Genomic DNA, 108,190 nt, shown 5'->3' with positions numbered 1-108,190 from the left:
ATTGCTTTAGTCAGTATCATGTCGATTGTCGCGTCATACTCATCCGTGTTCATGTTACACATGAAAATTGGTTCATTTCAACACTAATTATTCTTGTTTAAATCCAATAGTTTATATATTTTATCTATTAGGTAAGAAATAAATCGTGGGTATAATGAGTTAGACCACACAATAATAAGAAAAAATTGAAGACAACAAAAAGAGGGAAATCAAGAAAGCATGGTGTCGCCAAACAACATGAATCAGTAACATCCATGAGCTTGAATTTTTCGAATTTGGATCAAGAAGCTTGTCGTGTTTGATATTATGTGTGGAGTTGTATTGTATATTTTGATATTCAATATTTCAATTTTTGATGATATACAAATTCACTTAGCTTTGATTTTATTAAGAAGGAAACAATCCTTTTCTTTTTTCCTTGGCCCTACATACTACAACCAAATCCTTCAAAAAAAATATCTAGTGATCTAGCTAGTGCCTATATATATATATATATATATATATATATATAATGGTCATAGCAAAGAAGAAATTTGTTTATTAACAAAAAAACTAAATGTTCAAAACAATTGTCAATTATAAATCTTCAGCTAATTGGAAAAGAAATCACAATTAAGCTCCCATCTTCCTTAAATAAATTTTACATGTGGTTTTTTTTCATTAATAAAAAGCAATTTGTTCATTTTGTTCAACTTGTTCAAAAATGTTCAATTACAATAATACACTTGATCAACAAAAATATACTAAAAACACAACTATATGTAAATGATTTTTTATCGTTATATAACTGAACATATTTTTAACACAACAAAAATAACAAATAATAAAATATGTTCACTAATAAAAACATATATGCATAACTATAAAACAATGTTACTCATTAAAATGCAAATGTACAATATATATTCGAATATAACAAGAATAAACATATAATGTACCACAAAACACACATATAAAAGATAAATGATCATTTACTATTGCGAAATTGATCATAAGAATAATAATATAATCATCATCAAAAATATGAAAACCGTAAACAATCCATAATAACAACTATAATTGTTCATATATGACACACATATATAAAAAAACAATCGAATTCCAAACAATAAACAAACCTTTTCATAAAAATGATTCATCTCTTTGCCTCTCACTCTTTCCAATTCAAATTCCAAAATCTTTTCTAAAAGCATATTTGTTATACATTTCATAAGCTTCTATTTGAGATTTAAATTCTTTGCCCAAAATTTTAGACTTAGTTGCTTCTCATAAACAATGTCATAATTTTTTTCCACTTCATAAATTTATAATGTACAATTGTAAATAAATATAAATAGGTTTAAAAATGATCAATCATTAATACATGTAATGTTCAATAACAAAACTGCAAATAATCAAATTTTAAAATTTTAACATATAATATTATCAAAAACAAAACTGTATACACAAAATGATCATTTACCACTTTAAAAATGAACATTAATTAATTAATATATCACAAACAAAAGTACATATGATAAAACATAGATTATTTAGCATTATAAACTTGATTAAAAAGACAACAAAAAAGAAAAGAAATTAAAACTACCAACAAAAATCTACGCAATTCTCAAACACAGATTAATAAATAAATTACAAGTATCAACAACCTAAAAATGTTCATCATCATAAACCATAACAAACTATGAAAATTAGAATCTACCAAAACATAATTTTAATTGTTCTTAAGCGAACTAGTAAAATAGATATATAATACATATTAAAAGTGCAAAAAATACATCGAGTAACAAAATTATGCTATATAAACTGATAGAAGGTTTTACTTTTTTTTTAAAAAAAAGGAAACGAATAAAAAACTACTCCATAAATTTTTTTTCATAATTTTTTTCAAACTTAAGCCAAACTGATAGAAGGTTCATCAACTTTTTTTTTATATAATTTATTTTACTAATATATATTTTTCACATCTACTTATAAATTTACACCAACATATATTTATTGTTTGTTATTAGAATAAGACGAGTATATAGCCTAATTAAATTTTTTACATTGCACACACGCATTGCGTGTGTTTCTTACCTTGTATTTATAAATGCAAAAGAACAGGAAAAAAAACCTTATAAGATGAATATCTTCATCAAGTGATATATTGGATCCGATATTGCTTATACTGTATATTATTAGTGATTACACATCTTAACTATTGAATATGTAAAATGATAATTAACGTATATCAAAACCCCCCCTCTTTACATAGTATACATGTTATATGCTTATTAATTTCAAAAGATAAATTAATTTTTATTATATATAAATATTAATTTACGTATTGATAAATGTTCATTTTCATTCTTATTCATGATCATTTCATTTTTAACAAGTAAATGCATTAATTTTAAAATGAGCATGTGCATATACTTAAAAGTTCATTTTTATACTACTAATTAAAGCACCCAATTATATCATGAAGTAGTTAATTTTACAAATTTAATAAGGAATTTCAATAACAGTGTATGCTATATTGTAGTTGTCATGGAAATGATTCTTACATACAACTACAATAAGGAGTGTGTGCTACCTTCAAAAATTTTCAATCACAAGTACAAAAATTATAAATTTTATACATTTTTCATCTATGATAATGCTCCTTAATTAAATGTTCAATTATAAATAATTGTATGTTCATTTACAACTATTAAATAAATATGTTCAGTTTTGAAATATTATATGTTCAATTACAAATATTAAATAAATATGTTCATTTTTGAAATATTATATGTTCGTTCAATTTTAAATAATTGTATGTTCATTTACAACCATTAAATAAATATGTTCATTTTGGAAATATTATATGTTCAATTATAAATAATTGTATGTTCATTTACAACTATTAAATAAATATGTTCATTTTTAAAATATTATATGTTCAATTATAAAATTATACGAGTATACTGTTTATAAAAAAAATTTAAAAATTATACACTTCTCATTAAAATCAGAAGCAAGCTTTATCAATGGTGATTCGAGCTTCTTTATATTTTCCCTGTTTCTTAATCCTTTGCACTTTCCCCCTCTAACCCACTCAACTAATTAAGCCACAATAACCATTGTTGCCTCATTGCCCCACTGTTGTCTCGCTGCTGCCGCTATCACCCCTGCCACATAACCACCATCATCTCGCCACCACCGCTGCCATAACAACTGCAATTTGTTTGTAATTGCTTCGATTAGGCTTGCAATTTGCTTATTGAGTTGATTGCTTGTGAGTTAGGATCATTAATTGCTTTTTTAATTTTTAGAAACAAAGGATCATCAATTGCTTTATTATAATCGATACCATGGAAATCTCTTCACACTCTTTATTTTATACGAGTACAATAATTTTTTCATGGAATTGAAACTCAAAACATTGAATTAACTTGCAATGGTATATAACAAAAAAGAAAAAAAGAAAGTAAACACAAAAAAGAACAAAATGACGTCAGTTGGGGAGGGGGTATAGGTAGCAGAAGGTACACCGGAGTGTAGTGTAAAATTTTCACCCAACAGGGGAAGCCCAGATAAAAGAAGCCCACGAAGTTTAGGTTTTTTTTTTTGTTTTTTTTTTTTTAAGAATAATAGTTTCTCCTCTCTCCAACTGTCATATCTATTTAAGTTTAATAAAAAAAAATGTCATATCTATTTTTATTTTATTTTAAAAATTTTCTCTCTTCTCTCATAAATTAAAACCCTTCCTTAATTAATTCTTTTGTATTTTCTCTCTTCTCTTACCATTTTTCTCTCTTTAAAAACTGCAATCTACTATAGTAAAAGACAAAAATACACACAAAAACACCTTCAAAAAGATAAACATCACTTAAAGTTTTTTGATTTCCCTACATTTATGTTAAATTTGCTAATATAATTCAACAAATTGTAAAATTGAAACTATATTCTACTATATAATTGTCTTTTTGACTTTTTTAAATTAATTTTTTTTTTTTTTTTGGTAGAAAATCAAAATTATCTGCTCCTACTGAAGAAGATGAAGATGTGTAAGTAATTTATTATTTAAATTCGCAATTTGATTTTAAATTGTTAATTTTTAGAATTGAATACTAGCTTGAACCCTAAAATTTTTAAACAGTACAATTAGTCAAATGTTCAACGTCAGAACACCAAAAAGAAGAAATTAGATGATGTATCTAAGAAAAAAACTAATTGTTAAAAACTTCTGAACCCTAATTACAAACCACTGAGCACCCTACAAAAACCATTGAACTCCCTACAAAAACCTCTTAACCCCCTACAAAACTTTTGAACACTAACCATAAACTACTGAACACCCTACAAAAACCTCTGAACCCTCTACAAAAACTTCTGAACCCCAACCACAAACCACTGAACACCCTTCAAAAACCTCTGAACCCTCTACAAAAACTTCTAAACCCCAACCACAAATTACTAAACACCCTTCAAAAACCTCTGAACCCCCAAAAACTTTTGAACCCCAATCACAAACCACTGAACACCCTACAAAAACCTCTGAACCCCCTACAAAACTTCTGAACCCCAACAACGAACCACTGAACACCCTTCAAAAACTTCTGAACCCTTATAAAAACCTCTGAACCCCAATCATAAACCACTGAACACCCTACAAAAACCTCTGAACTCCCTACAAAAACTTTTGAACCCCAACCACAAACCACTGAACACCTTAGAAAAACCTCTGAACCCCCTACAAAAACTTCTAAACCCTAACCACAAACCACTGAACACCCTTCAAAAACTTCTGCACTTGAAGACACTGCTCAGAATGCCAAATGTTCAGATTTATAAATTATAAAGTAGAGTATGCCAATTTTTTTTAATAAAATTAAAAATACATAGATCTAAAACAAAAATAAGTTCATAAGTAATGTATCGCATGTTCAGAATTATAATAAAGATGTTCATAATTCCAAAAATACATGTTATGTATTTACAGAAAACGTATCATATGTTCATATGTTTAATTTGAATTTAATCTATTGTAATGAAGGAATTCACTCTATGGAGATCAACAATATGAAGGAATTCAATTAAAAGAATGATGAACGAATTCAAGAGAAAGAAAAATAAAATAGAAAGAAAAATAGAGGAGAGTGAAATAAAAGAGAGAAAAATCAGAAATTAGGAAAGTAGAGGAGGAAAGAGAAGAGAGTATATCTTAATTGGTGGTTCACATAGAACTAAATGCACCATGGTGCATCTTATAATTTGCCTAATTGGGTGAAGTTTAGTTCAGTCGGTGCTCGGGTCTATTTGAAGTTTGAGTCAATGCTAAATGTCTAAATCATTAAGCCTATAAAAATTGTAATTTGGATCGGTACATTTTGAAGTTCGGACCCCCGACAAATTTTGGGTAAGAGTTAATATATTTTAAATGATACTCCCTCCATCCCATAATATAGTTCTTGTTTTCCTATTTTTGATATTCAAAATATTGTTTCTGTTTCTATTTTTGGATAGTATATAAAGATCATTATACCCTCACTTTTTTAACTTTATTCATTGTACTTTTTAATTTACTCTTGAATTTTGCATATGCTATGTACTTTTTTCCACTTTATCTCTCTAATTTTTTTCTATGATTGTACTTTTCACTTTTGTTAATGTACTTTATCCACTTTCTCCTCCTATTTCTTAAATACCATGAAAAAACACAGACAAAAACTATATTATGCGACAGAAGGAATTTTTTTTAAAAAATAGTTTTCAATGATATTTTAAAGCATTATATTGTCAAATTTCAATATATTGGATTAATTATTTCAGTTATTGTTTTGAATCCTAAAATATTTGATTGATGATTAATTGAAGCTAGTAAATTTATTTTTCCTAAACTGCTTGATTGATGAATGTGTATAGCTAGAATTTTTTTTTCGTTGTCGGTTGAAATTTTCTTTTTCCAAATTTTTCTTTCAAATACTCCCTTTCTTCCTAATTTTTCTTGATATAATGGAATCTTTTTATTATTGTTTTGTGCTTACAGGCTTGACTAAAAAAAAAAACCTTATAAGTGAGATGACGTGGCAAGTGTGGTGGCGCTATGAAAAGGGAGTATTTGGTGTGCTCTCTTCTACTTGGGCTATTCTAAATAATACTTCTTCCTATGTAATCAATGACATAATACTAAAACAAACACCAAGAATGATACGTATCACTTCTTGGTGCTGTTTTTTTCCCTCCAAAACTGTTTTTCTTTATTTTTATTTTTAATTCACTTCCTTAAAAAAAAAAAATCACTTTTTATATAACTGTGATTCACTTTTTAAAAAAAATATTTACCAAATTATATAATTGTAATATTCACTTCCTAAAAAATATTCACATATTTTCACATCTTTTTATTTTATAAAATATTATTTAATATTTTTTACTTTTTGATTCAAAACTCAATTCTGGATATAAATTAAGATTCAAACTTTTTCAATTTCATTTAAAAATACAAGGATTATTTTTTGGTAGATTTTGAATAAACATTAGAAAAATTTGACATTTGCTACCAACGAAACACCCTGCTTCACATTTACTACCGCTTTAATTTTTTATTTTGTTTTACTACCACCCAAAACCCAAAATTAAAGATATCACTACCTTTAGCCTTGCGCCGTTACCATTTCTGTTAGTGGGGCCCAACCACCTCACTCCCACCTTCCAGCCACCCCTCCATCTTCAACCACCCTCATTTCCACCGTCCAACCTCCATTTCCTCATCAACGCCGGCACGTAAACGATCCTCTGGCGCCGGCGACCTCACCCATCCATTTCCCCCATCAACGCTGCCCCAAAACCACCATGTCCAACCTGTCCAACCCACACCACCTTACCACTGCAAAAACGGCGACATACGCGACAGACGCAAGCGGCGGCGGCTGCGCATGGAATCCCCCCTCAACGCCCTCCGTCGCGATCCCTCATCCCCTTTCCCCCACAATCGGCGTCTCCCCGACCACCACAACACACAAAAATCCGTTTCCCTTTCCCCCAAATCAACCCCTTTCCCCCAACCGGGAACGACCGATTTCCCCTTTCCCTAACCTGCATCGACCCCCCTCCCCTTCCCCCACCCAAAAACCAGCACCAATACCTTAAACCCATTCCTCGAAACCACCCTAAACGGGTTTTAGGGTTTCGAATTCACACGTTCAGGGTGATTTCGAGCAGCGTGAATTTCGGGAAATGGTGGTGGTGGAATTTGCCGGCGTCGGGGGACCGTTTGGCGTCGGCACGAAGGACGAAAGCCGGCACACGGAGGGGGAATGGTGGCTGACGGGGAGGGGGAGGTGGCTGGGAAGTTTTTTCAAAAAGTTTTTTATTTTTTAATAAATTAAATTATTATTTAATGAAATAATGGGTCCCACTTAACGGAATCTTAACGGATTCCGTTAAGTGGTAGCAATATCTATAATTTTGGGTTTTGGGTGATAGTAAAATAAAATAAAAAATTAAAGCGGTAGTAAATGTGAAGCAGGTGCTTTCGCTGGTAGCAAATGTCAAATTTTCCTAAACATTATAGTTCGTTATAAAAATTTCTAAAAACCGTGTGTGGCATGGGACTTAATCTAGTATTACAATAATTAGACTTGTTGCGTAATTCATAACTCTTGTTTGACTATATATTACTGTATGATATACGAAGTATGGAGTATAAGTTAAGAGATGTTTCAAAAAAAAAAGTATAAGTTAAGAGAAATGTATTGGGTTCTTATTTGATTCGTCTCGTAATATATATTCATAATATCAACTTTTTATAAATTTTATTTTTCTGTAATTTTAGAATTTGATTGAAAAACAAATTTCTTTAAAATGCGTAATTCCAGCCTGTTGCAATATCACTAGAACGGGAGAAATATAAATTCTTTCTATAGCTTGATTAACTTAATTATAGGGATCACTTAATTATAAGTTTTTATTTATGTATTTATTTATTTATTTGACAGTACAAAGACTATATGTACTAGTAATTGAATAAGACAAAAATGTTTATTATTGGCCAAGTATGATAGAAGTATTTTTATTACAAGTATGCTACACAAATATTAGGCAAAAAATTAATACATATGACAATAATCATGTCATTTATTCTTAGTTATCTAAAAAAAATCTCTCAAAAAAAAAAAAATCTCCCAAAAAACAAAAATCAAGTAAATAAACCCGAAAGGTTCCTAAGAAAAAAAAAATAGCTATGACTAATAAGCTAATTTTACCAAACAACTCTACCTTTAAAGCTCTTACCACTCAGCTAGTCGAACAACTATTGCAACTGGCTAATTAAACCAATTAATGCGATCAACTCTTACCAATCAACTAGGTAACTGCTAATTATGACCCGATAAATAAAAACTTGTACATATTAATGAGGTTAAACATACATTTTGAAGATTATTATAATTGACAACACAATATTGATAAGAGTAATCTTATACTTTTTATATGGTAAGAAATAATTTATTTACTACATATTTAAACTTTGGTTTAAGAATACTTAACACATTTACATTAAAAAAAAAAAATAGTACTCCCTCCGTCCCTTAATTAGATTTCTACTTCTCTATATTATGTGAGAAATAAATGCTAGAAGTAGGAATCTAATTAAGGGATAGAGGGAGTAATACATATGACAATAATCATATTATTTATTCCTAATTATCTCCAAAACAATCCCTCCAAAAAAAAAAAAAAGAATAAAGTCAAGTAATAAAGAGAGTTTAAAAAACAACCATGGAAGGTTAAAAAAAAAAAAAAAATTTAAGAAAACATATAACGAGCTTTATTACACATCAGCCTTTACATTTCACCACCATTCACAACAAAAACAACTAGAGAGAAACCTCAAGCGAGCGAAAATGGTGATTTTGAAGTTACAGATTTTTAAGGATTTCTGAAGATGTTGCTAAAGTTGAAATTGAATCTAGTTTGACTTATTCAAGGTAATTCTTAGCTCCCTTTGCATTAATCTTGCAAGAGGTACGAGAAAGTTACTTATTCAGTTGGCTTGGGGTTAGAAAAGGACCTTCGAAGCCGCAATGGGTGTACGACAAACCTCTTCACTCAGGTATATTTTGTTTTTTGGATTCAAAATCAATCGAAATGCATTATTTTGTTTATTATTGGTTTCGGAAATAACTTGATAAATTGTTAAATTTTCTAATTAGTCAATGTAATACTATTTTATCTAAATATTACAAGTATTAGATTTTTTGACATAACATTGATTGTATAGATAGTTGTTACTTTGAAAACATTTACAAATTGAACTACAATTACGCACATAACTATTAACAAATTACATGAAATTATTTACAAATAATATAATATTACATGAATTATTTTTAAATTATAAAATCAAATGATTTCTTCAACAAAAGTATTATTTTTTTCATTGGGCCATTGAAATATCAATAACAAACCTGCCATTAACTTTTTCATAATTTCACACATGGAAAATTTAAATTACTTATTGTAAACGAACAATGAAAAAAAAGTATAACTAAAAAACCTTTAAAAAAAAGAAAGAAAGAATATGTATGATATGCCACCATTTTTTAGTTGCTCGTAACTTTTTTTTTTTTGGTTTTGCTTTTTCTCTTTTTTCTAATAGTTGGCGATAAAAAAAATGAGTATATTTATCTCTTATTCAGCTCAAGTGTTTGTAATAAAAAAATAGTTTACTTTTGGTCTATTTTCTTAAACTTTTAATGATACATATTGGAAAATAAATAAATTAATTTGTAATATCATATGAAAAATTGATTTTGATAATCCCAATTTTAAGCGATTTTCTTATAATTTTCTTAACTTTTGATTAGTCTTTAATAATCTTAATTTTCACCTGCTTTTCCTGATACAAGTATGTGGTTGATATATTTTTAATAGAGTAATTTTATCATATTTTATCTCATTTATATAAAAAGTACTACTTGGTAGATAAGAGAGGTGTGAGAGGGAGCGGGACCATTAAAGGAGTGAGAAATGATAAAGTAAAAAAGAGCAAAAATAAATTATTAAATTGTAAGTGATTTTCAAAAATGAACTCTAGCTTATAAAAAACCGGACGAAAAGTGTAACTCTAGCTTATAAAAAAAAAATTTAAAAAATTAAGAAAAGGGAGTATTATTTATCAATTCTCTCTAATTAAGTGCTCGATTATTAAGAAGATGGATTGGATTAATGAGAGAAGAAATTGATGCGATAGAATTGGGGGCTGAACGAGGTTATATGTTTTTTTTAGGGTTTGTGAAATATTTAGATATATTAAGCTTACATATCTAATCACTGATTACAAAAATTGGGCTATCATATAATTATATGATGGGCTACGATATATAAAAAAGAAATTTTCAATGTAACCCTTTTTTTTTTTTTTTTTTTTTTGCTTATTTTTTGTATGATAGCCAATTTCGATTATCTTTTGTGCCCTCTATTTTTAAAAACTTACATCCATGTCCTTAATAAGCGTAAAGCCATTAAATAGTTGTTAACTTTAACCACAATCAACCATTTTCGTTATTCTTTATTCTTCCCTTCATCATTCATGCATGGTTGCCGCCGCCAATCCCAAAACACCCTTCCCCAACAAAAAGAAGAAAAGAAAAAAAGTAACAGGCACCCACCAAAACGGCAAAACCTCACCTAAGAAACCGGTCATTGTAAAGTGCTTGAATTAAGGTTTGGTTTTGATTTTAAATTACTTGATAATGGTATTAATCTTTGAGGAGAAAATCAGGAACCCTAGATTTTGATTGAAGAAGAAGAAAGTGGGGAATGAAAATGGAGTGGGTTGCCGTGTGTAATAACTGTAATATTTTTTTTTTTTACTAGGCTATACTAGGCTCAAATCTTCAAGAGATATCTAGCTTAGGACTGTTGCATAAATATTAAATACCACAAATAGAGCCCAGATAAATTGTGTTCATATCATATACATTGATCATTGTGAATATCTCTTTGATTAAATCCAAAACAGAAACAGAAACAGAAACAGAAATTCCAGGGACATTCTAACCTCTTACATGGATTAGTTGTAACCTCGAGGAAATACAATATCTACACATCAGTAACCCTATAACCAGATCAGACACAAGGATTCTACAAGATACGAAGTATGCTACAAAATAAGAACAGTTAAAGTCGCAAAATTATGAGGATCAAATCACCGAGAATCATCGTATTCATTAACCCCAGTTACAGTGCGTTTAGTTGTACTCGTAGTGCCGTCTTTCATCCTGTATAGACTGGAAAATACGTGCAGCTGATTCCCTTGTAGATTTTTGTGGAACAACTCTGATTACTCTAGTTGGCTTTTCAGCTGGAGAGCCTTCAGAAATCTGGGTGGTTGGAGCCGCAGAAAAAAGAGGAAGTGCGTCTCTTCCTTCCATGAGCGGAACTGTACCTGTTTCCTGTGTTCTTTCACTGGGGCTGCTAGCCGTGCTTCCTTGCAGCTCACGTTCCCTGGGGGGGCGGGGTCTTGCAGCAGGCGCAATGGTTCCATTCTTTTGACTAGGCATATTGAACAAACCCTGATGTTTCATGCTGCCAAAATTAGCACTGGTCCCTACAGGCTGACCTGTTTGACTATATGGGTTTGGACCTGAGAACTGGTTCAGTTGCTCTACAGTTGAGCCTGATACACTTGGGCTCATCATGGGCATGCCATATGGAGGAAAGTAACCCTGCCCGCCAAAATGCATGCCGGGTGGCATTCCCATCCCTTGTAGATAAGGTGGAGTTGGCATTCCATAAGCCGGATTCATCACAGGCGTAAGGCCTTCAGGCCCACAAACTGGGCCTGTAAAACCAGGTGCAGGATATGGCTTGTATACGAGACCTTCTGAAGGGGACATCACAGGCACCAACCATTGATGAGGGCCTGGTTGATGGAAGCTCCAGGGATTCATTTTCGGATCCATATTGGCCGGTGGAAATGATGAGCCTGTGTTGACAGAGGAAGGCTGATAAGCTGCAGGCTGGATAGCATTTTGAGTTGGGACTGGAGGTGACTTAGCAACTGCATTCTCAGCTGTACCTTCCATCTTATCAGTTGCCTTGTGGGAATCATCTTTTGACGAGCTCTTACGAGCAAGAGCTTTTACTGCAAACTCTGAAGAATATTTCTTAACAGCAGAATCCTTCAAAGAAGATTTACCCACAAAAGCAGTGCCTTCTAGCAGCAAATCTGGGGATTCTGCAATAAGTTTTTGTACCTACAAAATATTCCAAAGGTCTCAAAATATGAGGTTTAAACACAGAACTGTAGTATCCTCACAAGTCTTTCTATGCATCTTTAAAGTACCTTTATCAATCTGTGCAACTCGAATATTTGAACAGCAAACAATCTTTGTTGACTGAAAAGAGTAAATTAAGTAGGAGTAAGAATAAGGAAAATTGAAACAGCTAAAGGTCACATAACAAACATATGTAATTTTGCTGAGCCACACCTTAGCTCAACATAACTGCATAAAAAAGACCTACCAGCACACATCTTAACAAGCACTGAATTTTATGATATGCATAATACTCAAACCTCAATATACAAATGTTTCAACAAGTCACTCATATTTGTACCCAGAAAAATGGAAATCAGCATAAAGCCTAGGAATTCACAGATTTCTCCTATTCTAAATGAGATTCTGAAAGACAAGATTAGAAACAAAACAATCACATAGTTATAAGCTTGGGTACAAATTCTTAAATCCTTGGGTACAAGGTAGTGGATGAAATTTGTTTTCAACACGCATCAACAAAATTCTTTAATCAACAATCACTTGAAGCATCAGTGTTCAATAGGCATATTTGATAAAGCTTTACTGGAGGTCTGTCCCATTGGTACCTAATATAACTGCAGCATGATAAATTCATCATATTTTGTTGATTTAGCTATGAGATACTTGGGCCACCTCACCAGCAAACTAATTTTCCTCATAATACACACCCACTGAGAACCAAGGACTTACCTAAGCATTAGTGGTTTGCAAAGCATTATCAAGGAAAGACACATAATATGTTCACCAAAGGCAGAGACAAACGACATAAAATCATGGATGATTGACCGTCTCAAGACTCGCCTCGCACCAAATGCATCGAAACTGTTCTAGATTTTTCATGATGATCCACTGCAGGAATTTATGAAGGTTCGCCAACCCATATAATGGAGGGAGTGATGATCTCCACGGCATCAATATTCCCTCCCTTAAAGCAAATTTTACACTCTGCTTACAGTATCACAAAAATATTCACCACAATCCCAGCAGTTAAGATAAATCCAACATATAAGATCATTGCAACAGTAATTATAAAACAACATCCATAATACAGAAAACTAATTTAAAGATTAGATTTATTTTTGGTAAACTTCTTGGAGATTTGAATTTCTTGCAAATTTCATTTATGAGAGGGAGGTAAATTTGTGAAAAAATCCACATCTATATATTTCTGGCAAATTTCATTTCTGAGAGGGAGGTAAATTTGTGAAAAAATCCACATCTATATATTTCCATGAAACTTTTTTCTGAAAGCCATACTACAATTCAGTTATTAATCTCCCTCTCATGTATAGTCCATTGACCAATAAAATTAAACAAGAGCATTTAGAACACCAATAGGCTACACGACACCTAAATAACATCTTGAGGAACTATATGTGGGCCTCACACATCATGGTATTTACACACCCATCCACGCAGTATCTGACTTCATAGGCGCTTAGATATTATCACAGAGAGCGACATAGTAAGCTTTTGTTTACAGAAAACCCATTAAACAATCAGCAGTTCAAGTATATTCCATTGTCCCTTCACCGGGAATTTTTATCCCAGAGATACGGTAATAATATTTGTCGTTAAGTAACTGAAATTGTGTTAGAATTATGCAAAAAGAGAGTGGAAGAAAGTAATAAAAAGTATATCTTCGTATATTCTTTATTTTGAAATTGACAGTCCTGTCACTATATTAGCATTTCATAAAAGGGAATACTTGATGATTGATTTATGTAAGAACACACTAGATACATGTCTGGTTGCCTACACTTATTATCAAACTAAGCTAAAGATAAAAAGATCACATGTAGAGAGAAAGAGCAGATAGTATGAAATTAATCCAGCATCTAAAATTTTCACAACTCACAACATATGATTTATTATAAAGCCACAAATAAATCTGATCCACAATGGGGAAAAAAATAAAACCTTAGTGAAGAACTAGAATACTTACGTGGAAATAGCAGTTCTAGCTTTCCAAAAATGTTTACGGCCAATTATGCGAACAACGTCGTCAGGAGTTATGTCCAATTCAGATGTATCCTCCATGGAGGTTTCAGAGACATCATCCCCTTTATCTAAACTTTCTTTCTCGAATGTCCTATATTCTTCTACCCTTTGCATTCCACTGCCAATCTCGTTATCACCCCTATAATGACATCCTACACGAGGAGCATGACTCGGCCTCAAGGAAATTTCTTTGCTAGGGTACTCCAATGGCTGTTCTGAAACACCTACAAGATTTGTAGCATCTATAGCCGATACATCATCCTCATGGTCCTGTCGTAAATTGGCATCTGTTTTCTCTAAATTGATAGCTCTGTACCTATCTGGATATCCACTCTGTGCACAAGCATCCTTCCTCCAGTCATCCTTTTCCCTCATCAATATATCAGATGAGTCTCTAGTAGGGGCATCATATACTCTTGAATTTCTTCCATCTAGATTTTTTATTTGCTGCTTAGAGATGAAGTCTCCACTATTTCTGTGGTCAGTTTCTTTTTCACCGGGACTTGGAAGCGCTGTTGAATGACCTGAACCTGGATGATTGCGTCTTCCCTCGTGCATATTATTCTGAGTTTTTCCATTATATAGCTTAATTCCAGGTTGAGAAAATATGGGGACCATAAAATCATCCTCTTCCAATTGCTGCTTCCGATTCTCCCCTTGTACTGGTCGATTTCTTGCATCCACCACTTCAGGACGACTGACTTGAACCTCGTCATAAGATGAGGCTAAGGGTGGCCGATAAAGAGGGAAGTACATACTTTGTTCATGGCAAGTACCCTGCATACATAAACCATAAATGAAAAGAAGCAAAATTCTAATCGTCAACCAGACCTGATCAGTAAAAAAGTGTCAATGAAGATTGAAGACCATGCACAAACAGGGAATGAACATACAACTTAATGCAGAAGAGGGCCTTAATAATTTCAGAATACAGATCAAACAATACAAAGCCAAATTTATAACATAACTCATAGGGCCCATTCAAATTACAACCTGTAATCTCGTATTAGTTTTTATGCCAATTTGCAATGCTACATGATTAAAATGTCACTCGATTCTCCATAGAAAGAACAGAAAGGATGGAAGAGAGGAGAATAGTAACAATTCCCCTGAAATTTTGAAGCTGATTCTATCACCAATGATGCAGCAAGTCAGGGCAACAATAAATAAAGGTAACAGACAAGAAACCAAACAGCAAGTAACAGGACCACAGCAGATCCATATTAATTCTACAAGGTAATAGCCAACCCTCTATTGCTTTACTTCATCAAACTCTCGATATTTACGGAATCATCCTTACCATTAATATGCTTATGGGTGAAGTTTGGAAGTTACAAAGGATGCTTTGATCCCATAGTGGTCATAGCCTCATAGGTTGAGAATTTAGCTATGACAGATCAAGTCTACCACAGTTAGTAAGCACCTCATGCATTGGTCGTACATCTGAATCATGCTTCAGGAGAAACTTTCTCCACCAGCAAAGAATAGATGATGTCCTTGTTGAAATGCTAATTGCCTTTTTATTCTCACTAATTAAATCCTTACTAAATTTACTTATATTATAGGCCTTTATATAATATGAATATTAATAGGATGCGTGTATGAAAGTGACCATCAATTTATCATTTTTCAGATCTGGTTGGAACCATTCAATGCGAGCCTTTTTCCACTTTCTGTTTGGGGGGTGAGATCAACAACCAAAAAGGTCATGTCAGTACATAATATTAAGATGTTGCACCTAGAGGATAGAGACTCATTTATCAACATTTAGAACCAATCAAACAGGCAGACTAGAGATGACAAATGAATGCAATAAGGCTAGACATTTTCCCGGCAGATTGACTTAATTGTGTGTAAGAACGAGTTTAGAGACAAAATAGAAAACAGGGTTGATGTAAATTCACCAACCAGATTGAATGACTGAAGTCAAAGACTAGGAAAAAAAACATAGGAGTTCTGAAATGGGAAAGTCTAAGTTCCTCCTAATAATACATTCCAAATTCCTACAAGGGTTAAGGACTATGCCTTCCACTATCAAATAAAAATAGCAAGCGAATTGCTACAAGAATAACCAAATTAATCACAGAGAACTAATTATGTTGTATAAAATAGGTTGGTAAGCTAGAGATAACAATAGTCATTCAAGAATTCAACCGAGTCAATTGAGGATAAGGAATGCTTCAGTGCTTCACATTAGCTAATTAAAATGTTAACGTTTCTGAATCCCCCACCCCACCCTACAAGATTCATTACCCACTCTACTTAACCTTTCTTTGGTCAGGCAGCTCAGAAACGCAAGGATACCTCTACCTCTATACCTGTGGCATTCAACTGTTTACTGACACATACTTTATATCCACACGTTGACAAAAATACAGTCAAGTCGGGGGCACACCAAAGGCATGGTCCATATATTCCAATTAACACAAAGTAACTACTAAGAAAAGGAATGAGCACTGCAACAACACTTCAATCAACTACAGCACAACAAATCTACTAAGAAAAAGAATGAGCACTGCAGCAACATTTCAATTAATTAAAGCACAAAAAATCAACATCAAAATATATATGAGAACCGGTATATTTATGATTTGAAGAGCCACAAAACCTCACCTGCATCGTTGAAGAAGAAGGAGCCATAGTGTTGTTGCTATTGTGATGAGCACCGGAATTGAACCGCGGTTGGGATGGTATCGTAAGCTGCTCATAGAGAGCCATCTTATTCCTAGGTGGTGCTCTTGGACCTCCTTTCCCTGTATCATTGACATGTAACCTTGGAAACATAGGTCCCATCATTTTATCATCATCTTTCCCTCTCTTCATCTTCTTTCCCCACTTCTCTATGAATTCCTCTAAATCAACTTACTACCTTGCTCAAAACCCAATTATCCACAAAATTTGCAACCAAACCCTAAAAAAACCCCAAATTATCCCATTAAATCACCATACCAACAACCCCTTAATCGAAAAAACCCAATCACCCCATTGAATTACCAAGCAAACAACCCCTCAGTCAAAACCCAATTACACCATTCAATCATCAAACAAACAAACCCTCAATCAAAACCCTCAAATCTAGTAGTAAACTGAAAAAATACCCAATTACACTAAAATTAAACACAAAACCTGAAAATTTCAAATACCCAGAATCCCAAATCGCCAGAAATTGCAATCAATTGAGATATACCAGCCAAATTCAAACTGAAAATGAACAAAAATAAATCAAAATCTTCAAAGTGGAAATAAAACCCAGAAAATTTACCCTAAAATTGAAATCCCTCAGCTTTTTAGCAGACCCAAAAGCCAAAATATTTGTTAAATATCCTCCTTGGGAACAAGCAAGTCTCCTCCAATTCAGTCAAAAAGCTAACCGACCTGAGAAAATTATCCCACCGCAGTGAAAAAGAGTTTCCCCAATATAAGGGAAAAAAAAAAATCAACAATAACAGACAAGAAATCAATGGATATTTCTAATCTAGAGAGAGAAAAGGAATAAGTTCTAGAGAGAGAAACATGAAATGATGCTGTTTTTTTCTGCAGAATTAGGGATTTTCTGATAGAAAGATTGAAGCTTTTTTCCTTGTAGAAAAGAGGAAAGAGCAAAAAGTGTTGTTGAGGTTTGTGGGTCCTGTTTGGATAGAGCTAGAAAACTCCCAAATTTTTATTTTTTTTTTGCCAAATTATATTGTTATTCAAAGATTTTGGACCTTTGAGTTTCTTATTTATGTTATCTAACCAAACAGGGAAGAAGGAAATCATTAGAAAATTATAATTTAAAATTTATTATTGGTTTGGTAGGAGGTAAAATCATCAAATTTCTGGCAAGTTGTTAATTTTATTATTTCTGTATTTTAATTAGAGTGGAAGATGACAGACAGTACATGAGTAGGGCCATTCAAATGTAGAGCAAATCTTAAAATGGATTATTGTTAACTATCCTCAAAATGGATTATTTTAACTATCCTCCAAAGAATAGATTTATGGTTTAGGTATCTGATTATGACTATTGATAAAGGAATGAAAAAAAAAAAAAAAAAAAAAAAAAACAAAAAAAACAAAAAAACAAAGAGAGAGAGGTTTTTGAGGGAAGAATTTAAGGGTTATTTTTTTGGTGAAGTAAGTCATTTATCATGGGTAAGCATGTAAAGTTGAGAAACGTTAAAAAACAAATACGGAGTATAGGTGAGTCACGAGTTTTTAAAATTGGAGTTTTGGTGAAATTTATAATGGTTGTCCTAATCAATACTGCTAACCTTAATGCTCTATTAAAACTTCAAAAGTTTTAGTTATTTTTCTTTAAAAAAAAGTTTTAGTTATTAAAAATAATACTCGTATCTAAATATCAAGTTTTTAAAAATATAATCCAATAACAATGATCATTACTCCCTGTAAGGAGGGTGTTCCCGTCGTAGGGGATCCTTCTCCTTAGATGCCCATGACCCTTTAAAAGCCTGGGACTTTACACTTGTTAGGGTGTAATTAGGATTTGAATTCCTGACTGTGTTGGGGGACCTTGAATTAGAAATGATCTTTTCATCACGCTTTTTTGTAAGAAACAAGTAGGAGTCGCCAATGAGTTTTAGGAAAACTCATAAACCTCATTCATGCCTTTCTCCCAAGTAGAGTTTAGGGGATAATTAACACGAATCGTAAGTTTACCCATGCCTAAATTGGTTTACGTGTACCAGAAATGAGTTCGGGAGCGAGGGTACTAAAATAACGTTCCTTTTAAGGAGGTATCGCTATTCTAGCCCTAGTTACGGCCTCTACTAGCTCTTCCTTTTTCACAATTTCATCACCAAACAATATATGCAACGTGATACCTAAAACTAAGTTATTGATTTTATTTACACGCATTAATCACGTAGGAATTACATTGCAAAAGTCGTTATTCTCATTTAATCAATATTCGTGAATTAAACAAAATAAACAAGATTCGCCTTGGCTTAGATGATCAATCAACATTTAATTATTCAATTCTATTCTTATTTAACGAAAGATAGTATGTGAAATTAATTAATTAAAAGTCCGTTTAAAGCGATCAAACAACACTAATTAATTAATTAATTAATGTTGTTTTAAACAACAAAACAAAGGTGATTGATCTAAGTGCTCGGGAATTTACCACTTCTCTTTGCTAGATCTTCGTTTAGAACACTTATGGACTCCTTCTTGTTTGGGAACCTCCACCGTAGTAACAAGTATTAAAGGGGGTGAGTGATTAGGACAAGAGGATTTGGTAGCACACAAGTTCACAAAGTTTCTGCAAGTGTTTTAGGTTAATTTTATGTCTCCTTGAGCCTCGTATTAAGCCCCTATTTATAGGGAATGGGTACGATTAGGGTTTTGAACATTCTGCCGCAACAGGTGTCGCGCGCATTTGAATGACTTGCGCGCGGCATCTCAGCGCAAGTAATTAGGTTGTGCTGCTATAGGTAGCGCAACTGATTTTCTTGCGCAAGGTATTATGGTAAGATTCGATTTCATATTTTTATGAAATTCTGAATCTTCCGCAAACGCATCACTAGCAGTTGCGCTGGGTGTTGCGCGCAACCTTGTGAGTCGCGCGCGCCGGACCAGCGCGACTCAGTGAGATGCGTGCGGATTTCTCTGCGGCAACATTGATTTTTAACCTAGGCGCCTCTAAATCCGTCATTTTTAGGTTTTAAGCTTGGACTTAAGCCTAATTATGATCGGGCTTAGTTGTTTGGACCTTAATGCATTTGTTTTTGGGTTAGGCTAGTTTATTTTTATGTTCTTGCGATTCAATCAGTTATCCATAAGTGTTCTTCACGTTAATCCAACACGAAGATGGTTTTATTTATCGTCATTGCACTGACAGGAGGCCAAAAGTAGATGTCTACACTCCCTCAGTTTCATAATTAGAAGCCTATTTCTAACATTTATTACTCACGTAATAAAGAGAAATAGGCTTCTAATTATGAAACGGAAGGAGTATTAAATACCAATCTAAACTTGGTCTGGTAATAAGGATTGTACCTTCCATGAGGTTGAGGGTTCAATCTTCACTAGAGACATTTTAAAGGTAGAGAACCCTTACCCTTCCCTTCCCCCCTACTCGTAAAGTGTCTGACACACAAATAAAAGGTACAATGCACGAGCATCTCTTGCTTACAAATAAAGAGAGGGAGACACATGCGTTCCATTCAAGAAAATAAATTTCAATCTTTAACAAGTTTAAATCAATTAATAATTTGCTTTTACTTTATAACAATAATTTTAATTAATTATAAAATTGAAAAACTAAATAAAACCTAACAGTCTAATAGTGCAGGCATCATTGAATAAAATAATTTCACATTCATGGTCGATCATTTCTCCTCCTCAATTGCCCTTGCCCCAATTATAGTTATTAAAAATAACCTAACCCGAGAAACATACTTAAATTGACAATAACATGTGTTCAACTTGTACTTGAAAATTGGGTGAAATTATTGCTGTGTAACACATCCTAAACTAGAATTCGATAATCGAATAGAACTAATACTTTACAACTCACATCGAACTTACGCTCAACTAACTCAACTAGATATTAATAGATAATTAAAGATTTGACATGAATAATTAATTGCCTAAACCCAAAATACACCAGACTTGTTTAGAACTCGAAATCATTCTTTTTCATATATATATATATATATATACACACACACACACACACACACACACACATGAAATTTTGTTAGAACACCTCAACGTATATTTTCATAATATTAACGTTATAATTTTTTTACTTATTAATAATTAGAGATATTAGTCGTTGAAATTGGGTATTGGTAAATATAATATGAAGTTTAAAAAATAAGTGTCACTTAAACATAACAAAGGAATGTAATACTTTGTTTCAAAAAAAAAAAAAAAAAAAAGGAAGTGTAATACTTAGCATACATAATTTAAACATATGAAAAAGAATGGAGGAACAAATTACAAGATTACACATCTTAATTATTTACCCAACTTGTGTTAACTCATAACCAGGGGTGTTAATGAGCTTAGTCGGCTCGCGAACTACTCAAGCTCAGCTCGAAATTTTTACAAGCCGAGACACAACCATGTTTAGCTCGAAAGCTCTTGAACAAGCTCGAATTTTTTTTTTTTTTTTTTTTTTTTTTTTTTTTTAATATTGTAACCTTATACATTGGTAGAATATTTTTAATAAGTCTAAGAAAAATAAATAAACTTAGTTATAATATTTTATATGTTAGAAATAGACATTATATTGTTATTATTTTCGAACCTAAGTCGAGTTTTAGTGTAACTTAACTTGATAATTTAAGCACGAAAAAGCTCAAGACTCTACTTAAACTAGAGCAATAGTATAACGAGCCAAACCTGAGCTACCTAAGCTCGATTTCGACTTGTTAACACCTCTACTCATAAGTCATAACCTAATTACATCCCATCAATTATTAACTTTGACTACACTTGCCATTGGCCCAAAACTAGCATGAGAATAGAAGTCAACCCTATGTCCCTACCTATCTTTTTACCCACATTAACATTATAGAAATACAAACATTTTATTATATCATTAATATAATTTCTTATTACTCTATTAATGTTGGTTTCAAAATTGGGTGAGCAACAAATATTGATATAGCAACAGAAAATGAACTTAATTACTATTTTCATTTTTTAAGTGCCTAACTTTGACCTTTTTTTTTTTTGAATTATAATAATCCCCTTTGACCAATAATAATGATTTATCCATAAGAAAAAAAATAGTCATATTGGTTTTTATAAAAACTTTTTAATGTATAGTTTTTATATATAAACTTTTTATACTTTATACTTATTGATAATTAAATATAGTATTAGTGGCACACACGCCTAGTCAAATTGGGGCACTTAAAAAGACAACTAATAATTGATCGACTTAACCAAAAAGTTGATTTGCGTAAAACTTGAATTCGAAATAAATTGAATATAATTGTTTGTATTCATCTTTGAAATAGAATTTTAAGCTTTAATCATGACTCAACCTCGTATATATCCGACTTGAACCCAATAATGATTTTGACATAATTGTGATTGGCTTAATTCAAACATTACTCAGCTCGACCTTGACATTATATAATCCAACTAAAATTCATTGGATACTACAAATTAGAGATGGCAATGGATCGGATTCGGATCGAATAGAGCTTCACCCGCATCCATCCATTATTCTAATCGCTTCATCCACATCCATCCGTCACCCGCTTCACCCATCATCCATATCCGTTTATCCATCATCCGTGGATGAAACGGGTGGAGCAGATGATTAATGGATGAGTATTAAAGTGAAAAAAAACTCACATAAACTCTAGTTTTTGGTTATTTATTGTTGAGTCCATGAACAACCCACATGTGAGCATTCTCTTGTCCCACACTAAAAGACTAAAGGGGGAGTGTGGTGGTAATGGAATCCCACATTGAAAGAATTCAAGAGTTACCACCACTATATAATACTAAGGGGCTACTCCCCTCATTGCCATATGGTTTTGAGGTGGAACCTCCTTGGTCTTGTAGAGTGGTGGACTTGCACTCTCCCGTGACGAGTGCGGCCTAGACCCGTATTTAACATTTTTACAATAATTTTTTTTAATTTTATTAATAACAAAGGAAACAATAACAACATATTGTTTGAAAAATAAATTTGCAACTAAAAAACAAGTAGTTTTCTTGGACATTTCATATTTTATGATTAAAATTCTTAGATTAAAAATTAAATATATGTTAAAACGGGTGGGTGGATGGTTAGCGGGTGAAAAAATTATCATCCACATCCGATCCGATCCATCACCTGCTTCATCCATCACCCACTTCTAATCCATTTAATTCGGGTTTTTGTCCATTTATTTAAAGCGGGTGGAGCGGGTTAGCGTATACCCATGAAATATTGCCATCCCTACTACAAATGACTTAACCTAAATTGATCCAGGTCAATTTGAGAATAATCTAACCTTTACTTCACCCAAACCAGAATAAACCCACGATAAAACAACCTTTTATGGACTCAACACAAACAAAAGTTAAAAATGAACCCAACCTTAATGTGACTCAAATCAAACCAGACATGCACCCAAAAAGGTAACGACTCGTCACAACATGAATCGACCTTTGCTAATTTGAATTTGAACTTGACTTGGAGGCAAAAGGGACCCAACTTAAAATATGACCTATAGCTCGACTTAACTAGACCCGAACCCAACCTAATTGCCCAAATTGATAGCCCTAGCCTCAATATTTTTCTTCCACTACAACTCAATCCGCACTTTTGATTAATTGAAGAGTTTCAAATAAATTGAAATGGATCTGTTAGAGTAACACTTATCCTATCTTATCCTATCCTTTAGGATACGCAACTAATGAATACGATTACACCTTAAAAATGTTCACATTTATCATCCTATGTTGAGATATCAGATCATAAAGGGGTAGATTTTTGCAAATCGTAATCCCATATAATCAAAACCACGTGTCCAAACTGTCCACCACACAAAACTTAAATTAATATTTTAAAATTTTTTCAAACAAGTAATTTTTTGTAAATATTACAAGCATAAATCCAGCGGCGAGTCTAATTTCGATTTAATTATGTCACTCAAAACCCTTAAACCAATCAACCTATTTCTTCAATGACATGTAAGAATCTTATTGGTCAATATAGGTCTTAATTTTTCTACTAGACTAGAAAAATGAAAATAAAATACTTGTAAAAAAAGGGGGAGAAAGTAAGGTGAAATTTCAAATCACTGGCCTATAAATACACTATAGTGTCCTGGAAAAAAAAAAACCCAAAATAATAAAAACTAAAAAACAGAGAAAAAAAAAAGTGAGGTTTGAGCCAAAAATCCGATCAGTCTTGTAATGGTCTGATCAGATGGCGGACGATCCTCCTTCCCACCTCGCTCATGTTCCATTGCCTTCGAACCCAGGTTTTATTTCTTCCTATTAAACTTCTGTTTAATTTATTTTTATGAATTATTTTTGGATTTGCTGATTAATTTTTGGAGTTATGGTTTAGCTTTTATAATATGGTTTATTAAATTATTCAAAATTTTTAATGGGTATTCAAATAAACTCTATTTTTGGTTGAAATTTGTTGTTTTTTGAATTGGGTTTGTGTTCATTTGTTGGTGCCACTGTTGCATAGATGGTTTGTAGAACTATTTTATATGTTGTATTGTTTTTGATATTTTGATTGAATATGTTTATATTGAATTTTTTGGAACTTTTGTGTTATGAAATTGACATTAGGTTATTGGATGAATTTGTGTATGACTTTTTTGTCTGATGGAGCTGTAGTTTTGCCTGTTTTGAATTCTGAAATGGTAAAGGTAGTGCATAAGTTAGGCAAAAATGGTGCTGCTGATGTCTCTCGTGGCGACGAAATGCATGCTTAGTTTATTTGATGCTTTGGTTTTATATGTTCATATATAGAGGATTTGAGGTCTGAGCTATGTTGAGTTGATTGAAAGTTAAAGTATGACCCAGCATTTTGTGTATTACCCTAGTTTAGTAGAAGTGATTTGTTTAGCTCATCTCTAGTTGATTCTCCGTTGGGTTCTGGGATAATCTGAATTGGGGGTGCCATTTTGGCCGATGATTGGGTTTTCGATTGCAGTCCATATTTACATGGGTTGTTCATAGAAAATCTTAGTGGAGAAGTATATACCTTACATATGAGGAAAGCAATGTATCCAAATTCATATTTCTTTGTTATATGTTATTTCCCTCACCATCTTTATGTTTCCACGAATCTGTGTCATGGAGACGTAGAGGTAAAGATCAAAATCATCCATTTGTATATTTGTTTAGTTGACACGAGTAACTGTGTTTTGTACAGGTGGGTTAGTTTCCGATGATGCTCCACCAGTTCCAATTTATATTGTCACCGAAGCTTCCCAGCTTCCAGTGGAGTTCTTAGAGCCAAGTCCTGAAACAAAGCTAGTAATTGGCTTCGATTGTGAGGGTGTTGACCTGTGCCGTTATGGAACTCTTTGTATCATGCAGGTGATTGACTATTCCTGTTATTCTCGAGGCATCAGTTAAAACTTGTCTCTGTTTTTTATTTTCTATTTTTTTTTCCTTGTTTATTGACGGGTAGGGTTGGTTGGGGTGTAGGTGGTTTGTTGCTGTTGGGTGTTTGGTTTCTTGAACACTAAAATTGTATTTGATCTGATTTTATGGATTTCGTAATTCACAACCATATGATCTTGCTGTACTAGGTGCAGTTATACAGTGAGTAGATTTTACTTTTCTACCTTGTGTGGGACTTGTAGATTGATATTACTATGGGAGCAGTAAAGTATTGTATATGTATGTATTTTGTAAAATAGTATGGTTTAAATAATTTTCCATAGTTTGAGCCGAATGTAGACTATGTAGTGGCTTACTTTTCTCTTAATTGCAGATTGCATTTCCAGATGCTATATATCTTGTGGATGCCATAGAAGGTGGAGACATGCTCATAGAAGCATGTAAGCCTGCTCTTGAATCTAGATACATCACTAAAGTTATACATGACTGCAAACGTGATAGTGAGGTCTCTAATTGGTCTATCCACCATCCATAATTGCTTGATGTTTTGCTTTGAACTAAAATATCTGACGGCTTTCCCTTTTCTAGGCATTATATTACCAGTTTGGCATCAAGTTACATAATGTCATGGACACCCAGGTTAGCATTTTTCTGTATATCTGATTAGTCAATGTTCGGAGTAGCTATATTTATGTACCTCATGTTTTGCTGAATTGCTTCTGTGTGATTTTTGATAGTTGATATTTTGGCTGCATGTTGTAGTGATTCTAGAGATGTAAATGTGAGAAGTCATACGTTTGTTTTGTTCCTATTGTGATTCTTAGTGGACTAAGATTAAAAAGGCATTTTTTAAATTCAAGAACCTGTTTAGGGTCTTCTAAGGTATAGGAATTTGAAAATTTGCAATGCTTCCCTAAGGAATTTATCCTGTTATCTTTAGGAGTCTCTCCCATTTTACATATCTGTACATTGGCTATTTTGATTCAGTATCTTCATTACAAACAATATCCGGTCAATCCTTGATGTGGCTGTGGCTTATTGAAAGAACTCTTGCAATTCATGCATTTTTTCACTTAATGAGTTTATAAATGTTTAATTAAATTATCTTAGAAGATCTCAGTGGATTTTCTGTTCCCTCCTGTCTTCCTTTTCAATTATTTCTGTTCATGATCACAAAGTCTCAAGTTTTATGACTTTTATCCTTCTATACTTACACCACCTCTCTGTAATCTATAATACTTGGTTTGTTTAAACTGTGTTAGAGGAAGGGCATTGCATTCTTCCAATTTGATGCCTAGAAGATCACAATATTTACTTATGTTGTTCATTTACTGATATTTGGGCAGAAAATTAAGGAAGAAGAAGATGGAAATTTTCCACAAAGCAAGAAATTACAGAAAAATTAACTTTAACTCAAGCTTTTAAGAGGCTTGTTCTCTCCCAAACTGTAAAACACAACTGAAATGAACACAGAATAAATTTCCTCATTCCCATTCTCTCACTATTTTGCTCTTATTTATAGCATTTCCCCTCTACGCCACTCACTTATCTTCCTCCTGAAGATACTACTACTGAATTATATTGCAGTATTTGCACTACCTATAATGCCACGCCAGTCCATTACAGTTACTCTCTAAGTATGATAAGTATATTCAATGGCCAAGTACTGGATCTTTGGACCTTATTGAACTATTTTTGCTGAAGAATGTTATGTTGGGATGTGAAAATTCTTTATCAAGTTGCTTCAACTTTCTTTTTATTTTTATTACCTTTTGCCTCTAGTGTAAGTATCCTTATACTCCCTCCGTTATTTTTATGTCATATATACTTACTTACTATAGATACGTAATTCAAAAATAAAAATAATATTGAAATAGGGGAGTGGGTTTAAGATAAAAGTAGGATAAAGTAAGAGAGATAATGTAAAAAGGTGGGTGGGTGTAAGAAAAAGGTGAATAAAGAGAGAGTGCGAAAAAGTTAATTATCGTAGGGTAAAGGGGTAAGATGGTGAAACGTATATGCCTAAAATAGAATAAAGCAAAGTGAGTAGAATGAAAAAGAACGGACTAATGGAAAGTGAGCAGAACAAAAGAGAACGGAAAGAGTATGTACTTACTAATTCATGGCACCTAAATACCAATTTCATTTTACTCGGCTTCGTGACTAGGTTTAATTAGCCTTTTACCTCTAACATCTGGCAAGTGGCAACTTATGCGATTCAACCAGTAAAAATGCAGAGCAATCTATCTATACTATGTATTAAAAGGCGTTCCTATTTAAGGATACACGCCACATGTCACCCATCTCTTTCACCAAGAAGATGCCACGTCATACAATTAGAAAATATGCACGGTACATGTCAATTAAAAAATGTTTATGTCAAGAATTGAACTTGGTTCCTTTAGAAAATAAATAAGAAGTCATACCATCTTTGCTATCTACGTAGTAATACTTTTGCTTATTTTTTTTTCTTAAATATAGTTAATGTAGACCATGAGTGTTTTTTTTTTTTTTTTTTTTTTTTTTTTTTTTTTTTTTTATATATATTTTTTTTATATGTACAAATTATTTTTTTCGACCCTATAATAAAAGTATAAAGATTTTTATAATACATGAAAACTATAATATAAGAATATTTAATGTATAGATCCGGGACATTGTCCGGGCTAAACACTAGTTTGACTAATTATTTGTTACATAAGTATGAGCATTTTTGTGTGCTGGATTGCTAGTGAAGTATCATTTTGGTGGACCTCACAAAGTGAGATTCATCTTCTCTGGATTGGTTTCTTACAATTACTTACTATGAATATGCATTTGTTTTTCATTCGCATCCTTTTGTTAAGGGCATGTTACTGGATGACTATAGTCACTGTATTGCTTATATTTTTATTTATCATGGATTTAGAAAATTTTAAATCCTACATGAATTGACGTGATTGATATATATTTCACAGATAGCATATACCTTGATTGAAGAACAGGATGGCCGTCCCAAAGGGCCCGATGACTACATCTCATTTGTTGCTCTTCTTGCAGATCCACGCTATTGTGGTATTACACTTGTCACGGTATTTATTTTATTGTGCCTAACTTTTAAAATGCTTTTACACAAATGAAAGTGTCTAACAATAAGGAGTTCAGTGTAGAAGTAGAACTATGGACCACACCTTTAAAATTTTACTTTCTTAAGTGTGGGTTAATTTTACTAGGTTAGGCTGTACCTGAACTTAGGTAAACTATGCTTCTAATACGGGTAAAACTGTTTGGGAGTCCATCCAGATTTTTTCTGTGTATCATATCCTTGTCTCGTATGGCTAGACTTATCTTACTAGTTACTAGATTTTGAAACTAGGAAAGTTCATCTTAGTTACAGCAAGACTACAATTGTTGGCATTCCATTGCCTGTTTACCAGAATACTAGTCTTAATCTGTAAACAAGTTGATTAATTCATTTGTAAAGAATTCTAGATATTGTGTTAGGAAACTTACAAGGGAGTTGAGATTAGTTGTCCCATAGCGGAGAAAGAGAGGAAGGATGACTAGCTTATAAGATTCATGAGATATTACCTCCAATAAACCAATTGGTTTTTATATGAAGCCTTACTGTGTTTGTAGTCAAATAATCTTCCCGGGTGCGGCTTTAGTCCTATCCATACCTTTTAAAAAGTATGAGATAACTCTTATGAATAGTGTTTGGACAATTATATCCACAAAATGTTTGATTACTTTTTTTCCCTCATTAATGCTAATTGTCTTTTTATTAAATTCCTCAAAGAATAGTGTGCGGACATTTATACCCTTAAAAATAATTTGTTTATATATTTTACCTCATTAATGTTGCCAACAACTAAGTTTGTGACATAAGGTCATATCAAATAGCTCATCGAACATGACTAGTTATGGTGCGTGCATCGCGCGCATTAGCCGCCCTATCTAATGAAATTAAATTTCGTAGCCGAGCGGACGATTCAGGCCTATTATTAGCCTAAAGGAAAGGCAAATAATAGCTTAAAGATTGCTAGATGACATGAATATGAATATTTGTTTGGAGCAAGTAGCCTAACAGAATTGTAACCAATTGACCTTGTGTTGGAAGTCTAAAGAGGGACCTACAAGGATGGTATTGACCTAATTATATAGCTAGATTATAGATGGCTCACATGAGAGGTAATGCAATGTGGGTAGTATAGGAAAACAACTTATATAAGGGCTAGTTAGACCACATTGAAGAAAGAGTGGAAAGATGACCAACTTATAAGACTAGTAGGTTATTCCTATCAGGTCTTGTTTATGTGCCATTGTGCCAATGAAGATTTGTTTTATCAATATGTTGACACAACTTCTGATCTATGGAGACATTCAACTTTTGCATATGGTAATTTTAGGTCAGAGTCTTGGAGAAAAGGGGGAGGGTAGAGCGTCTCAAAATGTTATTTTTTGGTAGCACTTGCTTTATTGGTTATTGGAACAAGAGTGATAACATCTCAAATTTCAATTGAACAACTATTTGGAGATCGATTCCGTAATTTGGCATATATGCTGGCTATCCCATTAACTATAATCTTGATGATTAGAGAATGATGTGCATCTTGGATATAGATGTGGAGATTTACTTTGCAATTCTCTAGTTTCCTTTTTGTATGGCCTGGCTTCCTCTAAATTGGGTTTTAATGACAAATGCTCTGAACAAGAATGCAATCTGCAACGAGTGGATTTTTTCTTTTATTTTGGGTCCTGGAATGTCTTCTGGTCTCCCTGAAATTGTCTTCCAGTGATTGGTGAAAACTGATACTTGTTCAAATTGTACTATATGTGAATGGCATGTAATCGTGAAACTATACCTAGAGGTTAGCATTAACATGACATTGGAAGACCTTCATCCCATATTAAGATTGCTTGAGGTGCGTCAAGGTGATAGGGATTTCTTTGTGCCTTAGGCGTGCCTTGGTGCAATGTAAATAAAGGTATGGGAAAAAAGTTGTTCTCCTTACCAAAACCGCCCTGCTTGGACCAAAAAAGGCGCATGGCTTGCTTGCGCCACAGTGCCTAGGTGCACCTTATACACTGGTGAGATAAGACCCTTTACATAATTTCCATGCCACAAACTCAGATTTTATTAAATTTCAGTCAGCAATCAGTCATTTCTGGCCCTGCAAAGCCGTATCCATAGTGCTAATACTCTTAAATATTCACATTAGTATGATGGCATGACCAAATTGGTCGAATTAAAAAAAAATTGGATTGTGTTGTGCAGTTGTTTACTGATGATCTTCTTAATATGCTTGTGTTACATTATGCAATGTGAACTATTCAGTTTTATCATGCTTGAAGTTCTTGATTTATATTTTCGTTCATATATAACTTTTTTTATAATGTATGTCCTCTGCAGGAATATCTTATCTTGAGAAGGAGGAGGTTCGGATTCTCTTGAGGCAGGTGGGTTTCAAATAGTCTGTCATTCTTGGTTTAAAGATGGGACCAGACATTGAGTTTCTACTTAATAAGATGTTTTTGAATTGATGCTAAAGCCTAAATGCATCTGCTACCTTTTTTTCCTTTCATTTTTGTGTTGATTGAAAAGTGAATTCATATTCTTAAGAATAGGGTCCATTAGGCTCATTCCCCATATTATTCATGGGTATTTTAAAATTAGAATGGTTAGGCTTAGGAAGTCAGGATTGCTTGGTTTTAGAGAAGAAATTTGGCATTGCTAATTAATATATGTAGAAGTTTATATACATGGATGTTTTACTATAAGCACATTCTTCTCAACTATATTGCACTGTGCTAGTGAGTCATGAAGACAAATTGACAGTTTACTAATGAACACAATAGCCCAAATAGTGTAGCAACTGTAGCTCCATGAAGTTATGTATTATAAATTTTCCTCTATGATCATATTTTCTGACTGGCTTCCACGCAAGCTAGATGATGATTGTGCAATGTTATTTTGCACTATCTTGAGATTTTAGGGAGAAATGACTTAACTGCTGTATGACTTGTATGGTTGGACCAGTTATATCTGCTACTTTTTGGACATTCAACGTAATTAACAACCCTCCATTATGGCCTTTGGCACAGTAACTTTTCTGTTTCAGATTCTTTTTTTACTGACATTTGTATTCCATTTTCAGGATCCTAAGTTCTGGAAATACAGACCATTATCTGACCTCATGATCCGTGCGGCTGCTGATGACGTCCGTTTTCTGCTTTACATCTATCACAAAATGATGGAGAAGCTAAATGCCCAATCTCTGTGGAACCTTGCAGTTCGTGGTGAATTGTATTGCCGCTGCTTCTGTATAAATGATGATAACTTGGCTGAATGGCCTGCTTTGCCTTCTATTCCAGGTTTGTCAATACTTTTAGCCATAAATTAAACAATAAAATTTTTGTAGCTACTATATGAAGTGCTATAAAATTCTTGTGGGACAAAATAAAAATTCAAGTGCTTGTCTTTTTCAAATTATTGTAGAGAGTAAAGATTAAGTCACCCACTTTTTAAATGGAGCTATCATCTGGGGGTTCAAACAGCCTTAAGACTGCATGTGGATGAGTGATATATTAATGAAGAGTGTTTTGCTCACAAATTCTATCACGGAATGACTTCTTTTTGGCATAAGGTTTTCTTTAATGTAATTTGGTTCAAAAACTACAAGGTGATGGCTCATATTTCTGTAACAGAACATGATTTAAATTGAAACATGAAGTTATGTACAATTAAAATCAGTACTTTATTATCAAGAATATATCGAAAAAGAATTGATTAGATCTCAAACAAACCCTCATGAAACATATGAGTAAACCTGAGCCCAAAGGCATGAAAACATTTCCGTCCTATGATAATACCTGTTTCTTCTTGATTTTTTTTTTTCATGTGCACATGCATTTGTGCTTGTTACCATTTGGTGTGTGGTCTTGAGGTTATTGTCTCCTCATCTCACCACTGGAGAGTGGCAACTGAAGCTTGTTGATGAATGACAGTAATGAATTTGTTGTTCTCCTTTGCATGTGATGCCAGAATCGAGTTATCCTTTTTCACTTCCTGCTTTAAGAGGTTGTTGTGAGGCTTAAGCCTATATTGGTAATCACCTAATATTCTGTGTTTCAACTTTATGTGTAATTCTTGTTGGAGTGAACACGGAACGATTTGGTTGCCTCCTTGATGAGATGAGAACCTTGTTGACCTGGTGTGTTTATTATTCAGATGACCTGCCTGTGGACACAGAAGCTCCTGAAGAGGAAATCCTTTCTGTTCTTGATGTTCCGCCAGGGAAAATGGGACGTGTGATTGGCAAAAAAGGATCTTCAATTCTGGCAATCAAGGAATCGTGCAAGTAATTTTCATCTTCTTTCTTTAACTCACACGATTTTCTAAATACTTGAAACTTTGAAGTATCAGCTGGTCTGGCTGTGTTTCACTTTTAAGTTCCCAGTTTTTTCGACATTGTTTTAAAAGTGATTCTACCTGTTATACTTTATATTTGCAAGAATTTCATCTGACCCAGCTGTATATGTTTGTGATCTACAGTGCAGAGATTCTCATTGGAGGCTCAAAGGGTCCCCCTGATAAGGTGAGTTTGGAAATCTATGAAGTAGGATATTAACACCCTATTGGTACTGTAGTAATTATGTGTTTCTCCTGTGATGCTACAATGAGGCATGTACCTGATGTGAAACCCTCATTAGGTTACAACAGAGCTACAATTGATCGTCACCATCTCCACTTGCTATTCTTTTCTTATTTTTAAGGAAGCAAGAACGGAAAGACCTTCAATTTCCATCGTTAACCTTAAAAGTCATTGCCAAAGGCCCAAAGATAGAAAATAATATAAAGTCCTTATGCAATCACGGAAAGAAGTTACCTCCTTTCTGTTGCAGATTCTCTTTATATCGGTTAACAGTTATTTAGTTGAAAGTATTCCATAACTTTTATGTAAAGGCATTTTGTAATTATGCAAGACTACATTCATCTAAATCCCACTTTATATAGGAGCCTCATTAAAGACATCAGAGGACTTTTATGGTTATGGAATTATATGTGCTGTATCATATTCTGTCATATAATCAGATTAATCACGAACTCACAGCATTTGTCTACATATGTGTAGCTTGAAGTGCAAGCATTGCTATGTTACTTATATAGTACTGTTGTTTTATGTAGGTTTTCATCATAGGCCCAGTGAAGCAAGTGAGAAAAGCCGAGGCCATGATAAGGGGAAGAATGCTGGACATGTAATGAACAAATAGTCTCTTGCAATGCTTTGGATTGTACTGATACAATCTATCTCAATAATAATAAATGGAACTTTTAAAGACACTTTTTTCTCCAGTTCTGAATTTTGAGGCAGTTTTGCTCTTTAGTTCTAAACCGCATTAGTTTATTTGAGCTTCTCCAAGGCACTTCTTGGAGGATCTCTCTAGTATTTTATAGCAGAGTAGTTTTTGCATGAATGTCAGAGATGCCTAGGAGCTCTCCCTGGAAGCTAATTGCCGTAGATGCATGAACCTTAGCTTGCTATATGCTGTCTGTCTATTTTACAATATGGTGAATGTATAGTGTTCATCAATGTAAACGTGAAGCTTGCCATAGATACAATTTGTAGCTTTGATGGTATGTCGCTCGAGTGCTGATATTATAGCTTTAGAGTGTGGAATCCTGATTAGCATCGGAGATGTGTCCTTGAATTCTGTTTTACCATACCTTCAATGTAAGTGCATGGAATTGTAGGAGTCTATGTCGGGTAGAAATATAAAGTTTCACAGATGAACTTTGGTTATATTGTCTCCAAATCTCTAGTTCCTTTTCTTTTTTTGAACATTAGAATGTTTCCCTTGCCTCCTTCCCTCTGAATTCTTCATTCAAACAAATTATAGTGGAATCCCAAAAAGAATAGGTCATAGCAAGAGTAGTCGTAGAACTTTATGTAGGATTAAGGGAGTATTTCACCAAATTTTGCCACTTGAAATTAAGCTAGTCATACATAAGTTATATTCACAAATGACAATCTATAAGAGACTAGAACTTGTGAGTTGTGACTAGCAAGAAAAGGTGTAGTAGGATACTCGTTTTTATTTATAACCATCGACATTATATTGAAAAACACAATGCTAAAACCTTGTCTCATAAAACATAAAAATATGACCAAATTAGATGAAAAGTCCCCTTAGTTGGGAATCGATCTAATGCTTTACTAGAACTTTATTCAATATAAGCCTTTCATAAGATTTTATTATGAAAATCTTTTGATTCAAGAACTTTTGATCTTTACAAGAGTCTTGATTAACTTTGGCGAAGTGTGTAGTAGACAAATGGTGTCTTGGATTAAAATATGTTATCTTCATAATTATTACTTGCATATATTTTTGTTCAATAAACTGTTATATTTATGGAGAATATCAGTTCACCAATGTCACACGAAAACATTGAATTGTTTTTGCAGTAGTGAAACTAATCTATGAAAAAGGGTGCAATAATTAGATAAAAATAAGTAGAAAACGTTCATTCAATTTAAATTTTAATGAGGAAACATCAATACCTTTTCATGCAATTTAAAATTTAATTCTTTTTTGGATTACATTTCGTATGACATAAATTGTATAAATGAAATAGAGGTGATCATTGGCTGGCCGGGCTGGGCCGAAGCAAAAGAATTCAGCCCACTTCTCGGTCGGGCCAAGCTTCGAGCTGGAATTTTTGTGCCGAAACCCGCCCAAAATGGTCGGGTCATGTGTGCTCTTTGGGACTTGGGAAAAAAAAGTAACTAAAAAGGAAAATTTGTTAATTACTACTGCGTATTAATGTCATTTTTAAAAGTACTACCGCGAATTAAAAAGGTTGTGTACTACCGTAAAAAATTTTAAAATTTGATTACTACCAGACTCCACTTAAGACCATTTATGACGTCATTTTTCTCCTTAATCGACGTTTAACCATTAGTTAAGCATTTAAACGACCAAAAAGATGAAAAATAAAAATTCCCCTAACCCATGATTACCCCAACTAAACAAAAACCCCATTTCCTTTCTTTTTGTCTCATAATTTCACTTTAACCCTCTAGCCTTCAAACTCCATTGAAAAACACCATTCTACAAATTGGTGTCATGAATCTTTTACTCTATAATGAATCATTTACTTTGCTAAATTGACAAGAAATTTGAGTAATGAAGGAAAGGGGGGGCGGGTTCACTGAAGTTGGAGGACCAAAAAGAAACAATTTACAATTCTACGTTAGAACTCGTTAATAGCTTAATTCAAAGAAAAATCACATCTTATGCATGCTTAATTTATAGCTTAATTCGAAGAAAAATACAAAAGCCCTATGTCAATTAACCAGAATCATAATCCGTTAACTCTAAAATTCGAAAACCCTAGAATTCAAAAACCTTAAAGACAAATTTATTAGAGGCGAATTACATGTTCACTTGTAGCACTTGGAGGATAGATGGGAAGAATTAGTGTGAATTTGGAGCAAGAAGCTTGGAGGGTGTTTAGCAATGGTGAAGGAGAAAGATTAATTAGCTAGAGCAACTAACCATGGTTTAGAGGGATTTTTTTTTTCCGACTCATTTAAATGGTTAACCAAGGGTTAAGGGGAAAAATGACGTCATAAATGACCTTAAGTGGAATCTACAATCAAACTTTTTAGAATTTTTACGGTAGTAATTCACAAGCTTTTTAATTCGCGGTAGTAATTTTCATAATGACATTAATACGTGGTAGTAATTGACAAAATTTCCAACTAAAAATGCATTAAAAACGCATTCTCAAACTGCCAAAAAAATAAATGTTGGGCCGGGCTGGGCCCGACACAATTTTGGCCAAAAAATTCTAGCCAAAACCTATTCAAAATCGAGTCGGGTCAGGCTGGGGTAACTTTGATCACTTCTAAAATGAAACCTTTTTATTTTTTTTTATTTTTTAGAGGAAAGAATGAAACCTTTTATTTTTTAAGTTAATATGTAAATTGTAATATTGTCACAAACTCACAATGAATAAATACTAAATTACTTGAGAATCAAAAAATAATGTTTTTTTTTTTAATTTATTTTTATTAACAATATTGCTATATACTAAAATTTTTGTAATTATGTGACAATCATATAATATCACCTGAATAAATTTGAAAAACATATGTATAATATATTTGTACCAGACTTGACTAACTTGTTTCGTAGTTTCATATATATATATATATATATATATATATATATATATATATATATATATATATATATATATATATATATATATATATATGTATATTTTTTTTTTCTTAAACATCAAACCGTGATATTACAATCAAATTTAACGAAATGAGAATGTGAAATTAATCTTGACCAAAATTTGAAATATCTTACTTCACACTTAACAAGTGAAAATTACACGATTTAAGCCAGCTGGCATCCACGTAGTGAATAGTGGTTAAATGCTAGTTGACATGAAATTTGTTACTCTATTATTTAAGTGAACAATTCATCATGTAAATATTCTATCAAAAAAACACCAAAAAAAAGTTAAAAAAAAAAAAATCAAAAAAAAAAATCATACATTTTTAATAAAGAAGGTGACGATAATACGTTCATTCTTCAATTACAATTCGCAATTTCATGATTTCAATCCTCCATTAAAATAACTTCGGAATCTCCATCGATTGCTCTCTCTCTTCTCGAACCACCGATTCTCGCTACTCAATAAGGTATTCCTACTTTTTTTTTTTTTTTATTTAATTGTTTGTTTCATGAAAAAATTGAAATCAATCAATTTGATGTGAAAAAGTTGAAATCAGTTAATTCAATCTCAGATCTGTGTTGATTTTTTTCAATATTTGCTTACACATTATTGAATTTGATCCTGTTATATAATTTTCAGATCTCAATCAACATGGATTTCATGAAGGTTGTCGATCAAGCTGTTCGCGAAATGTAATTCTTCTTAATTCAGTGTAAATGGAAATTTTAATGTTGATTTGTGTGAAATTTTGGAATTTAGGGTTTTTGTTTGTTGATTTTGGGTAATTTTGAACTGTGATTGTAGAAAACGAGAGGTGAACTTGAAGGTATTGAAGGTTCCTGAGATCGAACAAAAGGTTAGTTATTGAATTAAAATGCATTATGTTTTTAATTGATTTATTCATTTTGTGTACGCATTTCTGATTTATTAAATTTAGTATTAATGGAGTGAAATTGCAATCCTTTGCAATCCTGGGGTAAGATTTTAGCTATAAGAGCTTCAATTTTAGTCAATACTAAGTATGTTCTAATGTTTTGTATTGGGTTCTTTCATTGTATAAATCGACGACTAAATTTCCTGTATATTTGATCTGGATGGCTCGGGTTTGATCTGTATTTTTATTTATTATGTGTGTGATCATTGTGAAGGCTATGATTTGTACTTGGCAACATGTATTTAGAACTTTTCTCAAGCTTATAAGGGAACTAATGACCAAAATAAGCTCTCTTTCAATGTGTTTATTGGATAATGTTACTGATTTCACAGTTCGGTTGTTGCAAATCTGTAGAAGATTTTTTGAAGTTTCCTAATGTTGGACACTGTAAAATGTGATATCTTAGAACTTAATTTTGTTGGTGAAGCATAAAAAAAACATCTATTAAGAACTTGCTTTGGCACTTAGTATTGAATTCTAATGGATAGCTGAGCAATATCACCGTCTAGCCACTAGAATTTTGAGTGTCATTTGGTTTTCTCCCATGAAGATACCATCCACTAGGAAGGGAGTCGTAGGTGGAAATTATTCGTAATCCTTGGGGGATAACCCATACATGTAAATTTCGAATTTTTTTTGTTTAGTTTCAAGGTACCTTTTTCTTTTTCTTTCCTTTTCTTGTTTTTCCCCTCATTTGCCTTTTTATTGGGTGGGCGGATGGGGGGAAGGGGGTGGGTTATCAGAGTATGGTGCATTGTGCTATTATAGAGTGATAATGAACTGAGCTTGAACTCTCACTAAGCTCTTGGCTCTTGCTCAGGAAAGTGAGGCTAGAATCTAGCTCTGTAGCTTGTACTTGGAACAGAATATTATACTGGTGACGAAATCAAATTAGGGCAATGATAATCTGGAAATGCAAGCAGGTTGCTTAACTGTAATTGCCACTGGCTCCTTTTTGTTTACTTCCTCAATTTTCCTTTTCTTATCTTATCATGTATACTTTTGCATGCTTACTTGAAATCTTGTTTTTCTGTGAGCCCAGTCATGGACACCCAAACTGATTTTACTGGTGCAAAAGGCGTATATCTTTGATGTATATTATAAACGACATTATGCACTCTTTGGCTGTACTATGGGTGGTGTATATGATGGGTTGTTTTTCATATTTTTCATGGTGCATTGGTTTCTTTCTTTCTAAGTTTACCATCAAACTGCCAAGAGAACCATCTTCCATCAGTCCATCACTGTCTATATATTAGTTTTAAGTAAGCTGCAAGTATTGCTTTGAGCTGTTGGCGTTCACCTGAGCTTAATCGCCTTGTCTTGCTTCCTCTTGTGGATGATAGAAGTAAAAACACATGTGATTTGTGTTTCAATGACCATAAGACAAATAATTCCAGTGTTGGTATTCTAAATTATCTGCTTGCTTTGAGCACCCTTTGATCAGATTAAACCCTTAGGAAAAGGAACTGTGTAGATGATCTGTGTCAGTCTACTGTTTTAACACAAGGCTTTTTGGAGACTTTGCTGTGATGCCTTTAAATATTCACATATTCTAATCTAATAGAACATCACTCCTTTTCATGCCATTTCTATGTATGAATTGAGTACTATTGTCATGGTATAGAATCTAATCAAAATTTGTAGATTGAAATTGTCACTTTGTAGGACTTAATTTTCTTGATGTCTGAGAATAGGGGAATAATCTTAGTTAAAATTATTAATAAAAATCTGACTTCAGAAGTTTAATAATGGTAAAAGACTAAGAGTGGGTAGCTTGTTCTCTTTCTGCTGATTTTTCACACTGTGAGGTTAGATAATTGAATAGACTTTTGCAAGATAATTAGAAAGGATCCAGTATCATGAGCTTCTTGATTCAGGCTGCTGCTTTGTTTTTGGAATGAAACAATATCAACCTTGTATTATCATTGCATTGAGTGCTAAAGTTGGGGTCAATTATACACGACCTTACTTCTTTAGTTTGAAGCAGCAGACATTGAGTGGCACACCAAATGTCCAAATGCACTCGTACACATCAGACATATTTGAGTAACTAAATAACTAATTCAATAATATCCCGCATTTATTGGGGATTGGATTTTAAATCCTTGTTAAAATAGTTGCTTTATGAATATAAATCTGACTACCATGATTTATGATAGGTGCTGGATGCAACTGATAATGAGCCTTGGGGTCCTCATGGAAGTGCACTGGCAGAAATAGCTGTAGCCACCAAAAAATTGTAAATTCCTGTAATCTCAAATTGCTTAGTTATTTGAGCTGAAAGGAGGATTCTGACTTTTGATTTCTTGATATGCCTGGCCTTTCTTTTGCTATCTGCAAGTTCTGAATGCCAGATGGTTATGAATGTTCTCTGGACAAGATTGGGAGAAACTGGCAAGGATTGGCGTTATGTTTATAAGGTACTTTAATCTTCATCTGCTGTGATTTGAAACTCTTTCAGCCGGCAAAGGTTTGTAATCCTAAAGAAGTCATGCTAATTTTTTGTTTCCCCTTATCTCTGCATTGGTTCTTATCCAGGCACTGGCTGTGATAGAGTATCTCATTTCCAATGGATCTGAACGAGCTGTTGATGAGATCATAGAACATACTTTTCAAATCTCAGTATGAATCCCTTTATCTTATCTTTTTCGGGTTATCATGATTATCGTTCAAGAAATGTATCTTATGTCTTTTTTTCTTTTTTCACATATTGCTTTGGCCTGGTAAAGTCACTCGCAAGCTTTGAATATGTTGAACCAAATGGAAAGGATGTGGGTATCAATGTCAGAAAGAAGGCAGAAAACATTGTAGCTCTTCTAAATAACAAGGATAAAATAGAAGCAGCCCGGAAAAAAGCTGCTAGTAACCGTGAGAAGTGCGTTTTGAAGTATTATAATCAGTGCCTAATTTCTCTGTACACATAGAAAATACTCATGAAATTTCTCGTGCATCTGTTTATAGGTATGTTGGACTCTCATCTACGGGGATGTCGTACAAGTCAAGTTCAGCTTCTTATGGTGGTGGCAGTTCCCAGAGTGGCAACAGGTATGGAGGCTTCGGTGGCAGATATGATGATGATGGTTACAAAAGCAGAGATGAAGACTATTCTGGGCAAGATAAATTTGAGAAATTTGTTCCCAAGTCTTATCAAGGAGCTTCTGCTGAAAGGAAAACAGCTCATTACAGCAGGTAGGCTGCTGAAAATTTTCCATGTTGCTTCTATTTTCTCTTTCTAATATTTTAACCCCTTTTTCTTCAAAAGTAATGTTTTGCTTGTAGTTGAAGGTTATATGCCACACCCCTATTTTTTATTTTATTTTTAATAACTTTAATAATTTTAAGCCTATATTGTAATAAACAGAGATTAAGGGGAAAGGTTTTCTCTCTCCAAAAAAAAAAAAAAAAAAAAAAAAAGAGAGAGAGAGAGAGGGGGGGAGGGGGGGGGGGGGGGGGGAAAGGTTGAAGCTTTGATTGATAACAAACGATTTTCATAAGTTAGCAGCTTTAGGCTGCAAGTCTCCACTAGCGACTTAAGTTTACAACTCTAAACATCAATATCACAATCCTCATGCCCTTCTACTGCTAAGCTACTTGCCTTTTATAATCAAGCTAACAAAAGGCAACATAATATTGATTGTGTTTGTCCTTGCTCAAGAGTATCAGAATTCGGTACCATGTTGCCAGTTTGCCACACCCCTTAGTGCTCCCTTAATTAGTTTTGTCTTCTTTTCATCTTTTGCTTAAGTGTCTTCTGCCCCCCTTTTGCTGCTCACATCACTCCTTTGGTCACTTCATTACATTTACTCTATATTTTCTGTCTTCAACTCTTTTGGTATAAATTTAGCTATAACAAAGAAAATATAGTCAAAGATGAAGAACAGAATGGAGAGGAATGGGAGACCTTGAGTGATAGAAAAAGGAGTGAGATGATATGTTCCTTAGGAATATCATTTTATGGTCTTTCATCTTGGTAAATGCTTTTTTCTCCAATTTTCATAGGTATATGCTTGGTAAGAGCAATAAACATTAATCGTTAGGAAATTATTATCTGTATGAAGGGGTGTTGTCAACTGACTACACTACAGTATGTTGAGCTCATTACTCTCTAAAACAGGGTCGCGAATTTAAGATATGTTTTTTGGGGGATTTTAAGGCTTATCTCCCTTATTTTGTGGACTATTTCTTGGACATTCCACTTATGTTGAAATCCTCATGTTATAAAGATTATAATCTTCTTCTATGTTTTAATGGTCACTCTTTCCATTACTCGCATCCTGGCAACTTGGCAAGAGATTTTACTCTTGTGAAAACTTGATTCCACCAGAATTCAACTATGTCAATCTTCCAGCAGCCACCTTCTTTTTTATCATCCACACCAATAAAACTTGATATACAATTATACATGCTGTCAAAGAGTGTTTTTTATTTTTTTTAAGCTGTTTTTTGGTGCTTAAACGTTTTCTAACAAGTCTATCGCATAGTAAAAAAATAATTCACAGTCGTGTCACAATAACGTCATCTCTCAGGCATTACCTTACCTTTGCTTGCGGTCGTTGTTTGTGATTTGGCAAATTGATTTTTTTAATCACTGTTATCCAAGAATTAAGTCATACATTTTAGATTTTTGTTGATAAAATACCCTTAAGAACCGTGTTTTTTTATATATTTTTTTTGAAATATATTATAAGCTTCTAACCAATATAAAATGCTTATGAACGTCCCTTATATGTCGCTGTTATAGGAACATTTCTATGTATAATAGCATTGATAAAAGATGACAACTTTTAATACGTTAACGTAACAGTTTTCGGAATGGCATTTCTAGGAATGGAAAGTTTAAATAATTTACAGTTCTGGCTATATGTACCAGAATGGCTTGATATGTTTCCATTACTGTGTGTGTGTGCGCTTTAACGCTGACCATACCACCATATCATTCCTAGGGTAGATTTAGTGCCCTGGTGGGTAGAGGCTATTGAAATTCTTAATATTAGAACAGGGTAAACACCTTGAAGCTTGCTTGTAGAATTATTGGTTTTTTTTCTTATCCCTGACCAAGTAAATTTATGAGCTTTCTTAGTGATCGAATAACTGTTCTGAAGAGTGGAATTTTGAATGGAAGGCTGAGTAGTGTAGTTGCATTGCTAGATCTATGATTCTTTACCCAAGGTAGGAGTCTGCATGTGGTTTGCTGGCTCTCTTCCACCCATGCTTTTGGACTTACTGGATGTGTGCCATGAAAGTGTGAATTGTAGAATATAGTCTCTTTTTGGCTGATTATATGTTGTTTCTGCAGCAAAAATCAGGATCTTCCTTCGGCAGGTTCTGCAAAAGATGTATACTCTTCCATTTCAGAACAGAATGCTAATACTCCTTCAAAAGGTCAGTTAGATGAAGATGATGACGATTTTGACCCTCGGGGAACTGCTGCAACAAGTAAGTCCTTGTGATTGATTCCTGTTGAAGTTAGTTTCGTCTTACACATCAACTTTTTTTTTTTTTTACTTATATTTTATTCAATGATCAATCGATGTCAAATCATAGAAGTCATTTTAGGGCTTTATGTGTTTTTTTTTTTTTTTTTTTTTTTTTTGCTAATTATCTTTTCACTCATTTTATGGGATCTTCAATCTAAATCTTTTGGATGAGGATACAAAGTCTAGTGTAAACTAATGATGAGGTACTGTTGAGGTTCCACTGCTAATTGAATGCTCGAAATTGTACTTTGTTCTGTGCGATTTCAATGCACTGATAATGGTTTAATTTATGCCTCCTGTCTAAACATGGAGTTGTTGGATGCGTATCTCAAATTTTCTAATATAAGAAACTTCCCAATGGAATTGATTAGGGCCCACATTGGCATACGTTACATTTAGAGGCTGCTAAATCAGATGTTGCAACTTATGGATGTAGTAGAAGTTAAACCATCTTGTGTTGAATTAGATGCTATTTCTTATGGATGTAGTGGAACTTGTATTTTCTTGTATGAGTTTTATTTTTTGTAGAGGAATGAGTCTAGATTAGATGACGTTAAATTACTGTTACAGAACACAATTTTTGGCAGAATTGTGTAGGACAAAAAAATGCGAAGTATGCTGTCCTATACTATTTGAGTTATTGAGTCAAGACTTACCAACATTATCTTGATTATTACAAAGCCAGGTTGGATAGCTGTGTTGGTATTTCTTTTGCTCTATGACAAAGTGCTGCGTATATACAAACACATCCAAATCTCACAAGCTTTTAAAATATTACTTTTTGGGGTTCTTAAAAAAAACACTTTGGGGATTATGGTGATTAATATGTGAAATTTTGATGTCGATATATTGGGCTTTGAATGATTACTTTGCAGTGAAGTAGTCATGATGCATAATGTGTTTTCTAAGGCAAAGGATGATCAATTTGCTTTCAAGAATCCATGTGCTCTTTGTTCCTCACATATCTATAATTATGTGACTTTACTGTGAAGTATGAACAATACTTGACTGATAGCACTGACTATGTCTTAATCTCAAACTGTCATTGATTTTGTGGAATTTTCTGGGTAGGAGCATGACTGCAACTCACAACATTCATTAGTTAGTGCATAAGCATAACTGATATTAGAAAAAAAAATTAATTTCAAAGGGAAGTTAGGACTAGTCTTTTAACTAATTCATTGTAGTTGAAACCCACTCTTACTGTTGGGAGGCTTGGAGCTCTAGATGCTGCTGTAGCTGCTATTACTTACCTGCAAATCTCACCATATTTTGCTGCTGCTTCTTATTGTTCCAACGTATGCATTTACTTGCAGAGCCTGCTCCTGCAAGTACACAACAAGTGGATCTGTTTGGAGAAAGTTTAATTGGAGACCTCTTGGATGCACCTACAATTACTCCTCCACACAGCAATGCTGTAAGTAGCAAGTCATCCGATGTTGATCTGTTTGCAGATGCTGATTTTGTTTCAGCTGCCCCTCCAGTGGAAGGAAGAGGGAATTCTCAAACTCAGGTTGGTTGCTCATTGTTAGTTTTTCATTTTTCCCAAGAATAGTTAGGGTTTCGTTCATTCTTTCTTTCTCTTTGCTTTGCAGCTTTCCATTATTTACTTGTATGATGGGTTTCCATTTTAGAACCCTGTGATGTGTATAAGGAAAAAAATCACTATAATGCTTTTTACCTCTGCCTGGTTTGTGACAAAAACCTGTCTTGTGGAGGTCTTCATGTGGGAAGCATGGATGTTATACCCTGCGAGTCATTCTTTTGTTATACCATCTTTTTCTGAATCATCTCTACTAACTTAAATTGTCGTGTACAATCATGCAGGCCAATATTGATCTATTTGCTGCCCAACCTGCACCATCCACTGCACAACCAGCACCATCGGCTGCGGTGTCTTCAACAATGGACTTCTTTGCAGCATCTGATCCAGTTGTTCCACCTACAAAATCTGAAAACACCGGGCCATCAAATGTCAATTTTGTAGATCCGTTTGCAACTATTCCATTGGACAGTTTTGATGGATCTAATGTTTTTGGTGCTTTTGCTGCTCAAACTGATCAATCATCTGCAGCACCCACAGAAAATCCCCTTGTGAATAATGCTGCGTTGGATTTGAATACCAAATCCTTGCCTGAAACAAAAGCACCTCCAAAAAAGGACAATTTCCAGGTTAAATCTGGAATTTGGTCTGATTCTTTGAGCCGTGGACTGATTGATCTTAATATATCTGCTCGTAAGTTTTTCTATCTATGGTAAATTATTTTGATTCTTCCACTTTTAATCAATGCTTCAAATTTCCATTTGTGTGCTTAAACTTTGGTTGGTCATAGTTGCATTTGATACATAGACTTAGTCAGCAAATAAAACTGAAATGCAACATTTTTTTTGTCCGAGTCAACAAATTTTGGCAGTGGAATAGTTGGCTTCATTTTTGAAAGGCCGTCCGGTTTTGTGTTTTCATGCTCCAGTATTGAACCTTCTTTTTCAGGTTTGCACATGTCCAGTTGTCCATGTGCAGGGACTGTAAAAAATGTTTGCATGTATTGGCTCTCTCATCCAACAAACTTAGTTGGATGTCTCGTTGTATCTCTAATTATTCTTAAGAATTGGAAATTGAAAGTGTGGTTATTAAACATACAATGTATGATAACTGTTGAGAAGTGCTTTAGATGTCCATACATGTTAAAAGTAGTAAAACAAATGCTCTTGTCGTGATTGCTAGTTCGGTGTTAGAGGTGTTCGGAAGTGGTAGACCCTGAAATTTGGTTTAGGCACCAAAGATAGATCCGTTATTCTTAGTTCCAATTTGCTGAGATGTTTGTTTGAAGATACAGGGCTCTCTTCACTTCCACCACCCCCTTTTCTTTTTGGTTGAAAGAGAAGATGCCAATGATGATTTTATATCTTTCATTTTGCTTCTGTGTATACACAGTAATTTGTTGCTTGCTTATAATGATTACCGCTATATTATCTAGACACTGCTTATTGTTTTGCTAATGAGGTATAAACTATTTTGGAATCTTCGGTGTTAAGTTACATATATGTGAACTCTGTGCAGCCAAGAAGGTAAATCTGTCGGATATTGGAATAGTTGGTGGTTTAAGTGATGGTTCAGAGGAGAAGCAGAAGGCACCTGCGACATCATATATGGGTATGGGTATGGGTTTCGGTACAGGTATGGGTATGAGTATGGGTATGGGTAACGGCACAGGTACGGGTTTGGGTACGAGTACTGGATTTGGTGGAACTGGTGTTAATCCAACAACCGGCGGGGATGATTTTTTCTCAAGCTTCACCAGCAACAGCCAGTATCAGTTTGGTGGCTTCCAGAAATGATACAATCCGTTTTATTCTTTTGGCGACCTCAATATTTGTTTGTTTGATGGGAGGCTTAATTTTCAAGCATTTTTTCAGCATGGTGGTCTAGATTAATTTTTGAAGAATGCCATATTGTGTTCTAATATTTCATCAAAGCGAGTTATTAGAGCCTATAATGCAGATTAATGAGGAGCTTTATTTTGAGTGCACCCGCTACTCTGTATGTAATGTTGTATGTACTTGAAAAGAGGGATTTGATGTCTCGATTCTGTTCTGTGTTCTTGTATTTGAAATTTTGAATGAATTGCGTTTATATGCTGTATAAAAGAGCTACGATTCATATGAACCAAATTGGTAGAGTATATGATTTTTCAGAAAATTGAATGCCAATTCCTTTTTTTTTTATTTTTTATTTTTTATTTTTTATTTTTTTTTTATCATTTATTTTTAATTCTTGCTTTTCCATACAATTGTTCTACATTTGGGACAATAAATTTTGCTCTTAAAAATATTAACTGGGAAAATTTCTGCTACTAGAAGGTCCCTATTAGTCTGGGAAAATATTAATTGTGATTATGGGGAGGGGATGAGTTTTTAGCGACCTTTAATAAAATCCATATTGACATGAGTATAACTGTTGGCCATAAGATTTTCGTAGTACTCAATACAATTTTTTTTTTTTTTTTTTTTTTTTTTTTTTTTTTTTTTTTTTTTTTGTAACTACTATCTCTTTGGAAACCACAAGTTGTGTATACACGTTTATTTTGTTTGTGTACAAGACTAATCAGATAATTAAATTTAAGATAAACCATTGTAAACGGTCTTTCACTTTAAAAATTGAATCTCATTTACATCATTACCTATTACGACTCGATACATTGTCAGCCTGACAATTTTTCTTTACAAATGTAACAATTCACTTGGATGATCTAACATAGGTGAGGAGAACTGGAGAAACATACAAATAAAGAGTGGGACAGTCATAGAGATATTAGTACCAGGCATGCATATAAATGAAAGAGAACCACAAGTTACTGATTATTCCAACCAAAACACAAAACATAAGATTTTATATGCCACATGGCAATCCATTAACCAATTGGAAATCAAACTTATCTATCTTTCAAGATAAGCCCAGGTCCCTTTGGTAATATTAAGCTAATTTTTGAAGCATCAAAAAACCCATTTTGTAATATTATTCACCCAAAAAAACAGAGGCAAAAATTACACAAAAATAAAGGTTATGGCTTCTGTGTGTGCTTCTTCAGCCACAACAGCTGTTTGTGCTTCTTCTCCCAGGCATGTTCTCTCCACACTCTTCTTCTAATATTTTAATTTACTTCTAAGCTTAATATATTTGCTGTACACATTAAATTGTAACATTGTTTATCATAACATATTTTTATGACTATCCATAAAATACGACTTCATATGATCAACTAATTACCATGTCAACCAAACAATCCCTAAATTAAGGTCACACATAAGTAATTAATTACGCATGTGACCCATTGACACTTGATTTCCAACATAGACAATGTCATATTGTAATCCTGATATTGTTTTGGTGGGTAGAAAATAGATATGTGTGATCAACCTTTAAAAACCCTTTTGTTATGCTTAGAAAGAAGTTCATATGATATAAGTATTGTACAAATATTACGTAATATGAGTGACATGATTAAGTGACAAAAATAATTTGTTACAAAATGATGAAACAGTGCACAGAAGAAAGGAAATGTATTGGGAGCAACAAGAGCATCATTCCTTGGAGGAAAGAAGTTGAGAGAGACCAAATTCAGGGCTCCTCTTTCATCAAAGTCCTTCAGTGTCTCAGCTGCAGCAGCTGATCCAGATAGGCCTATTTGGTTCCCTGGCAGCACCCCTCCTCCATGGCTTGATGGCAGGTCTATACTTATTTCTCTCTTTGCTCCTCACCCTACACCCGAACGCTTTTTTCGTAACACTTATGTGAGGGTAAAATTGTAATTTACATAAAGATCGTGTTTGTTTTAGTCTCATGAGTTGATGGTTGAAGCTTAGGATTGATTTTATATTCTATGACTAGTGAATTTTTCAAAGAAGGTTTTATGTGAGGGTAAATATGTAATTTTACAGATCGTGTATTAGTTTTTAGCTTTAGTTTTGTGCATGTGAGTTAATCTAATCTTTAATTATTACAACAATTATATCTACTTGGGTGGCTAATTATGTTTTTATATGTTCCTGAAACTGCAGCCTTCCAGGAGACTTTGGCTTTGATCCTCTTGGATTTGGTAAGTCCAATACAGATCTACAGCTTACATCATTATTTTAGGTGGCAAGTAGCATAATCTGATCATTTTTTTATCTAATCATGTAACTAAAGGAATTATTTAATTTCTTCACAAGTCATAAACTTATGGATTATTAGCAATATATACAAACTCAGAAAATAAATTATTGTTCGGTGATTGTATTAAGATTGATGTTTAAATTATGATAAAACTTGTCAGTAATAATAAAATACTTTGAATTATTTAAAAAGGAGATAATGTTAATTTAATTTATTGGATTCATACCTCACTAAGGGCCTGTTCATATTTACTGAACTGAGCTGAACTGAACTGAACTGAACTGATTGGAGCTGAACTGAACTGAACTGAACTGAACTGATTGGAACTGAACTGAACTGAACTGAACTGAATTAAGCTAAAATGAATATTTTATGTGAGAGGGAAATTAAGAGCTGAACTGAACTGAACTGAACTGAACTGATTGGAACTGAACTGAACTGAACTGAACTGATTGGAACTGAACTGAACTGAACTGAACTGATTGGAGCTGAACTGAACTGAACTGAACTGAAATTAAGTAAATATGAACAGGCCCTAAGATCAAATGATCGAATTAATTCAAAGAACAAAAGTAAAACTAGGGGTGAATATGAAACTAGTCAACTTAAAACATAGGGTAGCTCGGTTCAAGTCACAACAACTAAACAAATCAGCTAGTTTAATCCTTGAATCGAACTCATTCTAGTAATGTTTTTATTTTTATTTTTTTTTATTTTTTATTTTTTTATTTTTTATTTATTTAAATCAAGCCGAGCTCAAGTAGCTTGCAAATAGACTGCACTATATTGGTAAACTTGTGCTAGTTGTACCAAATTTTTAGTACTCCGTAGTTATTTTATACGAGGAGAAGAATAGAATTCATTAAGGCTACCCTTTTATTGCAAATGAACACCAAGTTTTTGTTAGTGATGAGGTGGGAAATTTAGGAATGGAACAAATTGACAAGCTATCTTTATACAAGTGTCATATAAAGTATGTAGTATTAAAGTTTAACCTTTGTTTTGTCAAAATTTGTCACTTCAAAATATATTATGGACTATAACATCCTTAATAGTAATTTCAAAAATAGATTTTATATATGTAATCCTGTACATTTTATATTAGATACTCACAAAAATCATAGAAAAGATTCGATACTCCCAACCAAATATGCTTTAAGTTATAGAATAAATTTGAAAAAATGAGTTTTAGTAACAAAAAATGTACTTATGTACATTTGAACAGGTTTCGACCCCATTTATAGAATTAAGGCTTTGATTAAGTAATTGATTTATTGATTTGAACAGGTTCGGACCCAGAGACTTTGAAATGGATGGTACAATCAGAAATAGTACATTGTAGATGGGCTATGTTAGGAGCAGCTGGAATTTTCATCCCAGAATTCCTAACTAAAATTGGCATCCTAAACACACCTTCTTGGTACACTGCTGGAGAACTTGAGTACTTCACAGACACCACCACCCTTTTCGTAATCGAAATGGTTTTGATTGGTTGGGCCGAGGGCCGTAGATGGGCTGACATTATCAAACCCGGTTGTGTCAACACCGACCCAATCTTCCCCAACAACAAGCTCACCGGTACCGATGTTGGATACCCGGGCGGGCTTTGGTTTGACCCATTGGGCTGGGGTTCGGGCTCACCTCAAAAGGTTAAGGAGTTGAGGACTAAGGAGATTAAGAATGGGAGGTTGGCTATGTTGGCTGTTATGGGTGCTTGGTTCCAACACATTTACACTGGGACTGGCCCAATTGATAACCTCTTTGCCCATCTTGCTGATCCTGGCCATGCCACAATTTTTGCTGTAAGTATTTTTTTTTATTTCATCTATTTACTTATTTATATTGGCAAATGCGGATTAAAATTTTTAGTCATGAAAGACATTTACTTCCTCTGTCCTTAAATCCTTAATTGATAGGTCACACACACTTTCTACATTTATAGAAGTTAATCTTAAATTTGTTTACAAGTCATAAAGTTCGTCAACATTTTTTGTATTAAAATGTTAAACTTGATATTCTCGATTTAACTTTTAATGACTATCCTCACTTAGAAGTTTGAAATAAACTATATTGGTATTATACTACTATGATATGGTATATATTTTGGTACGTACTTAATGAAGGATAATTATGAAGATTCATTAAGCTCACACGTTAATTCTAGAATATATATAGCTCCTCTATAGTTTATGTATTTGATCACACTCAATCTAATTTATGCAATTAACCTAATTTCAGGCTTTTACCCCCAAGTGATAAGAGCAAGGGCAAAAGCAAGAGATGTTGGTTGTTCTAGGAGGAAGGAGGAAGGGGTAAAAGGGTCATTGCCAGAAAGTAAGAGCAAATCAGCAGATCTTAAGTTGGTTAATTATTTAGTTTGCACCTACAAATTGTTGGAGCTTTGTACAAATACCTCTTGGATTTAATTAGTACATAACTATGAATTATATCATCTAATCTTAGTTTACTCACATATATCGTCCAATTTTCAGATATCGATGGTGTGATTAGTGTGAGTGTCAATGTGTCATATGCTTGATATAAAAGTACATGAATGAACTAATGCATAATCCAAGTTGCAAACTATATTTTTTCTTCTTATTTCAATTTTACAGCTTTTCTATTGTACGGTCGTGTGTATCAATAATCAACGTTAGTTATTTACAAACGAGTTAAAATTCAAACAGTGTCTTTGATTCCCTATCAATGGCTTTGGATGCACCGGGGAGTGTGACAAACTAGTGAAGGTCCATGATTTCTAATATGGAGTCATTGTACTACGTATATATTTGTATGAAACTTTTTAAGTACTCCGTACTTTAATCTAGTGTAGTGATCCGTATATATATGATCTATCATTTTAACTTAATTTCAACAATTTAAATTACATTACGGTTTTACATATTCATTATATAGAATTTGTTATATACATCCACGTGTATCATACGCCCAACTAACCTAAAGTTAGTTTTTGCTCTTCATTTAATAATAAAATGAAAAACAATCTTCAAAATAAGAACAAATATCCATTAGTGTACGATATACCCGAATGTATATAACAATCTCTCTTATTGTATTTTTTTTTTTTCCGTATCTATTATTATATTGTTTAAATTTGTTTAAAATTGTTTATTTACACTGGGACTGGCCCAATTGATTACCTCTTTGCAATTTGTTTAAAATTGTTTATTTACACTGGCCCAATTGATAACCTCTTTGCAATTTGTTTAAAATTGTTTATTTATTGTATCGAATGAGATTTGACAAATCACGCGTTTAAATAAGTGGTATGAATACTAGATAAGTTGAATTATGGATTAATTGTGAATAATTTTTTAGCAGGTTTCGTGTGTGGTTGGCCACACAGTGTGGCTAGTTAACACACAAGTAATCCCTGACTAACCTAGTAATTCCAGACCCTGACCGACCTAATAAACCCTTAACCAAGTAACCCCTAGTAATCCCCTGACCGACCTAGTAACCCTTGACCGAGTAAACCCCTAACCAACCTAGTAACCCCTAATTAACCAAGTAACCCCTACTAACCCCTAACCGACCTAGTAACCCCTCACCGAGTAATCCCTGACTAACCTAGTAACTCCTGACCAAGTAACCACCGAGTGAGTATCCCCTTACCGACCAAGTAACCCCTACTTAGAGCTCATATATGAGGGGTTACTAGGTCGGTTAGGGGTTAGTAGGGGTAAGAGTATTCATTATGTGATATGGCAATTATACATCAACTTCCACTTTTATTTTAAAAATTATCATGATTTTAATAAGGTTGACTAATTTTTAATTCATTATGTGACATTTATCATATGATTTTAAAATACAAAAAACCAAAAAACAGAAAACCACAACGATGCCAAACGAACTCGAATTATAAATATTTTGATTTTCCTATTACTTGTAATTACTATGTTTTTTGAAAGTTATCTATCTATACTAATATATTATAAGGCGTTTCGAAAAACGTTCACATGTCACGTAAACCCCCTCGCTACACTATGTCACGGTGTCACCCACTCAACTACTCATTATACCACCTAATTTTCCCTTTTATTTGTTTTTCATCCCATGCCATACTCTTATAATAAACATAATATAAAATTCCTTATAAGTTTAAACACGCTACCTCTAATTTTACAATTAAATGTCTTATCACCAAGTTATATGACTTTTTATACAATCATTTGAATACAAATAATTAATATATAACAAATGAAAAACAAATTTAATTTCAAGAATATTGAATAAAAAAAAATAAAAAAAATTGAATCATAAATTAGAGTAAGAAAGATAATAAGAACCCCCATTTAAGAGAATCCCAATTTTTTGTGCTCTTAATATTAGGGATTGTATTTGCGTATATGAGTCTAATCTATAACTAATACTAAAATAGCAACCGCTGACATAATCCAATTATAAAATTGGACACATGTCATGTTGTGATTTTAAAATTCCCTCCAAAACTATAAATGATGTCACCAATTAATAATTTTCTTTTGTTTTATTATAATTCTGGTCAGCTATATTATTAGTAGGAGCGATTTCCGTAAATAAAAAATAATTCCATGTATATGTTGCTGTAAAAAATATTTCCCACCATACCGTCCACATAGGCTCGGGTTTTTGGTTCGTTTTTTTGCTAGTAATAAACCGCTAATAAAGATTGCGGTTATACACAAATTAGAACCGCTAATGGTATTAGAGGTTCTATTTATAGAACCTCTAATACCATTAGCGGTTCTATTTGAAGAACCTGTAATGGTTATTGGTTCTTTAAATAGAACCTCTAATAGTATTAGAAATAGAACCGCTAATACCATTAGAAGTTCTATTTAAAGAACCTCTAATGGTTAAAGGTTCTTTAAATTAGAACCGCTAATGGTATTAGCGGTTCTTTATAGCCTCGGATTTTACAAACCTTCACTAAGCCTATGTGTACGGTATCACGGGAACTAGTTTTAAAACTGACATATATACGGAATTATTTTTTATTTTAGCATTATCTATGAAAATCGCTCTATTAGTAGTATTAATTTCGAAGAACAGTCTATCCTCCCTAACAATAATAATTTGATTTGTCTTCATCAAATACCCCATTTATCATTCAATTTTTCTATGAGCTCTAATTTTTTTTTTTTTTGGAAAATGCTATACATAGCCCTTAGGGCTATATATAAGCATTAAAAATACTCTTGAAAATTGTTACTCCCTCCGTCCCCAAATGATAGTCCCTTATGGCATATTTTTAGTCCCAAATTGATAGTCCCATTTGCTTTGTTCAAGTACCATTAATATCAATTTTTTATCAAAATTCTCTCCAATTGCAACAATATTTGTGCAAATTTAACTTTTCAATGTAAATTTTGTTTTTCAATGTACTTTTATTGCTTTCTCTCTCTACTATTTTACATACCCAATGTAAATTTATATTTCCAATGTAATTTAACTACTTTTATTTAAGTTTCTTAATTTCCGTGATTTTTGCCCATAAGGGACTATCATTTGGGGACGGAGGGAGTAAAATTTAGAAAATCATGACAAAAGCACACTAATGACACTCATCTGCGCGTATTTTTGTCATGAATTCCTAATTTTATACAATTTTCAAGAGTGTTTTTAATGCTTATATATAGCCATAAGGGTTATGTATAGCATTACCCTTTTTTTTTATATATAACATATTTGGTGTATAATATGTTTCGGGAATTTTTTTGTTTTTAACTCTGATATGAAATAATTAATTAATTTAGTAATTATTAAATAAATTATCTCTTTATATCCACACACCTTCCACCTTCCTTTGCTCTCCCCCGATGTATTGGCTCAAGCCTACTGAATTTAGAGCAAGACACATGGGACTGGGTGAGGGGTTAGTCTTAAGGCCTGTTTATATTTATTGAACTGAATTGGACTGAACTGAAATAAATTGAAATGAGCTAAAATGAATATTTTATGAGAGAAGAAAATTAGGAGCTGAACTTAACTGAATTGATTAGAGCTGAACTGAATTGAAATAAAGATGAAGTGAACAGACCCTTAATAGGGTTATTCACCAAATCTAACAAAAAGAATATGTACTTTCGACAAAAATAATTGATGTAATAACTATCAGTAGTTTAATTTAATACACCATACATTCAGAAATTCTAACTTTTTAATGTCTTTTAATACCTCATATCTCTATACAAATGACACAAATTCACTTAAATCCCTTTTTATTTATTTTTTTATTTTTTTTTATTTTAAATAGGAATATGTGATAACCTTTTTCAAGGAGAACCAAATATAATACAAATTCATATGTGACTAATTTGACTATCGTTTATAAACAAAGTGATCATTATTAGATGTCAGAGGTGTTGGATTAAAGTGAGTAAAAACCAAGTTTTTTGAAAGTTGATTAGTTTGCAACATAAGGAGGTTGTGGCCTACAATATTTGTCCACAACCAGTAGACTTTTTATATCTATTTTATAAGGAAAATTAGCCTACTCCACAAGTAGGTTGTGGCCAACAACGATTGCCCTTAAGTGGGATGTGGAGTAGACTTTTCATGTCTACATACATTCAACTTTTGGCATTCTTTCTTCATCTCTTGGATTATCTTGTAACCCCCATTGAATTGGATGTTTATTATGATTTAATCATCCTTTGATATTTAGATTCATCCTCTTGTACTGTTCTTCATCTCTCATTATATATTTTCATGATTGGAAAAATAAAAAAAAAACACAATCATCAAACACATTAAACTAAACACAATTCTCTCTTTGGGCATAAGTTTACTAGTCTCCAACCTCCCACCCAAAAGTGCCTTTGTGTGAGAGTGGTGTGTGTAACCTTAGGGAACGTACCGGCGATTACAATTATGCACCCCGATTGCGTTGGATTTTGTTTTCAAGTCAGTGATTATTATACGCCACACCGAAATTTCTTTAAGTATTATTTTCTCTTATCTTGATCATTTTGTTAACTATTTGTTCTAGACCCTACTTATATAACAACAAGAGGTGTGTAGGTACATCATTTATTAAATTCCAGCTCTTTTAAGTTCAATTACATGCAGCTTAGAATACTAATTAAGCGAATTGTACAACTTGGACTTTATAATAATAGTCTCTTTGCCTCTTTCAACTGAGGCGACTTATTAATGAAAGAATACTCATATGCGCGTAATTAATAGACAATAGGAACAAGTTGAAAAGACTATTATGTGATCGATTTGTCATCTACAAAGAACGAGTAAATTTGACCACATGCACCAAGGTATCAACCTGTAATATGCATTAGCCTGGTACGCTTTTTAAATGCACGTATCTGTTATCGTTGAGAATTGAAATCCACACTTACAAATAATGAGGATCTGATAATTGTTACACTAATTTTATCAGAGGATCTTTTTCATATCACTTCTGTTTACTAGCAAGAGCCTTGTACAAAGGACTCATTCAACCCATAGTAATTTTAAAATTGAATTAAATTTTATGCAACTGATGATTAACAATGTATAATTGATTTTTGTCACAACATCAATTATTTTTCAAAAGATTTAAAAAGCATAATTTCAGACTTTCGCAAGAAGAGAAATATATAGAAAGTCTTGTATGAGCCCGATCTACACTAAATTTATTGTATACCAACTAATTTAACACTCACAAACGATAGTCACCTTAATCACTTTTTTGACGATGTAATATTATCTTATTGTGATTCATATTTCGAATGATATAGTCATATTTTTTAATAATTTAGTTAGACAATACAATCATTTGTAAGATGATATAATTATATTTCGGATGATATAATTATATTTCAATTTGAATGATATAATTACTTTTTAAATATGATACATTTAAATTTTGAATGATATAATTACATTTCAAATGTTACAGTCATCTTCTAGATGATATAAACACTTTTTTGATAACTTTTTGAATTATATAATTACCTTTCAATTTTTGATGATAGTAACACTTTTCGGGTCATAGTAAAGGAGAGAGATAGTAATTTGAGAAGATAGTTTACAAATGAATTTATGGTGCACAATAAACCAGGTCTATTTTTAGAATTTTTAGAAAATAAAATTCAATATATATGTGAGTAATAAATATAATCGAAATATTGAGTAGATTAACTCTCCAATAAAGAAATAATAGAGCAAGTTTTATAATGAACATAAATTAAATAAACAAAGAAACTTATAGACTCCTACCATAAACCAAATGGTTAGTGATATCCCCATAAAAAATAGTTATAATAATTATGGTTTCCAAAGTGGAAGAGATAGAAAAGAGAAAAGAAAAATAAATAAATAAAATAAGGAAAGACTAGAGTCATTCATAGTTTCCTAAAAAAAAAAAAAAAGCTCGAATCACATACAAGATAAACTACTCCAATCATTTTTTGTTTTTTAAGGAAGACTAGAGTCATTCATAGTATGAAAAACTTGAATCACATACAACTACTCCAATCATTTTTATTTATTTATTTATTTATTTATTTTTTACTTCTTGTTTTTTAAGGAAGACGACTACAGTCATTCATAGTACGATTACCGAATCAATATATTTTTTTTCTTTAAAATAAATTACAACAATTCTTATTAAACTCTTCTCACGTCATTATTTTAATTATTAATATCTAATTATATCAATATGTAAAATTTATAAGAATTAATATTATAAAAGATAAAAATGGGTCTATTACATGACGCTAAATTTTCTCTTAACTATAAATATAAACAATAAGTCTTGTCTAAGGCAAACTTTATAGTAAACAATAAATTTAAGAATAATTTTAACTATTTTTATGGCCTTAAATTCATTTTTAAGGGTAATTTTTAAATTATAATGAGTTTGATTGTATTTTAATGTGTAATTTCTAATGAATACATGGCATGAAAGCTAATATGAATAATATAATACATTATAAGTGTTTTGTATAGGTAAAATTGATGTTATGAAAATAGAAACTTTTATACTATTATATGAAAGGTAATTGTAAATACTTTTAAGATAACTTTAACCCACTTTACAATAATTTAATAAAAGTCCGCCTTAATAAAAAAAAACTACTCCGTATGAAATCTCAAAGGCATTTAAAGTAAAAATACTCATTTGTAATTAGTATAAAAGTCATTATATTATTTCACATTTTAAAAAAATGTCAAAACTACGGAGTATTAAAGAGCCACTTTTGAATTGTCAAACCTTCTAGAAAAAGGTTGTTTTTTTGAAAAATTATAGTGAAGAATGGAGTGAACTTCCAAGAAAAATATATGTTTCAGTATAAAATTATTTATAAATGTCTCTTTTATTGATCAATGATCATACATTGGCCTTAAAATAATAAACGCAGTAAACACAAAAGGTTTTACGGCTTTGGATAGTCACTTGCGAAGAAGAAACATAAATTTGTGTTATTATCATCGAAGAGTATTGATATGGGATGATGATGATGAGATTGGACCCTCACTTGTGTTACTCTCGTTGTTTGGATATGTTTGATGTCGATTGTGGTCTTTGCTCATGCTCAAAACATCCTAGCCAAGCTCATCACCAAGAATCCAACTTTACGGGCATTTTTTATCGATTGCTTCAACCCATTTTGCTGTACTACTTGCACTGCCGCTGATCATGTTTATTAATTTTAGCACTATCTATTAAACTTACTTAGATCAATGTTTATGAATTATACGTAACATAAAAAATAAAAAAGTTTGTAAGTACTTTTTCAATTTGTAGGATTTGTTATAATGTATAGTTATTGATAATTGAAGATATAATTAGTCAAAATTTAACATTGCCATGCGTGTTATATCACAGCCTGCGCTTTCATAGGAGCTGCCTGCAGGTTGACCCACTTATTACTTGCACTTTCTTTTTAAGGTCTTAATTTCAGGATATAAATTTTAAAATAAATAATTTTTGGGTGATCAGAAGAGGTTGCCAATTAGGGATGGCAATCTTTCAAAAAAAAAAAAAAAAAAATTAGAGCTCCCTTGATTTGAGTTAATTTGCGTGGCAGGGCGAGAAAAAGATAATTCGGATTAAGATTTGATGTTTTAACTACTCCCTCCATCCCATTATTTGGTGTCTATTTCTCAAAAAATACAGTAATTAAGAAAAATAGTGGAAATAGGAGAATATTTTATTGGAAAGATAAAAGTAGAGAATATTGTATGGGAATAATAAAAAGTAGAAAATATTGTATGAAAAAAATAAAAAGTAAATAATGATTTTTTAGGATATATGTGTATTTTGTATGGAAAAGATAAAAAGTAAGTAATAATTATATGCTATTTTTAGAATCAGGTATAATATTTTGGGACACCAAAAAAGGAATATAGACACGAAATTATGGGACAAAGGGAGTATGATAGAAGTTGTCAGTAATAACAAAATACTTTGAATTATTTAAAAAAGAAACAATGTTAATTTTCTGGATTCATACCTCACTAAGATCGAATTTATCCGAAGAAAATAAAACTAAGGGTGATTATGAAACTAGTCGACTTATTAAAGCTTGGAGTAGCTCGGATAAGGTCACACCTACTCATTCTTCTAATAAAACTAGGGGTGATAATGAACGAAATAATCGAATTAAATCGTGAGTCGAATTCATTCTAGTAATGTCTTTTTTTTAACCAAGCCGAGCTCAAGTAGCTTGAAAATAGACTGTACTATATAGGTAAACTTGTAAGAGTTGTACCAAGTTTTTAATGCTCCGCAGAATAGAACTCACTAAGGCTACCCGTTAATTGCAAATGAACACCAAATTTTAATTAGCGATGAGGTGGGAATTTTAGGAATGTAAAAATTGACAAGTTATCTTTGCACAAGTGACATAGTATAAAGTTTAACCTTTGTTGTGTCAAACTTTGTTACTTCAAAATTTATAATGGACTTGTAACATTGTTATTAGTAATTTCAAGAATATATGTTATCCTGAGAGTGAGGAATAGCTCAAATGATTAGAGCTCTGGCTCCTATTTCGATTCCAAGTGATCCTGAAATCGATTCTCATCACTCGTCCTTGTGGCTCTCTAAACACCAAAAAAAAAAAAGAATATATGTTATCCTAGAGAACTTGAGTACTTCTCAGACACCACCACCCTTTTCGTAATCGAGATGGTCTTGATCGGTTGGGCCAAGAGCCATAGATGAGGTGACATTATCAAACCAACCTGGTTGTGTCAACACCGATCCTATCTTCCCCAGCAACAAGCTTTGGTTTGACCCATTGGGCTGGAGTTTGGGCTCGCCTCAAAAGGTTAAGGAGATTTAGAATGGAAGGTTGCCTATGTTGGCTGTTATGGGCGCAATTACACTGGGACTGGCCCAATTGATAACCTCTTTGCCCACCTTGCTGATACTGGCCATGCCACAATTTTTGCTGCAAGTATTTTTTTCATTTCATCTATTTACTTATTTATATTGGAAAATGCAGATTAAAATTTTCAGTCATAAAAGACATTTACTTCCTCCGTCCTTAAATCCTTAATTGATAGGTCACGCAATCTACATTTTACAGAAGTTAAACTTAAATTTATAAATAAGTCATGAAGTCAGTCAACATTATTAATTAATATTAGAAAGTTAAATTTAGTACTCTTGTTTTTTTAACTCTTTTTGAACCCCCTACTAAGGGCCTATTCTGATTAACCGAACTGAACTGAACTTATTGGAGCTGAACTGAACTAAACTGAATATTTTATGAGAGAAGGAAATTAAGAACTGAACTGAATTGAACTGAACTGAAGTTATTAGAGCTGAACTGAATTGAACTGAAAATAATCTAAAGAGAACAACCCTAAGAAGTTTGAAATAAATTACATTGGTATTATACTATTATGATATGGTATATATTTCGGTACGTACTTAATGAAGGATAATTATGTTGATTTAATAAGTGTGTGCGTTAATTCTAAATACAGTGTAGTTCCTCTAGTTTATGTGTATGATCACACATTATCTAATTGTTGCAATTGACCTAATTTCAGACTTTTACCCCCAATTGAAGAGAGCAAAGGCTAAAGATAGAGATGTTGGTTGTTCTAGGATGAAAGAGGAAGGGGTAAAGGGTCTTTTCAAGAAAGTAAGAATAATTCAGCAGATCTTGATTGGTTATTTAGATGTTGCACCTACGAATTGTGTTGGAGCTTTGTACAAATATCTCTTGGATTTATTTAGTACATAACTATAAAAATTTGTGAAAAAGGTTTCTTTTGTTGTAAAGGTCCTTTTAAAAAAAAAAAAAAAAAAAAAAAAAAAAAAAAAAAAGTGGCACAAAAAATCCTTTTATCGCACCTAGGTTGTGGCGAGGGTCCTTCACTTGTATTGCACATGACCACTTAAAATCCTTCCCCCCCCCCCCCCCCTCTCACTTTCCCACCTTATACCTTGCTTGATTTATCTTCAATTGCCTTCAATTTTAATGCGATGGACTAGAATCGGAGTTTATTTTTTCTCAAAATAGGGTTCGTGTTGAGGTTGATGATGAAGAAACAGTCAATTGTTGGAATTCCTCGGTCAAAAAAATCCTCGCTACAACCTAATTGCAATAAAATGACCTTTTATGCCACCTTTTTTATAAAAGGACCTTTATAATTAAAAAATCTACTTAAAAGAAACTTTATCACAAATTTTCCTTATATCATCTGGTCTTAGATTTACTCACATAAATTGTCCAATTTTCAGATTTCAATGATGTGATTAGTGTGAGTGTCAATGTGTCATATACTTGATATAAAAGTACATGAATGAACTAATGCATAATCCAAGTTGCAACTATTTTCTTCAGTGTGACAAACTAGCATGGTAAGTTGGTAGCTCTTCTTAGCCATGAAGGTCCATAATTTTTATTACGGAGTACCGTATTTATCTATATAAGAAGTATAAAACTTTTTATGTAATTTTTAAATTTAATGTATTATATCTAACATTTCAACTTTCAAAAAATTATCATGCATTACGGATTTTACGAAAGATTGTTATATACACCCGGGTGCACGGTACACCCAAAGATATTTGTTTACTCATTTGATGATAAAATGAGCAATAATCATTGAAATGAGTAAATAATACTCTTGGGTGCACCGTACACCCGAGTGTATATAACAATTTCTAGGTTTTTCAAATTAATTTTTTATTTTTTTTTATTGATTGAAAGTGTATATAACAATTTCTAGGTTTTTCAAATTAATTTTTTATTTTTTTTATTGATTGAAATTTAATTTGCAAACCATGCCTCTACATCCAAAAGGAAATCACGCCTTTAACTAAGTGATATGAATACTAGATTGTCTAGATAAATTGAAATATGGGCTTAATTGTGAACAATGATTAAAATAAAAGTACAAGTTGATCTATAGATGCCAATATGCCATATCAATTAGTGAAATTTTGTCAATGCGTGAGAAATATAAAACATGAATTTTATAAAATGGACTTTTCATATATGTAGGACAACCAGAGAAAACAAAAAGTTTATATATATAATTGATTTTTCTATTAATTACATAGTTTTTGAAAGCTATTAGAGTATTATTATTACTCGTCTATTAAATTAACACATCCATTGACTCAAATTTGCTGGCAATATATATGTATATATATATATTAAAGCAATTAGAAAACCCCACTAATTAAATTTTTACAATAACATAATATTCCAAGAATTTTACGTAACATATGATGTGCAAAAAGAGACATTGAAGAACTCGTTCTTACTAAAACTTCAACCAATTGTAATATTCTTGTTGAATGTCCAACTCTAGGCTAAGTAATTTAAAGCATGGTCAACATACACAAACTAAATAATTTGATCACAAATAACGTATCATTGTCTCTTAGTTATAGATATAGGTACACAACAATTCATGGGCGGCTTCAAAGTTTACTCCTTTTTTTTTTCTTAGTTTATAGGGTTAGAGCCTAGGGAGTGTTTAATACAAGTACTAGTAGTAAACTAAATTAATAATATTGATCTATGTCGACGACTATTCGAATTGGATTAACTTTGATTTACTTTTTATAATTTTGTAATCAAAACTCAATGTTCTCATATATGACGTAATCTGAATTGACTAAAATCAAATCTAACATGAATCAAATGAGCAGTCGATTAGTAGTGTAAGATAATATTGGGCTTCTTGAAAATCCGTTATTTGGCCTAACTTCTATTTCTTAAATTGAGATGAACGTTTAAAAGTTTGGCCAAACACTACCTTAAAACTCAAGGTTGACCAAAATGAAACCAAAATTAAATGAATATGATGACTAATCACCCAAATAAAATACGAGTATCAATCAACCTAATCCAAACTAATTAGACAAATTGTATTACACCTCTATTATATATATAATGAAGAAGGGTAGTAAGACAATTAAAAAGTGATAATTTGTGTTGGATTATGGATAAGCCTTGTAGCTAGCTAGGTAAAAGCCTAGGTTTATTTAACCATATAAGAAGGTTCGTTTTGGCTATCCCAATAATTCAATTAGCTCGTGTTTTGTTGTTGTCGTATCTACATTTGACTTTAAGATTGTGCACAAATATATGATAATTATACATACAAATTCAACAGCTTCGATATAATCAAAGGAAGTTGCCGCTTGACTAAGAGAATAGTATTCATAAATCTTCCATTCGAAAGGCAAAGGTTCATTATTTGTGTCTCCTATACACTTTTCTTGGGAGCCTGGTAGGTTTAATTTGAGTCTGACTTGTAATTTAGTTAGATGTAAATATGACTATATGAGGAAAAAAAAATTGTATTTTGAGAGTGCAATTTTAGTTCATCTTCAATTATAATTTAAAATTCTTTTCGATTAGGATATATTCATTTTTTATGCTACAATTAATTAAACCAAAAAAGTAGCACCCCATAATCTATCTGGTATGGCTTAGTGGTCGAATTTGTTTATTTGTGTCTTGTGATTATAGATTTGATAACCCTCGATACATTAGATACTCAATCGGGGAGAAATCCATCCCACCCACCTTCCCCCACCCCCCAACTTCACCTGTCAATTGCTAACTCGATCCGACCCGATTTCAAGTCTATTTTACTGAGAGAGAACCCGAACTCGACCCAAATGACCCAAAATAGACCTAATTCGACCCATTTATCATAATTTGTAATGATCCAAGCAATTCAAACCACTCAAACCAAACGACCTAAATAACCCGAAGTTTGACCCGTTGTCCCGAATTGACAGATCTAGTTCTAGCCTACTAAGTCTAGAGCGTGACACTTGTGACTATGTAAGAGCCAGAGTTAGTCTTAGTTGGATTATTCACCAATTATTCAAACCGGGCTAACAATATAAATATGGCACGTATGTTCAACAAAAGTAATTAATGTAATACTTCGTAATTATATAATAGTCGTTCTAATACTCCATACATACATATTACTAATTGTTTTAGTGTCTTAATACCTCATATCTAAACATATGACAAAGTTTCACTCAAACATCCATATTTTTCTCTACAATTCAATTTTACTTAGTATAAAATCATTCTTTTTCTCTATAAATTTGAGCTTAGAAGATGTGGCAAATATAATACAGAAATAGTATGTGTGACTAATTTGACTTTTGTAGGTACACCATTTTATTGGCAAGAAAATGCACTTTTACTTGCTAAAATGAAAAGGCATACAAAGTATAGGAGTCGAGTTCCACACTTTTTTCCAATTTAAAGCAAAAGGGAATGTATCGTTAATGAGAATTCAAACCATGGAAAAATTCTCCAAATTAGGCGATTTATCCTACTTTTAGCATTCACCGTAGGCTATTATTATAGCCAGCTCTTTTAAGTTCATTTCATGCAGCTATATTAAACGAATTGTACAACTTTCTCAAAATGTGACCGTATAATAATAGTAGTCTCTTTCAATTGAGGCGACTTATTAATCAAGGAATATTCATATGCTTGTAATGACAATATAATAGGAACAAGTTGAAAAGACATAATAATATGTACTCGCTTGTCATCTAATGTATGAGTAAATTTAACCACTTGCACCAACCTATGCGGCTGGCCTGTTACGCCTTTTCAATGCACATCTTTTATTATTGATGGTTGAAAACTTAAAACCCACACTTACGAGATTAATAGTGATGATTGTTTAAGTAATTTCATGGGAGATTGAAATAGAACAATATAAACGTATATAATTGATCATGGATAGTCAGACTAGGTTTATTTGTATAATTAGATTGGAAAATCCCAGTTCAATTCATATAATAAATAAAATTGTACAGAGTATTAAAGAGGCTTTTTTTTTTCTTTGAATTTTCCGCCTCGGTTTATGATGAGGAACAAGTTAGCTAGGACTACAAGTTTTACAACACACCTTTATTGAGAGCCTCCACAATGCTCAGGAGCAGCCAAATAGTACTAAAAAAACACAGTGGCTCCTACAATGTACAATGCAACAAACTTGTACAAACGAATCCTAGTACATATTATCCATTTTAACCTTTGTACAATTTTCCAAGGAAATATTTATGAGCCATCCCACCTTTCTTTGTTCCCTAATATCTTAAAATTGAAACAACTACTATACGTAATTTTCTTAGTTCTTTAACTTATACCGTATAAATTGGGATGATTTACAAAAATATGATTTCTTGAAAACTTATTTACACTTTTGCGTCGGAATGAAACTTAATTACGAAACTACTGCCCACGTAGGCTCGGATAAGTTTATTTTTGTTTTTTATTTTTCAGAGTAAAATCGTTAAACCACTACCTCAAGTAGTGGTTTATGTACTAAAACCGCTACTTGTAGTACTAAAGACTAAGGTAACGGTTTGCCTCTAAATTAAAAATTACTCTAAATGTAGTGCCGACCCTATGTGAATTATATTTTTGTAAATAAGTTTCATTCCAACGCAAAATCGCAAATAAGTTTTTAAAAAACTATATTTTTGTAAATCATCCTATAAATTGAGCATGTTTTATTTGCAAATACACAAGTTTTACTATGAACGCATCAATATATCTACTACAAATTATTGAAAAAAATCATAATTAAATGAAGTAACTCATCATTTTAATTTTTGGGTAAAACTTCATTATTTTTGACTAATTGACAGTTTCCCTTTCTTTTTTTTTTCCTTTTGAATTTTTAGTAAGGTCACACACTCACCTTTCTTCAAATACTCAGCATTGAAAATATGGAATTATGATGATTTTTCTTTTTGGGTGCTTATTTTGACTCGTCCATTTGGGTCAATAATTAGCAAAGTTTACATTTCTGTTGGATTATGTAAAATTAGGAAAGTGATTGTTAATTAATGCAACAAACATCTTCCATCTTAAATAAGAAAACTCAATGCAATAAACATCATCTTTTTACTTTGTTAACTCATTATTTTGAACAACATATTACTACTCCCCCCCTCCCACACACACACACACACACTTTTAAATATAATAATTGTTATGTTTGATGATTTTAAGCGATTATTAAGAAAACAAAGGTGGTCGAAAACAATGAGTAGATATCACATATTTTAAGTATTAATGTTTTAAAAAAAAAAAAGTTATAAATGGTAATATTTGCTTTGGGAGTATATAAAATTTTTGATAAATTGGCTTAATTGTTTTACAATCGAATAGGTAGATAATAGATATTTTGTTAAATGGAAAGGAACAATGTACAAATGAGAGAAAATGTGTAAAAAAAAATCTGTATTAGAGATACTCGTAGAAAGAGATGAAGTATAATCAGTAAAATACAGTCATCATTTAGAAATGAAGAGAGTAAGAGACTAAGGGTGTGTTCTATTCGCCTGATTTTCACAGATCTGAACTTATCTTAACTTATTAGACCTTATTAAAACTTATTTTAGTTGTAACTTATATTAGGGTAACCCTTATCAGAACTTATCAAACCTGATCTGAACTTAACTGAATTTATCTAAACTTATTACACCTAAAATAAGTGAAAATAAGGTGAACAGAACATACCCTAAGTAGATTTTTATATACTTCATTTCGTAGTACACTATACTCAAATACTACACATAACATGGAATTTTCATAATTATATAAGCCCCTATTTAATTTTATTACGAGTATATTTCTATTGTTATCCCCAAATTACCCAAAACTATACTAAATGTTACCGTATAAAAAATGTCATCACTATATGCACTATTCGCCATATAAATGTAGTTTTAATTTGATGCAATATTAATATACTATCCCTCAACGTCCTCAAATTAACCATTTCAATTAAAGCTGACGACTTATAAAAATTTATAGTCAATTACTGTACAATAGAACCTTTTCTAATTAGCTAAATTCCAAATAAATCACCTGTGGTTCAAAGCTGTTCTCACCACGCTCCATTAAACTTTGACCATATGAAATCAAATTAATTTTTACAGTTGAGAATTTTGACATATGTAGGAAAACAAATAAACAATCAACAGAAGAAATTTCAATTCAAAAATACTCCAATTAATTCTTGTATTTATGCAAGGATTATTTAATATTTCGGTGGTCAGTTGGAATTCAAACTAAGGACAACTGTAATCTATATTTGGTAAATTAAATTACTAATGTCAAGGGAAAAAGAAAAGTACTGTACTAAATGTAGGAAAATTTTACTTTGCATATTAATATATATATGAGTAATGAAGCATATTTACTTGGATTTTCCCGTTAACTTACATACATAAAACGGTAATATTTAGCACGGGAAAATGATATTAAAGTGTACAAATTTAGGGTGATTTGGTACTCACCTAGTTACTTTTACCTAAAGGAGGAAATTGTGCATGAAATTAATTTTTTTGGTGAATAGCTCGAGTTTAAACTTGGTCCCAAAAAAAAGAAAAAAAGAAAAAAAAAATGGTTAAATCTCGTTTTAGTCTTTGTTACGGAGCATTAGATTGACTAAAACCAAATTTCAACAGTTGTTCAATAAATAAGCTTGAACATACACAAATTTTAAATCTAGATGTCTTTGGTGTATGATCATGAAGAATAATTTGTGTAATAAACAACTTGTTGGTTTATAATTGTTTAGATCTTGTAAAGTTTTATGATTTTCAAAAATATACTTTAATGTTTTATAAATTACTAGTATGTCTTTCATAAATCACAAGTATCAATTTACAAAGTATCTTGGATTTTTTTGATGAACCTAGTAGTTTGGTTCATTTATTAATTTTTGTAAACTTTCTTTTCAATGACAAAAAAGAGGATTGAATTAGTCAAAAACCACAACCAAGATAAGAAACTCCTATCTCAATCTTTGCTCGACACTACACATCAATTAACTAGAAATATTTTAAGCCAAATTTATAATTATAAAATTATCTCTTAGGTACCAAAAATATACTATTTCTTGGCAATTAATTAATCATTCTTTTATGATACTCTTATTTGTGGTAATAACATGAACGACAATGAAATACAATATATATCATATGTAATTAGCTAGTAATAATACAACGTATTTACACCATTAGTTATCCCATCAACCCGAACTTAATCTAACTATATATATTCATATTAAAAATCATAAATCACGCGATGGTCAATACACACATCTATCTATGAAAGCGGATTTCCTCCGCCCCACGGGAGAGGTCTCCCATCGACTACAATAGAGAAATAAGAGTAAGAGCGTTATAGTCGTAGAAATGTCATGCAAGGTGCATGGTGGTGGAAGAAACAATAAAATAACATTTGACCATGATACTCTCATGACTACTATGAGTACTATACTAGTGTAGTGTACTATTTCAGTAGTAATATAGTGAGTAATAATTAAGTGAATGAGTGAGTAGCAAATTAAAAAGCAGGTTTTAATTTGGGATCCCTAAAATAAAATAAAACTCCTTTGAATTGGCCTTACCTTCAACATCCATGCACATTTCGTGACATTTGACCATTTTTCTTAACTGACATGCTGATGCCCCCTGCTTCCTCTTTCTGTTATTCAAACAAACCTCTATTCTTGTAGACCCCACTAGTTTTTTTTATTTTATTTTTTTGTAACATTATTACTCATAATTATTTTTATAAAATGGAAAGTAGGAAATATAAAATGTGGGAATCACATTTTTACCTTGGTATAAACTTTTATTTAAAATGAATACTTGCTATATCCGTTTTTGCATTTTTACCTTGGAATCACATTTATCTATATCCGTTTTTGCATTTTTAAAAATCGATTTTAAAAACAATTGAGACAAACCTTAAAAGAACGTCTTACATGAATGTTAGATATACTCCATGTATAAATAACAAACGATGAATAAAGTAAGTTTATAAATAATGCTAAAAGTCAAAAGATACAAAACCCGAAGAAATGGTGGTATTGATAACAATATCAACCTTTTGTTTTTTTGGTTAATTAATTACTTCAATCAGATTCCCATTACATTGTCCCCTACTATGAACAACCAAATAAGGAGGTTTAATAACACTTGCTAATTTACTAAAATACTAAAAGTATACTACTAGTAGTAATTAATTAACAATAAACAAGCAAACTTAATTAAGATGCCTAATTGATCTCTCCTATAAGTCAGAATAATAATAATCAATTAGCCACACTTTGACCAAGTCCTTGAGGCTTAATATCTTCTTGATCACCATAACCACAATTCGGGTTCATCATCACTTCTTGCATTAACCCGAACCCTAACTCGGCGAAAAACGGGTCATCCTCTAAACTTGATCCATAAACAGCAGACGATGATCCGGATACACTAGAACCTTCCTCCGGAGGGCCCACATTCTCAGGAACCGTGAGGGCGGAGCTTGATTGGTGAAGCGGGTACTGACCGGATGAGTAATTCGGGCTAGGAACCGGGTTATACGGGTTATCCATACTGGACAAATTGGCATAATTAGGCAGTAATGACATAGGAGAAGTAGTTGTGCTACATTGTGCCAACAAATTTGAAAAGCTAGGCATTGGAACATACATATGATTATGATTATGATTACGAGTATGATCATGATTAAAGCTATGATTAGTATTAACATAGCTAGGTGTAGGAGAAGGTGAAGATGAAGGAGTTGAAGAAGATTTAGGAGCTTGAAAAATGGTATGATTATTGTTAAAAATATTGTTGTTATAAGTAAAAGGAACATCAATTTTTGGGATATTAGAAGGGTTAAATTTGTTAATATTATTGTTACTTCCACCAAAAAGCTTCTTCTTAAGCTTAGTATTCCAATGATTCTTCACATCATTATCTGTCCTTCCTGGTAGATTGGCAGCTATCACAGACCACCTACCCAAAATCATATCATTAACCCATTATTTTCCATCATTAAACAAGTACTTATCCATCCATTGTCCGAAACTAATAGTCACGTACTCATGTCCATACTCGATAAGATACTGTATTACAAGTATAACGTGACAACTAAATTCGGATGGAGGGACTGAAAGGAGTAAAATACTACTACTAACAATAACACAGACAAAAACTTTGATCACAAAAGATTTTATCACTATAATTTAAACTTGATATTCTTCACAAGTTGTCACCTTTATATGAAAACAACAGCTAGAGGGTCATAAAAATTATTCTATTAACTTAATCCATATAAAACACAGACTTGAAGTTAAATTATTCAAGTTGATGGTACCATTTAGTCAATATTTAAATTCAATTAGTCAATAATTATATAAATTGTTTAGTAATTTACAAGTAAAGAAATGTTATTTTTATAAGGAGGAGAAAATGAACTTGCCTGCTCCCCATTTTGTAGAAAAGAGAGATTATGATGTTATCTTCTTCTTCACTGAAAGCTCCATGTTTTATGTCTGGCCTTAGATAATTTAACCACCTTAATCTGCAACTCTTTCCACACCTTTTTAAACCTACCAAAATTGTTAAATTAACAAATAAAAATTCAATCTTTAGCTAATTAATCACAAAGAGTGTAGATCACTAGCCCTTACTCTCAGTCACTGATTCACAGTAATTAGTTTAATCTACTCAATTAATTGAAAAATTATTGCATGGGTATGAAATTCATTCCAGAAAATAGGGCAAAATTATGGAATAAAACAGCAAAAAAAAAAACTAGTGAACATGCAACTGGTTATTTATCAATCTGATCATAAAATAACAAAGATTTAATCTTTTTGTTCATTTTTCAAATTAAATGATGATAATTATCAAATGGGTATGTGATTTTTTTTTTTTTTTTTTTTCAAAAGTAAAGTCAGAAAACAATTTTCCACTGGGTTAATCAAAATTTTCACAAAAAAAGTTACTGGGTAACAGAGATATGAAATGAAACAGTATATTTTATCAGAAAAGATCAAAATTTCCAGAATAAAAATCAAATTTTGAAAGAATAAAATGTGGGAATTCAGATAAAATAAAAAATATAAATTACCAGCTCTTTGAGGGAGAGAAATCCAGTTACCACCAGTGCCATTTTTATGAAGATAATTCTTCAAAGTGGCGTCTTCTTCAGGAGACCAGGGCCCTCTTTTCACGTTTGCTTTATCACAGCAAGGTGCTCTTCCCATTTCCAATAAAAAACAGAAAAAGCCCCAAAAAAACAGAGTAAAAAAACAGAGGAAAAAACAGAGGATTTTAAGATTTCAGAAAAAGCTCTGAAATTTGAAGAGAAAAAGGTGAATTTTTCAGGATTTTAGAGAGAGAAAATAAAAGGGTGTACAAATAATGCTTAGAACTTGGAAGCTAAGGAAAAAAAGAAGAGAGAGAAAGGAGAGAAAGGGAGGTAATTGGTGAGGTTTAAGGGTTTGTTTGGATTTTGGGTTTTATAAATGTAACAGTGGTCTTGACTTCAATATGACTTTGGTTTTTATTATTTTATAAAAAAGAAATAAAAAATTTGAAGTGTGTATTATTGGTGTTTGTTTTGATTATTTATTTCTTTTATTTTCCCTCCTTTTTCATTTTGTAGGGATTAACCTAGTCAAACTATTGCAACACATGTAATTTGCTTTTCTTACTATGATGAAAGCCCCAAAATAAAGGAGAAAGGAGGGAGGCCTTGAGGAGAGGGGGTTGGGGCCTTGAGGGTGAGGATATCATGATTTTGTTGATGTACTTTATTGATTTATCTGTAATTAATAGTCACGTCAATTATTTTAAATGATTACTGTTTTATAGTATTGTTGGAGCATGTTATTATTGTATACTCCATAATAAACATTCTATTCATGAAAACCTGGCCGATAACGTCTAGGGGTAAGGGGAGGGAATTTGTCACTATTGAGAATCAAACCTCGCACCTCGAGGATGCGAGGGGACCTCCTAGATCACTACATCAGGAGGTCTCTCTCCTCGTAATACAAGTACGTAGTGTTGTTGTATGATTAGATTTTTTGATAGACTATTATTTACTTTCAATTATAGAAAAATGATACACAGAGTAGCTTACTATGCAAACACATTACCTATTTAATGGATAGTTTGGTCTAGTTTGTTTTCCTTTTCTATTAGCTAGGGTGTGGTGATCCAATGCTCAATATATAATTGTAGCCTTTCCAAATTGTCTCAAATATTATAAAAAAGAAATTCTCCCAAAATAATGGCATATTTTGCTTAAGATGGATTGAAATGTTGCCATTGATTAATAGCATAAACGTATAACAAATATACACTTGTCATTCTTTTTACAGATTTATGCATTAAAAATCAAACAAAATACAAGCTCCATAGATGGATGTTGCAAATAGTGCAAGTGAAGACCTATCAACAACATTTATTAAGAATGATAATACAATTATTCGGTTATTCCTATTAATTTTATAAAACTAACCTTAATGTTAATTCATTATATGATTTATATCTTTGCCTTCTTGCCTATACCATCAACCTACATTATTATCCTTAAATCTTAAGATAATAAGATGTTTGCAAACACCTTCAAAGGGCAGGTTTTTTTTTTTTTTTTTTTTTTGGTGGGGGGGGGGGGGGGGTTAAGAAGACTATCTTCCTCGGGGACACAAAGTTCGTGGCATCCTAAGATAAAGCACCGACCAATCTCCCTGAAATCTCTGGTAATGTCATAATGTGACTAATGTCATATTGTCACTTGCTACTATCTTGTGTGTATGAATTTGTTATTGTCGAATTTAATATACATAGATATTCTTATAAAAAAAATTCACCTGGCTATATTTTTTCTTGAATATATATATATATATATATATATATATATATATATATATATATAAAGTAGAATAAACGAATAGTATCTATAATAATAAAGGTAAGGCGTTGTAATAATAATGAAATGCATATTCTTTTTGGTAATTTACGTTGCATATATACATGCGTTTATTTAGACGGGTAAATGATTTAGACAAGTAGACTAGGTTGTTATGTGCTCATCTCACCATGACATTGCATACACTTTAGGATAATAGCAAGATTTACCTTCTTTCGGTTTTTATATAAGATCGCTTTTAAAGTGGTTTGTTCTATAAAGGTCAAATTGCCCTATTTCCTGTTTACTTTTATGCAACATTTCTTTATGTCATGTATATATACAAGTATGATGCATGGTTGATATTTTAAGGAAGTTTAAACTTGGAAAATTTGTTGAAAATCATCTTACAAAAATCAAATTTTGTTGAAAACCATTTTATAAATTTTTTTTTCAAAGCACACTTGTTTTAAAAATTTTTTTTGTTGAATACCACCACTTTTCGAATTTCGACTATTAATTGACATTTCCAGCGTTGATTAGCATACGCACTTCACGTGACTTACTTAACCCCACTTTTCTATTATTTCCCCCCCCCCCTTTTTTCCTTCATTCATTCCCCCTTTGTCACATTTCCGTGCAATTTTCTAAAAGGCTATAAAAACCAAATTATGATAAAGAGGAGTGACGAAGAGAGGAATGAATGGAGGGAAAGGGGGAAAATAAAAGAAAAGTAGAGTTAAGTGGGTCACATGAGGTGCACATGTTAGTCAACGCCGGAAATGTAAGTAATTAGTCGGAACCCGGGGAAATGGTGGGACTTAACAAAAAAAAATTTCAGACAGGTGTGCCTTGACAAAAAAAAAATTAAAACAGGTGTGTTTTGACCAAAAAAAAAAAAAAAAAAAAAAATTATAAGATGGTGTTCAACAAAATTTGGTTTTTATAAGATGGTTTTCAACAAAATTTCCTTTAAACTTTAGTATGAGAATTTTTTTTAAAAGGAATTTCAATTTAGGGTCTTTATATCTCTAGGTCTTTAATAAATCTCTAATAATGTTAATCATAGAATGTAATTAGCTAATTTTGATCTCAAAATATTTCATAGTGATAAGAAGAAAGAAAATAGGGAAATTCCCATTGGTACACCCGTGGTTTTGACTTTTTCCATTGATACACTCCAAAAATTTTGTCTTCCCATCGGTACACCCATAGTTTGGTCTTTTTTCCAACCGTGACTAACACCGTTAAAAAGTATTTCATTAAGTTAAAATAATTAAGGAAAAGACTATAATACCCCTTTTAAACATCTAATGTCTCGATTTGCGTGTCGAAAATTGTTCAGTTAAAGTTTTGGGAGTCCTAGTCGTTAAGGATCCAAATTAACCTCGAAATTAGCAAAAAAAAACCCAAATGTCTCATATGCGTGTCAAAAAATGTCTCGATTTACGTGCCATTACTTTTTTGTGATAATAATTGTTCGGTTAAGGTTTTAGGAGTCATTTTGATCCTTTACGGGTCTAAATCAAACTCGAAATTGTCAAAAAACTAACAAAAATATCTCATTTTGCACGTCATGATATTTCTGTTTTGTTTTGTCATGACTCGCAAAACAAGACATTTTCGTTAACTTTTTGACAATTTCGAGTTCGGTTTAGACACTTAAAGGGTCAAAATGACTCCTAAAACCTTAACCGAACAATTATTATCATAAAAAAGTAATGTCACGCAAATCGAGACATTTTTTGACACGCATATGAGACATTTGCGTTTTTTTTTTTGCTTATTTTGAGGTTAATTTGGACCCTTAAGGACTACATGACTTCCAAAACTTTAACCGAACAATTTTCGACACGCAAATCGAGACATTAGATATTTAAAAGGGGTATTATAGTCTTTTCCTTAATTATTTTAACTTAATGAAATACTTTTTAACGGTATTAGTCACGGTTGGGAAAAAGACTAAACCATGGGTGTACCGATGGGAAGGCAAAAATTTTGGAGTGTATCAATAGGAAAAGTCAAAACTACGGGTGTAATAATGGGAATTTCCCAAGAAAATATGTATAGTAGTGTATTCATAAGTTAAGTGAACATGCAAGAAATTCAACATGCATGTAGAAATCATTGATAGATTTTGGATTGATCAATCTTCAATTCCCATTTTTATTACTCTTTGAGTTTTCACTTTGATTTATTGTTTATTGAAACACTGTTTAATCTAATAGAAATCAATAATATACGGAAAAAATTGATTCTAATAATCCCATCTTTGACCGGTTTGCGAATAATATTAGTACCACCTATCAATTATTATTTAATAGAAAGAGTATTGATATAGAAACCTTTAGAAATAACAACGATTAACTAGGGCTCTTGGTGAAAGAAGAGGGCGAATATGAGATGGCTTTCCTAAACTTGGTTATTATATGTTCACAAACCTGGGATGCAATGGTTATGAGAAGAGATACCTCGCATGCAAGTTACTCAAACTCAACTCATTGAAAGGCTCAAATCAAAATGTTGTGGAGTTTAGTTGTACTACCTAAAATATAAGTTCGTTGAAAACCAACAAGAAGCCCGTAAAATTCATTATCAAATACTCCATATTACGGAGTATTAAAGACAAGAAATCACATATAACATATCCTTTATAATATGGATAGTATGATATATTGAGATTGACTCGGTCAAACAACTTGGTCAAAGCTCAATCAAAGCATACTCAACTCATTTAAAATCGACTTAATATATTAGTGAGTCGAGTCGAGCTGAGCCAAGCTACATGAACTCAACTTGCATTGTAAGCGGTCTAAGCACCCTCGTCACAAGCCAATAATACACTCCGTAAGCAAACTCTTAAATTAGTGATTGATAATGCCCTTCTTTTGACCAATGATTTACACATAATTAACAAGAGGTTAGCAGTGTAGTACTCGAAACAGTCGAAAAGAAATACTGTAGTGTAATTGACAGCACAAATCCCGAATGAAAGTACATGTGAAATTCTGGTGAGCGGCTCACCAAATTTGTAACGGTCCATTTTGTTGTATAGGAGCCCAACGAAATTTCAATATTCTTACTACTTTTTGTGCTTTTTAACAATTAAATTATTATTTCCTCTGTTTTATAAATATTGCAACAAGGATAAAATTACACATTTTATGCACATTTTATATATTAAATATTTATTATTATATATAAGTAAATTATAATAAGTTGATATCTATATACTATACTAAAACAGGGTACACTAGCTCCATGACTGCCACGTGTCCCTGTTTTAGTGTTTTTTTTTTTTTTTTTTTTTTTTTTTTAAATGAAAGTTATATTTGCTTTAGATGAGTGCATTATATTAGTAAATATTTTATATTTGTAAAATATTCATTTTGCTTTATATGGATGCATTATATTAGTAAATAATTTATATTTGTAAAATATTTTTTTCACTTTATATAGATAGATGCATCCCAATTTATATAGTGAATTGACATATATATTTCTAAACACTACAACAAAAATAGAATATATTAGTAGATTATTAAAAATACAAATCATTTTAGTTTAGTACTACAAGTATAACTTTGGGTTGCCATTTTTCCCAACCCTTATTTGTATAAAAAGTTCAATTTATGAACCGGTTAACTGCAATTTTCAATTCCAGCAAATTTATACCTAATATTTTGCAAAGATTTTTTTTAAAATGTTTATATATTTGTGTAATTGTAATGACAATATAAACGATATGCTTGAAAGAGGAAGGATAAAAAATGAGAACTCTAATATGATATATACAAAGTAATAAAGTAGGGAGTAGGGAGAATCTACAGTACATGACGTGCAATGCTATGTACTAAAACAGGGTACACTAGCTCCAAAGCTGATACGTGTTCCTATTTTAGTTTTCTATTTTTTTTTTTTTTTTTTTTTTGAGTTGTCTATTGTTGGAATGTATATAATTGTCAAAGGTTCTATTGATTGCATATTTTAAAATAATCTTCATGATATATAAAATCTAAGATATTTTACACATGAATATTGAATATTTTAGTTAAGATTATATTACAGTTTAGTAAAGATTATATTAGAGGTAGATTATCACTCAAATACACTAATTTGTATAAATAATTTTATAAATATACTACGTAATATACTACCTCCACTTTAACCTTAGAAATTGTAAATGGATAGAACTCGGGAAAGTTAGGGTAGTATTAAGGAACAAATTAATTTTGTAAAAGATGTTCAATTATATTTTTATACTTTAATTATAGTAAATAATATACTCCGCACTACCTTCACTTTAACCTTAGGAATTGTAAATGGATAGAAATCAGGAAAACGAGGGTAGTATTAAGTAGCAGATTAATTTTGTAAAAGATGTTGAATTATATTTTATACTTTAATTATAGTAAATAATTCTGTATCCTACATACATAATCTTAAGTGCATTTATATAACACGTGGTCAAAATAAAAAATTATGATAAGTGCATTTCCATTTTTTTTTATTTACTTGAATTTGATCATTTTACATATTTATACACTTATAAACATTGTATATACTCATTTATTGAAGGTGATATGATTACTTTTCGCGAACCTTAGTCTAAAAACATGTAACATTAAAAAAAATGATATTACACTAAAAAATCAATCAAAAAAATAATTGACTAAAAACTACTATCAAAACACTATATATAAAAATGATATACCACTAATTAAAAATCGATCACGAAATTATGAATTTTGATTGATTATTTGATATACTACAAATTGATTTTGATAAATGTTTTGTAATAGTAGTGTTTTGTTAATTATGTTTTTAAAATATGTAAACTGTGAGCCAATTGTGTACTGTTGATATAATTCTGTCAAAAAAAATGTTGAATATAATACTAATTTTCTAATGGTTTTAGGTATATCATACCTATTTTATTAAAAAATTACATGTGGTTCAATTTCACAAACTTTCATATGTGGGTGGTCACACCGTGTAACTAGCCACATTTTTTTTAATGAATGATCAGATCAGTAAGGGGTTACGTACTCACTCGGTCAGGGGTTACTCGGTTAGTCAGGGGTTACTTGGTTGGGGGTTACTCGGTCGGCCAGGGACTCAGGGTTTACTTGGTTAGGGCTTACTTGATCTGGGGTTACTCGGTCGGTCAAATGTTACCTGGTCACATCAAGGGTTACTCGTGTGTTAGCTCAGCTTGTCACACTGTGTGGTAGCAACACACTAAAATTGCTGATTCAATTTTGGCTACAATATTATGTTACAAAATTCCTAAACCTGAAATCTCTTAATATTATAATAGGATTTTAAATTTATGCTACACCTATAATCAAACCATTTATTTGACAACTAATATTACGATACACTCATGCATAATATCTACAATCTACATTTTTAAGATGTGGGTATTGTTAGTTAGACAGTTAGTTCATGGAATGAATAATATAGGGATAATATTATACTTGATACTAGGTATACGTATCTATTATGAATACTGAGTGTGCATAAGAATGATTTTATTATCTATCGAATATAAATTTACATAATAAACATAAATAAATGCATATAAAAAAATAATATGAGGCACATAAGTGTACCACCCTATAAAAAAACTATAATTCTCATTTCAATATAGATTTTGGTACTTATTTTATATGTGTATAGCCAACTATCACAGGGTTACTCGGTTAGTGTTATAGGGGTTACCCAGTTAGTGTTATAGTTGTTACTTTATTAATGTTGTACTTTGTTATTTAAGGGTTACTAAATAAGTATAATTATACTTATTTGTGCAAAAATAAGTATAACAAGGTCTTATTATACTTATTTGTGCAAAAATAAGTATAAGAGGGTCTTATTATACTTATAATTTTTGCACAAATAAGTATAATAAGACCCTGTTCACTTCACCTTTATTAGTTTAGTATAATAAGTTCAATTTAGTATATTTAATTTCAATTCACTAAAATCAATAACATTAAAGAATAAATATAATAGAGAAATAATAATAATAATAATAATAATAATAATAATAATAATAATAATAATAATAATAATAATAATAATTACAGCAAAAATAATTTCCATTTAGTAAAAATTAATTTCAGTTCAGTAAAAACAATTTAAGTTCAGCAAAAATAGTTTTAGTTTAGTAAAAATATTTTCATTTCAGCAAATATAAGGTGAAGTGAACAGGGCCTTAAAAGTTACTCTGTAAATATAATAGGAGTTAGTTTGTTAGTGGGGTTACTTCGTTTTTTTTTTTTTTTACAAGCGGTCACACGGTGTGACAGTTTGTTAGTGTTATAGGGGTTACTCCATTTTTTTTTACAAGAGGTCACATGGTGTGACCGGCCGCACAAAAAATATGTTGTAAATTTTGTATATGTCGTCACGAGTGATATGTAAGAATGATATGCATTTTTTTCTTCTTTTATATGCTTGTATATATAATTTTTTACTTACTATTATATATATGCATTAAAGATATTAAATGATTACATATAATTAAAAAAGACAGATAATCAAACAATTGACAAGCTTAAACATCATTCCGAGGTTAAAATTTTAGAAAAAAAAAATTATATTTCATACTAAGCTTTAAGTTAGTGGTTTGTAGATTGTTAGTCGGGTAAATTTTTGGTTGTAGAAGGTGCGATAGATTTGTGGTGATGATCAGGTGATTTCATCATGTAATAAAATTAAGGTACTAAGTGATGGGATCAAAAATTCTATTTTTAAAAGCTTCATGTTAAGAGGCCATAGAGGAGAAAAAAGATACGAGATTATTTGTGATGTACGAAGTACAATATACAATGATCATATTGTTATTATAATGACAAACTTTTCTAAAAATATATTGAGTTAGAGGACGAAGATAGTCATTTAAAAGGCAAATGTTTATATGTGGTTGGCTCGCCACATCGTGTGGCAGGGGTTACTCGAGTTACTCGATCAGAGGTTACTTGAGTTACTCAATCAGGGGCTACTTGAGGGGTTCACTCAAGGGTTACTTGTGGGATTCGGTCAGGGGTTAGTTACTCGGTCATGGGTTACTTAAGGGGTTACTTGGTCAAAGGTTACTCAAGGTGTTACTCCGTCAGGGGTTACTCAGTCATGGGTTACTCGAGTTACTCTATAAGGGTTTACTTTAGGGGTTCGGACAAGGGTTACTTGGTCATGGGTTACTTGAGGGGTTTTGGTCAGGGGTTACTTGGTAATGGATTACTTGAGGGGTTATTCAGTCAGGGGTTACTCAAGGGGTTCGGTCAGGGTTTACGAGTTACTTGGTCAGGGGTTACTTGAGGAGTTACTCGATCAAGAGTAACTCGAGTAACCCCTAACTGAGTGACTCGAGTAACCCCAGCCAAACGAAGTGACCATCCATAGAGAAAAATCCCCTAAACCATTAATAAATGAGGTGGCCAGTGGCTCAAGTAGAAATGAGAGAAATAATATGACTTACTATGGGTATTGATTGTTAATTCATTGAGTTCGTTAAAATTGTTTTTCAAATCTATCCATACAAATTAAGAATTAAAAAAAAAAAAAAGGTTATTTTCAAGTAATACTTCGTATATCATTATTTTGAGGATTTTTTTTTAGGGTTAAAAATATATGATTAAGACATATTATAAGTAAATTTATTATTACTCATTAAATCATTTTATTTTAAAATTTTATGAAATGAATATGAGTATCAAGATTTATAAGTCGTGCATCGCACGGGTGCTATACTAGTTGTGAAACTATTTTACGAGACGAATCTAAAAAGATTTCACATGACTATATTTTACTTTACGTATAAATCATAATATGAGGTCAAATAAGCGTGATGAGTAGTGCAAAAATTCAATTGTTGTAATATTCTTAGAACGGAGGAAGCATATTATTATGGAGTAATAATCAAACATTTGCAACCTTTATTGCTACAAGTAACATTTTACTCTCCACCTAATCTCATCCCTATAAGTTTTCTGTTCGGGGGGGTTTTTTGGTTCCCTCTAAGGTTTTCGCTTGGGAGGGTTTTTCTAGCCTCCATTGCTAGATTTTTCTGCTTGTTTGAAGGTTTTCCTTCACTCTTCTTCTTTTTTCTCTTCTCTTCCATCTCTTTTCTTCTGATCTCAATTGTAAATTTTTGTAGGGGCTTCACTGGTGGTTTTACCGGTGGTAAGCCCCAAAAAACTTTTTAATTTCTTTCAATAAATGGATCCCATCTTTATGATGGGGTTTATTCAATTAGGCTTATTTTTTTGGTTTGTTCGTGTGCTAAAGATTGAAGATTTAGGGTTTCATCGTCTTCGAAACTATCTAAAAGGCCATGAGTTTCTTCACCCAAACAACTACTTATCCGTGGATCTCAAGCCGAATTAGAGCTAACTCACAGATTATATTGTTTCAGATGAAGTTTTTTTATTAAGGCGATCATCGATCGAATCTGCGATGTAACTAGTTCTAAGGTGATTTGTACTTGTATTGGAATTTTAGACTTCGTAAGAATTGTTTGTTAAGTGTCGTTTGCCTATCTTTCATTAATGAAATCCTTTTTCTTCTCGTTAAAAAAAAAAAAAAAAAAAAAAAAAAAACTCTTCAAACTACACCGAAAATATTTGAGAAATAGATACCTTTACTATTAAGATTTGAGAGGGAATATGTACCACAAGATCTTGGTGGTGACGGTCACAGGTAGCATAAGAAATTAAGAACTACAAAGTTGAAAATTAAGGGAATTAGTAGTACTAATAACTTGAAATTTGGCTCAACATAGATCTGTTATTGGTATGGACTACGAAGGCCAGGTATATAGTGCCTTAATTATAAGCCTGGGTTTTGGATACATTGGCTCTTATACCCTATTACAACTTTACAAATCTACAAGAGACTCACGAAGAAAGTCTAAGGCCTGTTTTGATTTACTGAATTGAACTTAACTGAACTGAATAGATTTGAAATGAATTGTTTATGAGAGAGGGAAATTAGGAGTTGAACTGAACTGATTGGAGCTGAACTGAACTGATTGGAGCTGGACTGAACTGAATAGAGGTGAAATGAATTGTTTAAGAGAGAAGGAAATTAGGAACTGAACAGAACTAAACTGATTGGAGCTGAACTGAATTGAATAGAGGTGAAATGAATTGTTTAAGAGAGAAGGAAATTAGGAACTGAACAGAACTGAACTGATTGGAGTTGAACTGTACTAAATTGAAATTAAACTGGAGCGAACAGACCCTAATAATGACATATAAATATATGAATCAAAAGTTACAATGGTAAAATAATTTGAAAATAAGTAGAATTTTCCACTGCTTTTATATGCCAGTCATCTTTTTTTAGACCATGTTCAATTCACCTTTAATATTCAGTAAAATTAAAATCTGTTTAGTAAAAATCAATAACTTTAAAGAAGAAATATAAAAAAAAAAAAAAAAAAAAAAAAAATCAGTAAAAAATAATTTTAGTACAGGCTCAGTAAAAATAACTTCAATTTAATAAAAATAGTTTCAGTTCAACAAAAATAATGTAAAGTGAACAAGAATTTATTCTGTAATATAATGTTGCACAAGTATTCTAAACTCACTTGTTAATTAATCTAATCTAATAACACTCACTTTTATCTCACATGATCTTGGTATTGATTGTGGTATAGAAATGACGTCTCTTAATTATTAAAAATAAAAAAATAAATAAAAAAAAACTCATAAAAACCACATATTTTCCCATGTGGAAGAAATGGTGATTATAACTAATACTCCTTCAATGAAGTGGTTGCCTACTTATAAATGGATTTCCATTTACAACTTGTATGTAATCAAATTTTTATCTAGTTCAAGGTCGATCATTAAAATTTTAAAATCACTCCAATCCAAAGTCATTGAAAATTTTAAAATCACCCGTCACCTAACACAGTACTCTGTAATAAGATATAGCCCACAATGACAAATTGACAAATGAACAAGCTATTAGCTATTGTTAGGGCTATTCAAATACCACATACCCAATCAAAGTGAGCAGTACAATATTATATCATTCATTCTCCCATTCTCTGATTAAATTGTGCATTTTGGCTCTAAGAGTACTACGACAAAATAATATTACACTTTACATGAAGTAATTTCTGACCCGTGAGACGACCTTGTTTTATGAAATTAACAAGTTAATTCTTAAATACAAACATTAATTACTCTTAGATAAGAACACCCCTCCCTAAAAAAAAAAAAGAATATACCAGATTACTAGTGCATGTTCTGCCAAGATTATGATCCTGGATACATCATCCAATGTTAACAAACCTACTTGTAAATTAGTCAAAAAAAAAAAAAAAAAAAAAAAAAAAAAACCTACTTGTAAATTGTCCTTGTTAATTTAATACTACTCCATAGTCCGTACTACATGTTGGAGATATCGTATAATGTCTAATTATTAACGTTGGAGATATTGTCACTTATTTTAGTAAAATTAAGTTTAGATAAGAGTTGAAAATTTTAAGACAAATAAGTCTAGATAAGCAAAGAAATAAGAATTGACTAAGTTAAAGTTATAATATATTCGTATTATTTTTAATGAGTTTAATTAAATTCAGAAATTTGAAAATACAGTGAATAAAACGACGCATCCAATATATTGAGGATCATATAGTTCATTTAGTGGTCTCATTTCATATAAAAGTAAAACCACCATCATGCCAATCAATTGGTACATATATCTACAAATGTTGCATAATTAACTAAGAAAAATAGTTAATTTGTCATTTGACAAGTCCTGAAAAATTCAAATGGCATTCTATTGATATGATAAACTCATAAAAGTATGACAATCGTTAATGTTTTTCCTACGAAGTACTTGTATAAACGATATCATTCACGATGGCATCGAGTCAAACATTACAAATGACCACTTTTTAGTTGGACTTTTTCTTGTCAGTGAAAGATTAAATCGAACTTTTGACTTTTGAGGTTGCAGCTTTATTTAAGTTTATTATTAGCTTTTACCTACAAACTTAAGGTACAAAAGGTACTTCTTTAACAATCACAGCTCCATATTCTTTGCCTCATACTTTTTCTTTTATTTGTAACGCAATTTCTTGCCACAAAATTTGAGAAAGAAGTTGGATAAGATACTTCCTTCGTGTTTAAATAAATGAAACATTTTGATTTTCATAGAGTTTTAGAAAAATAGATTGAATTTATTAAAATACTCCGTAATAGATAGTGGGTATAACAGAAGAGAGTAAGCGGTTTTGTAGGGACCATTAATTACTTAGTTAGTAGAATATTATTTAAAAATAAATAGAATATTATTAAAATAGAGAAAAGTTACTAAAAAAGAAAACGTTTCATTTATTTAAACACAGAGGGAGTAAACAAATAACATAATATCATATCAGTATATCATACATTTAAGTTAAATAAATTTGATTAAGCTATTATTAATTCTAATCTAATCTAATCTTTTCATAAATTTGTGTGACAAAAAATTATGTTACATGTATTATGAAACGAAAAAAGTATATAAGAATTATTTCTGTATTTAGAGATACGATGTACCGACATATATGAATAGTCATAAATTAATTAAATAATTAACCACATAAACTATTTGGACAAACTAGTTACTTGTAGCTTTTCCCATTTCTTGTATATTCCAAGAACCACCAAAGTTTAAATCCTAAGGGGACCAAATACCACAAATAGCTTTATTTCCTGTTTAAATGTTTGCTCAATTGTAGTTTTATCTCAAATTTAGCAAAACAACACAATCACAAAGTCATGATGCTGTGAGAAGGCAATTCTATTGCTGGAGTTGAGTAACAAAGTGACTTCAGATTATTGAATGCTTGCTCTCTCCTTTTTTTTTTTTATTTCTTTTAATTTCCCTTAGTAATAGTAAAGAGTCATCAATAGTTAAAAAGGAAAAAGGGTATCGTCTAAGATTAATCATCATGTATATGCTATATCGAGTATGTATAACATCAATTTAGTGTGATTATCAAGTATGTGCGCCAAGGGGTTTAAGTATCTTAGATTACTCGTACAATATAGATGTCAAGTTAGCTCATTTGGGGTAAAGTTTTCGAGGAAGGTAAGTTTAAATTATATATGAATAATTGACCATCTTGTTTGACTAATATATTCAGAGGATGTAGAAATAGTAATAAGAAGACTAAGAACTCGGCTAAATTTATTAGTAGCCTACGTTTTCAATCTTGTGGAACTGTGCGTCTTTTAAATACTTTTTACTTCCTTCCTTTCATAAAAATTGTAGCACTTTGACTATAAAGCTCTCGCTTTTTTAATTAAAGTGTTGCAATTAGTTTGAAACTGATGAAGTAAAAAGTTTCAGCCAATACTTCTTCCCTCACAAAGTTACAAAAGCATTTATCGATTCTTTGAGAGTTTGTTAGTCCCTTTTTTTTCTTTTTTTTTTTTTTTGGAAAAGGTTGAGCGTTTGTTAGTTTTGTTACTAGTCATTTTGTGACGGGAGAGTCATTGTCCAAGGACCAAGGCTATACAATTATTTTTACTAAGGTAATAGCTCAAAGTTGCATTATTAATGTTCATTTTTATAACCAAACTCATTTTACATTTATACGTAGTACAGAGTAGAAAGAAAAGCAAACCATGAAAAAAAAAAAAAAAAAAAAAAAAAAAGGGAATGTGGGCTCTTATTGGGCTGCCTATCTTTAATAAATACGGAAATAGGATAAGTGGGCTAGTTCACAAACAATACATTAATCGGCCAATATTGTAAAGCTGAAAAGAGGGTAGAAATTTCTCAAAACATGTTAAGAAACTGGCCCAGTCAAAGCTCCAAAGTAATAAGCCCAAACTAGTTGGACAAGCATTTGGGCTTCGAGTGCTCCAAAGAGTTAGGGGCCGATGAACCTCGCCTAGTTATGGACAGCCCACCTTTTTTTTGGTTCTTCTTTGTGCATTGTGCTGCCTTTAATGACAGAAAATTGAAGTCTATCAAAGAAGGCTACATTGGCTACTATTGAAAAGTTGGAAATTTTGCTATCTCTTGTTTTCTTAGTTCGCAACAATTACTGAGTGTGGATGTCAACTTGTTTAGTTGGTTAAAATTTTAGACATAGTACCCAAGATTTAGGATCATATCTTATTTACTCCATCTGCCTTTACGAGAGTTATGATTCTCAACAAAAGAGGGGGGGCGGGGGAATTATTGAGACCATGGCATAATTATATGTCACACGTCATAAGGGTTATTTTAAGAAACTAGGTTAAACTAATACCTTTGAAATACAACACACTAAGTGTAATGGGTAGCTAATAATAATCAAATTGTCTATATTAAAATAGTTGCAAAATAGTCACGAGGATCAAAGTTTTTATGCTAGCTTAGCAGCAAATCGACCAAAATTTTCTTCTAGTTTAATTTGATTGTTTGAATCTTACATTATAATGAATTCATACATATCATGTATGGGACTACATGAATAAAAGTTGTTATAAAGATGAGGTTCACAAGTTTCTTGAGATTCATATAAATAAAGCAATACAATATGGACAAATGCAACGAATTGATAAAAAGAGTTAGGACCAGATTGAAGATAACTGCAATTCCAAATATTATTGTCAGAAAAATTCAAGTGAGCAAGGTATGTACCAAAGTTACCAAATATCTGAATTTCAATATGCATGAATCTCAACCCGAAATTAAAGTTACTGGTGGGGTACATTTATTTTGTCTACTTTAGTCCCATCTCCCATTTGTAAGTTCGTAATCCGTACTAGACTAGTGTACAAATTTATAAGACAATGAAAGTTCTTGTAGTACAGTAATAGTTGTGTGTATCTAGAGGTATCAATTTGGATGTTTAGATTGAGTCTGATGAAGTTCGGTTCGGTCAAGTCGGATTAATTTTTAAAGTTGAATCATGTTAAATTATTATCTTTACACGAGTCGAAATCTGAATTGAATATTTTTCGGATCGGTTTTGGATCGATCAAATCGGGTGTGATTTTTGACACCTCTAAATTGTATCCACATAATTGAATTTATTTTAAATTTATGTTAATAATTCGAGTTTATTAATTAACATATAAGTTAATGTTGTATTCCATACATATTAATTGATCAAGGTTTTTTTTTTCAACAACTTTATGATGAAACCGTGTCTTAATTATTCTATTTTGTATTTTTGATCACTACATACTCAGTCGTATTGAAGTTAAGGTCTAAAATTGATTGTTTGTGGTTTTGGACAAAGGACTTGAATTAGAAACTTGGTCTTTAAGTTAATTAGTTTTTGAAATGTTGTCTTGTAATTTGTCGCAAGTTTTGGACTAGCTATGAGAATTAGTTCTTGACCAATCCCTTTGACAATTGACACCATAGTCTTATCTGCTACTTACAACGGGCAATTATTTATTCTTGTTGATATTTCTATGTCTACTTGAATACGAAATGATAATACGGAGTATATTTTAAATTTTCAACCTCATATCTAAACACTTAAACCCTCTATTAGGACTTTAATTAAAACCTATGGATTAGCTTTATCGACAAAACCACCCATCCATAATCTAAATATCGTCATTATTGTTGAAAAATGAAAAGTATACATTTGTAATGTTTCTATAATGTATTATTGATGATCCTTCATAATCTTTAATGAAACTTTGATAAATTACGTACAACAGCCCACAACATGTAAATATTGAGGTTTTTGATTGGTTCCTTTTTTTTGCCTTTACATAAATTGTACATGCTTTGTTTTTTTGGATTTTTTTTGTGTAGTCGGTCATATCGTGTGGTCGGAGTTATTTATAGAGGTTACTTCTTCCGAGATTATTTATTCAGGGAATACTCAGTCAATCATGGGTTAATTATTCAGTCGGTCAGGGGCTCAGGGATTGCTATAACTCTAAAAATAGGTAACCCCTTATAAATGATCTCGCTCAAATGGTGTGATCAGCCACATATAAAAATTGATGTTTTTTCTTGATATGAACCAAACATGAGTATTAGTATGTATGGCAATACACTCTTTACTTGAAAAATAAAACAAAAGCACTTTAATACTATAACTAGAAGTTATACAATATTTCCATTTAATTTTGTTGCTTAATTTGTTGTTTTGGTATATTCTAGCCTTAGGGCCCAATTGGGTTTAAAAATATTCGTACAATCAACATTTTGGACAATTTACTTGAGAGTAGAGACAGGGAGTGTTGAGATCTCATGAACAACCTTCATGTGAGTGATGTCTGATGTGAATACGGGAGTCTAGGAGTTAATAAGCCTACTATGTAATCACCAATTAATTTCAAGATTGAGCCTATTATAAATTTGTAAATAGTTTTTCTCCTTTTCATTAACTAACCGGCTTGGCTCAAACTCATTATTAAATATAATGAAATTCAACATTAGCCCAAAAAGAAACATAAAAATAGTGAGATTCATTATTATTATTAATATATATTACAAATCCTAGAAATATAAAAACACCACATTAATCTTTCTCAACTAATCTAACTAGTTGACATCCACACATAAGAAATTTTCGAATCATATAACCAAACAGCCATAACTATAAGTCCCATAACTCTAGAATGTTCCCTTGTCCATTCAGACGTGCATGCAGTTTAGACCAAGTTGTGCAAGTTGCAATATAATACTTGGAACATATATAGTACGTTAATTAGGTTCATGAATCTTGAATTTAATGTGGGGTTATTTCACTAACTTTTCAACCTTCAATGTTACATATTTTGATAATTAGTACAACCACAAACCATGGGTCAATGAATTTCCTGTGTTCTAGTAATGGTCACTCACTATCACTATCCTAAATTCCAGGGCACTTACATAAATAAATATCTAAAACTTTATATTATATAGTTTTCCCTTGATTATATAAAGGCTATATTACATGTGCATGCATGCATTTGTAACATACCAATAATGCAAAATAATATTTGGAATAATGCATGTCAGATTTATTGTTGGCGCCTTTGTTTGTTGGAATAACAAGGGAAAGCCAAGTGGAATGAACTTAGTTACCAATTATTTGGAGTTTTATTTTAGGTATTTGTAAGGCCAAGATTTGTTCCAAATGGCTTATATACTTACCGTGTAATCAAATTAATCTATTATTAGTTCTTGATCGATTGTGTTTTTAATTATATGATGGTTGTGATACAAGCTAAGTTGTAACGATTATTGAAATCAAGCTTTTTTTTGACGTAGGTGTCATCTGGTTTTTTTTTTTTGGGTTGAGAATCAGCCGATTATTCTGTAATACTGGCTTATTTTTACTCATATTTCATCTAGTATTGAATCAATTGGACTTAATTTAAAGCATGAGTTTTTTTTTTTTTTTTTTTTTTTTTTTTTTTTTTTTTTGGTATTGTCGGTCTCATCTTGCTCATAGTTTAATGTTACAACCAACTGACCAAGTGAGCTTTCTTTAAGGGTAATGATAATATGTACGTAGCCACGAAGGCTACAGATAAACATTTAATATTATACGTGACTAAATCTACCATCGATTAGTCTAATTCATATTCAATTTAATTGAGGGGGATTTTTCTGTGTGGATTCAGGGGTTACTCGAGTTACTCCTAACCGAGTAACCCCTCAAGTAACCACTAACCGAGTAAAAAGCCCTCAAGTAACCCCTGACCGATAAGCCCTCAAGTAACCCCTGACCAAGTAACTTGAGTAACCCGACCCTTGATGACCGAATAACTCAAGTAACCCTTGACCAAGTAAACCCTCAAATAATCCTTAACTGAGTAACCCCTGACCAAAACCCTCAAGTAACATCTTGTCGGACCCTCAAGTAACCCCTAACCAAAACTCTCAAGTAACATCTTGTCGAACCCTCAAGTAACCCCTGACCGAAATAGCTTGAGTAACTATAACCCCTGACGAGAAGTCGAGTAATCCCTGACCGAGTAATTCGAGTAACCCCTACCACAAGGTGTGACCAACCACTTATAAAAATTTTCTTTTAATTTAGGAAATTTTGATTTTTAACACCTAAAAAACACAAAAAAGGGTTTTTAACACTACAAAGAAAAAACTTTTATTTTAACACCACAAAAAGTTCACAAAATTGGATATTACCACCACTTACTAGTTTCCGTCAAAATATCTGTTAAGTGGGGTCCATTGTGCCACGTGTCGCAATATTATTAGTTTTAAAAAAAAAAACAAATAACCCTAAAACTAACCTAGCCACCCTAGCCCCACCGCTGGCACCACAGCCCCACCATTACCCTCCCGTTCCAAGGTCAAAGTCACCGGAAACCCCATCCTTCCCTTTCCCCTTCCCAGAAACTGAGAATCACACACCAATGACCACAATCTAAGGTCGTTTGGTTTTCAAACAACCACTAAACGGCCTCAAAGCGGCCACTTATGGTCGAAATCAACCATGTTGGCCCTAAATCGGCCGATTTCGACCACTTGTGGCCGTTTTCGGTGGCTGTTTTCATGGGGTCTGAAAAACAGCGACCGGTTTTTGTGGGCTTTGGGGGATGGCTGCCGATTTTGGGGAGGGGAAAAGGAAGGGATGGGATTTGCCAGTGTCTGGGGCTGGAAATGGAGCTGTTAAGGGGAAGGAGTGCTGGAGGTGCGCTGCCGAAGGTGGCTGACGGTGGGGGTGGGGTGGCTGGGGTAGTTTTAGGTTTTTTGTTTTTTTTTTTAAAAATTTTGGACCAATTATATGCTGACACGTAGACATTGTGAGCCCCACTAACGGATTTCATCCATGAATCGGTTATGTGTTGATAAAAGCCAATTTTTAAAAATTTTGGTGGTGTTAAAATAATAGTTTTCTTTTTTTTATAGTGTTAAAAATTAAATTCGTGATTTTTTTCTTGTGTTAAAATTCAAAATTTCCTTTAATTTATTATTTTTAGTTTTTTTTTATCCCTATATGTAAACCGTTGGCAATTTATTATCGTTTTCATTTTGATAAAGTTTTACTCTAGTATATCGATCATATATCTATATATGTGTGTGTGTGAGTTAAGTAAGCTTAAAATATGTATATCGTATATGTATAACGTATGTAACTATACAAGTCCAAAAATGGTAGCACTTAGTTATTCGATATATGAGTAGTTAAACTACCATTGGTGTCGAACATGTAACAAAGTGCTGAGGTTATCATACAAAGTAATATGGTGTAAGTTTGGATAAAATTAATCATGACTTTTACAGTCAATTCCTTTTATGTATTAACTTACAAATTCAATCCGTGCTTCATATTTATCATTGAAGTATCTCATATTTAAATTGACAATGTTGACATGTTATTAGCACTTAAAATCCAAGCTTTACAATAAGTTCATTTGAAATTCAATTTAATTTCAAGTAAGTCACCTTTTAATCTCAACTTTTGTGTGCGCTAAATCACTACTCAAACCATTTAATCTATTATCTCCGTTAAATGTTATGTGTAATTTTATAATACTTTGTATTTTATATCTCATAAATGATACTCAGAGTTGCACATAACATTTAAGAGAGGTAGTATATATTTTTACACTTATCATGAACCTAGACAATCAACTCATATCGGATTACTCGATTCGAGTTACAATATCACCATTGCCACATCATTATATACTCACTCGTTCAACAAGCTATCTACATTCACGTGAGAAGATCCATCTCATAATTCTCATCACGTACATATGATTTAACTATACTTGTTTTGATTCCTTCTTCCTAGCTTTTCCGTATTTTTTAACTATTTATGATCTTATACATCAAAAATATCCATTATGTCGTATAGTTCCTTTTTTAGTTGAAAAAGGGAATAAATTTATCCCCAAACTAAGTATCCCCATGGTTCTTTGTCCCCCATTTTAATTTTTTAAAAATTTATTTTCTTTTTATGTCTCCTCTTTATACACCCTATTTTACCAAACTCTCTCCCTGTTCCTTTTATCATTTTTTAAATTAAAGATTTTTTTATTAAAATATACTCCATCCGTCCCATAATATAGTTCATACTCCTATTTCTTAAATTAAATTAAAGATTTTCTATTAAGTACTCCCTCTGTTTTTTTTTAAAGGCATCACTTTAATAATTGCACTATTCACATTTTATGGTTGACTTAATTTTTTCACCTCTAAAATTTTTTTGTAAGAAACTACCTTTTAAAAGCAATTTTTTGTGGGAAACTACCTAATAAAAAAAATATTGTGAAAAACTACCTATTAAAGTAAAAATGTTGTAAGAATCTACCTATTAAAGCAAATAATGTTGTAAAAAGCTATCATTCGTCGGATTTTCATCTTTGACTAATTTCTCTGGCGTTGACCATGCTCGGCCGGTCACATGATAGGTAGCATTGTTGGTGGGGTATGGAAAAATAAAGGTTTTAAGAGTTCACGTGATTGGCAAGTGGGTGGTCCAACGCCGGAAAAAACTAGTCAACGATGAAAATCCGGTGAAAGGGTAGCCTTTTACAACATTTTCATTTTAATAGGTAGTTTCTTACCACATTTTTTTTATTAGGTAGTTTCTCACAAAAATTGGCTTTAAATAGGTAGTTTCTGATAAAAAGCCCTAAATGTTATTATATAATATATCATTAGATTTGTCATAATGACTAATTTCATAACATAATTTTGTTATAATTTTTACTAATACACAATTAAAGATATTAATGGTCAAAGTAGCGTCTCGACAAATGTGTCGGTCAAACTAATGCATATAATAAAAAACAGAGGGAGTATTTTCTATTTTGAGAACTAAAATATTGTTCATGTTTCTATTTTTGGATAGTATGTAAAAATCATTATACCCTCGCTTTTTTTGTAATTTTATTTATTGTACTTCCTAATTTATCCTTGAATTTTGAACATGCCTTATATTTTTTTTCACTTTCTCTCTTTAACTTTTATCTATGATTGTACTTTTTACTTTTATTACTGTACTTTATTTTCTTTCTCCTCCTATTCCTTCCTTATATGCTGTGAAAAAACACAAATAGCAACTATATTATGAGACGGATAGAGTAATAATTTTTTCCATTAAATAAAAAAAAGGAGAACCACAAACAAGTAAACTAATATCCCTAGATTTTGTAAAAGGACCCACGTTGTCACAATCCCTTGACTATATCCTGTCTTATCAATAGAATTTAATTAGCACTACATTTAGGTTAGGTAATTATGATCATATTAAATTAATTAATAAAGTAATCTCTTTAGTAGCAAGTGGATGAGGAAATTTGTTGCAAAAAAATAATGTTACCTTATTTTGAGGATAATTGATTAGGACCACGAGTAATTTTTTCCAATTACACGTCACAATGATAATCCAAAGTTTCTATCACCCAATAAACATAATTATTAGATCAATCTTTAATTAAATTATTGTTTAATCCTAGTTAGTTTAATTAATTAAATTTCTTAAGAGCATATGCATATGCATGCATATGTCCAAGAGCATGCAAAGACTTTAAGTATGCTTTTGTTTTCATCAAGGTTGATTAGCTTGATATAATTAAAGATACATAATTATAATTATAATGATAGTGGATGTTTTTAGAACCGGATACCATGAAATTGATTGGCATCCAATATTAATTTAAACACATCAAATTATTATCTGATTAATAGATTATTAATAAGTCAATGAAATCATAGTATCATGCTAAAGTAAGGTTAGTTGAAGACCACTTGAAATATTGGATATTGCTAAAATAGAATGGAAGGGATAGAACTAGAAGAGTTAAATTAAAACCCACAAATAATAAAGCTCGAGTGAATTTCATCCTCAAAAGCGAGTTTAAGATTCATCGCAGCTCTTAGAGGTATAAAAGTGTTTTAAATAGCTCAAAAATCCTACCCACTCTTTCATAAGAAGGTTAGATTTGCTCTAAAATGATAGCCAATAATTAGGTCTAGACACATACATTGTGGTACAAACTCGATCCGAATAATAAATGTTTACCAACCTTGATGCTATTTTTAAAAACGAAAAGAAATAAAGAAGCTATATTTTATTTTATTTTTTGTTTTGTTTCAAAAAAAAAAAAAAAGCTATTTTAGTTAAGCATACATAATTCTCGCACTTATGCTTCTTAATTTTCTTTTGATATCTCCATTTAGAGGTTAGGAAAATAATTCCAGGAAAAGTAGGAGATAATTAACAAAAATTAAAAAAATTAAAATAAATGAAAATAAAAAATAGCGTGATGAATGAGATTTGTGAAGCATAAAAGTGGTATACCAATCTAGAAATATGAAGAATATTTAAATAAAAAAATAAAAAAATAAAGTGGATTGGTGGATAACTGAATATCATAAGGGTATGTTTATGAGACTCATTAGATAGAACTAGTGAGGGCAATAGAACAAAAATTACGTATCATGTACCTCAAATTAAATATTTCAAATGACAATTCAAATTTTTTTTATTTTCTCAATCTAATTATGTAGCAAGATATGTGAAAATTGGCTGTAGAAACTAACACTGGGGTCAATTGCTGAATTGCTCTTAGAATATAAGTATAATAAGAGGAATTATGCTTAAGATAAGATCAAATGCCAAAATTTGTGGGGCTAATTTGCTATTATGATTGTATTAACTAAATGGCCTACATTGAGTAGCTTATTGGCTTTAAGCCTTTAAGGCAACATTTTGCATAAGTCTAACAAATTGGTCAAGATAAGATCAAAAACAATCTTAGTTTGACTTCATATGCTCACAAAATTGGAACAATTAAGTGAAGAGTGTAACCTAAGTGCATCTCTTATTGATTGCGATTGAAGAAATCTGACTCTTGAAAATATCGGAGTAATGATAATAGTTCTAAATTTTAAATAATCAATCAAATTAAAGAGCACAATGTAAGCCCGATATTAAATCATAAACCACCAATATATCATATGACCCCTTGCTTAAAACATTTCTAGCTCTTATAATAGTAATAGCTTGAACAATTTACTTTACTACTGTAATTCATATAAACTAGAGTATTTATTATTTACTGGTAAGGATATCAAGTTACTGCATCAGTTACTAAATCAAATAGTAAAACATTAAATTTGAAGTTATTTTTAAAGAATCAACGTCTTTCACATTGATTTTCAAAGTTCTTTATCAGTTTAATCTTTAATACTCGTACTCCGTATCAAAATGTGGCCAAGGAACAAATTTAATTAATCTTAGATTACATTGAATAGAATAACAAGAAAAGCACTAATAACATAAATTTTAACAATTCACATTGATAGAAACCAAGATTAAACGCTCTAATTACATAATACGAAGTACTAGTTATATTTTTCAAAATCATCAGAAAATCAATAATCTCGAAATTAGACCCATAACCATAATTAACATCATAACATAGGCCATAGAACAATACTGACAATGAACAGAAGTGCATTCAAAATACAAATTCCGACTACCCTCCAAAAAAAATTTAAAATTAAAAAGAAAAATAAAAGTAGATAAACATCTTAGTACTTCAAATCATCCAATCACTAATAGATCTTCGCCATCTGTACATTCTTCTTTTTCCTTTTTTTTTTTTTGCAATTTCCATTTTTACCCCGTCAACCAAATGCCTCCAAAAAAGCATCCCTCAAAATAGGAGACATTTTAGTAATTTCACCTCTTAAATTTTTTTTCCTCAAATTTTTTTTTTTTTTGAAATTTCCAAACAATATTTACACTGGAAAAAGTTGAAATTCGTCTTCATCATCATCCTATTCACAATCATGAATTACCGAAAATACCCTTACTTGATTAAATCAGAAACCCACCCAAAATCAGGCCCAGAACTCACTGAATTAACTCGGTCACAATCCAGCGAGTTCTCCTTACTCAGCTTCGCATACATCCTTGCCCTCAAATCTTTCCCTGATTCAACCCTTTCCATTGGAACTTCCTCCTCAAAACCCACTTCAAACGGGTCAAATAGCCCGAGCCCAGACCGATTCGGACCCCGAGTTGGAGTGGTCGGCCCACTTGACCCACCACAAAGCCCACTTCCCATAAACCCTCTTGGACTTCTCGGCGAAGAACACCCCATCTGAACCCCCCAAACATTCCTTGGGCCTGCGTTTGGGCTCGGGTTCGGGTTTAAGCCCATCCCAAGCTTACCCAACTGTAACCCTCTCATGGCACTAGCAAGCTCACTCACTGACGGCGACAACGGCGGCGAGTCGGGGAACGAGTCAAACACCGATGTCGGCGAATACCCGACAAAACCCTTACACGTGTCACCTCCTCCGAGTCTCCGAGGTGACGACTCAGACAAAGAAGGGAGGACACGCAACTGCTCAGGCGAGTGAGCGAAGAAGCAAACACGGCGTTTACAGTGGGGCCCATCTTTGCACGGCTGAGTCCTGTACCTTGCGGGATGAAGCCAGCACTCGAACACCCCGTGCGCGTACTCGCACGAGTCACCTTTCCGGCAACTCCCACGGCGGAACTCCGGGCACGCCGTGCCGGAGTAATGGTACTTCCGTGGGTCCCTCCGGCGAGCCTTCTCACCCGGGTGAGCGTACGGACACTCAGTCCAGTCATGTGACCTGCCACGTACGCACTTCCGTACCTTAAACTCGTACATTCGGAAGTTGTCGCAGGTAAACGAGTCAAAGGGGAGATCACTCGACTCAGTGTCCGAGTCATCAAACTCAGAAGACGGTAAATACCTCTTCAAAGCGGCAAAGTAATCGTTTGTTTGAGGGGAGAAAATGGGGGTCGTTGGATCTTCGTAAGGTGGGTCCCATTGAGGAATATCGACCGTCGGATGTTGGCGATGGATCATCATCATTTGATTTGTTTAGTGTGTTTCTCTCTCTAAAAAATGAAATCTTGTGAGTTTTTCTCTCTCTTAAGACAGACAGACAGACAAATGAAGGTGGGTTAGTGGTGAAAATATAATATGGGAAGGAAAGAGATATCCAAAACAACTGCTATAAGTAGACGTGGGAATTGAATTTAACCGTGGTTAGGTTAGGTTAGGTTAGGTTATATTTTAACTAGGGTTAGTTTAATTATGGAGAAAATCTATTGGGTTCTACTAGGGTGAGTAGGAATGTTAAATAAAATAAGGTTAAAAAAAAGATGGGTTGTCTGTCACGCTAAATTATGTCACCAACAGCCGACCTTTCATTTTCTGTGTCCTTAAGGTTGTGTTAGGTTGATGGTAACGGGTTATGGGTTTGGGTATGGGTTATGGGTTATGGGTTGGTGGGTGGGTGGGGTGACAAAAAGGGATGTTTTTTGGGTTCTTTATTTCTCACCATTGTACAGTCATTATGATGTGGACAGAGAGAGATTAAGTTATTTTTATGACGGAAAAATCTTTTGATATCGTAATTGATCGATGGAATCGAGTCAAGTTCTAAACATAGTAAAACATAGCTAGTATAAGCAAAGTAAATCGTACTATGAGATAAGTGTATATGACTATAAAGGATCACGTGGAATAAATCGAAAATGGCTTTAAATTGATACGAGAAAGCAAATGAGAAAAGAATGGTATTCTTAGGTATTATGAGTATAATATCTTTTTTCATTTTTAGATGTCTAATTTAGTAGAAAGAATCAATATTCATATAGATATATTGACAGTGATATCGGTAATCGGATTGATAGATAGATTTGTTGCACGTACCTCATTTTTATGCATATTTTCAAAGTTTGAAGTTATTTTTATTTCTATTGTTTTGACAAGTTGTACTCGTAGGCTAGCTGATTTATCTATACCGAACAAACAATGATTCAAGCTATTTTGGTAGTACTATTGAAGTATTTTTCCAAAAAAAAAAATCCAATTACCGTAGATTTAAATCCATTCAATATTATATTTCGTCCACTAATTTTTGAATATAAATTGGATGGCATATAATTTGTGATAATAATTTTCTACCGTTATTATTATGATTATTCCTTGCCATTTTGAAATATTTATTATAAGTTTATAACTAGTATGAGTACAATTTTGTATAAAGTATTATTAGGTTCTAAAATACTCCTAATAGTAATCCATCCAAAGCGGAAAATGACAGTGGGGTAATAAGTAATTTTCAATTTATTTACCATATCTTAAAAAACGTAGCATGCCACACAAAACGCAAGTTTTAAAGGGGTATGGATATTTTAGGTCCCAAAAAAAGTGAGACCCAAAAATGGTACCATAAGCAAGGTGATAAAAAGCCATGTAACCACGTGGGGTCCACCCCGTACGAAGCGCATTAATATCGAATCACCGAGAATTTTGAAAACCCCATAAACAGCCCATCTGAATGACGTTCACCTAATTCAATAGCTAACCGCCCGTCACGCTTCAGTTTCCCCTCCGCCAATAGATAATCCAAATACATGCCACTTCACTGGTTCCTTGGAGAAAAATTAAGTAATTTACCATTTTCTATCATCAAAATTACTCCGTACTACATTCATTTCGTATTATTTACGCACTATATATTTAATAGTTACAAATAATATGTGTAAGAAGTAGTATACATTTTTAATATTGATGGAAATAATAAAATCAATATAATAGTAATATAGTTTTAGCAATAATTAATAACTGCTAAATATTAAGCTAAACAAATGTGCAATACATAAAGAATAATTTATTCTAGTTCTAGTTCTTTAAAGAATTAGGGTCTGTTCACTTCATTTTAATTTTATTTCAATTCAGTTCAGCTCCAATTAGCTCACTTCATCTCAGTTTAGTAAATGTGAACAGACCCTTACATAAGTATGATATGGATAGAATTCGATTGTAAGTCTTGACCATTGAGCACTAGCAATACTAATAACCTTCAAACTACACTAGCTAAGCCTAGATCAATATTTGAGCATCACCCAAAAAGACAAGAAATATGCTTGTTTATGAAAAGTGACTGATTGAGTTTAGTGTCTTAGCTGATAAATTAAGTGGTTTGTAAAAGACAAGATCACACATATTAGTCAAGTACAGACTGGATGAATGGACGAGTGATGTACCGTTGTGGCCTTATATGTTGCTCCCGTCTCCATTTATTCTTCATACTACTAATTGAAAATTTGTGAGGAAAAAAATTCGAAGTTAGGAAGATAAATTGTGACAAGATAATGACATGTTTTGTTTACCTTATTTTTCACTAATTTTAAATATAATAAGTTTAGTTAATTACCTTTTAATGCACAATGAAGTCAAAGTACGGAGTAATTTTTTTAATCAGCTATTAGTCCGTAAAGTTCTTTCGATTTGGCTTTATGTTACAACTTTAGTTTGTTGTTAGTAGCGCTAATGAGGCATGATATGTAACAATATTTTAGAGGTATAAATGTTCACATACACTATTTTTAAGAGTTAAAACTAAAACATAAAAACAATTAGCATTAATGAGAGCAATTATGTAAATAAAAATTTTAAGGACATGATCGTCTCAATATTATTCATAAACGTGTTGTCATACTTTTAAAAAGGGGTAAATATGTAAATAAATATTTTTAGAGGTATAATAGTCTCAATAATATTTTTCCCACTAGGTTTATCCTTGGGAGGGTGTTTCCTAATTTTCCTAGGGTTTTCTCGGTCTTTTGGGGTTTCTTTCAATCTTACCCCTTCTCCCTTTTTTTTTCTATTTCATCCTTCTTTCCTTGATCTCCCTCGTGATTATTGGTAGGAGCTACCAGTAGTTCCTTGATCAGTGGTAAGCCCCAAAAATCCTTTTTTAATCGCTTATAATAATAGATCTCATCCTTACGATGATCTTGATCACTGTGTAGATGATTTCTCTTTAGCCATCAAAAGTTCTAATTTGTTGGTGGTGGTTCGTGCGGTGTTGAATTAGTTGTTAAATCAACGACTACAATTAGTTGAATTAGGTTCTATTCAATTCAAAAACTACCAAAGATCGCAAGGTGCCTTTGTAGAAGAAGGCTGCAGAGGACAACGATTCAAGAGACAAGGGTATTAATCAATGTCAATACCCACTCGCTATCGTAGTTATACAGAATTAGAATTGTTATCTGATTCAATTTTCATTGTATTAATTGTTTCTGAACTCTTTTGTAGATGTTGTATGACTTCTTATTAATAAATTGATCTTCCTCAAAAAAAATATTACTCCATCCGTCCCATAGTATAGTTCTTATTTGTGTTTTTCACGGTATTTAAGAAATAGGAGGAGAAAGTGGATAATATTCATTAATAAAATTGAAAAGCACAATCATAAACAAAGGTTAGAGAGAGAAAGTGGAATAAAGTATAAAATATGTGCAAAATTCAAGAGTAAATTAGGAAATACAATTAAGAAAGTTAAAAAATGAGGGTATAATGGTATATACATAATATCCAAAAATAAAAACCAAAACAACATTTTGATTCTCCAAAATAGAAAAACAGAAACTATATTATGAAACGAAGAGAGTGCGAGTTATTCAAATATGACGAGTTAAGCTAAAAGCCAATTATCTCAAGAGGCCGAAAAATGAAAACAAGGATTAATTACAAATGCCTGTTACCGTGTTACAGTCAAACCCAAAAAAAAAAAAAAGAAAAAAAAAAAAATCTTACTCGTATGACATAAAATTAATTTCCCTCTTAATTAAATTTATCCATCATTTTGTAGATATTTATCACGAGAGGTAATTTGACACGCGGAGAAGTAACAGTGATCACTACAAAAGTGTACGGATTAGAGATAAATCGGTGTACGTGGGAGATGATCGGACCATTTGATTAGGAAGTTTACAAAAATAGGAAAAAAAAGAGTGGTAGACAGAGGACAAGTGGCAGTTAAGTAACCGCCGGATTTCAGTGAAACTTGATGGCGGCGAACTGTAGTAACCAACTTGCATCGTCCTCGATTTTCGAGGTCGACCTAATTTTTATTTTTCTAAATTTAGGGTTTGCGCTTTTGGTGTATGGTAGTGATGAATGATTAAGTTTACTAATGTGAACTACTACTACATGACTTCTAAAGTGATTTTGATTTGGAAGAATTTCGATTGATGTCTTTTAAATCGAGCTGATCTTTGCAAAATTGCAACTCTTGCAGGCAATGTTTTGTTAACACTATAACAAATTAACAATTGTATTTTAAGTGGATAAAGACGAATGGGAACAAAATTATTAAATTAGTTTCGAGCTGAGGTCATATATATAAAGATTTTTTTTTATTTTTTAAATATAGTCTTCCCAAAAAACACACGTATGTGTTTCACATTAATAAAAGATGAGAGAGTTTGAATACAATAACACTTGTGAAGTGAACCCTTAATTTTGATAATGCGGACACATTTACACCTTCATGTTTCTTTGTTTCACATGTGATGAAAAAAATATATGCCAGCTCATTGTAATTTATTTTCTTCAATGGAATCATATTGATTAGGTTCAATTAGATATAGCTATTAAGTAAAATCAGGGCTGGTCAATGCCCTACATCTTATAAATCCAATTTAAACAAGTTCAAGTAAAGCAAAGGAACCTTTGTATAGTACTCCATAGATTTTATCTTAAGTTTAGATGGAGTCATTATTGTGAGATCTAAAATGCATATAAATTATTGGTTTAAATCATGCAAGTGTACAACTTTTAGGTAGAGAATGAATTCTTTTTCATGATCGACATCAACCCCTTTTTTTTTTCTTTTTTTTTATTTAACCCTTACAATTGACTAATGGAGTACACTATTGAAGAACATCCAAGCTTAAGCCTGTAGTTCTTAAATTGATGATGACAGATGATAGACAGGCACTAGTAACTTAGGACCCCTCCAATTTTTTGGACTAATTTGGCTGGATTTTATTAATTTTTTATGCCTCATTTAGTAGTGAGTTCCTAAATTTGGTGTAACTGGTCAGATGTAGAGTATGCCAAAGCCGGCGCTATACTATTTGGGAAAGAAACATACTTCAGAATTTATTAATGTTTATTTCATTTTTTAAAAGTTGAATCAGCTACATATAGCTAGTTTAACTTATGGGAAGTAGATTCAGTGCCTTACACGAGAGCATGTTGGACTTGAAGTGTGGGTGGAACATGTACCATTCTCATACTCATCGCTTAAATTCCACTTTGAAAGGAGGGGTGAATGAGATTTGAACTCGTGACTTTTATGTCACGTTGGCTCTTGACACTAAGTTAGAGGACCATCTCAACCAAAAACTTAAGCTGATGGTTGAGCCCAAAAATATATTTTATACTCTATCACAATTTATCGCGATAATCGATAATATAGAATTTTATGAAAATATAGTATTATAGCCCTTCCAAATACTCCTTCAATCAAACACTTAGCTTCTTTTAATTTTTAATAATTTAGAGGGTTAACTCTACAAATTCAGTCTTTATTGTTATTGGAAAATTGGCTTAAAATAATATCAACTATCAACGGTGTGTGCAAAATAATACGAACTCAACTATTTGCTAAAAGTAGTACCACCTTTTGTGTTAATGTGCAAAATAGTACGCCTGCCACCATAAAAGAATCGTGAGATATATTTTGTCTATATTTATTATTATTATTATTATTATTTTCTTTTCAAAATAAATATTATGTTGAAAATTTCCTTTACAGTACAATCCAAATTAATAATGCCCCACCCCTTTATTAGAGTTTTTTTTTTTTTTTTAATTGACAATATGTATTTACTTTTTTTTTTTCAAAATACCTATAGTAATTCTATTACCACATAATAGTAAATTTGGTAATTAAATGCATTAATATTTTGATATAATTAGTTTAAAAAATCCAAAAGTTTCCCCACATTATTATGGTTGGTCAATTTGGGAAAATTTTGGATTTTTGAAACTAATAATATCAACATAATAATGCATTTAAATACCTTATTTACTATTGCGTGATAGTGAAATTACTATAGGTATTTTGAAAAAAAATATTTAAATACATATATTGGCAATTTAAAAAATAAAATAAAAAGTCTAATAAAGGGGTAGGGTATTATTAATTTGGATTATAAAGGAAATTGTTACATAATAATATAATATGTATTTTGAAAAGAAATAGAAAATTAATTAAAAAAAAGTATTATAATAAATATAGACGGAATATTCCTCGAAATACATTTTCGGTGACCGACGTACTATTTTGCACATAAAGTACAAAAGGTGGAACCACTAATAGCAAATAGTTGAGTTCGTGTTATTTTGCACACATAGTTAATAGTTGGTATTATTTTAAGCCAATTTTCCTTTTTTTTTTTTTTTTTTGAAGAAAAGCCAATTTTCCATTGTTTTTTGGTGAAAGTTGGTTATGCTCGGCGTTTACAATTTTTTAAGACATGGGGAGAATAGGCTTTATTTCATTTTATTTATTTATTTATTTATTTTAAAAGATAGTTAATTGTAAAAATTCAATAATACTTTGTATAACAACTTTATCCTCAAGCTGCTAAGGGATTGTTTGTTACTCCCTCCTTTTTTTTTTTTTTTTTATTTGCATCACTTAAGATTGCACAAAATTTTAGAAAATTAATATAATATTGTGAGTGGTTGAATAAATTATTATAGTTAAAGTAAGATGGGGACCATGAAAGAGAAAGTATGTGAGAGAGGATAGATATTTTTATTATTTTAGTGGAGACCATGAAAGAGAGAGATGATAAAATAAGTTGAGTGGGGTTTAAAGTAAAAGTGAGAAATGATAAAATATAGTATAAATAAAGTTACTAAATATGAAAGTGATATATTTATAAAAAAACACCCATAAAAAAAAAAAAAAAAAAAAAAAAAAAAAAAAAAAAAGTGATGCAAATAAAAAAAAAAAAAAACAAAAACGGAGAAAGTACTACAGAGTACTAGTATAACTTATGTTCGTACTTATGCGTCATTTTGTAAGTTCAATTAATAAAACAAGCACAAATTACAAGCCAAATTTATTATCAAATGGCTTTAAACAATGTAATTCTTTTAGGGTTGATCGTTGTGTGTCATCATCACCTCCGATCCTTAACAACTAGCCATAGCTAGGTCAAGATAAGTCCTTAGTCACTCCACATACGAAGAACCAATCAGCAAATTTTCTATTTTAAAATACATGCAATTAATTAGTCAATTCAATCAAAATAACTGGCTCTTAAGCCTTAACAACCAGCTAATCCGATAATTAGCTAACAAGACAAAGATCTAAATTAATCATACTTGGTACCTCTATTTTGTCCCAAAAATCTCCCTCAATTAAACACCCTTATGGAACGTTTGGCAACAAGGATAAGAAGTTAGGATAAGGATAGGGAATTAATAGGTGAGAATTAATTGTTTGATAAGATTTGAGAATTAAATTGGGATAAGTAGTAAAATTACATAAGTATCCTTACTAACATTTTTCTTCTCCCCTATTCCTTCCCTTTCATTAAGGGTAAAACCGTCTTTTACATTTCAAAATTAATTCCTACACCTTATACCTGCCCCCCTTGTTACAAAAATAGAGAGATAACTCTATTTTTTATACCTATCCCTTTTAAATAAAATAGAACAATTTCCATTAAACAAACAAGGGATTATTAATCCTAATCCCTATCCCACCTACAAACAAACACCCTCTTATAGAATGAGCAATGTGAGCAACTAACTATCACGTGATATATCGGATGGAAGGATTAGAGATGGTAAGATATTATTATTACAAAGTCACGCGGATCTAAAACATATGACACGTGGTTGGTAGATAGAAAAAAAAAGGGTCCCACAAGAGTATTCCTTTGCACCATTCCGTTTCACTCGTGGCATTTGGATAACACTCTACTCAGATCTCCTTGATGTTGACCTTCTTCCTCTTCAACCTTATCCACAACATTTTACTTTTTTTTAAAAAAAAAATTTAAGAAATAAAAATAATATTTAAATAATAAATTCCTAATTTCTTGGATTTTATTTGCCATTTTTACCCGTGTAGTCATATCTATACCACGCTTTCTATTTGTTCAACTATATAGTCTATATTAGATCTTTCCACATTGTTTGGACCACTTTTGGTCTACTTCCTTTTGTCTTCTTCCTACAATTATGAACATTTTTACTTGTGAAATTAGTGTCATATTAAGTGCATTTTCATGATTTGGTTGGATTATTAATAGATCATCTAAATTACACCAACCCATAGAAAGTTTATAATTGATCCTCAATTGAGGATCATGGAGTGGAGAAATGATTTGTCCTTCAATTCCTGCATAAGTGATCTGGATTTGATGCTCACCACACCTCTCATATTATAGGAGGAGCAATCCTTGTATCTTTACCGTGTGAAAAACAAATAAAAAAATTGATCACAATTACCATATAATAAAATCTATAGTTAATTATAAATAATTCGCATATTAAATATTTATTTTCATAATTATTCTTTATGTACATTAAAGTAGTAACCTTGCATATTACATGTTCAAAACTTAAGACGTGCTCTTTTCGTCTAACATTTTTCAAATTTGTTTAGTAAGAAAGTCCAATCTAATTGAATTTTTTCTATTCGGACTATACAAGCATCCACTTATGACCAACGTATTATGTGAACTTGTTGGAATTAATTATATCATACCATAATATACTTCGTAGTAAAATTTGATATTGTCAACAAAATTTAAACTAAGGCCCTGTTCTCATTAGATTATATTCAGTTCAGTTCAGTTCAGCTCTAATAAGTTCAATTCATTTCATTTTAGTTCCTAATTTTCTTCTTTCATAAAATATTCAGTTAAATTCAGCTCTAATAAATTCAGTTCAGTTCAGTCAATGAGAACATGCCCTAAGCTAAAATTATCTTCATTAGGCCCCGTTCTCTTCACCTTAATTTTGCTGAACTGAAATTATTTTTGTTGAACTTAAATTATTTTTGCTGAACTGAAATTATTTTTATTGATTTTCTATTATAATTCTTCTTTATGAAAACTGAATTTTACTGAACTGAAATTAATTTTACTGAACTGAAATTATTTTTACTTAATATTTTTTTTTAAGGTGAAGAGAACAAGGCCTAACTAAAACTTATTTTTACTGAAAATCGATTTGTATCAATAAAAATTTACTTTTACAATACCATCGGAAAATTAAATTGCAAGACTTAAGAAGTAATACGAAGTATTAGAAATTATATAGATTAGAAATAATAAAAGCAATAATATAATCAAGCAAAGTACGTACATACGTAAGGTAGGAACCAGGGAGTTGTTAGTATTTATCCAATACGGAGTATTCAATAATAAAATAAAAGTCTCATCACATCAATGGAAAATAAAAATGGGGAAAAAAGAAACTGAAAAACACTCACACCAGTCAGCAAAATTGCGACATTGAGAGCAACCTTGTCTATTTTCCAACATAAAATCTAGGAAATTTAATTTTTCATTTTGTATTGTATTTGTAATAACGATAATAATAAAGAGTCACTTTCAAAAAATGTCCTCAGTTTTATCCGCAAAATATCAGGCTGGTCTCGTGATTGGTAAGACTTGGTCACAACTCACAACTTCATTACCCGTACAGTCGTACTATTCTAATAGTGCACTCCGTTAATGCGTAGTACGTATTCATGATTTAATGGTATTTTCGTGATATTTAATGGTGTTTGATAGGTTCCAAACTAATTGACCTAAAACTCTTTGCAAAAAGAAAAAAAAAAAAAAAAAAAAAAAAAAAACAAGAGTTTGTGACATATACATGTTTAATCTATTGTTTGGTTGATATGAAAAATGAATATTTACATCGATTGAAAATAGTTTAGATTGTTTATATTATTTGACGCGGATTTATGTTGCTCAAATATGTGACTTGTAAAGGTTCGATCTGATCTCCTCGTTAAGTTGAAAGCAAGAAGATTTGGTACGAGTACGTAGTACTTTGTTTGATTTGGTCCAATTTATATGAAAAATGGATAAGCAATATAATACGAAGTATACAATATGTAATGGATGCAAAACCCCTAAAGTGATCATGATTTACATACAATTATATGCATCATACGTACATTAATATTATTAACATTTTAGCCCTCAATTAGAGACTAATTCTATTCATGCATAGTGTTTAATTGGGCCTTTGCATATAGTACAAGTATATAAAAAAGATGGATGGAGTGTTGGATGAGTCTTTTTGCATCAAAAGTTGATACATTACTTAAGAAGCATATTACTATATTAGTGACATAAAGCTACGGAGAAGTAAACATAATGTAGGTTTATTCCTTTTAATTAATGAACCACTTATCTTTGGAAAATGATATAAGTAATACATTAGATACATTATTAGAGGCTTTATTCTATCTAGAGCCGCTAATAATGAGTTAAAAAAGAAAATATTAAGGAACTATTAAACTTAGTTAGACAATAATTTTATCATTCATTTCTAAATTAGCAACTAAATTAATAAATGTACTTATAGATGCATAAATATAAGCAATCATAAGGCCTATATGTATTCTTACCCTTTAAATTTTATTTTGTAGGTTTTATACTTTTATTTAATACGAGTTTAGTGTTTTTATGATTAAGACAAATTTGGTGGTAAGAGTTAAGGCCCTGTTCTCATCAGATTATTTTCAGTTTAGTTCAGTTCTAATAAGTTCAATTCAGTTTAATTTAGCTCCTAATTTTTTTTTTCTCATAAAATATTAATTTTAGTTCAGTTCATCTCTAATAAGTTCAATTCAATTCACTTCAACTCATTTCAATCAATGAGAACAGACCCTAAGTATGCTAACAACAACACTCACTACAATCACTTTCACTAGCAACAATAGATGGACGGGGAAGGAGGATCAGGATAATGATGAGGAGGATAATAGCATTTTTTCCACTACTTTCACCCACCTCTCTCCATCCATTTCTGAAAAAGTTATAGTATTGTTTTTGTAGGATTTTACTAAAAATGTACTCTTATCTTTCCAAAATCCAAACTACATAAAATGTCCATTAGAGTGTATTGAAATTTACTTCCAAAGATATGTGCATCAAAAGATAACCCCCCCCCCCCCCTCCACAAAAAAAAAAAAAAAAAAAAAAAAAAAAAATAACCGTGTATAAAACAAAAATGTATACATGATGAAGCTAAGAGCAAGATTAGCGCAGTCTCATCTTAAAACTTTAATCCATTGCCACATCAGCTTTTAGATTAAATTTAATTTTTTTTTTTCTAATTTATAATTATGTTAAGACTCCTTAAAACTCGATAAAATAGACTCATTTTTGTACATATAAATTAAATTATTAAAGTTTTTTAAAAATAAAAAAAAAAATTAATTGAGTGTTAAATTGAGTCTGAAGTTGAGTCTTAAATTTTCAAGACTCAAATTCAGATTTTATTAAGACCAAACTTCATAAATGCTTAAAAATAATAAAGTCTTGTCTTAAGACCGCAAAATTAGAAAATGATGA

At 31.8% G+C, this 108,190-nt stretch overlaps 6 protein-coding genes across 7 annotated transcripts; 3 read left to right on the top strand and 3 right to left on the bottom strand.

Annotated features, from left to right (window-relative positions):
• Positions 1–10,918: 10,918 nt before the first annotated feature.
• On the bottom strand, positions 10,919–17,936 carry LOC145591430 (ELF3-like protein 2). The gene is made up of 4 exons (XM_081647875.1): positions 16,905–17,936; positions 14,236–15,068; positions 12,320–12,371; positions 10,919–12,230 (listed from the first exon to the last, which is right to left on the bottom strand). The coding sequence occupies exons 1-4, from the start codon at positions 17,112–17,114 to the stop codon at positions 11,223–11,225; spliced, it is 2,103 nt and encodes a 700-aa protein (XP_081504001.1). The 5' UTR covers positions 17,115–17,936; the 3' UTR covers positions 10,919–11,222.
• A 6,139-nt stretch (positions 17,937–24,075) lies between these two features.
• LOC145593012 (uncharacterized) lies at positions 24,076–33,660 on the top strand. Of its 2 annotated transcripts, XM_081649526.1 has the most exons (10): positions 24,076–24,232; positions 25,144–25,310; positions 25,711–25,842; positions 25,926–25,976; positions 28,295–28,391; positions 30,730–30,776; positions 31,475–31,691; positions 32,548–32,677; positions 32,872–32,914; positions 33,505–33,660. In XM_081649526.1, the coding sequence occupies exons 1-10, from the start codon at positions 24,178–24,180 to the stop codon at positions 33,577–33,579; spliced, it is 1,014 nt and encodes a 337-aa protein (XP_081505652.1). In that variant the 5' UTR covers positions 24,076–24,177; the 3' UTR covers positions 33,580–33,660. The 2 variants fall into 2 exon arrangements, with proteins under 2 accessions (XP_081505652.1, XP_081505654.1); XM_081649528.1 differs by lacking the exons at positions 32,872–32,914; positions 33,505–33,660 and adding an exon at positions 32,362–32,424.
• Positions 33,661–36,830: 3,170 nt separating this feature from the next.
• Positions 36,831–46,698, top strand: LOC145591428 (clathrin interactor EPSIN 1-like). The gene is made up of 12 exons (XM_081647872.1): positions 36,831–37,039; positions 37,213–37,265; positions 37,378–37,429; positions 39,670–39,749; positions 39,852–39,930; positions 40,049–40,132; positions 40,240–40,385; positions 40,472–40,699; positions 42,807–42,946; positions 44,304–44,500; positions 44,815–45,223; positions 46,049–46,698. Exons 2-12 carry the CDS (start codon positions 37,225–37,227, stop codon positions 46,324–46,326), a joined length of 1,734 nt encoding a protein of 577 aa, XP_081503998.1. The 5' UTR covers positions 36,831–37,039; positions 37,213–37,224; the 3' UTR covers positions 46,327–46,698.
• A 725-nt stretch (positions 46,699–47,423) lies between these two features.
• On the top strand, positions 47,424–51,136 carry LOC145591429 (chlorophyll a-b binding protein, chloroplastic-like). The gene is made up of 5 exons (XM_081647874.1): positions 47,424–47,607; positions 48,030–48,215; positions 48,547–48,584; positions 49,931–50,445; positions 50,882–51,136. Exons 1-5 carry the CDS (start codon positions 47,552–47,554, stop codon positions 50,897–50,899), a joined length of 813 nt encoding a protein of 270 aa, XP_081504000.1. The 5' UTR covers positions 47,424–47,551; the 3' UTR covers positions 50,900–51,136.
• A 17,843-nt stretch (positions 51,137–68,979) lies between these two features.
• Positions 68,980–71,465, bottom strand: LOC145593010 (uncharacterized). Its single transcript, XM_081649524.1, has 3 exons — positions 71,050–71,465; positions 70,396–70,525; positions 68,980–69,929 (listed from the first exon to the last, which is right to left on the bottom strand). Exons 1-3 carry the CDS (start codon positions 71,183–71,185, stop codon positions 69,230–69,232), a joined length of 966 nt encoding a protein of 321 aa, XP_081505650.1. The 5' UTR covers positions 71,186–71,465; the 3' UTR covers positions 68,980–69,229.
• Positions 71,466–95,048: 23,583 nt separating this feature from the next.
• Positions 95,049–96,752, bottom strand: LOC145591427 (zinc finger CCCH domain-containing protein 23-like). The gene has a single exon (XM_081647871.1). It carries the CDS (start codon positions 96,630–96,632, stop codon positions 95,592–95,594), a length of 1,041 nt encoding a protein of 346 aa, XP_081503997.1. The 5' UTR covers positions 96,633–96,752; the 3' UTR covers positions 95,049–95,591.
• Positions 96,753–108,190: the final 11,438 nt, after the last annotated feature.

Source organism: Chenopodium album, chromosome 18 (genome assembly GCF_948465745.1).
Source record: "Chenopodium album chromosome 18, dcCheAlbu1.1, whole genome shotgun sequence".
NCBI classification, from domain to species: domain Eukaryota; kingdom Viridiplantae; phylum Streptophyta; class Magnoliopsida; order Caryophyllales; family Amaranthaceae; genus Chenopodium; species Chenopodium album.
This window is presented reverse-complemented; position numbering and strand designations above follow the sequence as displayed.

Coding starts and splice junctions, on each gene's coding strand:
- LOC145591430 (XM_081647875.1), bottom strand. CDS start 17,114: ATGAAGAGAGGGAAAGATGATGATAAAATGATGGGACCTATGTTTCCA. Junction 15,069..16,904: donor CTTCTTCTTCAACGATGCAG/GTGAGGTTTTGT, acceptor TTATGTATGCAG/GGTACTTGCCATGAACAAAG. Junction 12,372..14,235: donor GCTAGAACTGCTATTTCCAC/GTAAGTATTCTA, acceptor TACTCTTTTCAG/TCAACAAAGATTGTTTGCTG.
- LOC145593012 (XM_081649526.1), top strand. CDS start 24,178: ATGGCGGACGATCCTCCTTCCCACCTCGCTCATGTTCCATTGCCTTCG. Junction 28,392..30,729: donor TGCAGATCCACGCTATTGTG/GTATTACACTTG, acceptor TGTCCTCTGCAG/GAATATCTTATCTTGAGAAG. Junction 30,777..31,474: donor TTCGGATTCTCTTGAGGCAG/GTGGGTTTCAAA, acceptor TTCCATTTTCAG/GATCCTAAGTTCTGGAAATA.
- LOC145591428 (XM_081647872.1), top strand. CDS start 37,225: ATGGATTTCATGAAGGTTGTCGATCAAGCTGTTCGCGAAAT. Junction 39,750..39,851: donor GCTGTAGCCACCAAAAAATT/GTAAATTCCTGT, acceptor GCTATCTGCAAG/TTCTGAATGCCAGATGGTTA. Junction 40,700..42,806: donor AAAACAGCTCATTACAGCAG/GTAGGCTGCTGA, acceptor TTGTTTCTGCAG/CAAAAATCAGGATCTTCCTT.
- LOC145591429 (XM_081647874.1), top strand. CDS start 47,552: ATGGCTTCTGTGTGTGCTTCTTCAGCCACAACAGCTGTTTGTGCTTCT. Junction 47,608..48,029: donor GTTTGTGCTTCTTCTCCCAG/GCATGTTCTCTC, acceptor ATGATGAAACAG/TGCACAGAAGAAAGGAAATG. Junction 48,585..49,930: donor CTTTGATCCTCTTGGATTTG/GTAAGTCCAATA, acceptor TGATTTGAACAG/GTTCGGACCCAGAGACTTTG.
- LOC145593010 (XM_081649524.1), bottom strand. CDS start 71,185: ATGGGAAGAGCACCTTGCTGTGATAAAGCAAACGTGAAAAGAGGGCCC. Junction 70,526..71,049: donor TTCTCTCCCTCAAAGAGCTG/GTAATTTATATT, acceptor CAATTTTGGTAG/GTTTAAAAAGGTGTGGAAAG. Junction 69,930..70,395: donor TTCTACAAAATGGGGAGCAG/GCAAGTTCATTT, acceptor GATTTTGGGTAG/GTGGTCTGTGATAGCTGCCA.
- LOC145591427 (XM_081647871.1), bottom strand. CDS start 96,632: ATGATGATGATCCATCGCCAACATCCGACGGTCGATATTCCTCAATGG.